This window comes from Salmo salar, chromosome 03 (genome assembly GCF_965601325.2).
Source record: "Salmo salar chromosome 03, fSalSal1, whole genome shotgun sequence".
Lineage (NCBI taxonomy): Eukaryota > Metazoa > Chordata > Actinopteri > Salmoniformes > Salmonidae > Salmo > Salmo salar.
The window spans coordinates 44333874-44478052 of record NC_138293.1 but is presented as its reverse complement, the minus strand read 5'-3'; the positions used below and the strand labels follow the sequence as shown (position 1 = coordinate 44478052).

Here is a 144179-nt window from a genome sequence, read left to right as displayed (position 1 = left end):
CCACGGGTTCTATTCGTCAGCTTCTAGAGAGGTGGAACTTGAACACTTGTCTTTTCAGGATGAGAAAAACAAGTTGGAAATGATTGAGCAAGAGCAGTATGCAGGAATGGCTCTAAATGTAAGGAACCGAGAGGATGGCAATGGGACAATGCTACCCAGGTTTCAGGGCCGGGTACCACTACCTGTAGAGAAGGAAACGGCAATGAGAGAGTACATCACAGAACCAAACAGTCAAGAAGGCATTTTATTTGCCCTTGGTATAGACGGTTTTGACAGCACAGAGGGCAGCAGTGCCACCACAGACAACACAAGAAATAGATGTTTCATATGCTCCATTTGTGGAAAGAGTTTTGATCGCCATAGTCATTTTGAAAGACACCAGCGCACTCATACTGGTGAGAAACCCTACTGCTGTGAGATATGTGGTAAGAGTTTCACTCAGAAGAGCAGCCTGAAAGCTCATCAGAGACTTCATACAGGGTAGTTAATCAAAGGCCAGATGGGCTTCATCAAAATGCAATCAATACTAGTGTTGTAAAATGAGTATTGGACATATGGCTGCTATTGGTAATAACTCGGTGTTGCAACAATTTGGAAGTCCAACTATATTGTGTTGACTTAATATGTTTGTTTTATATGTTTGTTTCCATTACACTTGATTAAATGGAACATTTGAGTAGTGCTTAGTTTGTCGTAATATATAAATATATATATATATATATATATATATATATATATATATATATATATATATATATATATATATATATATATATATATATATAAAAAAAAAAAGGTTAAAGAAAAACTTTGAATAATGACATTTCTTTTCTCTCTTTCTACATCAAACATATGGATAATTTATCCAATTAATAGGGTTACGTAACCATTGTTTTTGGAGAAGACCTTGATGGTAAGTTTGCCTACTACTCAATGAATGAGTAGAGTAGTTCAAATTGAGTTTTTTTACTCAAGCTACCAAAACACAGGAAAATCAGCCTAGTTTGAGTAAAATGTGCTTATTTTTCTGCATGTATATATTTTAAGTAAATGTAAAATTGTGAATGTCTCAATCTTGTGGGTTCACTGTTTTACTTGTTAGTAAAATAAAATGTTTTATAAGAGGATTCCTATTTTTTGCCTTTCCAACTTTGGTGTTCACTTTTCTAGTATTTTCAGTAACAGAAGTTTGATGCGGAAGTAGTTTATTTTGCAAACCGATTTCAATTTTGGTTGATGTGGCTTGCTTTTAGAATTACAAGTTGGATATACAGTTGAAGTCGGAAGTTTACCATACAACTTAGCCAAATACATTTAAACTCAGTTTTTCACAATTCCTGACATTTAATCCTAGTAAAAATTCCCTGTCTTAAGTCAGTTAGGATCACCACTTTAAGATTGTGAAATGTCAGAATAGTAGTAGAGATAATTATTTATTTAAGCTTTTATTTCTTTCATCACATTCCCAGTGGGTCAGAAGTTCACATACACTCAATTAGTATTTGGTAGCATTGCCTTTAAATTCTTTAACTTGGTTCGAACGGTTCGGGTAGCCTTCCACAAGCTTCCCACAATAAGTTGGGTGAATTTTGGCCCATTCCTCCTGACAGAGCTGGTGTAACGGAGTCAGGTTTGTAGGCCTCCTTGCTCACACACGCTTTTTCACTTCTGCCCACAAACTTTCAATGGGATTGAGGTCAGGGCTTGTGATGGCCACTCCAATACCTTGACTTTGTTGTCGTTAAGCCATTTTGCCACAACTTTGGAAGTATGCTTGGGGTCATTGTCCATTTGGAAGACCCATTTGCGACCAAACTTTAACTTCCTGACTGATGTCTTGAGATGTTGCTTCAATATATCCACATAATTTTCCTACCTCATGATGCCATCTATTTTGTGAAGTGCACCACTCCTGTAGCAAAGCACCCTCACAACATGATGCTGCCACCCCCGTGCTTCATGGTTGGGATGGTGTTCTTCGGCTTGCAAGCGTTCCCTTTTTCCTCCAAACATAATGATGGTCATTATGGCCAAACAGTTCTATTTTTGTTTCATCAGACCAGAGGACATTACTCCAAAACGTACGATCTTTGTCCCCATGTGCAGTTGCAAACCATAGTCTGGCTTTTTTAATGGCGGTTTTGGAGCAGTGGCTTCTTCCTTGCGGAGCGGCCTTTCAGGTTATGTCGATATAGGACTCGTTTTACTGTGGATATAGATACTTGTGTACCTGTTTCCTCCAGCATCTTCACAAGGTCCTTTGCTGTTGTTCTGGGATTGATTTGCACTTTTCGCACCAAAGTACGTTAATCTCTAGGAGACAGAACATGTCTCCTTCCTGAGCAGTATGACGGCTGCGTGGTCCCATGGTGTTTATACTTGCGTACTATTGTTAGATTTTCCCATGATGTCAAGCAAATAGGCACTGAGTTTTGAAGGTAGGCCTTGAAATACATCCACAGGTACACCTCCAATTGACTCAAATTATGTCAATTAGCCTATCAGAAGCTTCAAAAGCCATGACATCATTTTCTGGAATTTTCCAAGCTGTTTAAAGGCACAGTAACTTTAGTGTATGTAAACTTCTGACCCACTGGAATTGTGATACAGTGAATTATAAGTGAAATAATCTGTCTTTAAACAATTGTTGGAAAAATTACTTGTCATGCACAAAGTAGATGTCCTAACCGACATGCCAAAACTATAGTTTGTTAACAAGAAATTTGTGGAGTGGTTGAAAAACGAGTATTAATGACTCCAACCTAAGCGTATGTAATCTTCTGAATTCAACTATATATGGAATTGTTTTAATTAGGTCATAGCAAGGACCAGTTTGCTATTTGGTTTAGAATTTTAAAACCCTTTGAAGTGTAAATTATGTACAAATTATTTTATGAAAAGGTTTTTTTGGCCTTACTGCTATTTGCCTCTACAAAGGCATTGAATAACAGATTCAGTACATGGAACAACAGATTGTTCCCCCCCCCCCCCCCCCCCCCCCCCAAAAAAAAACAAAAAACATCTAAAGGGTGTTTGTTCTGAATTGTCTGTCCGATATGAGAAAGATCAGGAAATTGTATACATTGTACATGTATTTAACTCCTTATTTGTCCACAGTTGTTATATAATTAGTGTGTAGCCCAAACTGTTCAGAAGGTACAGAAGTTGGCAGATAGGCTGTACCGATTTCAAGTCACAAGAGGCTTGTGGGGGTCATAGAGCAAAACGGAGAACATAAGTAGGGTCATAGTTTGTAGGCCAGTTTGGACGCTATTGACGATTTTGTGAGAATACCGATTCTCAGGATGTCTCATAGTCTGAGAAACACAGCTCAAACCCTGTCACCTTTCATTGCAGATGCGGAAGGGCGGATTAAGACGCATCCAATGCAACAACAAAAAAAAACATTGTTGAAACGTTTTATTATGCGATTTATATTTCCTGGGGGCGCGGACATTGACTTTAGGGGGCAGGTACATTTTGGCATTGGCAGTTTGAAGATGTCTATTTCAGTAGCCACGTTTGCGGGTGGACTCTGGGCTCAACAGTGCGACCATTTCACTCGCATATGTGAATTAAAGTATTATCACCTTTATAGTAAAATAAATGCTGCTGAGTAGCTGTTTACAAAGTATTTCTGTCGTTTTGTTTCATAGCTGGTAAAATATTCGCACAAAGTCAAAGAACTACGAATCATATAACGTTAGCCTATTTCACCTCGCCCTGCAACACTGCCTGGCTCCGGGCTTTTTAGAAGCACTGCGCACAATATAAAAGTTGGTCTAATTGATTTGAGATGAAAGCCTACTGAAGTGAGACTTTGTCCTTGTTTCTTGGATAGTTATATTGTTTTCTTCACAAGCTAGGTTGTTTTTCTACGCTTGAGTTTCAACTGCTAAGGAAGCGAAGACAACGCATCTAGCTCACAGACACGACGATACCACGGCAACATCCGCCCTTAAAGGGGCAGGTGAAAATTTGTCTCTGATATTTTGGTTAAGACTCAGGTCACAAAAAAAGAAATGTAACAATATACCACATGTAATTCTTACTAGTAATACATGTATTGTTTAGAAACATTACAAAGCATGCTAATCCGATAGCACTTTTTGGAGGGGTAATCTTTTAGCTGGAAAGTATTGTAACGACCCGGTATTGTGTTCTGTGTTTGTGGGTGTGTTATGGTTCTCATGGCTACTAGCAGGGGTTAAATATGTCAGGACAGAGGGAAAGGCTGGGGGGGTATGATGGGTAATCCCGCGGGACTTGGAAATGATAAATAGGGATTACTGTCTCATCTTCTCTCTCTTTCTGTTCGGGGCCTTGATCTGTTCCTATGGGAGTAAACATTAATTAGACTTGGTATAGTTGTGTACATTCGGCATTTAGCGGTGTGGGCTGTGGCCTGAACAATAGCCCAGTTTAGGAATAAACCTGTGTTCTGACCTGCACACCTAGAGTCCGTCTCTTTTTCCTTTATGACCCAGCTGGGTCATTACATTGGCGTCAGAAGTGCTTTCGAACTACGGGACCAAGACTAGGCGAGTTAGCTGTTTAGTATAGGCTGGGTTAGCTTTAGCGTGACTCGCATCTACGGTCATGATGCTTGGGGCGAGGCGGGAAATTAAGGAAGAGTCGGACAATGTGTCCGTTGTGGGCTCGGGGGTACCCGGTCGGGAGGGTCGGGCGGCGACTGCCGTAGAAGAACTGGAGGGCCACATGGCGGGAGTTAAATTGTCAGTCAGCAAGATGGCAGAACTGGCGGGTTTTCCTTCACGCCGCTCGAGAGCAGACGTCACGGCGACGGGGATATCGACGTCACCAGGTGCGGAAATGGCGGGGCCTGCTTATGTAAACAGAGATGGCAGCGGCCTATTGCCATTAGCCACGGTAGCGGCTAAACTGCCAAAGTTCAATGGACAAGGTAAATGGGAAGTTTTTTTCACTCAATTCGAGTTGTTGGCTAGAGCCGGGAGGTGGTCTGACGAGACGAAAGCGTTACAGCTTGCCCTGAGCCTGACAGAGGAGGCGTCGGAATGCCTGTTAACGCTAGCCCCGGACGAGAGGGGCGACTACGGTGCGCTAGTGGAGGCGTCGCCAGGAGGAGGACGCAGAGCTGCGTCCTGTGCTGCGGTGGGTGGAAGAGAGAAGACGACCGCCGTGGGGGGAAGTAGCCCCTCTATCACCAGTCACCAAGGGACTGTGGGCTAAATTCACAGTCCTTAGAGTGGCTGAGGGAGTGCTCCAGAGGGGGTGGAAAAAGCCAGCGACTGGAGAAATTACGTGGCAGGTAGTGGTGCCCAAAAGGCTGCAGGGGAGCGTGTTACAGCAGCTTCATGGGGGAGTTGGCGCAGGGCATTTTGGGGTCTCCAAAACGTTAAAGCGCATGCGTAAAGGCTTCTATTGGGCCAGGCACAGGAGGGATGTTGAGGACTTTTGTAGGCAGTGCGACGAGTGTGCTGCTAAAAAAGGACCCCCAGGTCAGTCACACGCCCTCCTACAACAATTCCCAGTAGGGGAGCCCATGGAGAGACTGGGAGTAGACATAGTGGGGCCGTTTCCAACCACAGACAGAGGTAACAGGTGGATTCTAACCGCTATGGACTACTTCACCAAGTGGCCGGAGGCTTACGCTCTCCCAGACGAGGAGGCAGAGACAGTAGCTGATGCGTTGGTGGGGGGAATAATCAGTCGGTTTGGGGTGCCACAGTCTATTCACAGCGACCAGGGGAGAAACTTCGAGTCACGGGTGTTCTCAGAGTTGTGTAGACGGTTAGGCGCAGAGAAGACGCGCACTACTCCGCTTCACCCCCAGAGTGATGGGCTGGTGGAAAGATTTAACAGAACGTTAGCACAGCAGCTGGCCATCGTTACCTCAAAACACCAGAGAGATTGGGACACCCACTTACCGTTTATTCTTATGGCATGTAGGTCGGCTGTTCAAGAATCGACTGCGTGCTCCCCAGCGCTACTAATGTTAGGTTGTGAGTTGCGCACCCCAGCCGAACTGACGTTTGGCCACCCTCCTGATAATGACGACGGGGTTTTGCCTGGCCCGAACTATGTGTGTCGTCTGCAGAACCGGTTAGAAGCGGCTCACACCTTCGCAAGAGAGCAACTCGAGAACGCAGGGGTGCGCCAAAAGCACCACTACGACTCGCGCGCTAGGGGGAGGCACTTTGGAGCGGGAGAATGTGTGTGGCTTCACAACCCCACGCGCAAGAAGGGGCGGTGCCCAAAGCTGGACAGTGCATGGGTGGGGCCGTGTCTGGTGATAGAGAGAGTGGGGGAGGTGACGTACCGGGTGGAGGTCCCCCCACGGAGCAGGAAGGTGGTGGTCCACCGGGACCGATTGGCACCCTACAGAGGGAGGAAAACGGTAGGAAATGGGAGTGAGGTCTCTGATGTGAGCCCACGGGAACAGTCTAACGACGAGACTCTAGCGCAACCTGAGCCTGGGATGGGGGCTGCTTCTTCGGAGGGCGCTGGAAATGACATTGGGGCAGATGAGTGTTCTGGGGGTTCACCGGTGAGAGCCACGGGGAGGCCCAAGAGACTGATGTGACCTCCGGGTCGTTTTAAGGATTTTGTTGTGTAACCCTAGGGGCTAGGGTTTAGAAAGGGGGGGCTATGTAACGACCCGGTATTGTGTTCTGTGTTTGTGGGTGTGTTATGGTTCTCATGGCTACTAGCAGGGGTTAAATATGTCAGGACAGAGGGAAAGGCTGGGGGGGTATGATGGGTAATCCCGCGGGACTTGGAAATGATAAATAGGGATTACTGTCTCGTCTTCTCTCTCTTTCTGTTCGGGGCCTTGATCTGTTCCTATGGGAGTAAACATTAATTAGACTTGGTATAGTTGTGTACATTCGGCATTTAGCGGCGTGGGCTGTGGCCTGAACAATAGCCCAGTTTAGGAATAAACCTGTGTTCTGACCTGCACACCTAGAGTCCGTCTCTTTTTCCTTTATGACCCAGCTGGGTCATTACAGTATATTTTGTCTGGTAAACATTCTGAGTGGCTGGTAGACTTAAGGTTAATTTTAGGCCCTGGATGCAAGACAGTAGTGTTGTCACCATACCAGAATTAGTATCCAGACAGATCTTTTGAGTTCATTACATTTGAAATTGTAGTTGTTTTTTTTATGTATGCATTAATGAATCAATTATACAATTACACAATCTTTTTTTTTTTTTACCTATGCAACTACATAACATACTGGTAATAATTTATTTGAATGGTAAATCTCTAGTCTATTGATAAACTGGGTAAATCAAGATGTAGCCCCGGCCTATTCACAAAACAGGTTAATGCATATTCAATAGGAATGTGTGCATGCATTGAGTTATTTAGCTTGTTTTGGCTGATTTCAAAGGGTTACAGTTGGAAAAAAATAAATAAATTCCTTTCCATTTGAGACTTATGTTATTGTACTGATCAACAACATTTGCATATAAAAACGGTCTCTTCTTTTATAAGTGTGCCTGACGCATGACGTCATTAACACAAACAGTCAGATGTAGATGATCTTGACTGGAGAGACGTGATGCTGGGGAGAAGAAGCAAATGAATAAAGTTTCAGCTTTGAAATCAGCAATACTTCACATATTATCACAAACAAGGCACTAGGGTGGTACACTGACCTTAGTTCAGCTGTTAGCTAGCAAGGAAAGTCAGCCCACAAAGCTGGAAGCTACCGGTATCTTGGCTTGTAAAGTGTTCTAGCCTGTACTAGCTAATGGACCTTGTTTTGCAAACAGTAATTAACAGTTATCATTTCTACATACTGTGTTGCAGTATTCAAGTGTGTTAACTTCTGTGCAGCATAAATCCTAAGCTGTGTTCAAATACACATACTAATGTACTGTATACAACATACTTAATGAGTATATACTACATACTATTAGTTCATTTTAGTGTACTGTAAACGAATGGTATCGTTTCAATTGAGCGTACTAGAGCGTTGCCTGTCTACCGGAAGTTGATACTGTTGCTATGCAACCTCTTGCTAGCATAACAAATGACTAGCTAAACATTTTACATTTCGGGTGTGTTCGAATATATTCAATCCGGAGTGCCAGATTGTGCTCTGGGCTTCGTAAATTCAGAGCGTTTCGCTCTCGGCGTATTCAGAGCGCACACTGCTGGCAGTGCTGGACGCTCTGGCGAAGGAGCAGTAGGGTTGATCCGAGCGTTCAACGGCAGTCAAGCACCCAAGCTAACTGGCTAACATTGGCTAGCTACTTCCAGACACAAATGAGAAAACACCTTACTCTGACCATTAGGCTGTTTTCATGTTATCCAGAGCGTTGGTGTCTGTAGCTGTGCTGCTGGCAGCAATTGAAGCTTTTTTTTTTGCAGATGTTGTAAATTCATCAGTTATTCTGTGAAAGAGTGCTCTGAAATCAGAGTAGATAGCCAGATTTTCAATGTCCATTGAAACGCACAACGGCTATACCACTTTTCTAAGAACGACATGAATAATCAAGTCAATAAACGTTGCATACTTAGTTAGATAGCATATAGGTAATATTCTGTCTGGCAAGTTTGATGTATTAGTAGATAACTAACGTTAGGTAACATTAACTAGCTAAGATACCGGTACATACTGCTGTAATGCTATGTGGTTTGAAAGGATGGCGTAGCTAAAAAATTGTCAGCCAACATAACGTGTAACGTAACTTATTAGAAAAGTCATTACTTTATTACATTGCTCAACATTTTCTTAACATTTATCATAATTAGTTAAAGCAATGAATTTGTATCCGCTCTCGGACTTCGGCTGCATATTTTCCGCCATTTTCTTCAAATCTGAAAACGTTGTGAAGCCACGCCCATTTTCTGAAGAATTGCATTATGGGCCGTAAAAGCATGGAAATAGTGTCCACTGCATGTATACTTCGTATTGTGGTGAATTTAGTACGACATCTGGGAACTTTTGGCATACTAACTATATTCATACTATGACCAATAAGCATACTATATACGCAATTCACATCACAAATAGCACTATTGGTGCGGTTATTATGAGTATTCGAACACAGCTTTAGACAGTGCAGTGGTTCCTCAGGAGAGGCTAGAGTTGGCAATTGTTGGGGTAGGTTCCTTATTCCTTGTCAATCATTGGCTTATTGGTGAAATCAGCAATCAGACTATCTTCTTTAAGTAAATCAATCAAACCTTTATTAATGCAATTGCAGACAGAAGTTGACAATGGAAACACAGTGCGTATGTTTCAGAGTAAGTTCTGCAAAATAAAAAAAGGTCGAAGTTGCTTTAATATGCTTGCAGTCAACCCCTAGTGATGTAACTACCTACATCAACACCTTCTACTCATGAGACCAAGCCCATGCATATACAGTTATACAAACATGCAGGAGAAAACAATAGTCCAGTGTTTTCTAAGGGCTCAAGAGTAATTTTCCATTCCCGTGTGGCTTACAGCAGTGTGTCTGACTTGTCTCGTATCTATTTACTCCCCTGCAGGGGTCTATGTATCTCTTTTAGCCTTGAGGCGCTTTCTCACAAACACCCTGTTTTGACTGCAATGGCTCACACATCTCTCAGACCATTTCTTATAAGAGGCAGAGACTAGAAAATAACTGTGGAACAGTATTAAACCTTATAATGCATATATTGCTAATCTGTGGTCCAGGACCCTATACATGTAGTGGGGGAGGGTCTTATAGCCCATCCCCTTCTATTAATGCAACATAAGCATAATCAATTATTATAATATATCAATCATTTGGTGCAGCCCCTATCATGACCCCAAGGTGACCCCCATCACAATTAGCAAGTGGACTGCCCTATAAGGGGACATCGGCTGCTCTGATAGACAGACTTGATCTTCTCTCAATCAGAGACATATTTGATAGAAGTAACATAAATTCTAGTACTGAACCGTTTTTCATGTTCTAGTATCGAAAAAGTTTTGGTATACCATGCAACACAATAAAACAGTAATTTTACTCATAGATTATGCATGTAAGAACTACACATTGACACATCCAGCCCAAAACTGGAGACATCAATGCAACAGCAGCTGTGTGTGGTCTGCTTAGTTCAGTGACTTCCATTAAACCAGAAAAAAGAGGGAGTGGGATATCTCACTTCCTCTTCTGTGTCTGACACACCACTTGCTGTGGACCCTGTAACCCCCATGACCTTTAACCTCTGACCCCCATGGGAGCAACAGGTAAACACAACCACCATCTGCTGGCCCAGTGACCTAACCCTGTGACTTTTCACCCTTGACCTCAATTTTTTATGCAACTATGGTGAAAAAGCAACAAATTCAGGTGTACACTTTTTTTCTCATGGAATCTTTTTATTTTACTATTACAGATACATCTTAATTGTCATTTATGGATATTTGCAGGTGTAAGTGTTGACATTTGATGTGACTATGTATCAGTCATGGCCACCAGAGGGAACTAGTCTCCTGGGAAGGTCAGTAAATCCGACATAAGCTCGTCTATCCCTGCTTTGCTTGTAACAATCCGGCAGGCAGACAGACAAGCAGAGAGACAGACATACAGGCATTGGCAGGCAGACAGGCAGACAGGCTGACAGGCTGTGACATTGGCAGGATTCCCTAGGTTGTCACAGGAGGATATTAAAGGGATAGTGTGAGATTATGGCAATTAAGCTGTTTTTCTACTTACCCAGAGTCAGATGAACTCGTGGATACCATTTTTATGTCTGCGTTGGAATTAGTTTCATATGATGCTAGCGTATCTGTAGACTTTGTCATTAGGCTAACGCTAGTTAGCATTGTCTCACAAAATTTCTTCCAACTTACTTCAAACTGTACGCAGAGACATAAAATGGTATCCATAAATGTATCTAACTCTGGGTAACTGCCAGAATCTCGCACTGTCCATTTAAACTAAGTGCTGTTCTGCTGTTGTTCTCTTTCTCCTCTTCCTGGTTCTTCTCCACCCCACCTGGTCAGCCTTAGTAGCAACTAGTTCTGAGTAACTAACCAAATTGTGTTTTTTCCCCTGGTTTTTAAATGACTAATTGACTGTCGGTTCAATTAATTGAATTTCATTGAGTTATTTTTTCTGTGAGCTCAACGCACAGCCGCGAGAAGTAGGGGTGTTGACTAGGGTTGAATATTTTCCAGGTATTTCACAAATGTTACATTCTAAGAATAAATCACTTTTCTCCCGGGTAACCTGGTATTTCCTGCCAAAACCAGAAGAGTCATTAAAAAGCATTATAAAGCATATAAATCAGCTTATGTGTGGATTTGATTAGAGCTATGATTGAAAATTCAAGCTTGATGCTTCCTGAGCCTGATGAGCCAAAAATGTAAAAGAAAATTATGAGCCCTACATTAAAGCCCTACAAAAAAGTCCAAATGATTGTGCCATTATCCAATACATATGATATAGGCTACTGCACATTACGCTCGACAGAAAAACATAAAAGCCTATCAATGTAGCTAGCTATATGCTCTCTTTGGTTTATAAATGAAACTAGCTCCAGTTGGCTAATCTTTTTGAGTGTGAATTGTATTACTGTACTGTATTCTATGGACTGGAATTACGCACAGCGTTCAAACCATGATAAAGCAGGGAGCGAACATGCAATTCTGGTGCACCACATGCGGTCTACAAATTTACAAGTATAGGCTAGCGAATTTGATTTTAATTTTGAAATATAATAGGTCCTATTTGTATAATTATTTGACTGACGCATATATATATATATACCTTTTATGTTTCCCCTAATGTTATTAGCCTACCTCCTCTCTCTCTCTATTGTAGCTTCATTCCTTCCTCGCTTTCAACAGTTAAGTTTCGTTGTCCTTCATCATTCTAGTGACATCCTTGAATAATATAGGACTAGAATTATATGCAGAAGGCTTTCACTTCTCTTCAGGAAGATTAAATGATTATGGGTCTGAATAAATAACTGCTGTAGTCTACCGCCATCATGCGTTCACTCTTCTTTCAAACTACCCGTGAGTTCTATTGGCTGTATTTAACATTCAGCAAAGAAGAGCTTGTGTCCCTCTTTGAATAGTCTATTGGTATAAGAAATGCAAAAAAACAAACAAATTATGTCCAGCAAGATATTCTATTCTAGCTTTTCTTAAATGGGACTCCAAGAACTTAGGAGCATTTTTTTATAGAGAGAGGCCAGCAGAGCACAGGTGCGTGCGTATTGCGCAAGAGACAGGGGCTCTAAAGTAGAAGCTTATTATGCATAACCCATCATTAATTAGCTAAATATAAGGCATTGCATTTATTTCCTGAAAGAGGTAGGCTAGGACATCTATGTGCCTTCGAAAGGTATTCAGACCCCTTGACCTTTTCCACATTTTGTTAGGTTACAGCCTTATTCTGAAATGTATCAAATACTTTCACCCCCCCCGTCAATCTACAAACAATACCCTAGAATGACAAAACCAAAACAGGTTTTTAGAAATGTTTGCTCATATATAAAAAATATAAAACTGACATTATATTTAATTAAGTATTCAGACCCTTTGTTGAAGCACCTTTGGCAGCGATTACAGCCTCAAGTGTTCTTGGGTATGACGCTACAAGCTTGGCACACCTGTATTTGGGGAGTTTCTCCCATTCTTCTCTGCAGATCCTCTCAAGCTCTGTCAGGTTGGATGGGGAGCGTCGCTGCATTTCAGGTCTCTCCGGAGATATTAGATCAGGTTCAAGGCCAGGCTCTGGCTGGGCCACTCAAGGACATTCAGAGACTTGTCCTGAAGCCACTCCTGCGTTGTCTTGGCTGTGTGCTTAGGGTCATTGTCCTGTTGGAAGGTTAACCTTCGCCCAAGTCTGTGGTCCCGAGCACTCTGGAGCAGGTTTTCATCAAGGATCTCTCTGTACTTTGCTCCGTTCATCTTTGCTTTTCAGTCCCTTCCGCTGAAAAACATCCCCACAGCATGATGTTTTTGGCAAACTCCAAGGGGGCTCTCATGTGTCTTTTACTGAGGAGTGGCTTCCGTCTGGCCACTCTACCATAAAGGCCTGATTGGTGGAGTGCTGCGGAGATGGTTGTCCTTCTGGAAGGTTCTCCCATCTCCACAGAGGAACTCTGGAGCTCTGTCAGAGTGACCATCGGGTTCTTGGTCACCTCCCTGACCAAGGCCCTTCTCCCCGGATTGCTCAGTTTGGCCGGGCGGCCAGCTCTAGGAAGAGTCTTGGTGGTTCCAAACTTATTCCATTTAAGAATAATGGAGGCCACTGTGTTCTTGGGGACCTTCAATGCTGCAGAAATGTTTTGGTACCCTTCCCCAGATCTGTGCCTCGACACAATCCTGTCTCGGAACTCTAAGAACAATTCCTTCGACCTCCTGGCTTGGTTGTTGCTCTGACAAGCACTGTCAACTGTGGTACCTTTATATATACACATGTGTGCCTTTCCAAATCATGTCCAATCAATTGAATTTACCACAGGTGGACTCCAATCAAGTTGTAGAAACATCTCAAGGATGATCAATGGAAACAGGATGCACCTGAGGTCAATTTGTAGTCTCATAGCAAAGGGACTGAATACTTATGTAAAAATGTATTTGTTTTTAATTTAATAAATTTGCAAACATTTCTAAAAACCTGTTTTAGCTATGTCATCATTGGGGTATTTTGTGTAGATTGCAGAATATTTTTATTTATTTAATCCATTTTAGAATAAGGCTGTAACGTAACAAAATGTGGAAAAAGTGAAGGGGTCTGAATACTTTCCGAAGGCACTGTATAGGGCTATACACTATCGGTCAAAGTTTTAGAACACCTACTCATTCAATGGTTTTCTTCATTTTTACTATTTTCTACATTGTAGAATAATAGTGAAGACATCAAAACTAAGAAATAACACATATGGAATCATGTAGTAACCAAAAAAGTGTCAAACAAATCAAAATATATTTGAGATTCTTCAAATAGCCATCCTTTGACTTGATGACAGATTTGCACACTCTTGGCATGCTCTCAACCAGCTTCACCTGGAATGCTTTTCCAACAGTCTTGCAACAGTCTTGCTGAGTACTTGTTGGTTGCTTTTCCTTCACTCTGCGGTCCTACTCATCCCAAACCATCTCAATTTGGTTGAGGTCAGGGGATTGTGGAGGCCAGGTCATCTGATGCAGCACTCCATCACTGTCCTTCTTGTAAAATAGCCCTTACAAAGCCTGGCGGTGTGCTGGGTCATTGTCCTGTTGAAAAACAAATGATAGTCACACTAAGCCCAAACCGGATGGGATGGAGTATCACTACAGAATGCTGTGGTAGCCATGCTGGTTAAGTGTGCCTTGAATTGATTTTTTAAAATGTAACCTATAACCTAACCTAACTAGGCAAGTCAGTTAAGAACAAATTCTTATTTACAATGAAAGGCAAAAGGCCTCCTGGGGGATGGGGGCCTGGGATTAAAAATACAAAATAAATATAGGACAAAACACACATCACAACGAGAGAGACAACACAACACTACATAAAGAGAGCCCTAAGACAACAACATAGCAAGGCAGCAACACATGACAACATAGCATGGTAGCAATATAACAACAACATGTTAGCAACACAACATGGAAGCAGCACAAAACATGGTACAAACATTATTGGGCACAGACAACAGCACAAAGGGCAAGAAGGTAGAGACAACAATACATCACACAAAGCTGCCACAACGGTCAGTAAGTGTTCGTGATTGAGTCTTTGAAAGAAGAGATTGAGATAAAACTGTCCAGTTTGAGTGTTTATTGCAGTTCGTTCCAGTCGCTAGCTGCGGCGAACTGAAAAGAGGAGTGAGCCAGGGATGTGTATGCTTTGGGGACCTTTAACGGAATGTGACTGGCAGAATGGGTGTTGTATGTGGAGGATGAGGGCTGTGGTACGTTTCTCAGATAGGGAGGAGTGAGGTTTTATAAATAAGCTTCAACCAGTGGGTCTTGCGACGGGTATACAGAGATGACCAGTTTACAGAGGAGTATAGAGTGCAGTTATGTGTCCTATAAGGAGCATTGGTGGCAAATCTGATGGCCAAATGGTAAAGAACATCTAGCTGCACGAAAGCACCCTTACCTGCCAGTCTATAAATTATATCTCCGTAATCTAGCATAGGTAGGATGGTCATCTGAATCAGGGTTAGTTTAGCAGATGGGGTGAAAGAGGAACGATTACGATAGAGGAAACCAAGTCTAGATTCAACTTTAGCCTGCAGCTTTGATATGTGCTGAGAGAAGGACAGTGCACCGTCTAGCCATACTCCCAAGTGACTACATCAAGCTCTAAACCCTCAGAGGTAGTAATCACACCAGTGGGGAGAGGGGCATTCTTCTAAACAAACCACATGGCATTTGTTTTGGAGGTGTTCAGAACAAGGTTAAGGGTAGAGAAAGCTTGTTGGAAACTAAGAAAGCTTTGTTGTAGAGCATTTAACACAAAATTCAGGGACGGGCCAGCTGAGTATAAGACTGTATCATCTGCATATAAATGGATGAGAGAGCTTCCTACTGCCTGAGCTATGTTGTTGATGTAAATTGAGAAGAGCGTGGGGCCTAGGATCGAGCCTTGGGGTACTCCCTTTGTGACAGGCAGTGGCTGAGGCAGCATATTTTCTGACTTTATACACTGCACTCTTTGAGAGAGGTAGTTACCAAACCAGCCCAAAGACCCTCAGAGACACCAATACTCCTTAGACGACCCACAATAATGAAATGGTCTACCGTATCAAAAGCTTAGGCCAAGTCAATAAAAATAGCAGCACAATATTGCTTAGAATCAAGGGCAATGGTGACATCATTGAGGACCTATACGGTTGCAGTGACACATCCATAACCTGAGCAGAAACCAGATTGCATACCCGAGAGAATACTATAGACATCAGTTGATTATTGACAAGTTTTTCCAACACTTTTGATAAACAGGGCAAAATAGAAATAGGCCTATAGCAGTTAGGATCAGCTTGATCTCCCCCTTTAAATAAAGGACGAACCTTGGCTGCCTTCCAAGCAATGGGAACCTCCCCAGAAAGGAGAGACAGGTTAAAAAGGTTGGAGACAGGTTCGGCGATGACAGGGGCAGCAACCTTAACCTGTTTGGGCTAGGGGGCAGTATTGAGAATTTTGGAAAAAATATGTGCCCATTTTTAACTGCCTCCTACACCAACTCAGAAGCTAGAATATGCATATTATTGTTCAGGTTTGGATAGAAAACACCCTAAAGTTTCTAAAACTGTTTGAATGGTGTCTGTGAGTATAACAGAACTCCTATGGCAGGCAAAAACCTGACAAGGTTTCATGCAGGAAGTGGCCTGTCTGACAAGGAGTCGTGCGTCTTCCATCTGTTTATTGAAGAGTAAGGATCTTAGCTGTAACGTGACAATTCCCAGGGCTCCAATAGGCTCTCAGAACCCGGGAAAAACCTGAACGATGACGAGGCAGCCTCTGGCTGAAACAGATTATCGCCTTATCCAAGTGGCCGATCAGAGGACCATTGAATGAGGCGCGTGCACGATTCGCCCCCGTGGAGAAATTTCATTCGGCTGTTTAGCTTATTGCAGATTCCCGGTCGGAATATTATCGCTTTTCTACGAGATAAATGGCATAAAAATTGGTTTTAAACAGCGGTTGACATGCTTCGAAGTACGGTAATGGAATATTTAGACATTTTTTGTCACGCCATGCGCCATGCGCTCGACCGTTATTTACCATTCGTATAGTGTCTAGAACGCACGAACAAAACAGAGGATATTTGGATATAACGATGGATTATTTGGGACCAAACCTACATTTGTTATTGAAGTAGAAGCCCTGGGAGTGCATTCTGACGAAGAACAGGAAAGGTAAGAACATTTTTCTTATAGGAAATAGGATTTTGGTGAAGGCTAATCTTGCCGGGTGTCTAAATAGCTAGCCGTGATGGCTGGGCTATGTACTTAGAATATTGCAAAATGTGCTTCATCCGAAAAGCTATTTTAAAATCGGACATATCGAGTGCATAGAGGAGTAATGTATCTATAATTCTTAAAATAATTGTTATGCTTTTTGTGAACGTTTATCGTGAGTAATTTAGCAAACTGTTAGTAAATTCCCCGGAAGTTTGCGGGGGGTATGCTTTTTCTGAACGTCACATGCTAATGTAAAAAGCAGTTTTTTGATATAAATATGAACTTGATTGAACAGACATGCATGTATTGTATAACATAATGTCCTAGGTGTGTCATCTGATGAAGATCATAAAAGGTTAGTGCTGCATTTAGCTGTGGTTTGGGTTTTTGTGACATTATATGCTAGCTTGAAAAATGGGTGTCTGATTATTTCTGGCTGGGCACTCTCCTGACATAATCTAATGTTTTGCTTTCGTTGTAAAGCCTTTTTGAAATCGGACAGTGTGGTTAGATTAAGGAGAGTCTTGTCTTTAAATAGCTGTAAAATAGTCATATGTTTGAGAAATTGAAGTAATAGTATTTCAAACGATTCAAAAATCGCGCCACTGAAATCAGGTGGCTGTTACGTAGGTGGGACGAATTCGTCCCGCCTTGCCCATAGAGGTTAAAGAAGAAAGGGTCTAAACCATCTGACCCAGATGGTTTTTTGGGGCTCCTTTAGCACTTCGGACTCATTGACTGCCTGCAGGGAGAAACTTTGTAGCGGGGCAGGGGAAAAAGAGGGAGAATCATCGGGGATAGTCGCATTTGAAAGGGTGGGAGATGAGGAAATGTTGGATGGGCAAGGAGGTATTGCTGAGTCAAATAGGAATCCTGACTTAATGAAGTGGTTAATAAAGAGCTCAGCCATGTGCTTCTTGTCAGTAACAACCACATAATCAACATTAAGGGACATGAGGAGGTGGGTTTATTCTCCAGGTCTTTAACTGTTTTCCAGAACTTCTTGGGGTTAGACCCACAGAGAGAGAACTGCTCCTTAAAGTAACTAACTTTGGCCTTCCGGATAGGCTTGGTGCACTTATTTCTCATTTGCCTGAACGATAGCCAGTCAGTCTGAGTATGCGTGTGCCGAGCCTTTCGCCAAATGCAATTCTTGAGGTGGAGTAACTCTGCAAGATCACGGTCGAACCAGGGGCTGAACCCGTTTTTAATTCTCATTTTCTTTATTGGGGCGTGTTTGTTAACAATACTACTGAAAATATCAAAAAAGAAGGTCCAAGCGTCTCTGACAGAGGGGATCAAGATGATTCTATACCATTTTACAGAGGCCAGTTTATGAAGGAAGGCTTGCTCATTAAAGTTATTTAGCAAGTGTCTATGACATATCAGGATAGGTCGTTTCACTGAGCAGCCATTACGAACACAGGCTGTAAAACAGTGATCACTAACGTCATTACAGAAAACACCAGACTGATACCTATCAGGATTATTTGTGACAAATACATTCCAGGTGACTACCTCATGAAGCTGGTTGAGAGAATACCAAGTGTGCAAATCTGTCAAAAAGGCACATTTGAAGAATGTCAAAAATAAAACATATTTTGATGTTTAACACTTTTTTTGGTTGCTACATGATTCCATATGTGTTATTTCATAGTTTTGATGTCTTCACTATTATTCTACAATGTAGAAAATAGTAAAAATAATAAAAAACACTTGAATGAGTAGGTGTTCTAAAACTTTTTACCTATAGTGTATCAAGAATATTTCAGGGACAGCTTTTTCCCATCTTCGTAACATTGCAAAAATCTGAAAATAAACTTCAGTTAGTGCTAAACACGGCTGCTAGAATCCTGACAATAACCAAAAATGGTGATCATATTACTCCAGTGCTAGCCTCTACGCTGGCTTCCTGTTAAGGCTAGGGCTGATTTTCAAGGTTTTACTGCTAACCTACAAAGCATTACATGGTCTTGCTCTTATCTATCTCTCCAATTTGGTCCTGCCATACATACCAACACGTACGCTACGGTCACAAGACGCAGGCCTGATTGTCCCTAGAATTTCTAAGCAAACAGCTGGAGGCAGGGCTTTCTCCTATAGAGCTACATTTTTATGGAATGATCTGCCTATTCATGTGAGACGCAGACTCGGTCTCAACCTTTAAGTCTTTACTGAAGACTCATCTCTTCAGTAGGTCCTATGATTGAGTGTCCTGGCCCAGGGGTGCGACGGTGAATGGCAAGGCACTGGAGCGCCGAACTGCCCTTGCTGTCTCTCTCCACTAAGATTCCCTGCCACTGACCGTATTACGGGGGCTGAGTCAATGGCTTACTAGTGCTCTTCAATTTTGTCCCTAGGAGTGATGCGTCACTTGAGTGGGTTGAGTCACAGACGTGATCTTCCTGTCCGATTATGCACCCTCTCAGGCTCGTGCGGTGGAGGAGATCTTCATGGGCTAAACTCAGCCTTGTCTCAGGGTAGTAAATTGGTGGTCTGTTGATATCCCTCTAGTGGTGTGGGGGCTGTGCTTTAACAAAGTGGGTGGGGTTATATCTTGGCCCTGTCTGGGGGTATTGTCGGACCGGGCCACAGTGTCCCCAACCCACCCCTGTATCAGCCTCCAGTCTTCAGTATCTATGCTGCAGTAGTCTATGTGCCGGGGGGCTAGGGCCAGTCTGTTATATCTGGTGTAATTCTCCTGTCTTATCTGTGTGAATTTAAGTATGCTCCCTCTAATTCTCCCTCCCCTCCCGGAGGACCTGAGACCTAGGATCATGCCTCAGGACTACCTGGCCTGATGACTCCTGGCTGTCCCCAGTCCACCTGGTCGTGCTGCTGCTCCAGTTTCAACTGTTCTGCCTGCAGCTAGGGAAGCCTGACCTGTTCACCGGACGTGCTACCTTGTCCAGGACCTGCTGTTTTCGACTATCTCTCTCTCCCTCTACTGCACCTGCTGTCTCGACCTCTGAATGCTCGGCTATGAAAAGCCAACTGACATTTATTCCTGAGGTACTGACCTGTTGCACCCTCTACAACCACTGTGATTTTTATTTGACCCTGATGGTCCTCTATGAACGTTTGAACATCTTGAAGAACAATCTGGCCTTAAATGGCCATGCACTCTTATAATCTCCACCTGGCACAGCCAGAAGAGGATTGGCCACCCCTCAGAGCCTGGTTCCTCTCTAGCTTTTCTCCTAGGTTCCTGCCTTTCTAGGCAGTTTTTCTACATCTGCATTGCTTGCTGTTTGCTGTTTTAGGCTGGGTTTCTGTATGTAGAAAGGGCTTCATAAATACATTTGATTGAGATGATAGGTCGCATATAATTTAACAGTTCCCTTTCACGCCATGCTGTTCATATAAATAATTTATTATAATTTACTGGTTTCTTGCAGTTATTTATCCCGGGAAAGGGAGTGGTTTTGGGGCATTAAATCCTGATTAGCACCCCCTGAAAAATCGTAATTAAAAAAATGTATTAATTCTCGCCCCATCCTCTAAAAAAACGCAGCACCCCTGCCCCGAAACATCTTCCCGCAGCTGTGGCTCAGCGCGCCATTTCTCTAGAGATAAATAAAAACATGTCAGCTAGCTACAACTATTCTAGCTAAATAGGATGACTCGTACAATGGGGAGCACAGCGATAACATTAGATGATTGGCTGACTGGCTGCTAATGCCTTAGCAGAGATGAAATGATGACTTTAAGGAATGAAAAATAATAGTCATCAAATAAATCTACGTAATATACACAACTGAAATATTTTCTAAAAGTACACTAAGTAATGTGAATAAATGTTGGTTAATAAGTTAAAAGCAGTAGTGGGAATTCACTACCATCATGTGGCTCTTTATAAAAAAAATGTCTACAGTTACATTATTATTTTTGACTATATATAGTATCGCTTCGGTCAATATCGCAATATAATTTTTTCGCTACTTGGCTGTACCTGCACCAAAACTCCAGTATTTTTCCTTCATAACTTGTTCTCCATGTTTAAAAAAAAAATAGGGCTCAAATTCGTTTTTATGGCTTTTATTTGCATGACTGATCAAAACTTGTTTTCTCATGGCTCTCTCTTGTCCCTCTGCAGCAGACATATGGTGAGCAATATGTTTGGAACATCGAATCGTAATAAAAGCACAGTATCGAATCGAAATACATATAGAAACGTGAGAATCACAATACATATTTTATCAGCACCTAAGTATTGTGATAATGTCGTATCGTGTGGTCCCTGGCAATTCACAGCCCTATTATCGTCTATCGACGATGATTGACAGCCATCGTCCATGGTGACGACACCATGATGTGACGATGGTTTAGCCTATTTGAACTTGACTGGCGTCGCGCAGTAAAGAGCATACGAGTGACATTGAGTATTTTGCCTATTCTTATTTGCTATAGCCTATTTCAGTAAATATGTTATGTTAGAGATGAATGTAGGCTGAACAAAGCGAAAAATTCCACCAATGCAGCACAAAAAGTCCAGTGAGAAGATATTGTTGCTCTCTCTCGCTTGCTCTATCATCTATCTATCTATCTATCTATCTATCTATCTATCTATCTATCTATCTATCTATCTATCTATCTATCTATCTATCTATCTATCTATCTATCTATCTATCTATCTATCTATCTATCTATCTATCTATCTATCTATCTATCTATCTATCTATCTATCTATCTATCTATCTCTCGCTCTCTTTGCCTCCCCCCCCCCCCCAGTTCAATTTCAGGGGCTTTATTGTCATGGGAAGCATATGTTTATATTGCCAAAGTAAGTGAAATAAATAATTAACAAAAGTGAAATTAATATTAAACATTACAGTCAGAAATGTTCCAAAAGAATAAAGACAAATGTCATATTATGTCTATATACAGTGTTGTAATGATGTGCAAATAGCTAAAGTACAAAAGGGACTATATATATATATATATATATATATATATATATATATATATATATATATATATATATATATATATATGTGTGTGTGTATGTTGCATTTACAATGGTGTTTGTTCTTCACTGGTTGACCTTTTCTTGTGGCAACATGTCACAAATCTTGCTGCTGTGATTGCACACTGTGGTATTTCACCCAATTGTTTTTGAATTCTTTGTGGGTCTGTGTAATCTGAGGGAAATATGTGTCTCTAATATGGTTATACATTTGGCAGGAGGTTAGAAAGTGCTGTTCAGTTTCCACCTCATTTGTGGGCAGTGTGCACATAGACCTGGCTCTCAAGAGAAGAGAGGATGTTTTCGGCGGCCTTTCTCAATAGCAAGGCTATGCTCACTGAGTCTGTACATAGTCAAAGATGTCCTTAATTTTGGGTCAGTCACAGCGGTCAGGTATTCTGCCACTGTGTACTCTCTTTTTAGGGCCAAATATCATTCTAGTTTGCTCAGTTTTTTTGTAAATTCTTTCCAATATGTCAAGTAACTACCTTTTCATTTATGGTTACTGTAGATACTGTAGATGTTGCTGTCCTGGTGCTCTGTGGGGGTCTGTTTGTGTTTGTGAACAGAGCCCCAGAACCATCTTTCTTAGGGGGCTCTTCTCCAGGTTCATTTCTCTGTAGGTGATGGCTTTGTTATGGAAGGTTTGGGAATCGCTTCCTTTTAGGTGGTTGTAGAATTTAACGTCTCTTTTCTGGATTTTGATAATTAGCGGTTATCGGCCTAATTCTGCTCTGCATGCATTATTTGGTGTTTTACGTTGTACACTGAGGATATTTTGGCAGAATTCTGCATGCAGAATCGCAATTTGGTGTTTGTCCCATTTTGTGAATTCTTGGTTGGTGAGAGGACCCCAGTCCTCACAACCATAAAGGGCAATGGGTTTTATAACTGATTAAAGTATTTTTAGCCAGATCCTAACTGTATGTCGGAAATTTACATACACTTATGTTGGAGTCATTAAAACTAATTTTTCAACCACTCCACAAATTTATTGTTAACATTTATTGTGTTTTGGCAGGTCGGTTAGGACATCTACTTTGTGCACTTATAATTCACTGTATCACAATTCCAGTGGGTCAGAAGTTTACATACACTAAGTTGACTGTGCCTTTAAACAGCTTGGAAAATTCCAGAAAATTATGGCTTTAGAAGCTTCTGATAGGCTAATTGACATCATTTGAGTCAATTGGAGGTGTACCTGTGGATGTATTTCAAGGCCTACTTTCAAACTCAGTGCCTCTTGGCTTGACATCATGGGAAAATCAAAAGAAATCAGCCAAGACCTCAGAAAAAAAATGGTAGACCTCCACAAGTCTGGTTCATCCTTGGGAGCAATTTCCATACGCCTGAAAGTACGACGTTCGTCTGTACAAACAATAGTATGCAAGTATAAACACCATGCGACCACGCAGCCATCATACCGCTCAGGAAGGAGACTCGTTCTGTCTCCTAGAGATGAACGTACTTTGGTGCGAAAAGTGCAAATCAATCCCAGAACAGCAGCAAAGGACCTTGTGAAGATGCTGGAGGAAACGGGTACAAAAGTATTTATATCCACAGTAAAACGAGTCCTATATCGACATGACCTGAAAGGCCGCTCAGCAAGGAAAAAGCCACTGCTCCAAAACCACCATAAAAAGCCAGACTACGGTTTGCAACTGCACATGGGGACAAAGATTGGTGTGATGAAACAAAAATAGAACTGTTTGGCCATAATGACCATCGTTATGTTTGGAGGAAAAAGAGGGAGGCTAGCAAGCCAAAAAACACCATCCCAACCGTGAAGCACGGGTGTGACAGCATCATGTTCTGGGGGTGCTTTGCTGCAGGAGGGACTGGTGCACTTCACAAAATAGATGGCATCATGAGGTAGGAAAATGATGTGGATATATTGAAGCAACATCTCAAGACATCAGTCAGGAAGTTAAAGCTTGGTCGCAAATGGGTCTTCCAAATGGACAATGACCCCAAGCATACTTCCAAAGTTGTAGCAAAATGGCTTAAGGACAACAAAATCAAGGTATTGGAGTGGCCATCACAAAGCCCTGACCTCAATCCCATAGAACATTTGTGGGCAGAACTGAAAAAGTGTGTGCGAGCAAGGAGGCCTACAAACCTCACTCAGTTACACCAGCTCTGTCAGGAGGAATGGGTCAAAATTCACCCAACTTATTGTGGGAAGCTTGTGGAAGGCTACCCGAACCGTTTGAACCAAGTTAAAGAATTTAAAGGCAATGCTACCAAATACTAATTGAGTGCATGTAAACTTCTGACCCACTGGGAATGTGATGAAAGAAATAAAAGCTTAAATAAATCATTTTCTCTACTATTATTCTGACATTTCACATTCTTAAAATAAAGTGGTGATCCTAACTGACAGGGAATTTTTACTACGATTAAATGTCAGGGATTGTGAAATACTGAGTTTAAATGTATTTGGCTTAGGTGTATGTAAACTTCCGGCTTCAACTGTACTGTATACCTGCATCCCAAATGGCACCCTATGGGGCCCTGTCCAAAGTAGTACACTATAAAGGGAACGCAGCCTATATCACATGTACAGTAGTAATTTCATGACAGAAGGAAGGTTTTGTTGGGCACGATAATTGAAACTCCTTTTTTATTCTCTGCTCCATTAAGATAAAAAGATGGACTGTACTATCACCATAGGAGACGAAGACTTACTGAACCTGATGAAATGCAAGATGAATCCACAGATGGTGAGTCTCTTTAAAACAACAATGACTAAGTGTGCATCCCAAATGACACCCTAATCTCTCTGTAGTGCACTACTTTTGACCAGGGGGGTACCATTTGATATAAAGCCCAAGACTATTGTCCTCTTGTTCAGTCCTCAATAGGTATACAGGTATTACTTGAACTTTTTATAGCACATATGCATATACAAACATGTTATGTTACACTTGTCCGAAGAAGACAAGGTGAGCGCTACCATCAGTCCTGTGTCATGCCAACAGTAAAGCATCCTGAGACCATTCATGTGTGGGGTTGCTTCTCAGCCAAGGGAGTGGGCTCACTCACAATTTTGCCTAAGAACACAGCCATGAATAAAGTATGGTACCAACACATCCTCCGAGAGCAACTTCTCACAACCATCCAGGAACAGTTTGGTGACGAACAATGCCTTTTCCAGCACATTGCCTTAAGGCAAAAGTGAAAGCTAAATGGCTCAGGGAACAAAACCTTGATATTTTGGGTCCATGGCCAGGAAACTCCCCAGACCTTAATCCCATTGAGAACTTGTGGTCAATCCTCAAGAGGTGGGTGGACAAACAAAAACCCACAAATTCTGACAAACTCCAAGCATTGATTATGCAAGAATGGGCTGCCATCAGTCAGGATGTGGCCCAGAAGTTAATTGACAGCATGCCAGGGCGGATTGCAGAGGTCTTGAAAAAGAAGGGTCAACACTGCAAATATTGACTCTTTGCATCAAATTCATGTAGTTTTCAATAAAAGCCTTGACACTTATGAAATGCTTGTAATTATACTTCAGTATTCCATAGTAACATCTGACAAAAATATCTAAAGACAATGAAGCAGCAAACTTTGTGGAAATTAATATTTGTGTCATTCTCAAAACTTTTGGCCACGACTGTACATGTCAGCCTCCTATATGTGGCCACTTCAAGACAAACTTTATAGTGGATCCCTATGGCTCTGTAGCTGCATGACTCTCCAATGATGGAGATCAGTAATTTCACAATCTTTCATATTGAGAATCTTCACTCACGTTTAGTCCAAATAAAGTTCCACTGGAAAGACAGATGGTTACATAAATGAGCTTTTATGAATCTTGAAAGTCATTTTTTATTCATTTCGATTTTTCTCTTAGTTAGATTTTTGGTCAAAATGAGTTAGCGAAGCCTAATCGTTAGTAGGAAGCTAAATCTGATTTGATTGTCTGCTGAAAATTGGCCAGTGTAGTGGGATTAGTCCTCATCTAGACTGAATGCTGATATGACATGGGGTGGGTCTCTCTCTCTTCTCTCTGTACCCTCTCTCTCTCTCTCTCACTCGTGCCCTCTGTCTTTCTCTCTGTGCCCCCCCCCTTCGTTCTCTCTCGTAAATGAATGTCTAGTCAAGGCCTCCAGATGTACTAAGTGCATTCTCCAGCCCTCTGGTTGTTCAAGGACATTGACCCAGGCCATAATGGACACAGTCTGACATTTTTATAATGCCCTTAGAGCAAGGACAAATCACTTAACATGTAACAGACAGAGAGAAAAAGAAATGGAATGAGTTTGTTCACAAACTTCGGTAAACCTCACGCATGTATGCGCATACACACCACACACGCTCGCGTACATCCGAAGGTAATGAAAGTTTGTTCACAAACTTTCGTAAGCGTCATATGCGTACACATATACAGTGCCTTCAGATATTATTCACATTACTCTACTTTTTCCACATTTTGTTGTTATAGCCTGAATTTAAAATTGATTAAATTGAGATGTTGTCACAGCCGAAACAAATATTTTCTTTATCTATATATATTTGTAGGGGTTCCCCTAATGACTTAGCCTTTTTTACTCAAGACCATGGTGCTTGCCTACGGAGCTGTGAGGGGGACGGCACCTCCGTACCTTCAGGCTCTGATCAGTCCCTACACCCAAAGAAGGTCACTGCGTTCATCCAGCGCTGGCCTGCTCGCCTCCCTACCTCTGCGGAAGCACAGTTCCCGCTCAGCCCAGTCAAAACTGTTCGCTGCTCTGGCACCCCAATGGTGAAACAAGCTCCCTCGCGACGCCAGGACAGCGGAGTCAATCACCACCTTCCGGAGACACCTGAAACCCCACCTCTTTAAGGAATACCTGGGATAGGATAAAGTAATCCTTCTACCCCCCCCCCCCCCCCAAAAAAAAGATATAGATGTACTATTGTAAAGTGGTTGTTCCACTGGATATCATAAGGTGAATGCACCAATTTGTAAGTCGCTCTGGATAAGAGCGTCTGCTAAATGACGTAAATGTAAAATGTAAATGTACTCTATGGTAGCCCACCACAGGATTCTTTAACCTCTTGGGGATACCCTAGGATAGGGGGCGCCACAGCGCATTTTGAAAAAAATTCGTTCCCATTTTCAACGGCCTACTAATCAAACTCAGAAGCTAGGACATGCATATACTTATTATATATGGATAGAAAACACCCTAAAGTTTCTAAAACTGTTTGAATGGTGTCTGTGAGTATAACAGAACTCATATGGCAGTCAAAACCCCGAGACCGATTGAAACAGGAAGTGTAATTCTGAATTGTGGACTCGACTTCATCACTTTGCCTATTAATCACACCGTGAGCAATGGTTCACTGAGCACTTCCTATTGCTTCCACTAGATGTCCCCAGTCTTTTCACAGTGGTTTGAGCCTTATACAGTCGAAACTCAGTGAATGAGACGCATTGGAAATTGGTCACAGGGGATGGGCCATCACCATTATGACGTCGGCGGCCCTGTCTACCCCCACCTTTGGAAACGTTTCAAAACACTCTGCAATCGTCCCCGTCGAATCTTATTGGCTCTCTTGGTGTTACAGGCCCTGAAGATTAATGTTTTACAACGTTTGACATGTTTGAACGAACCTAGAGGAGGAAAAAAGTACATTTTCCTAAACTACTGTCCCGCGCACGTCGGAAGATTTGGAGACAGCCCTAGGACACGCTACCAACAGCAGGCTAATGGAACATGAATTATGGACTTTTTCGACCGAAAATACATCTGTTGTGGACCTGGGATTCCTGGAAGTGCTTTCTGATGAAGACAACTAAAGGTAGGCGATTATTGACAATATTATACAAGATCAGATGTGACTTGCGATTGTTCCAAGATGGCGCGGCGCTAGTTTTCCAGGCTCATTTTCTGAGTATCGCATCTCCTTTTATCGCAAAGTGTGATTACCCAGTAAAGTTAATTTAAAATCTGGTATGACAGGTGTTCTCAAGAGATATTCATCTATAAATGTTAGATTGACAATATAAATTTAAAAAATGGTTTTCGAATAGTAATAAAGGGAATTATGCGCTGTTTCCCGGGACGCATTTGAGGGGAAAATAGTTAGTCAACGTCAGACGCCGATGTAAAATGCTGTTTTTATATATAAATATGACCTTTATTGAACAAAAGAATGCATGCTGTGTGTAACATGATGTCCTAGGTGTGTCATCTGATGAAGTTTGTAAAAGGTTAGTGCTGCATTTAGCTGTCTTCTGGGTTTATGTGACATTATATGCTAGCTTGAAAAATGGGTGTCTGATTATTTCTGGCTTGGTACTCTGCTGACATTATCTAATGTTTTGCTTTCGCTGTAAAGCCTTTTTGAAATCGGACAACGTGGTTAGATTAAGGAGATGTTTATCTTTCAAAGAGGGTATGTTTGAAAAATTTGAATTTTGACATTTATTTGGTTTCAAATTTGCCGCTCTTGAAATGCACCTGCTGTTGATAGGGTGCACCACGGGTGGCACGCTAGCGTCCCACATAGCCCCAAGAGGTTTTAACATGGGAAATGCCCATAGCGTTACACTAGCTGGAGATTTCCATTAATTTCAAGTACTGACAAATATTTGGATTTTGAAGAATGACTTACAAATACTTCAGTTCCAACTTTCCTACTGTACTCCTTTGTAGCTTGGTGAGAAGGTGACAACATTTGGTGCAATTATTCGCAAATGGAAGAAACACAAAAGAACTGTCAATATCCCTCGGCCTGGGGCTCCATGCAAGATCTCACCTCGTGGGGTTGCAATGATCATGAGAATGGTGAGGAATCAGCCCAGAACTACACGGGAGGATCTTGTCAATAATCTCAAGGCAGCTGGGACCATTGTCACCAAGAAAACAATTGGTAACACACTACACCGTGAAGGACTGAAATCCTGCAGCGCCCGCAAGGTCCCCCTGCTAAAGAATACATATACATGCCCGTCTGAAGTTTGCCAATGAACATCTGAATGATTCAGAGGACAACTGGGGGAAAGTGTTGTGGTCAGATGAGACCAAAATGGAGCTCTTTCGCATCAACTCAACTCGCCATGTTTGGAGGAGGAGGAATGCTGCCTATGACCCCAAGAACACCATCTCCACCGTCAAACATGGAGGTGGAAACATTATGCTTTGGGGGTGTTTTTCTGCTAAGGGGACAGGACAACTTCACCGCATCATTTGACGGGGCCATGTACTGTCAAATCTAGGGTGAGAACCTCCTTCCCTCAGCCAGGGCATTGAAAATGGGTCGTGGATGGGTATTCCAGCATGACAATGACCCAAAACACACGGCCAAGGCAACAAAGGAGTGGCTCAAGAAGAAGCACATTAAGGTCCTGGAGTGGCCTAGCCAGTCTCCAGACCTTAATCCCATAGAAAATCTGTGGAGGGAGCTGAAGGTTCGAGTTGTCAAACGTCAGCCTCGAAACCTTAATGACTTGGAGAAGATCTGCAAAGAGGAGTTGGACAAAATCTCTCCTGAGATGTGTGCAAACCTGGTGGCCAACTACAAGAAACGTCTGACCTCTGTGATTGCCAACAATGGTTTTGTCACCAAGTACTAAGTCATGTTTTGCAGAGGGGTCAAATACTTATTTCCCTCATTAAAATGCAAATCATTTTATAACAATTTTAACATGCGTTTTTCTGTATTTTTTTGTTGTTATTCTGTCTCTCACTGTTCAAATAAACCTACCATTAAAATTATAGACTGATCATTTCTTTGTCAGTGGGCAAACGTACAAAATCAGCAGGAGATCAAATACTTTTTCCCCCTACTTTTCCCCCCCACTGTATGTGATGTGGTATGCAATTTTCGGGGGACCACCTTTGGCTTGTGGGGGATGCTTTCAGAACTACTGGCTAAAAAGTATATTAAAGTACCGGAGAATCCCTTTAACTGTCAAGCTACAATGTTCTGACCATAGAAATAGAATGAGGTATTCTATTTTATAATATTCATTCTAATTCTATGGTTCTGCTACCAGCTGGGATAAACTGGAGGAAGAGATATTGTGACAGTTGTGTGAAGCAATTGAGGTCTCTTTGGACTCTTGGATGCCCAGTTTATAAACAACTTATGAAACTGTTGGTGTGTCAAGAAAAGGAAAATATCGTTAAGCACCAACTAATCTGGTTTGATCTCCGGCGCTTCTGTTGAGTCATTTAATACCACAGTGACCAGGCGTTTACGTCCCAAATGGCACCCTATTCCCTACATATAGCACTTTTTTAACCAGAACCTGTGGGCACTGGTCAATAGTTGTGCACTATATAGGGAATAGGGTGTCATTTGGGACATAGACCAGGTGTTTGCTGCTAGAGCATGGCAGTGTATGACCGCCTGCTTTCATGCCTGTGTGCCCACATCAATAATAACACTGATTTTGTTCCAAGTGGCACCCTATTCCCCTTGTAGTGCACTATTTTAGACCTGGACCCATAGGGCTATAAAGGGAATAGTGCCATTTGGGACACACACACTGTCATTGCTGTACATTTATACAATATTTCCTGTTTGTGTAGTAAATTATGTTTAATAATAATGTTACATCATGGACTATTTGATAATAATGCTGTTTGAATACCACTTTATGTGCCCTGGTGTCTTTCTCTACAATCTGGCATCTCTGATTTCAAAATGACCGTCCGATGTGACCTGATATTGAATAATATTAATGTTGTATAGAATGTTTATCTGTAAATGACTGAATGAACTCTATTGATTTTGACTGAATAAATAAACACTATATTGACAAGAAGACTGAGTACATTTGATTAAAAGTGGCAGTAATAAAGCCTCTCTTGAAAAAGCCGAATCTTGACCCAGAAATTATAAAAAACTATCGGCCTATATCGAATCTTCCATTCCTCTCAAAAAAAATTTAAAAAGCTGTTGCACAGCAACTCACTGCCTTCCTGAAGACAAACAATGTATACGAAACGCTTCAGTCTGGTTTTAGACCCCATCATAGCACTGAGACTGCACTTGTGAAGGTGGTAAATGACTTTTTAATGACGTCAGACCGAGGCTCTGCATCTGTCCTCGTGCTCCTAGATCTTAGTGCCGCTTTTGATACCATCGATCACCACATTCTTTTGGAGAGATTGGAAACCCAAATTGGTCTACATGGACAAGTTCTGGCCTGGTTTAGATCTTATCTGTCGGAAAGATATCAGTTTGTCTCTGTGAATGGTTTGTCCTCTGACAAATCAATTGTAAATTTCGGTGTTCCTCAAGGTTCCGTTTTAGGACCACTACTGTTTTCACTATATATTTTACCTCTTGGGGATGTCATTCGAAAACATAATGTTAAATTTCACTGCTATGCAGACGACACACAGCTGTACATTTCAATGAAACATGGTGAAGCCCCAAAATTGCCCTCGCTAGAAGAAGCCTGTGTTTCAGACATAAAGAAGTGGATGGCTGCAAACTTTCTACTTTTAAACTCGGACAAAACAGAGATGCTTGTTCTAGGTCCCAAGAAACAAAGAGATCTTCTGTTGAATCTGACAATTAATCTGGATGGTTGTACAGTCGTCTCAAATAAAACTGTGAAGGACCTCGGCATTACTCTGGACCCTGATCTCTCTTTTGAAGAACATATCAAGACTGTTTCAAGGGCAGCTTTTTTCCATCTACGTAACATTGCAAAAATCAGAAACTTTCTGTCCAAAAATGACGCAGAAAAATTAATCCATGCTTTTGTTACTTCTAGGCTGGACTACTGCAATGCTCTACTTTCCGGCTAACCGGATAAAGCACTAAACAAACTTCAGTTAGTGCTAAATACAGCTGCTAGAATCCTGACTAGAACCAAAAAATTTGATCATATTACTCCAGTGCTAGCCTCCCTACACTGGCTTCCTGTTAAGGCAAGGACTGATTTCAAGGTTTTACTGCTAACCTACAAAGCATTACATGGGCTTGCTCCTACCTATCTTTCCGATTTGGTCCTGCCGTACATACCTACACGTACGCTACGGTCACAAGACGCAGGCCTCCTAATTGTCCCTAGAATTTTTAAGCAAACGGCTGGAGGTAGGGCTTTCTCCTATAGAGCTCCATTTTTATGGAATGGTCTGCCTACCAATGTGAGAGACGCAGACTCAGTCTCAACCTTTAAGTCTTTACTGAAGACTTATCTCTTCAGTAGGTCCTATGATTAAGTATAGTCTGGCCCAGGAGTGTGAAGGTGAACGGAAAGGCTGGAGCAACGAACCGCCCTTGCTGTCTCTGCCTTGCCGGTTCCCCTCTTTCCACTGGGATTCTCTGCCTCTAACCCTTTTACAGGGGATGACTCACTGGCTTACTGGTGTTCTTCCATGCCGTCCATGTGAGGGGTGCGTCACTTGAGTGGGTTGAGTCACTGACGTGGTCTTCCTGTCTGGGTTGGCGCCCCCCCCTTGGGTTGTGCCATGGCGGAGATCGTTGTGGGCTATACTCGGCCTTGTCTTAGGACGGTAAGTTGGTGGTTGGAGACATCCCTCTAGTGGTGTGGGGGCTGTGCTTTGGCAAAGTGGGTGGGGTTATATCCTGCCTGTTTGGCCCTGTCCGTGGGTATCACCCTGACCTGTTCACCGGACGTGCTTGTTGCACCCTCGACAACTACTATGATTATTATTATTTGACCATGCTGGTCATTTATGAACATTTTAACATCTTGACCATGTTCTGTTATAATATCCACCCTACACAGCCAGAAGAGGACTGGCCACCCCTCATAGCCTGGTTCCTCTCTAGGTTTCTTCCTAGGTTTTTGGCCTTTCTAGGGAGTTTTTCCTAGGGAGTTTTTCCTAGCCACCGTGCTTCTTTCACATGCATTGCTTGCTGTTTGGGGTTTTAGGCTGGGTTTCTGTACAGCACTTTGAGATATCAGCTGATGTACGAAGGGCTATATAAATAAATTTGATTTGAAATTTGATTTGATTAGTTACTTCCAAGACGTGAATGAGAAGAAAACAGTTATGGTTTGTCTGAGTCTATTTGTCTGTTTCTGCATCCTACACCAAAACGGCAACCTATTCCCTATTCAGTGCACTTCTTTTGAACAGTGCTCATAGGGTTCTGGTCAAAAGTAGTGCACTATAAAGAGAATGGGGTGCCATTTGGGATGTAGTCTGAGAGCATTTAACTTGCAGATGAGACACTATTATGCCTGTTTGCTGCGTTAGTGTTTGTGTAACTGATTGCATTAATTACTTCACAACCAATTCACTGTGCAGATGTTTATTTTATTCATAATTATTTTTATAACAAATGTTTTCCTCTTAGGGTTTTGTAGTATCATGTTGTACACTTGTCTGGCAGAAATGTAACATTCTACATTTCTTCTGTTCTGAAGTAATTTCAATGGCACCCTATTTCTTATATAATGCACTACTTTTGACAACAGCCCTCGACGTCTAGTTTCTTTTTTGTATCTAAGGGTCATGTTGATCTCATTTTCAGGAAATTATTGTTTTTCTACAACGAGCTCTGTATGTCCCAAATTACACCCTATTCCCTAAACTGTGCAATAATGTTGACGTGTGCAAACAGAGAAGGTGAGAAGGCTCGTGCTCAGGCCCTGAACATACATTTACATTTACGTCATTTAGCAGACGCTCTTATCAAGAGCGACTTACAAATTGGTGCATTCACCTTATGATATCCAGTGGAACAACCACTTTACAATAGTACATCTATATCTTTTTTTTGGGGGGGGGGGGTAGAAGGATTACTATATCCTATCCCAGGTATTCCTTAAAGAGGTGGGGTTTCAGGTGTCTACGGAAGGTGGTGATTGACTCCACTGTCCTGGCGTCGTGAGGGAACTTGTTCCACCATTGGGGTGCCAGAGCAGCGAACAGTTTTGACTGGGCTGAGCGGGAACTGTGCTTCCGCAGCGGTAGGGGGGCCAGCAGGCCAGAGCCGTTCCCCTCACAGCTCCGTAGGCAAGCACCATGGTCTTGTAGCAGATGCGAGCTTCAACTGGAAGCCAGTGGAGTGTGCGGAGGTGCGGGGTGACGTGAGAGAACTTGGGGAAGGTTGAACACCAGACGGGCGTTCTGGATGAATTGTAGGGGTTTAATGGCACAGGCAGGGAGCCCCGCCAACAGGGAGTTGCAGTAATCCACACGGGAAATGACAAGTGCCTGGATTAGGACCTGCGCCGCTTCCTGTGTAAGGCAGGGTCGTACTCTGCGAATGTTGTATAACATGAACCTAAAGGATCGGGTCACCGCCTTGATGTTAGCGGAGAACGACAGGGTGTTGTCCAGGGTCACGCCGAGGCTCTTAGCACTCTGGGAGGAGGACACAATGGAGTTGTCCATCGTGATGGCGAGATCATGGAAAGGGCAGTTCTTCCCCGGGAGGAAGAGCAGCTCCGTCTTGCCGAGGTTCAGCTTGAGGTGGTGATCCGTCATCCACACTGATATGTCTGCCAGACATGCAGAGAAGCGATTCGCCACCTCGTTATCAGAAGGGGGAAAGGAGAAGATTAATTGTGTGTCGTCTGCGTAGCAATGATAGGAGAGACCATGTGAGGATATGACAGAGCCAAGTGACTTGGTGTATAGTGAGAATAGGAGAGGGCACCAGTGGTGAGAGCACGTGGTGCGGAGACGGATTCTCGCCACGCCACCTGGTAGGAGCGACCTGTCAGGTAGGACGCAATCCAAGAGTGAGCCGCGCCGGAGATACCCAACTCGGAGAGGGTGGAGAGGAGGTGCTGATGGTTCACAGTATCAAAGGCAGCAGATAGGTCTAGAAGGATGAGAGCAGAGAGAGTTAGCTTTAGCAGTGCGGAGAGCCTCCGTGACACAGAGAAGAGCAGTCTCAATTGAATGACCAGCCTTGAAACCTGACTGATTTGGATCGAGAAGGTCATTCTGAGAGAGATAGCAGGAGAGCTGGCCAAGGACGGCACATTCAAGAGTTTTGGAGAGAAAAGAAAGAACGGATACTGGTCTGTAGTTGTTGACATCGGAGGGATCGAGTGTAGGTTTTTTGAGAAGTGGTGCAACTCTCGCTCTCTTGAAGACGGAAGGGACGTAGCCAGCGGTCAAGGATGAGTTGATGAGCGAGGTGAGGTAAGGGAGAAGGTCTCCGGAAATGGTCTGGAGAAGAGAGGAGGGGATAGGGTCAAGCGGGTAGGTTGTTGGGCGGCCGGCCGTCACAAGACGCATGATTTCATCTGGAGAGAGAGGGGAGAAAGAGGTCAAAGCATAGGGTAGGGCAATGTGAGCAGGACCAGCGGTGTCGTTTGACTTAACAAACAAGGATCGGATGTCGTCGACCTTCTTTTCAAAATGGTTGACGAAGTCATCCGCAGAGAGGGAGGAGGGGGGAGGGGGAGGAGGACTCAGGAGGGAGGAGAAGGTGGCAAAGAGCTTCCTAGGGTTAGAGGCAGATGCTTGGAAGTTAGAGTGGTAGAAAGTGGCTTTAGCAGCAGAAACAGAGGAGGAAAATGTAGAGAGGAGGGAGTGAAAATATGCCAGGTCCGCAGGGAGGCTAGTTTTCCTCCATTTCCGCTCGGCTGCCCGGAGCCCTGTTCTGTGAGCTCGCAATGAGTCGTCAAGCCACGGAGCAGGAGGGGAGGACCGAGCCGGTCGGGAGGATTGGGGACATAGAGAGTCAAAGGATGCAGAAAGGGAGGAGAGGAGGGTTGAGGAGGCAGAATCAGGAGATTGGTTGGAGAAGGATTGAGCAGAGGGAAGAGATGATAGGATGGAAGAGGAGAGAGTAGCAGGAGAGAGAGAGCGAAGGTTGCGACGGCGCAATACCATCTGAGTAGGGGCAGAGTGAGTAGTGTTGGAGGAGAGCGAGGGAAAAGGATACAAGGTAGTGATCTGAGACTTGGAGGGGAGTTGCAGTGAGATTAGTAGAAGAACAGCATCTAGTCAAGATGAGGTCAAGCGTATTGCCTGCCTTGTGAGTAGGGGGGGACGGTGAGAGGATGAGGTCAAAAGAGGAGAGGAGTGGAAAGAAGGAGGCAGAGAGAAATGAGTCAAAGGTAGACGTAGGGAGGTTAAAGTCACCCAGAACTGTGAGGGGTGAGCCATCCTCAGGAAAGGAACTTATCAAGGCGTCAAGCTCATTGATGAACTCTCGAAAGGAACCTGGAGGGCGATAAATGGTAAGGATGTTAAGCTTGAATGGGCTAGTGATTGTGACAGCATGGAATTCAAAGGATGAGATAGACAGATGGGTCAAGGGAGAAAGAGAGAATGTCCACTTGGGAGAGATGAGGATTCCAGTGCCACCACCCCGCTGACCAGATGCTCTCGGGGTGTGCGAGAACACGTGGTCAGACGAGGAGAGAGCAGTAGGAGTAGCAGTGTTTTCTGTGGTAATCCATGTTTCCGTCAGCGCCAAGAAGTCGAGGGACTGGAGGGTAGCATAGGCTGAGATGAACTCTGCCTTGTTGGCCGCAGACCGGCAGTTCCAGAGGCTGCCGGAGACCTGGAACTCCACGTGGGTTGTGCGCGCTGGGACCACCAGGTTAGAGTGGCAGCGGCCACGCGATGTGAAGCGTTTGTATGGCCTGTGCAGAGAGGAGAGAACAGGGATAGACCGACACATAGTTGATAGGCTACAGGAGAGGCTACGCTAATGCAAAGGAGATTGGCATGAAAAATTAACTAAACAACTGGGGAAGCGAGAGAGCAGGGCCTCCCTCACTAACAATTCACTGAAACACTAAAACGCTAAAATATAACTTTTCTAGCTACCACTAGAAATTAAAAATGATGTAAACTACAGTGGTTCAATGTTTCCAGGAATAGGCTCAAACTTAGTTTATTCCGCTAGATAACTTGGTACCGTATTCTTCCATGAAAACCCGCCTAGTGCACCGTGTCCTATGACGCCGTAGCTAACTAGCATGCTAGCATCCTGTAACACGGTTAGCACCAATACTTGGTAACAACAAGATACCAATGGATCATTTGTGTCCGTGTCTAGTTCATAACGCAGAAGTAATTAAGCGTTGGCTTGCTAACACAAAGTCAGTCCTGCTAGCTACACAAGTGGACTACACATCTCGAATGTTCAGAAAGTTAAGCTAACGTTGCAAAAATCTTATTGACTAAAAATGATACAGCTAGCTGGTAGGGTTAGCTAGCTAGCAGTGGGCGCGTTGTTGACTATGTTAGAGAATGTAGCTGGCTAGCTAACCTCGATAGTTACTCTGTACTACGCCTTTATCTTGATACAAAGACAGCAGATACAACTATGTAGCTAGCTAACAATACACTAATCCAATCGTTCCGTTGTAATGTATATAGTTTCTACAGTACTGCTAATTGGTAAAGTTGGCTAACTAGCTGTGGTGTTATGGTGTTGACGCCATTTCGAAAACGGCGCGAACGAACGAATACAGCTGGCTAGCTAACCTTGTTAGTTCCTCAGAGCTACACCTTTATCCTTGATACAAAGACAGCAGATACAACTATGTAGCTAGCTAACAATACACTAATCAAATCGTTCCAATGTAATGTAATGTAATGAAATGTAATATTACCCGCGGAGCGAGGTGCAGCACGACCACTCACTCCAGCATCCGGAAGATAAAGTAATACAACATACAGATTAGATTAGTGGTGGAGAGATTGCAAATTACTGGCCTCTGAATATTATCTTTCGAACATGTGAAGGGTAGCCTATAAGGTTTATCCTCTATGGGATCGGTGTCCCTATACCGGGGACGGTAGATGCTAATGTGATTAGAATGACATTGTAAGTAACAGCAAACTTTCCAGGACATAGAAATGTCTTATATGGCAGAAATCTTAAATTCTTGTTAATCCAACGGTACTGTCCAATTTACAGTAGCTACTACAGTGAAAAAATACCATGCTATTGTTTGAGGAGAGTGTGCAACAACAAACGACAACTGGTTTGATACATTCACCTTTGAAGGTAAGTAATGTACTTACATTCAATCTTGCTCTGATTTGTCATCCTGTGGGTCCCAGAGATAAAAATGTAGCATAGTTTGTAGCATATATTCAAATGTAGGAGCTGGGTTCTACAATTTGAACCCCTGCTGTCTCTGGCTCTGCACCCACCCCGCCCAGCCATCTAGATGTGTGAAAGTTAGTGTATAAGCTAATGATCCATGTATAACATTCCTGGGAGTGTGTAAACTAAAATGTTGTATTACCATATCATTTTTGTATGTTCTCTATAGTTATGTACTTGAAAATGTATCAATTGACCAATTCGGCACATTTGGGCAGACATACAAAATACTGTGCAGTATTGCAATGCTTCGCTGGATCAATCTGAAACGCTGCACACACGCTGCTGTCATCTAGTGGTCAAAATCTTTATTGCGTCTAAACTGCAATATTATATTATGGCCTTTCTCTTGCATTTCAAAGATGATGTACAAAAACATTTTTGGAAAACGCATGTTTTTTTGGTTTGTATTATCTTTTACCAGATCTAATGTGTTATATTCTCCTACATTAATTTCACATTTCCACAAGCAAAAAGTGTATCAAGAATATGCATATCCTTGCTTTAGGTCCTAAGCTACAGGCAGCTTGATTTGGGTATGTCATTTTAAGCGAAAATTTAAAAAAAGGGTCTGATCCTTAAGAGGATTTATATCAAGGTTACTTTGTGCATCTGTTGTATACTTAAGCAATAAGGCCCAAGGAGGTGTGGTATATGGCCAATATACCATGGCTAAGGTCTGTTCTTAAGCACGACGCAACGCGGAGTGCCTTGACATGGTCCTTAGCCATGGTATATTGGCTATATATCACATAATTGCTATTATAAACTGGTTACCAACCTAATTAGAGACGTAAAAATATTTTTTTTGTCATACCCGTGGTACACGGTCTGATATACCACTGCTGTCAGCCAATCAGCATTCAGCATTCAGTTTACAATTGTTCTTACACCTTTTTGGAGGATCTGTAATTGATTGAATCCCAGCCTAAGCCTCTGAGGCTTTTGGGGAAAATGAAACAAACAAAACAAAACAAAAAGCAATGTTTCCAGATGATCCAAATTATAACAAATTCTAGATGCCTTCAGATGCTTTTGTAATTGTCTTATTTGTACATTCATCTCATGATGCCCTACTTTTATTTTTATTTTTCTTGTGGATTTTTACATTTAACATTTTTAGCTGATCCAGACCTGTCCCTGTTGGCTCCCAGCCCCACTGGGCTGCACCTTATGCCAGACACAGCCTGGGCTCTTAATCTTTTCCTACACCCCTCCTTCCATCTCTCCCTCCATCCCTCTCTCCATCCAATGGTGCCAACTGGTGGCATTTAGCAGCTGCTGTGGCTGTTTGGCCGGGATTAGTCACGTTTAGTCCATCCTCCCAGTCCCGGGTCACCAGACTTATGGCTCCTGAACATTAACGTATAACAGATAAGGGCAACTAGTGGGATCTGATCTGTGATCTGGGAGCAGGGCAGGCTGATGTTAAGACTAAGGGAATCCCTTAAATTCTCCTGAGGACTCTCGTGTGGGTTTGGGCTGCATCTCAAATGGCACCCTATTCTCTATAGTGCACCAGTTATGTAAAGTACTTCAGTAAAAATTCTTGAAAGTACTACTTAAGTCGTTTTTTTGGGGTATCATCCATTTCTCCCTCTTCAGACATCATAAAGTCATTCAAGAGCATTTAAATCAAGACAGTAGAATAACAAGTATTTTTATGTTTGAAAACTGCATTTAAATCAAGACAGTAGAATAACAAGTATTTTTATGTTTGAAAACTTTTACTTCACTACATTCCAAAACAAAATGATGTACTTTTTACTCCATACATTTTCTCTAACACGCAAAAGTACATTGAATGCAGAAAGGAAAATGGTCTAATTCACACGCTTACAGTGCCTTCGGAAATTATTCAGACCCCTTGACATTTTCCATATTTTGTTACATTACAGACTTATTCTAAAATTGATTAAATAAATTAAAAAAGCTCAGCAATCTACACACAATACCCCATAATAACAAAGCAAAAACTGTAATTTTTTTGCAAATTTATAAAAAATATAAACCAGAAATACCTTATCTACTTAAGTATTCAGACCTTTTGCTATGAGACTCGAAATTGAGCTCAGGTCCATCATGTGGTAAATTCAATTGATTGGACATGATTTGGAAAGGCACACACCTGTCTATATAAGGTCCCACAGCTGACAGTGCATGTCAGAGCAAAAACCAAGCCATGAGGTTGAAGGAATTGTCCGTAGAGCTCCGAGACAGCATTGTGTCGAGGCACAGATCTGGAGAAGGGTACCAGAACTGAGCAATCAGAGAAGGGCCTTGGTCAAGTAGGTGACCAAGAACCCGATGGTCAATCTGGCAGAGCTCTAGAGTTCCTCTGTGGAGATGGGAGAACCTTGCAGAAGGACAACCATCTCTGAAGCATTCTAACAATCAGGCCTTTATGGTAGAGTGACAAGACTGAAGACACTCCTCAGTAGAAGGCACATGACAGCCTGCTTGGAGTTTGCCAAAAGGCACCTAAAGACTCTCAGACCATGAAAAACAAGATTCTCTGGTCTGATGAAACCAAGATTGAACTTGGCATGAATGCCAAGCATCACATCTGGAGGAAATCCGGGCACCATCCCTACGGTGAATATGGTGGTGGCAGCATCATGCTGTGGGGACGTTTTTCAGCGGCAGGGACTGGGAGACTAGTCAGGATCAAGGCAAAGATGAACGGAGCAAAATACAGAGAGATCCTTGATGAAAACCAGCTCTAGAGCCCTCTGGTCCTCAGACTGGGGCGAAGGTTCACCTTCCAACAGGACATCAACCCTAAGCACACAGCCAAGATATAGCAGGAGTGGCTTCGGGACAAGTCTCTGAATGTCCTTGAGTGGCCCAGCCAGAGCCCAGACTTGAACCCAATCGAACATCTCTGGAGAGACTTGAAAATAGCTGTGCAGCGACACTCTCCATCCAACCTGACAGAGCTTGAGAGGATCTGCAGAGAAAAATGGGAGAAACTCCCCAAATAGATGTGTGCTAAGCTTGTAGCGTCATACCTATTAAGAATCAATGTTGTAATCGCTGCCAAAGGTGCTTCAACGAAGTACTCAGTTAATGGTCTGAATACTTTGTCATATTTCAGTTTTATATTTTTTTACAAATTAGCAAAAATCTCTAAAAAAATGTTTTTGCCTTGTCATTATGGGATATTGTGTGTAGATTGAGGGAAAAAACGACTTAATCAATTTTAGAATACGGCTGTAACGTAAACATGTGGAAAAAGTCAAAGGGTTTGAATACTTCCCGAAGGCACTGTATCAGTAGAACATCAATGGTTATCCCTACTGCTTTTGATCTTACGGACTCACTGAACACATGCTTTGTTTGTCAATTATGTCAGTGTTGGAGCGAGCTCCTTGCTATTTGTAAATTATAAGGAATTTGAATTGATTTATAATTTAATTTTAATACTTAGGAATATTGTAGCAATTACATTTGCTTTTGATACTTAGGTATATTTTAGGAATTACATTTACTTTTGACAGTTAAGTATTTTTAAAACCAAATACTTTTACTCAAATAGGAATACACTGGGTGACTTAAACTTGAGTAATTTTCTACTAATGTCACGTCCTGACCATAGAGAGCTCGTATTTTTCTATGGTAGAGTAGGTCAGGGCGTGACTGGGGGGTTTTGTCTAGTTTATTTATTTCTATGTTTAGTTCTAGTTTCTTTTTTCTATGTTGGGGTTTTTGTCTAGGTTACATTTTCAATGTTGTGTTCTAGGTTCTTTTTTCTATGTTGGTTTTTTGTCTAGTTTACGTTTTCTATGTTGTTCTAGGTTCTTTTTTCTAGGTTGGGGTTTTCGTATGATTCCCAATTAGAGGCACCTCGTCATCGTTGTCTCTAATTGGGGATCATATTTAAGTTGTTGTTTTTCCCACTAGTGTTTGTGGGAGATTATTTTGAGTTTATGCATGTAGCATCTCTTCGTCACGGTTTGTTGTTTTTGTTTATAGTTTATTGTCTGTCTTGCATAGTTTCACATAGAAATAAAAATGTGGAACGATACGCATGCTGTGCCTTGGTCTCTTTCATACGACATCCGTGACAACTAAGGTATCTTTACTTTTTGTCAAGTATTTCAACTGGGTACTTTTTTGCACTACTTTTGACTATTGAAAACCATATCACACAGGAGCTTATCTTATCTCTCTTTGAGGCTGTGGGCCATGTGCTGTACATCAAATGGTTGCTATAGATTATTGTAACTATGGCCTAGATTCAATCCGATCAAGCGTTAACAAGTGATTGCCGACAGGTGTAAGTGCGTCAAATCGGTGAGCAGCTGCTCATGTGGTCATTGTCACAAAGTCACACCTGTCCCACTCATATTAGAAGTTCAGAATGACAAAGTTTGGGCTATATAGAAATAATGACACTCAAAAGGAAAATCATTAAATCAAATCAAATTTGTCACATACACATGGTTAGCAGATGTTTATGCGAGTGTAGCGAAATGCTTGTGCTTCTAGTTCCAACCATGCAGTAATATCTAACAAGTAATCTAACCTAACAATTTCACAACAACTACCTAATACACACAAGTGTAAAGGAATGAATAAGAATATGTACAACGAAATATATGAATGAGTGATGGCCGAACGGCATAGGCAAGATGCAGTAGATGGTATAGAGTACAGTATATACATATGAGATGAGTAATGTAGGGTATGTGAACATTATATAAAGTGGCATTGTTTAAAGTGGCTCGTGATACATTTATTACATCAATTTTCCCACTATTAAAGTGGCTAGAGTTGAGTCAGTATGTTGGCAGTAGCCACTCTGGCAGTAGTGTCGTCTGCGAACTTGATGATTGAGTTGTAGGCATGCATGGCCACGCAGTCATGGGTGAACAGGGAGTACACGAGAGGGCTGAGAACGCACTCTTGTGGGGCCCCAGTGTTGAGGATCAGCGGGGTGGAGATGTTGTTACCTACCCTCACCACCAGGAGACGGCCCGTCAGGAAGTCCAGGACCCAGTTGCACAGGGCGGGGTCGAGACCCAGGGTCTCGAGCTTAATGATGAGTTTGGAGGGTACTATGGTGTTAAATGCTGAGCTGTAGTCGATGAACCGCATTCTTACATAGGAATTCCTCTTGTCCAGATGGGTTAGGGCAGTGTGCAGTGTGATTGCGATTGCGTCGTCTGTGGACCTATTGGGGCGGTAAGCAAATTGGAGTGGGTCTAGGGTGTCAGGTAGGGTGGAGGTGATATGGTCCTTGACTAGTCTCTCAAAGCACTTCATGATGATGGAAGTGAGTGCTACGGGGCGGTAGTCATTTAGCTCAGTTACCTTAGCTTTCTTGGGAGCAGGAACAATGGTGGCCCTTTTGAAGCATGTGGGAACAGCAGACTGGGATAAGGATTGATTGAATATATCTGTAAATTACACAAGCCAGCTGGTCTGCGCATACTCTGAGCACGCGGCTGGGGATGCCGCCTGGGCCTGCAGCCTTGCGAGGGTTAACATGTTTAAATGTTTTACTCACGTTGGCTGCAGTGAAGGAGAGCCCGCAGGTTTTGGTAGCGGGCCGTGTCAGTGGCACTGTATTGTCCTCAAAGCGAGCAAAGAAATAGTTTAGTCTGTCTGGGAGCAAGACATCGTGGTCGGCGACGGGGCTGGTTTTTCTTTTGTAGTCTGTGATTGACTGTAGACCCTGCCACATACCTCTCGTGTCTGAGCCGTTGAATTGCAACTCTACTTTGTCTCTATACTGACGCTTAGCTTGTTTGATTGCCTTGCGGAGGGAATAGCTACACTGTTTGTATTCGGTCATGTTTCCGGTCACCTTGCCCTGATTAAAAGCAGTTGTCCGCACTTTCAGTTTTGCGCAAATGCTGCCATCAATCCACGGTTTCTGGTTGGGGAATGTTTTAATAGACGCTGTGGGTGCAACATCACCGATGCACTTGCTAATAAACTCGCTCACCGAATCAGCGTATTCATCAATGTTGTTGTTCGACGCTATGCGGAACATATCCCAGTCCACGTGATCGAAGCAATCTTGAAGAGTGGAATCCGATTGGTCGGACCAGCGTTGGACAGACCTGAGCGCGGGTGCTAACTGTTTTAGTTTCTGTCTATAGGCTGGGAGCAACAAAATGGAGTCGTGGTCAGCTTTTCCGAAAGGAGGGCGGGGGAGGGCCTTATATGCATCACAGAAGTTAGAATAACCATGATCTAGGGTTTTGCCAGCCCGGGTCGCGCAATCGATATGCTGATATAATTTAGAGAGCCTTGTTTTCAGATTAGCCTTGTTAAAATCCCCAGCTACAATAAATGCAAACAAAATTATAAATATTTCTATCAGCCTAATCGGGGAGTAGATTACATCTCATATTCCAGTCCTCGAACTTGTAAACAAGGCAGCATGGGATTTATCTTGATAGAACTCCATGCAGTCAATGGAAATGTCCCCTTTAGGTAAAATGCCGAGACACCGCCAAAACAACCACTATGCGGGTGGCGGCTAGCACAGATCTGATAGACTCTAGCCCTAAGTCTGTGAGAGATCTGAGAATGTATCCATTAGAGGAGCATTTAATAATGTTTGCATGTTTCCTGTGTCGCTTTGTGTTCTGGGTCTACTTTGAACCCTTTACATTTCCTGTCTTTTTGTTCACCATAAGGTGCCAAATATGTTTTTTGTGATGCCAAGAAAATGAAACTCCAAAAATCCAACTAGCTATCCAAAAATACGGGTTTCAAATAAGAAAACCAACTCATCAGACAATCAAAACATACTACACACCACAGTTCAATAAAATGTGTATTTGTGTTTCCTTACAATATATTTCCATTTTTTGCCCTTTTTTTATACAGAAAAACAGAAAACATCTAGTGCAATTGGACTAGATTAAACAATTAATAATTGTTCATTTCATAACAAAGATAAAATGGTGCCTGTTGAGTCATACTGTATGTCTATACAAACTGCAAATGATTTTTCACTTTTAAAATAAATATATGTACATATGAAGCGAAGTTCAGAGTATGGCCTGTGGTTGTTTTGTTGCAGCTTGCTGCTCTTGCACTGAATGTATTAGGTGTAACCCCATATGTTCTGTGGTGTACCCATACTGTATTATCTCCCCACATGCTTTTCCTTTGTACTTTAAGGCAAAGAGGGAATAGGGTGTGCGCAAAGAACTTGACACTGCAGAAATGTTTCAACAACGGTTAACACCTCCCGGAGCAGTATGGCTCTTACACATACCTGTCTCTGTCATTGTGTGTCCCCCAAATGGCATCCTATTCCCTACCATATATAGTGCGCTGTATAGAGAATAGGATGCCATTTGGTACACAGCAATTGTTTCCATCATGCCAGTCACCATATATGAGGCAGTTGTGTACTACCTTGTTTAAGGGGATAAAAAGGCAAAGAAGATAATGGGAAGGACATTTTAAGGAGGAAAGGTATCAAAAGGTTTAAATCAGAGAGAGAAGCAATATGTGTCAGTTTGCTGAGGAAGAAGAGCAGAGTAGAGTGTATTTGAGTTCTGTAGATCCCTTCTCTGTTGAATGTGAACACGAATGTCTTGAAAAGCCATTCTAGATATCGATGAAAGAGGTCTTCAGAAAACTTAACAGCCAGTTTAAATGTACCGGTCAGTTTCTCAATGATATAAAACGTTTAGATAGCCTATGTATCCCTTTGTTTCAGATGTGGAGATTAAAACAAACTGATTCTAGATTTTACCTTAGCGACGATCATACTACGCTCAGTTACTTAGGTCACAGTAACTGATTGCCTCGATGCCTGTCTGCCTGCTTCATATAGCAAGCCACGGCCACATGATTTACTGGCTATAGGAGCAAACCATTGAACGTGGTGGTGTACCTAATAAACTGTGTAAAATGTCTTCTCATCGTATGAAATGTCTCCTCATCATAGAGAATGTCTCCTCAATAAATAGAATGTTTGCACTTCATATAGAATGTCTCATCATATAGAATGTCTCAATGTATAGAATGTCTCCCACCATATCACTCTGCTGCTGGTGCATAGTATAATAAGTCTTGTAAATATGTACACAAAAATATACACAATCATAGTGGGTCGTAATATACGTAATGTAGAAAATCGTATTTTCTTTACACATCCTCTGAATTGCATCCACAGTGGGCCATAATGTGCCAGCAAGGGTCGGGTTGGTCGTCCCGAGCTCTGGAGCAGTTAGTGAGTCCTTCCTCTCTCCCTCTCTCCCCTGTAGCTATGATCCTGGCTACATTCAGTTACTCTACACTTTTTCCAAAGTATGCATTTTCCCACTTCTCATCATGGATTTAAAAGCGTAGGATTGGTGTAGGCTAAGAATTGGCTGGAGGGAGTTGTTAGATCCACCCTTATTAGATCCATGACGGGGAGTGTGCAAGTGCACTCTTCGGGAGAAGTGTGACGAATCAGGATGCAGCTCAATGATAATTATGTCTATACGTTGGTCTCCAGGCCATTCATGTCGATGGAGCAGTGGTCCTTGACCTTGTGCTCCCTCTTGTGTTGGGGAGCATGGGGGTTCCTCTTCCTTTGCTCCGGCCGTACCCCCTCCTCCAGCTGCATTAGACGAGCTACGTCCGGGCTCCCCGGTCCGCAGGGAGGGGGCTGGTACACACCGTTCTTCTGGTACGTCATCATCTGCTGGATGCTGATCATGGGCTTGGTCTCGCAGATCAAAGGTACCTGAAGGGGGTAGAAGACAACGGGAGGTAGAAGAAGGAACCAATCCATGAATTTGTGCTAAAGCAAAGAATTCCCTATGCAAAACAAATGGATAGGTCCACTGCTGGTTCAAATGTCAGGACGCAATGGGAGGTACAAAGAAAACAAAAATGTTAAACGGCCAACACATTTGGATATATTGTAAGTTGCAATTGAAACTTTGTTTTAATGTTCTTTTATCTCATAACAACATGTCTGTATAGCCAAAATGATAATTCCCTATGCAAAACAAATAGCTGTGGCAGTGACTACTGTACCTGATCTAATATTTGTATTATGTCCAGAGAAATTAGGAAACTAATCAGGTTTAGTTGATGGAGTGAAAATATAATTGAGAAGATTATAAATATTTGAGTAAGAGGGTAATTCCCTAATAAATCCAGTCTGATTGCAAAAACAAAAATTGTTAAACAAATCAAAACATATTTTATATTTAGGATTCTTCAAAGTAGCCACCCTTTGTCTTGATGACAGCGATCTTCTGTTTACCACCCCTACCTTGTCACAACACAACTGATTGGCTCAAATACATTAAGAAGGAAAGAAATTCCACAAATTAACTTTTAATAAGGCACACCTGTTAATTGAAATGCATTCCAGGTGAATACCTCATGAAGCTGGTTGAGATAATTCCAAGAGTGTGCAAAGCTGTCATCAAGGCAAAGGGTGGCTACTTTGAAGAATATAAAATATAAAATATATTTTGATTTGTTTAACACTTTTTTGGTTACTACATGATTCCATATGTGTTATTTCATAGTTTTGATGTCTTCACTATTATTCTACAATGTAGAAAATAGTAAAAATAAAGAAAAACCCTTGAAAGAGTAGGTGTGTCTAAACTTTTGACTGGTACTGTAGGTAGAGGTAAAGTAACTATGCATAGATAATAAACAGTGAGTAGTAGCAGCATAAAATAGTCTGGGTAGCAATTTGATTAACTGATTAGCAGTCTTGGGTTGGGGGTAGAAGGTGTTTGGGAGCCTTTTGGACCTAAACTTGGCTCTCCAGTACCGCTTGCTGTGCGGTATAGAGAACACAGTCTATTACTTCGTTGAGTTTTTAGGGCCTTCCTCTGACACCACCTGGTATAGAGGTTCTGGATGGCAAAAAGCTTGGCCCAATGATGTACTGGGCCATACGCACTACCCTCTGTAGGGTCTTGCGGTTGGATGCCGAGCAGTTGCCATATCAAGTGGTGATACAACCAGTCAGGATGCTCTCAACGGTGAAGCTGTATAACTTTTTGAGGATCTAAGGACCCATGCCAAATCTTTTCAGTGTCCTGAGGGGGAATAGGCATTGTTGTGCCCTCTTCACAAATGTCTTGGTGTGTTTGGACCATAATAGTTTGTTAGTGACATGGACACAAAGGAAATTGAAGCTCTCGATCCACTACACTACAGCCCTGTCAATATCAATGGGGGTGTTTAGTCTCAGGGTCCTTAGCTTAGTGATGAGCTTTGAGGGCACTATGGTGTTGAACACCGAGCTGAGTGTGGAGTGTAGTAGAGATTGCATCATCTGTGGATCTGTTAGGGCTGTATGCAAATTAGAGTGGGTCTAGGGTTTCTGGGAAACACGTGGGTACAGTATTACAGACTCGGTCAGGGAGAGGCTGAAAATGTCACTGAAGACACTTGCCAGTTGGTCAGCGCATGCTCTGAGTACACGTCCTGGTAATCCGTCTGGCCCTGCGGCCTTGTGAATGTTGACCTGTTTGAAGGGCTTACTTACATCGGCTATGGAGAACATAATCACACAGTTGTCATGAACAGCTGGTGCTCTCATGCATGGTTCAGTGTTGCTTGCCTTGAAGCGAGCATAAAAGGCATTTAGCTCATCTTGTAGGCTCTCATAACTGGGCAGCTCGCAGTTGGGTTTCCATTTGTAATCTGTAATAGTTTGCAAGCCCTGCCACATCCATCGTGTGTTAGAGCCGGCATAGTAGGATTCGATCTTAGTCCTGTATTGACGCTTTTCATTATATGGGAAGTGTTGAGTTCGGTAGGGAGTACATTTCGGGCATCGTAGGGACTAGGGCTCCGCCCTAAACCAATAGGAGCGACCTTTACGATGTACAGTGAGCTCCAAAAGTATTGGGACCATGACAAATTTGTTGTTGTTTAGGCTCTGTACTCCAGCACTGGATTTGAAATAATACAATGACTATAAGGTTAAAGTGCCGACTGTATTGTAACTTCAGTTATATGAGCAGTGGTGTGTATTCATGGAGGACAAGGGAAGGCATGCTTCCCCAAATATTTGAACAATAAAACACATTTTATTATAAAAACAACTGTGTTTTTATAATTTTCCTTCAATTCGCTGAATCTATCTCACCAGCAAAATCATCCGAGCGAGGGAAACAGAGCCCCTCTGTCTCAGTGTGTGTTACCCATTCCCTGTATCTGATGCTGTATGGACAAAAAGAGTATGACATGTTGGCGCCTTAGTATTTGTTGATTGATCCCAGAAAGCATTTAGCCTCCCTTGATAATTTTTTTATCAAAGAATTAGCCAATCAGCGTCGAGCTGAGCTCAACTGTGGGTAGTCCTGGCGCACCAACCCACCACCACACATCAAAAGGAAAACATCATTGTCAGAAAAATGTGTCTGTTTCTGGTCTCCATGGCAAAAATCATCACTTTTCTAAGCCATGGATGGAGATGGGGATTTTGACTTGTGGTTTTGACTTAATTCTCCGTACAGGCCAATGTTTATAAAGGCGATTCTGATCTAACCATAAATTCATATATTGTATTGTGCCACTGGCCTGAGATGATTGAAGTTCAATATGTAGCCTAGATGTAGTCTAGTAGGATCACGTTAACTAGCTCGCTAAATTAGCTGGTTCATTGTTGCCCATGCGAGAAAGTTAGGCTAGCAGGCAGGCTAGGAAGCATTAACTTGCTTGACCATGTATGCAATATTTGCTTTGTGAACTTCACCTGACAGATGTTGCTCTTTGGTTTTGTGATGAAACAAACGTACAGTATGTGTGGTTGAATTTATTCCGCCACTGTGTGACTGTCTTTTTGTTGTCAAGGCCTCATTGTATATCACAGTGACGTATGGACGAATGGGTTATAGAGCAAACAACACAAGTATCACAAAATAGATTGTAATATGTTTTTTTTTCTTCTGGTTTGGCTTCCCCTGTGATTTTACCCATGCACAGCTACTGTATATGAGTAGAGCGGAGCCCTATAGGCTTTCTAGCCCTGTACAACTTCAGAAGACTCGCTGCAAATCATTTTGGGAGTGCCTCAATATATAGGGACACCTGTACTCTCATTGGCTGATGGTGTGTGCATAATTCATTTCTCAGGCGATACTGCTTTGCAGCAGGGTAGACCAGTAGGAATGAAGCCCCCCTATGGGGCTGAGCTCTACTCATAACTGGAGTTACAATACCCAGTAATTATCGTTCTACCTCCGACACCACTATGCAGATGTCGGCTAAAGTGGATCTGATTGAATAGAGCCCTTTTTTATTGGAAAATGGAAATTAAACTTCCTCGAATGGAAAGTTTATAACCTTGATCCTTGTGTGTCCAGAATTGTGTTAGCATGTGTTTCTCATACGCATATTACTGTGCTCCGAGCACGCAAATTGGAGCACGGGAGGGTCGGAGTCCAAATCAAAGTATGTGAAACGGAGCATGGAGGGCACTTCTCAAAAGTGCACTCCGTTTGTACATATTTTGATGTTTGCATCGATGCAAGCTTTAACAGAAAGTATGCAAAGAAATATGACGCCCTCCAGATAAAAAAATATGAAAAATACTTCAAATCAATGGCAGACATTATTTGAGCTGAAACGAGAGAATATACACTCCGACTTCAGAATGAAGTGTTTCCTATTCACATCTCACATGTTGCCTGACTACAATATTTTATCTTGATACGTTAAGAAATACATGCCGTGTTAATTTTGGCATGTTTACCTGCCTATGTACCGTAGACCGCAAGTCAATTGGGATAACTGGCTAGCTACTACTGTTAGCTAGCCAGATAACCACAAATAATTGTTAGCTAGCTAGCCACAACGAATTGAGATCTACCTTGCATAACTTTAGTTTTAGGTAATTTTTGGCTGTTAAACTATCTGGTTAGTTTTATTACGATTCACATATACAGTGCACTCGGAAAGTATTCAGACCCCTTGACTTTTTCCACATTTTGTTACGTTACAGCCTTTTTCTAAAATGGAATAAATTGTTTTTTTCCTCATCAATCTACACAAAATACCCATAATGACAAAGCAAAAACGGGTGTAAATATTTTTTTGCAAATGTCTAAAAAAAAATATTTCATTTACACAAGTATTCAGACTCTTTACTCAGTACTTTGTTGATGCGCCTTTTGTGTCGATTACAGCCTCGACTCTTTTTGGGTAGGACGCTACAAGCTTGGCACACCTGTATTTGGGGAGTTTCTCCCATTCTTCAATGCAGATCCTCTCTCCAGAGATGTTCGATCGGGTTCAAGTCTGGGCTCTGACTGGTCCACTCAAGAACATTCAGAGACTTGTCCCCAAGCCACTCCTGCATTGTCTTGGCTGTGTGCTTTGGGTCGTTGTCCTGTTGGAAAGTGAACCTTCGCCCCAGTCTGAGGTCCAGAGCACTCTGGAGCAGGTTTTCATCAAGGATCTCTCTGTACTTTGCTTTGTTCATCTTTCCCTCGATCCTGACTAGTCTCCCAGTCCCTGCCACTGAAAAACATCCCCACAGCATGATGCTGCCACCACCATGTTTCACCGTAGGGATGGCGCCAGGTCCAATCAATTTAATTTACCACAAGTGGACTCCAATCAAGTTGTAGAAACATCTCAAGGATGATCAACGGAAACAGGATGCACATGAGCTCAATTTCGAGTATCATAGCAAAGGGTCTGAATACTTACGTAAATAAGGTATTCCTGTTTTTTATTTGTAATAAATTTGCAAGAATTTCTAAAAACCTGTTTTCACTTTGTCATTTTGGGGTATTGTGTGTAGATTGATGAGGATTTTAAAATAAGGCTGCAACGTAACAAAATGTGGAAAAAGTCAAAGGGTCTGAATACTTTCCCAGTGCTCTGTAGATAGCTAGCTGATAGTCATGAAGTAAAACGTTTGCGTTGTGTATATCTTCTTTGGTTCAGTGAATGGGGAGGTGCAGCTTGAGATAATACAGTAGGGGGAGTGCAAGTGCTTCTAAAATGTCATGTTTTATGCGTTCTCCACATTCTCGTCCTCACAAGAACGTACTCGAGAACTTCCTCGGAGAATGCACTCGGAGCATGAGAGTGTGGAGCACGGTGGAATGCATATTGAGAAACAGAGTTTCTCTCACCTGCTCTCCCTCCTTGACAAAATCTTTTCTACAGATGTGAGCCATGATCCCCGTGGCCAAAGCGTCTCCCATCACATTGACCATGGTCCTGAAACGGTCTCTGGAACACAAAATGGAGGTTCAGCTGCCTTGGTGGTGGTGGGAGGCTCTGTTGGTGCACTGCACACACACTGAAGCTACAGTCTAGCAGTGTTGTGAGAGCACTAGTAACACATTACAGTATCACAGTTTTTGTGACATATTGAGATCCCTTTGTTATATATTTTAAAATCAACTTGTCGTAATATCTCAGTACAATGTTATTTTTAATAACATGATCCTATAAGACTACTTTTTGATTGACTATGTAAAATACGGAAAACTTTGCTTAGGCTTAACTTTATCAACACCTCACCCTTTATCAACTTTTATTATATCTAAATATAAATAGAAACTGGGGGTGAAGATCAAACAGAAGCGTTGTGTACTTACAACGCCCAATCCACAGCAATGATGAGTGTGATGTCATCAGTGGGTAGGCCCACTGAGGTTAGCACGATCACCATGGTGACCAGTCCGGCCTGCGGAATTCCAGCTGCACCAATACTGGCAGCTGTGGCTGTGATACTGGGATCAGGAGAGAGAGGAAATTAAACCAGTGACCTTATTAACTGTATTAGCACAAATCTGTACAGTGTCCAACACCTCCCAATTTTTTTATTTTTTTATTTTTATTTTACCTTTATTTACCTAGGCAAGTCAGTTAAGAACAAATTCTTATTTACAATAACGGTCTACCCCGGCCAAACCCAGACGACGCTGGGCCAATTGTACGCCGCCCTATGGGACTCCCAATCACGGCCGGATGTGATACAGCCTGGATTCGAACCAAATCAAATCAAACTTTATTTGTCACCTGCGCCGAATACAAGTGTAGACCTTACCGTGGAATGCTTACTTACAAGCCCTTAGCCAACAGTGCAGTTCAAGAAAGATTTAAGAAAATGTTTACCAAATAAACTAAAGTAAAAAATTATAAATGGTAACACTAAAATAACAATAATGAGGCTATATACAGGAGGTACCGGTACCGAGTCAATGTGCGGGGCTACAGGTTAGTCAAGGTAATTTGTACATGGAGGTAGGGGTGAAGTGACTATGCTTAGATAATAAACAGCGAGTAGCAACAGTGTACAAAACAAATCTGGCGGGGGGGTCAATGTAAATAATCCGGTGGCCATTTGATTAATTGTTCAGCTGTCTTATGGCTTGGGGGTAGAAGCTGTTAAGGAGCCTTTTGGTCTTATACTTGGCGCTCTGGTACCGCTTATCGTGCGGTAGCAGAGAAAACAGTCTATGACTTGGGTGACTGGAGTCACTGACAATTTTTAGGGCTTTCCTCTGACACCGGCTAGTATATAGGTCCTGGATGGCAGGAAGCTTGGCCCAGTGATGTACTGGGTCATACGCACTACTCTCTGTAGCGCCTTATGGTCAGATGCCGAGCAGTTGCCATACCAGGCGGTGATGCAACCGGTCAGGATGCTCTCGATGGTGTAGCTGTAGAACTTTTTGAGGATCTGAGGACCCATGCCAAGTCTCTTCAGTCTCCTGAGGAGGAAAAGGTGTTGACGTGCCCTCTTCACGACTGTCTTGGTTTGTTTGGACCATAATAGTTTGTTGGTGATGTGGACACCAAGGAACTTGAAACTCTCAACCCGCTCCACTACAGCCCAGTCGATGTTAATGGAGGCCTGTTCGACCCGCCTTTTCCTGTAGTCCACAATCAGCTCCTTTGTCATGCTCAAATTGAGGTAGAGGTTGTTGTCTTGGCACCACACTGACCTCCCTATAGGCTGTCTCATCGTTGTCAGTGTTGTGTCGTCAGCAAACTTAATGATGGTGTTGGAGTCGTGTTTACCCACGCAGTTGTTGGTGAACAGGGAGTACATTGAGGGGACTAAGTACACACCCCTGAGGGGCCCCAGTGTTGAGGATCAGAGTGGCAGATGTGTTGTTGCCTACCTTTCCCACCTGAGGGCGGCCAGTCAGGAAGTCCAGGATCCAGTTGCAGAGGGAGGTGTTTAGTCCCAGGGTTCTTAGCTTAGTGATGAGCTTTGTGAGCACTATGGTGTTGAACGTTGAGCTGTAGTCAATGAACAGCATTCGCACATAGGTGTTCCTTTTGTCCAGGTGGGAAAAGGCAGTGTGGAGTGTGATAGAGATTGCGTCATCTGTGGATCTGTTGGGGCGGTATGTGAATGGAGTGGGTCTAGGTTATCCGGGAGGATGCTGTTGATGTGAGCCATGACCTGCCTTTCAAAGCACTTAATGGCTACCGACATGAGTGCTACGGGGCAGTAATCATTTAGGCAGGTTACCTTTGCTTTCTTTGGCACAGGGACTATGGTGGTCTGCTTGAAACATGCATGCTTTGAGTATACGTCCTGGAAATCCATCTGGCCCCACGGCTTTGTGAATGTTGACCAATTTAAAGGTCTTGCTCACATCAACTACCAAGAGCATTATCACACAGTCGTGCAGAACAGCTGGTGCTCTCATGCATGCTTCAGTGTTGCTTGCCTCGAAGCGAGCATAAAAGGCTTTTAGCTCGTCTTGTAGGCTCTCGTCACTGGGCAGCTCACGTCTGGGTTTCCCTTTGTAGTCTGTAATAGTTTTCAAGCCCTGCCACATCCAATGAGCATCAGAGCCGGTGTAGTAGGATTAAATCTTAATCCTGTATTGACACTTTGATTGTTTGATGGTTCATCTGAGGGCATAGTGGGATTTCTTATAAGCGTCCGGATTAGTGTCCCGCTCCTTGAAAGGGGCAGCTCTAGCCTTAAGCTCAATGCGGATGTTGCCTGTAATCCATGGCTTCTGGTTGGGATATGTACGGTCACTGTGGGAACAATGTCGTCGATGCACTTATTGATGAAGCCGATGACTGAGGTGGTAAACACCTCAATGCCATTAGATGAATCCCAGAACATATTGCAAAACAGTCCCATAGCGTAGCATCCGTGTCATCTGACCACTTCCATATTGAGCGAGTCACTGGTACTTCCTGCTTTAGTTTTTGCTTTAAGCAGGAATCAGGAAGATAGAATTGTGGTCAGATTTGCCAAATGGAGGGCGGGGGAGAGCATTGTATGCATCTCTGTGTGTGAAGTAAAGGTGGTCTAGAATTTCTTTCCCTCTGGTTGCACATGCTGGTAGAAATGAGGTAAAACCGATTTAAGTTCGCCTGCATTAAAGTCCCCGGACACTAGGAGCGCCGCTTCTGGATGAGCATTTTCTTGTTTCCTTATGGCCTTACACAGCTCGTTAACCTCTATGGGCTAGCGTCCCACCCGTGGTGCACTCCATCAACAGCAGGTGCATTTCAAGAGCGGCAAATTTGAATCCAAATAAATGTCAAAATTCAAATTTTTCAAACATACAACTATTTTACACCCTTTGAAAGATAAACATCTCCTTAATCTAACCACGTTTTACGATTTCAAAAAGGTTTTACGGCGAAAGCATAAATTTAGAGTATGTTAGGACAGTACATTTACAAGAGTTGTGTGTAATGTTTTGTCAATTCAAAGACAGGGTCACCAAAACCATAAAACCAGCTAAAATGATGCACTAACCTTTTACAATCTCCATCAGATGACACTCCTAGGACATTATGTTAGACAATGCATGCATTTTTAGTTCTATCAAGTTCATATTTATAACCAAAAACAGCGTTTTACTATGGCATTGATGTTGAGGAAATCGTTTCCCTCCAATAACCGGCAGTCAAGTCAGCACCACAAATTAAATAATTAAAATTAGAAAACATTGGTAAAATATTATATTGTCATTTAAAGAATTATAGATTTACATCTCTTGAACGCAATCAACTTGCCAGATTTAAAAATAACCTTACTGGGAAATCACACTTTGCAATAATCTGAGCACTGCGCCCAGAAAAATACGCGTTGCGATACAGACTAGACGTCATGTTGGGGAGATCTAAAATCGAAAATACTATGTAAATAATCCATTACCTTTGATTCTCTTCATCAGATGTCACTTCCAGGTATCACAGGTCCATAACGAATGTAGTTTTGTTCAAAAAAGCTCATCATTTATGTCCAAAAATCTCCGTCTTGTTAGCACATGATCTAAGCCCGCCGGACTTCACTTCATGAACGAGGGGAAAAAATATATTTACGTTCGTTCAAACATGTCAAACGTTGTATAGCATAAATCATTAGGGCCTTTTTTAACCAGAACATGAATAATATTCAAGGTGGACGAATGCATTCTCTTTTATAACGTATTGGAACGAGGGTACCCAACATGAACTCGCGCGCCAGGTGTCTAATGGGCCATCATCGTTCCATGGCTCTTGTTCGGTCAGATCTCCCTCCAGAAGACTCAAAACACTTTGTAAAGGCTGGTGACATCTAGTGGAAGCAATAGGAAGTGCCAAAATATTCCTCAGCCCCTGTGTTTTTCAATGGCATAGGTTTAAAGGTAATACAACACATCAGGTATCCACTTCCTGTCAGAAAATGTCTCAGGGTTTTGCCTGCCAAATGAGTTCTGTTATACTCACAGACACCATTCAAACAGTTTTAGAAACTTTAGGGTGTTTTCTATCCATATATAATAAGTATATGCATATTCTAGTTACTGGGTAGGATTAGTAACCAGATTAAATCGGGTACATTTTTTTATCCAGCCGTGCAAATACTGCCCCCTAGCCCTAACAGGTTAAGTGCGGTCTTAGTGCCAACATCAGTTTGTGGAGGTAAATAGACGGCTACGAATAATATAGATGAGAACTCTCTTTGTAGATAGTGTGGTCTACAGCTTATCATAAGGTACTCTACCTCAGGCGAGCAATACCTCGAGACTTCTTTAATATTAGACATCGCGCACCAGGTGTTATTGACAAAAAGACAAACACCCCCACCCCTCGTCTTACCAGACGTAGCCTCTCTGTTTTCCCAGTGCATGGAAAATCCCGCCAGCTCTATATTATCCGTGTCATTGTTCAGCCACGACTCGGGGAAACATAAGATATTACAGTTTTTAATGTGGTAGGATAATCTTTATTTTGCAATGATTGCAGAAGGCACCCTGACCTCCGCCCCCTTTTTCTTTGTCTTTTCTTCACGCAAATGATGGGGATTTGGGCCTGTTCCCGAGAAAGCAGTATATAATTTGCGTCGGACTCGTTAATAGGGTGCCATTTGAATAGAATTTTACCAATAAATCAATTCGAAATCAAATCAAATGTATCGGTCACATACAAATGCTTGTGTTCCTAGCTCCAAAAGTGCAGTAGTATCTAACAATTAACAACAATACACAAATCTAAAAGTAAAAGAATGGTATTAAGAAATAGGATGAGCAATGTTGGAGTGTCATTGACTAAATCCAGTAGAATAGAATACAGTATACACATATGATATGAGTAAAACAGTATGTATATATTATTAATGTGACTAGTGTTCCATTTCTAAAGTGGCCAGTGATTCCATATCTATGTACAGTATATCAGGCAGCAGCCACTAAGGTGCAGGTTTGAGTAGCCGGGTAGTAGCCGGCTAGTGATGGCTATTTAACAGTCTGATGGGCTTGAGATACAAGCTGTTTATCAGTCTCTCGGTCCCAGCTTCGTCTGTGCTGACCTCGCCTTCTTGATGATAGCGGGGTGAACAGTCCGTGGCTCCGGTGGTTGATGTCCTTGATGATCTTTTTGGCCTTCCTGTGACATCGGGTGATGTAGGTGTCCTGGAGGGCAGGCAGTATGCCCCCGGTGATGTGCTGGGCAGACCGTACCACCCTCTGGAGAGCCCTGCGGTTGCGGGCGGTGTAGTTGCCGTACTAGGCGGTGATACAGCCCGACAGGATGCTCTCAATTGTGCATCTGTAAAAGTTTCTGAGGGTCTTAGGGGCCAAGCCAAAGGTTGATGTGGATAGGGGCGTGCTCCCTCTGCTTTTTCCTGAAGTCCACGATCAGCTCCTTCATTTTGTTGACGTTGAGGGAGAGGTTATTTTCCTGGCACCACTCCGCCAGGGACCTCACCTCCTCCTTGTAGGCTGTCTTGTCATTGTTCGTAATCAGGCCTACTACTAATCCTTGACCTGTCATCCTGTCATACACAGCATGTACTGTATATTATGTGCACCCACACATACACAAAAATACAGATACAGTAATTGACATTTGACACGATGGCTGAGTTTCTGTCCCGTTTGGCCTCACTGTTTGGGAAGCCTCTGGGAACACACTGACACACATGCTGCGTTGCAAATAGCACCCTATTCCTTTCATAGTGCACTACTTTTAACCAGAGCCCTATGGAACCTGGTCAAAAGTAGTGCACTATAATGGGTACATGGTGCCATTTAGGACATACACTCTGACACACAGTCTATCTCTGGAGCCCTGGACGCCCTAGAGGCGGATGCTGGAGTGAGTAGTCATGCTGTACTTCGCTCCGTGGGTAATATTACATTTCATTACATTACATTACAACGGAACGATTTGATTAGTGTAATGTTAGCTAGCTAGCTACATAGTTGTCTTTGCATCAAGGATAAAGGTGTAGCTAAAGGTGTAGGTGTAGCTTTGAGAAACTAACTTTGAGAAACTAACAAGGTTAGCTAGCCAGCTGTATTTGTTCGTTCGTGCCGTTTTCCAAACGGCGTCAACACCACAACATCACAGCCACTGCTAGCTAGCCAACTTTACCAACTAGCAGTACTGTAGAAACTAAATACATTACAACGGAACGATTTTATTAGTGTAATATTAGCTAGCTACATAGTTGTCTATGTATCAAATATAAAAGATAAAGGTAAACGCAGCCACTGCTAGCTAGCCAGCTAGCAGTACTGTATCATTTTTAGTCAATAAGATTTTTGCAACGTAAGCTTAACTTTCTGAACTTTCGAGTTGTGTAGTCCACTTGTGTAGCTAGCAGGACTGACTTTGTGTTAGCTAGCCAATGTTTAATTACTTCTGCGTTATGAAAGGAACTAGAAACGGACACGAATGATCCATTGATAGTTTGTTGTAACCAAGTATTGGTGCTAACCGTGTGTTATTGGATGCTAGCATGCTAGTTAGCTACGGCGTCATAGGACACGGTGCACTGGGTGGGTTTCACGGAAGAATACTGTACCAAGTTATCTAGCTGAATAAACTAAGTTTGAGCCTATTCCTGGAAACATTGAACCACTGTAGTTTACATCAATTATAATTTCTAAAGTGGAAGTTGGAAAAGTTATATTTGAGTGTTTCAGTGAATGGTTAGTGAGGGAGGCCCTGCTCTCTCGCTTCCCCAGTTGTTTACTTAATTTTCATTCCAATCTCCTTTGCATTAGCTGCTCTTCCTCTCCTGTAGCCTATCAACTATGTGTCTGTCTATCCCTGTTCTCTCCTCTCTGCACAGGCCACACAAACGCTTCACACAGCATGGCCGCTGCCACTCTAACCTGGTGGTCCCAGCGCGCACGACCCACGTGGAATTCCAGGTCTCCGGCAGCCTCTGGAACTGCCGGTCTGCGGCCAACAAGGCAGAGTTCATCTCAGCCTATGCTACCCTCCAGTCCCTCGACTTCTTGGCGCTGACGGAAACATGGATTACCACAGAAAACACTGCTACTCCTACTGCTCTCTCCTCGTCTGACCACGTGTTCTCGCATACCCTGAGAGCATCTGGTCAGCGGGGTGGTGGCACTGGAATCCTCATCTCTACCAAGTGGACATTCTCTCTTTCTCCCCTGACCCATCTGTCTATCTCCTCCTTTGAATTCCATGCTGTCACAGTCACTAGCCCATTCAAGCTTAACATCCTTATCATTTATCGCCCTCCAGGTTCCCTTGGAGAGTTCATCAATGAGCTTGACGCCTTGATAAGTTCCTTTCCTGAGGATGGCTCACCCCTCACAGTTCTGGGTGACTTTAACCTCCCTACGTCTACCTTTGACTAATGCAAAAATCTTATTGACTAAAAATGATACAGTACTGCTAGCTGCTAGAGTTGGCTAGCTAGCAATGGCTGCGTTTACCTTTATCTTACCTTTATCTTTGATACAAAGACAACTATGAAGCTAGCTAACATTACACTAATCAAAACGTTCCGTTGTAATGTATTTAGTTTCTACAGTACTGCTAGTTGGTAAAGTTGGCTAGCTAGCAGTGGCTGTGGTTTTGTGGTGTTGACGCGTTTGGAAAACGGTGCGAACGAATGAATACCGCTGGCTAGCTAACCTTGTTAGTTTCTCAAAGCTACACCTTTATCCTTGATACAAAGACAGCAAAGACAACTATGTAGCTAGCTAGCTAGCTAATCAAATCAAATCGTTCCGTTGTAATGAAATGTAATATTACCCGCGGAGCGAAGTACAGCACGACTACTCACTCCAGCATCCGCAGACGACACACAATTAATCTTCTCCTTTCCCCCTTCTGATAACCAGGTGGCAAATCGCATCTCTGCATGTCTGGCAGACATATCAGTGTGGATGATGGATCACCACCTCAAGCTGAACCTCGGCAAGACGGAGCTGCTCTTCCTCCCGGGGAAGGACTGCCCGTTCCATGATCTCGCCATCACGGTTGACAACTCCATTGTGTCCTCCTCCCAGAGTGCTAAGAGCCTCGGTGTGACCCTGGACAACACCCTGTCGTTCTCCGCTAACATCAAGGCGGTGACCCGATCCTGTAGGTTCATGCTCTACAACATTCGCAGAGTACGACTCTGCCTCACACAGGAAGCGGCGCAGGTCCTAATCCAGGCACTTGTCATCTCCCGTCTGGATTACTGCAACTCGCTGTTGGCTGGGCTCCCTGCCTGTGCCATTAAACCCCTACAACTCATCCAGAACGCCGCAGCCCGTCTGGTGTTCAACCTTCCCAAGTTCTCTCACATCACCCCGCTCCTCCGCACACTCCACTGGCTTCCAGTTGAAGCTCGCATCTGCTACAAGACCATGGTGCTTGCCTACGGAGCTGTGAGGGGAACGGCACCTCCGTACCTTCAGGCTCTGATCAGTCCCTACACCCAAAGAAGGGCACTGCATTCATCCACCTCTGGCCTGCTCGCCTCCCTACCTCTGCGGAAGCACAGTTCCTGCTCAGCCCAGTCAAAACTGTTCGCTGCTCTGGCACCCCAATGGTGGAACAAGCTACCTCACGACGCCAGGACAGCGGAGTCAATCACCACCTTCCGGAGACACCTGAAACCCCACCTATTTAAGGAATACCTGGGATAGGATATAGTAATCCTTCTACCCCCCCCCCCCCCCCCCAAAAAAAGATATAGATGTACTATTGTAAAGTGGTTGTTCCACTGGATATCATAAGGTGAATGCACCAATTTGTAAGTCGCTCTGGATAAGAGCGTCTGCTAAATTACGTAAATGTAAATGTACAGATTGACCAGTACTCCGCTAAGAACAGCCAAACGTCACAGGAAAAGACAGGACGCTACAAAATAATATAAAAACCCTCCTTATAACTCTGCCGTGACAAGATAGCTGAGTAATACAGGTCATATGGGTCTTACTGCCAGGAGATTACTGCCTGCCTGGCCACAGTCGGTCTGCGTCCAAATAGGCACCCTATTCCCAATCTAGTGCACTACTTTGACCAAAGCCCTATGGGTCCTGGTCAAAAGTAGTGCACTATATAGGGAATAGGGTTCCTTTTAGAAAGCAACAGTTTGTGATGAGTAGAGGAGGATAGGATAGGTCTGCTTAATGTTATTACAGTTTAACATGTCATTAAATTAGGGGAGAGCAAAGCCATTTTACACTGCAGATCTGCAGGTGTGGTGGAGGAGGAGGGGTCTGGGCTAGTCTGTCTGCCTGTCTGTCTGCCTGTCTGTCTGTCTGTCTGTCTGTCTGTCTGTCTGTCTGTCTGTCTGTCTGTCTGTCTGTCTGTCTGTCTGTCTGTCTGTCTGTCTGTCTGTCTGTCTGTCTGTCTGTCTGTCTGTCTGTCTGTCTGTCTGTCTGCCTGCATGCATTTATCTACGTGTTTGATTCAGTATAATCTCATAATATTCATTCATTCATCCTAAAAACTGTAACACCAGATACATGTCTGTGTGGCACAAAACGCAAAGCTAGAGATTTGTTGTACCCTTGGTGCTATTTTGGACAAAATAATTCCACACATGCTTATCATTGGTGCCTATAAAATGTAGCCGCACAGGCAATACACATATCTGGATGATTAAGCAATCAATATGATAACCATGTATTTTCCACCCCATTCCATTCCAGGAAATTCCATTGCAATAATCGGATCTTCCAACATTTCTCCAGGTTTTTTACCTATTTGTTTACATCACGTGTTGTAGTCATAAATACTTTCTACGTATTTAATAAGTCAGTCTGCAATTATAATTCAGATGCCCCATTCATCCATTTTCATACTAAGGCCGGTGGTCCCAATTTCGCTTGTAGACAATATGTATTTTAAATGCGTTCGTGGAGATTGCATTCAAGGCAAACGCTACAGATGTCGGCTCAATTACAAATGAGTTTTAAAGCGGCAATCTGCAGTTGAAACAATAACAAAGCGCACTCCCTGCCCGTTTCTGTAAAATGCTATTGTGATGGGCCTGAAGAAATGTGACCACTTTCAAAATTCATAGACAGAGCCATAGATGCAAGAACTGACCATTCATGATATGGACGTATATATCCAAAATAGTAGTTCTAGGCCTAGATTCAATCAGATCAAGCGTTAACCGGAGATCGCTGACACCTGCATAGCTGATGATTTGGTGGTGTCGGAGGTGAGACTGTGTTGGAGCTGTCGAATCAGTGAACAGCTGCTCTTGTGATCATTGTCACGAAGCCACACACGTCCCACTCATGTTAAAGTGTACAACGAGAAAGTGTAGGCTATATAGAAATGATGACGCTCAAATGGAAAATCATTAAACTAAATAATGAGGATTTCTATCTGCCTAATCGAGGTGTAGATTACTTTTCACATTCCAGTGTTCTAACTTACAAACAAGGCTGCGTGGGATTTCTCTTAATGAGACTCCGTGCAGCCAATGGCAATGTCCGCTTTAGGTATAATGCCAGAAGCCGCTTGTGGATTTGACTGCTCTAACCCAGTTCCAAACCGGCACCGCCAAAACATCAGCTTTGTGGATGTCGGCTAAAGCGGATCTGATTGAATCGGGCCCTTAACCATGTTTTGTGGCTATATAGTGTTTGTTTGCATTTACTTTATTTACAAACATTGGAGTAAAACAAGCTTATATTTTGGGATCTGATTGGGTAAGCTCATTTTTAAGTTATATTTATCAAGAATCAATGGGTACATATAATTAAATAATGAGACCAAAAATGGGAATACAACCACAGTGCCCCTTTAAAAGTAAGCGTGCTATAGTGTGGTTTCTGATTGAATCCCGGCCTAAAATACTAGAAACCCTCTCACAAGAATTTCTTGACTCTCCCCTCCCCCTAAGACTATAGGATGCATACCTGATAGTGATGATCTGGCCAAAGTCCAACTCGTAGTTGTTAACCTGGGCGATGAAGATGGCCGCCACTGCCTCATAGAGTGCCGTCCCGTCCATGTTGATGGTGGCGCCCACGGGGAGTACGAAGCGGATGATGCGTCGGTCGATGTGGTTGTTCTCCAGGAGGCACTTGAAGGTTATAGGCAGTGTGGCAGAGCTGATGAGACAAAGGAGCAGATTGCGTTTTAGATAAGTATTAATATTGGATTAAACTCGGTCAACTCTATTGTCTTGTAAATTGAACAGGCATTACCATTCAACATTAATGATGGGTGGACAGGCGGCCATATTGATTGTACTTATGTGTATGAGTCAAATCAGCATGGTCTGAGGGGTTTTTCCCATTCTAGGGATTCTATTTCTATGATTAGATTAATGTGAAATGGGCTGTGCTCAACTCTATTTTAGCTGCAGGCAGTCTGTGTTAACTGACAAACTCAGGTAACAGTATTTCACTGAGGAATGGTATTTGAAGATATTAGTGCTTTCCATAATGAGTAATATAGTTGCTTGGCATAGCAGCTAACCTAGCTGCTAACAAGCTATCAAACTAGCAAAGTTTCCTTGACAGCTTGAACATAGCCTGCGACACGGTTAGCCCTTGTCACTGGGACCATTTATTGTCCCGGACTTGTGGCTGTCTAAATCTCTTCTGTTTGTTGTTGTTTAAATCTGACCTGCGACCTGCCCTCTCTGGAAATGTGTGGAGTGCCAGTATTAGCCTAAGTTGCTACCGTGGCATCCAAAGCCAAAGATGGGAGTCATGGCGAGGACAGTGTTTCTCTATCACAGGTAAAGAATCTTTTAAACAAACAAAAAGGGTTATACAAGCAGTTTTTGCAACAACAGAAAAATGGCTTAAAGAGCATTGTCCAAATACTGATGGACTCAACTAACAAAAGAATGGACAATCTGACCAGAAAGGTCCAGGACATTTTACATTTACATTTACATTTAAGTCATTTAGCAGACGCTCTTATCCAGAGCGACTTACAAATTGGTGCATTCACCTTATGATATCCAGTGGAACAACCACTTTACAATAGTGCATCTAAATATTTTAGGGGGGGGGGATTAGAAGGATTACTTGATCCTATCCTAGGTATTCCTTAAAGAGGTGGGGTTTCAGGTGTCTCCGGAAGTTGGTGATTGACTCCGCTGTCCTGGCGTCGTGAGGGAGCTTGTTCCACCATAGGGGTGCCAGAGCAGCGAACAGTTTTGACTGGGCTGAGCGGGAACTGTGCTTCCTCAGAGGTAGGGGGTCCAGCAGGCCAGCGGTGGATGAGCGCAGTGCCCTCGTTTGGGTGTAGGGACTGATCAGAGCCTGAAGGTACGGAGGTGCCGTTCCCCTCACGGCTCCGTATGCAAGCACCATGGTCTTGTAGCGGATGCGAGCTGGAAGCCAGTGGAAGCCAGTGGAGAGAGCGGAGGAGCGGGGTGACATGAGAGAACTTGGGGAAGGTTGAACACCAGACGGGCTGCGGCGTTCTGGATGAGTTGTAGGGGTTTAATGGCACAGGCAGGGAGCCCAGCCAACAGCGAGTTGCAGTAATCCAGACGGGAGATGACAAGTGCCTGGATTAGGACCTGCGCCGCTTCCTGTGTGAGGCAGGGTCGTACTCTGCGAATGTTGTAGAGCATGAACCTACAGGATCGGGTCACCGCCTTGATGTTAGTGGAGAACAACAGGGTGTTGTCCAGGGTCACGCCAAGGTTCTTAGCACTCTGGGAGGAGGACACAATGGAGTTGTCAACCGTGATGGCAAGATCATGGAACGGGCAGTCCTTCCCTGGGAGGAAAAAGCAGCTCCGTCTTGCCGAGGTTCAGCTTGAGGTGGTGATCCGTCATCCACACTGATATGTCTGCCAGACATGCAGAGATGCGATTCACCACCTGGTTATCAGAAGGGGGAAAGGAGAAGATTAATTGTGTGTTGTCTGCATAGCAATGATTGGAGAGACCATGTGAGGATATGACAGAGCCAAGTGACTTGGTGTATAGCGAGAATAGGAGAGGGCCTAGAACAGAGCCCTGGGGGACACCAGTGGTGAGAGCACGTGGTGCGGAGACAGATTCTCGCCACGCCACCTGGTAGGAGCGACCTGTCAGGTAGGACGCAATCCAAGCATGGGCCACGCCGGAGATGCCCAACTCGGAGAGGGTGGAGAGGAGGATCTGATGGTTCACAGTATCAAAGGCAGCAGATAGGTCTAAAAGGATGAGAGCAGAGGAGAGAGAGTTAGCTTTAGCAGTGCGGAGAGCCTCCGTGACACAGAGAAGAGCAGTCTCAGTTGAGTGACCAGTCTTGAAACCTGACTGATTTGGATCAAGAAGGTCATTCTGAGAGAGATAGCAAGAGAGCTGGCCAAGGACGGCACGTTCAAGAGTTTTGGAGAGAAAAGAAAGAAGGGATACTGGTCTGTAGTTGTTGACATCGGAGGGATCGAGTGTAGGTTTTTCAGAAGGGGTGCAGCTCTCGCTCTCTTGAAGACGGAAGGGACGTAGCCAGCGGTCAAGGATGAGTTGATGAGCGAGGTGAGGTAAGGGAGAAGGTCTCCGGAAATGGTCTGGAGAAGAGAGGAGGGGATAGGGTCAAGTGGGCAGGTTGTTGGACGGCCGGCCATCACAAAACGCGAGATTTCATCTGGAGAGAGAGGGGAGAAAGAGGTCAAAGCACAGGGTAGGGCAGTGTGAGCAGGACCAGCGGTGTCGTTTGACTTAACAAACGAGGATAGGATGTCGTCGACCTTCTTTTCAAAATGGTTGACGAAGTCATCCGCAGAAAGGGAGGAGGGGGGGGGAGGGGGAGGAGGATTCAGGAGGGAGGAGAAGGTGGCAAAGAGCTTCCTAGGGTTAGAGGCAGATGCTTGGAATTTAGAGTGGTAGGACCTTAAGAACAGTTTGCAGTTCTCCCAGGGAAAGGTGGATGTCCTAAAATACTTGCGGCAAGATGACACCAAACTGTAAGTACTCTTGAGAGGACATTAGCACTCTCTGTAAATCATTATTAACAATGACTGGGAAAAAATATTATCTATAGGGGCAATCCAAGAGGAATAACATCGTTGTGGATGGCATACCAGAGTCTTCACATGAGAACTGGGTCGAGTCTGAAGAGAAAGTAAGAAAAATGATCACTGAAAAGCTGCAGATGGATCATAAGAAGATTGAGGTGGAGGCCATCCACAGGTCTAGAACATGTAACCAGCCTAGCTGACAGACCCAGGCCGATAGTGGCCAATTTCTTGAGGTTTAAGGACAAGATGGCTGTTCTAAAGAGAGCCAAGAACTTGAGTGGAACCAACATCTTCCTCAATGAGGACTTTTCTGAAGCTGTGCGCCAGAGGCAGAAAGAACTTATCCCAGTTATGAAAGCTGCCAGAGAGCATGGGACCATTGCTTACATCCACTACTACAGGCTCATTGTCCACCCTCCCTCCCAAAAGACTGGGAGGAGTGAGAGAGCCAAGCTTCTGGGTCAGTAGCTTCAGCCTAACATCACACACACACACACACTTATTTATTTATTTTGTCTACATATTATGTCTATCTGCGATAAGCTACCAAGGAAAGGGCTAACAATAGTCCATATTAATACATGTAGCCTTAGAAATAAGGTACATGAAATCAATAATTTCTAACATTGGATAGCATTCATATACTGCCCAACTCTGATTGATTGATTGATTGATTGATTGATTGATTGATTGATTGATTGATTGATTGATTGATTTGATATACTGGCAAACTCTGAAATTCATTTGATGACACAGCAGTAGTAACAAAGGGATATTACATCTACAGAAAATACAGAAAAGCCTATGGGGAAGGTGTTGCTGAATAAGTTCAGAGGCATATTCATGTAAAGCTTAGAGAGGATATCATGTCAAATGTTGTTGAAGTGTTGTGGTTACAAGTTCACCTGCCTCATCTAAAGTCTCTTCTTTTAAGATGCTACTACAGGCCACCATGTGCTAACAGTCAGTATTTTAATAATACTGTGTGTGTGCAATGCTTGACAACATGTGTGATGTTAACAGAGGTCTATTATCTGGGTGACCTGAACATTGACTGGTTAGCAACTAGCTGTTCTCTCAAGAGGAAGCTTTTAACTGTTTGTACTAATAATGGCTGTAATGTGACCCAGGTTATCACTCAATCAACGAGTGCATACCAATAGTGTTGGATCTGTGACATCCACTTATATTGATAATTTCTGCTCTAATGCTGCAGAGCTTTGCTCCAAAGTCAGTGCTTAATTTGAATCGGATCCTACCGGACCAGGATCCGGCACCTCTCAGTTTTGGACTGCTTCGTTCTGGAACCTATTTGCCTTCATCCGGTACCTCTCCTGGCATGAAAAATACTTTTAACTGTTTGCTTTTATTCCAATTTTTACATTACAATCAGAGTTAGTCAAATTAAAGTTGACTCCCCTGTAATTCTCCTGGCTGCCCCCTAAAAAAACGTAATGTGAAAACGTGCCTGATAATTGATTCGTGTTGGCCCGGCCCAGGCTTATGATTTATGCAACATTGTCGCCTATATAGACCAGCACGTGGACATTGCTGTGGTGAGAGAGAGAAGCCTACCTCTATCTCACACAGAACTAGAATGAGATTCACTTTCTATGGTCTCTCTCCCTCTCTCTAGTCTGATAGACATGCACCTGCAACTGTCAGCTCTCCAGCATTACACTTTATCATTTATTTCCTTAAAGAATCATAGCCACACAAAGGGTTCTGGAGGTGCCAAAGTTATAGAATTACTTCTGTTTGTTCAGAAATAAATGAAATAATTCCAAATACTACACCAGGAGAATGGCTATAATTCTTTAAAAAACAATGTCTAGCTGTGGATTGTGTGTAGCCCAATCACGAGGCATGCCGAAAGTCGGGTACGTGCGGCACATCTGGTAGTAAACAGCATGCAGCCAAAACAGGCTTTTGCAATATTTAAAATACAATTGCGGGAAAATACAGGTTTGAAAGCAAATGGATCCTGCTGAAAAGAGAAGACTAATCTGTCCAAGTTATCAATTTTCAAATAAGCCTATTGAGAGAGATGAGCTTTTGGCACGAGCGCATCGCCACTCAGCATCATTGGGTGAGTCAGTGAATGTATTTTTAATTTAACCTTTATTTAACTAGGCAAGTCATAACAACAAATTCTTATTTACAATGACGGCCTACTCCGGCCAAACCCGGACGATGCTGGGCCAATTGACTGTAGTGATGCCTCTTGCACTGAGATGCAGAGCCTTAGACCGCTGCGCCACTCAGGAGCTGAAAAGGGAAAGCTTTTTTAGGACTATAATTTCCTCCTCATATTGCACAATATGTGTCTTCACACACCTACAGTATGTATAGGCTATTGATGGGTTGAAGTTTTTTTTTTTATCTCAGTTTGTCAGTGTCAAAATAGTCTGTCATTTCGATCATTTGCTAGGACTTAAAAAATATTCTGCTAAAGTCTCCAGTCATCTAAAATGATGTAGAATTGCATGAAATGTGTTTATAAAGGCCACATTTGTACCAAACCCTAGGCCACAAAAAATGTCCCCATGTGTTCAACTTCTGCAAAAGCCTCTACTAGGGTTGTAAAAGGTTTGTAAACTTTCCGGTAAATGTCAGAAATTTCCGGAAATATTCCATGTGAAGTTAAGCCCTGGAATTGGGGATTTTTGCTTAAATTCATCAAAAAAGTTAGCTTATAACAGTGAACCTTTTTGTGGGATACACATAAGGCAATTCTAGGTCTTGTGACATATTTTAGTTAAACTATCCCCAAATCAATGGAATTGCAACCCTCTGCATGCGCAGTGCATTCTTCCATCACATGTACAGTGCACTCTTCCATCACATGTACAGCTGATTCTCAAGATCTTTCACACTAATGAGATGCTATTGAGCCCACACTGCTAAACTGTCTGAGACAAGGACTACATGCTTTCTGGTAAGTTTTGATTACAATACTGGGTGGGGTGAATATATTTTATATGACATACATGATTTTTTGTTAACTAGTAAATAGTAGCCTCATCTGGCCAAGTGCATAAAGTTCCCTCAGCGCCCACAACAAGCAACCTCTGACAAAAGTCCCTCTACTTCTATTCTATTCGAGGTTCCCATGTGTAACTCTGTGTTGTTTTTGTCACACTGCTTTCCTTCATCTTGGCCAGTTCACAGTTGTAAATGAGAACTTGTTCTCAACTGGCCTACCTGGTTAAATAAAGGTGACATAAATAAAATAAAGAGGTGAAAATTATAAATCAGACACCTTATCAATAGCAACAGCTCATGGTCCTCCTGGAATCAGAAGGTTTTTTGACTCAGTGGAGGAAAGTAGTCAGAGAAATGCTGATGAATGCCTTGCTCAAGCTGTGTATGCAACTGGTTCACCTCTGATGGTCATCGGCAATGTGTATTGGAAGAGATTTCTGAATGTTCTTCACACTGCATACACCCCTCCAACCAGACATGCTTTATCTACTCATTTGCTGTATGTAAACTTCCGACTTCAACTATACATACATACATACATACATACATACATACATACATACATACATACATACATACATACATACATACATACATACATACATACATACATACATACATACATACATACATACAGTTGAAGTCAGAGGTTTACGTTACATACACCAAATACATTTAAACTCAGTTTTTCACAATTCCTGACATTTATTCCCAGTAAAAATTCCATGTCTTAGGTCAGTTAGGATCACAACTTTTATTTTGAGAATGTGAAATGTCAGAATAATAGTAGAAAGAATGCATTATTTCAGCTTTTATTTCTTTCATCACATTCCCAGTGGGTCAGAAGTTTTCATACACTCAATTAGCATTCGGTAGCATTGCCTTTAAATTGTTTAACTTGGGTGAAATGTTTTGGGAGCCTTCCACAAGCTTCCCACAATAAGTTGGGTGAATGTTGGCCCATTCCTCCTGACAGAGCTGGTGTAACTGAGTCAGGTTTGTAGGCCTCCTTGCTCGCACATGCTTTTTCAGTTCTGCCCACAAATTCACTATAGGATTGAGGTCAGGGCTTTGTGATGGCCACTCCAAAACCTTGACTTTGTTGTCCTTAAGCCATTTTGTGACAACTTTGGAAGTATGCTTGGGGTCATTGTCCATTTGGAAGACCCATTTCCGACCAAGCTTTAACTTCTTGACTGATGTCTTGACATGTTGCTTCAATATATCCACATAATTTTCCTCCCTCATGATGCCATCTATTTTGTGAAGTGCACCAGTCTCTCCTGCAGCAAAGCACCACCACAACATGCTGCTGCCACCCCGTGCTTCACAGTTGGGATTGTGTTCTTCGACTTGCAGGCCTCCCCCTTTTTCCTCCAAACATAACGATGGTCATTATGGCTAAACAGTTCTATTTTTGTTTCATCAGACTATAGGACATATCTCCAAAAAGTACGATCTTTGTCTCCATGTGCATTTTCAAACCGTAGTCTGGCTTTTTTATTGCGGTTTTGGAGCAGTGGCTTCTTCCTTGCTGAGCGGCCTTTCAGGTTATGTCGATATTGGACTCGTTTTACTGTGGATATAGATACTTTTGTACCTGTTTCCTCCAGCATCTTCACAAGGTCCTTTGCTGTTGTTCTGGGATTGATTTGCACTTTTCGCACCAAAGTACGTTCATCTCTAGGAGACAGAACGCGTCTCCTTCCTGAGCGGTATGATGGCTGCGTGGTCCCATGGTGCTTATACTTGCGTTCTATTGTTTGTATAGATGAACGTGGTACCTTCAGGTGTTTGGAATTTGCTCCCAAGGATGAACCAGACTTGTGGAGGTCTACAAATAGTTTTTTCTGAGGTTCTTGCCTGATTTTCCCATGATGTCAAGCAAAGAGGCACTGAGTTTGAAGGTAGGCCTTGAAATACATCCACAGCTACACCTTCAATTGACTCAAATAATGTCAATTCGCCTATCAGAAGCTTCTAAAGCCATGACATAATTTCTGGAATTTTCCAAGCTGTTTAAAGGCACAGTCAACTTAGTGTATGTAAACTTCTGACACACAGGAATTGTGATACAGTGAATTATAAGTGAAATAATCTGTCTGTAAACAATTGTTGGAAAAATTACTAGATGTCCTAACCGACTTGCCAAAACTATAGTTTGTTAACAAAACATTTGTGGAGTGGTTGAAAAATTTGTTTTAATGACTCCAACATAAGTGTATGTAAACTTCCGACTTCAACTGTATGTACCCACATACATATACAGAAGGCCAGCATCCTGGAGTCGCCTCTTCACTGTTGTCGTTGAGACTGGTGTTTTGTGGGTACTATTTAACGAAGCTGCCAGTTGAGGACTTGTGAGGCGTCTGTTTCTCAAACTAGACACTCTAATGTACCTGTCAATCAATCAAATTCAATCAAATGCATTTATAAAGCCCTTTTTACATCAGCCGATGTCACAAAGTGCTGTCCTCTTGCTCAGTTGTGCACCGGGGCCTCCCACTCCTCTTTCTATTCTGGTTAGAGCCTTTTTACATTTACATTTTACATTTTAGTCATTTAGCAGATGCTCTTATCCAGAGCAACTTACAGTGGTGAATACATACATTTCATTTTCATTTCATGCATTTATATATACTGCTCAAAAAAATTAAGGGAACACTTAAACAACACAATGTAACTCCAAGTCAAGCACACTTCTGTGAAATCAAACTGTCCACTTAGGAAGCAACACTGATTGACAATACATTTCACATGCTGTTGTGCAAATGGAATAGAACACAGGTGGAAATTATAGGCAATAAGCAAGACACCCCCAATAAAGGAGTGGTTTTGCAGGTGGTAACCACAGACCACTTCTTAGTTCCTATGCTTCCTGGCTGATGTTTTGGTCACTTTTGAATGCTGGCGGTGCTTTCACTCTAGTGGTAGCATGAGACGGAGTCTACAACCCACACAAGTGGCTCAGGTGGCAAGAAGGTTTGCTGTGTCTGTCAGCGTAGTATCCAGAGCATGTAGGCGCTACCAGGAGACAGGCCAGTACATCAGGAGACGTGGAGGAGGCCGTAGGAGGGCAACAACCCAGCAGCAGGACCGCTACCTCCGCCTTTGTGCAAGGAGGAGCAGGAGGAGCACTGCCAGAGCCCTGCAAAATGACCTCCTGCAGGCCACAAATGTGCATGTGTCTGCTCAAATGGTCAGAAACAGACTCCATGAGGGTGGTATGAGGGCCCGACGTCCACAGGTGGGGGTTGTGCTTACAGCCCAACACCGTGCAGGACGTTTGGCATTTGCCAGAGAACACCAAGATTGGCAAATTCACCACTGGTGCCCTGTGCTCTTCACAGATGAAAGCAGGTTCACACTGAGCACATGTGACAGACGTGACAGTCTGGAGACGCCGTGGAGAATGTTCTGCTGCCTGCAACATCCTCCAGCATGACCGGTTTGGCGGTGGGTCAGTCATGGTGTGGGGTGGCATTTCTTTGGGGGGCCGCACAGCCCTCCATGTGCTCGCCAGAGGTAGCCTGACTGCCATTAGGTACCGAGATGAGATCCTCAGACCCCTTGTGAGACCATATGCTGGTGCGGTTGGCCCTGGGTTCCTCCTAATGCAAGACAATGCTAGACCTCATGTGGCTAGAGTGTGTCAGCAGTTCTTGCAAGAGGAAGGCATTGATGCTATGGACTGGCCCGTCCGTTCCCCAGACCTGAATCCAATTGAGCACATCTGGGACATCATGTCTCGCTCCATCCACCAACGCCACGTTGCACCACAGACTGTCCAGGAGTTGGCGGATGCTTTAGTCCAGATCTGGGAGTAGATCCCTCAGGAGACCATCCGCCACCTCATCAGGAGCATGCCCAGGCGTTGTAGGGAGGTCATACAGGCACGTGGAGGCCACACACACAACTGAGCCTCATTTTGACTTGTTTTAAGGACATTACATCAAAGTCTGATCAGCCTGTAGTTTGGTTTTCCACTTTAATTTTGAGTGTGACTCCAAATCCAGACCTCCATGGGTTGATAAATTGGATTTCCATTGATTATTTTTGTTTGATTTTGTTGTCAGCACATTCAACTATGTAAAGAAAAAAGTATGTAAAAAGATTATTTCATTCATTCAGATCTAGGATGTGTTATTTTAGTGTTCCCTTTATTTTTTCAAGCAGTGTATATATATTTTTTTTGTACTGGCCCCCTGTGGGAATCGAACCCACAACCCTGGTGTTGCACACACCATGCTCTACCAACTGAGCCACAGGGAAGGCCGTGAGGTGTTTGTTTGCGCTGTTCTGTGAAGGGAGTAGTTCTCAGCGTTGTACCAGCTCTTCAGTTTCTTGGCAATTACTCGCATGGAATAGCCTTCATTTCTCAGAACAAGAATAGACTGAAGAGTTTCAGAAGAAAGTTCTTTGTTTCTGGCCATTTTGAGCCTGTAATCGAACCCACAAATGCTGATGCTGAAGATACTCAACTAGTCTAAAGAAGGCCACTTTATTGCTTCTTTAATCAGAACAACAGTTTTCAGCTGTGCTAACATAATTGCAAAAGGGTTTTCTAATGATCAATTAGCCTTTTAAAATGATAAACTTGGATTAGCTAACACAACGTGCCATTGGAACACAGGAGTGATGGTTGCTGATAATGGGCCTCTGTACGCCTATGTAGATATTCCATAAAAAATCTGCCGTTTCCAGCTACAATAGTCATTTACAACATTAACAATGTCTACACTGTATTTCTGATCAATTTGATGTTTTTTAACAAAAAATGTGCTTTTCTTTTAAAAACAAGTACATTTCTTAGTGACCCCACTTTTGAACGGTAGTGTACATTTTATGGACACAGTCTGTTCTACAATAGTTATATTTTGTTTGTTTTTACTCCTGTCCTTCCTCTATCCTCAACCTCTCCTATATATTTATGATGTCCATCCGTTTTGATTACTATTTGTCATATCTTTCAAACTGTGTTCTTTCAAAACAAGTTCTTAACCTATATACATTTTGCGGGCACGGTATGTTTTACATTAATTATCTTGTTATTAGTCCCAACCTTCAGCGCCATTCAATCCCTCCCATCTATCTCTTAACACCATCCATTTTGGATTTCTATCTGCCATATATTTTTCAACTGTGCTGTGATGTTTCACCAAAGTTCTGAACCTTTCTATTCTCATTGTTTCTACAGATTGTAAAATTGAAAATACTTTTTTTGTTGCTAAAAGTATTATTATATTATTGATCGATTGACTATGACTTTTCAAATCGCCCAGTAGTGCTATCTGCAGGGTTAGCTCCAGGTAAATATTGCAATTCTTCAGCCATTCCTGGACCTGTGACCAAAAACAAGCTACAGCACATATGGACAGTACCAAACAAATGATCTAATGATTCTGCCCTTTCGCAGCAAAATCTGCAGAGCTGGGAAGGTTGTATCCCCCATATAAATAATGTTCTATTGGTTGCAAGAATTCTGTACAATAATTTAAATTGAAAAATGTTACGTTTTGAATCCGGCATCATTTTGCGTATCATTTCATAAACCATGTGCCATGGAATCGGTATGTCAAAAATCTCTTCCCAACTATTTTGCAATCTATATGGCACGGCTGTCAATTTTTGGGTCCTTAAATGAAACCGGTATACTTTTTTATTTATCACAATTTTCTTTAACCAATTACTGTATGGTCTTTAATGCAAGGCCGACAGACAAGTTCCTTACTTTTTCCCCCTGAATAAAGGGAAAAATTCCTTTCTTGAACATAGGGTGAGACATTCTTACTAATTTGCTAGAGAACCAGTTCGGATTTAAGTATAACTTTTGTATGACTGAAGCCTTTGGTGAGGGGTCTAATGCTTTAAAATGTAATAATTTCTGCCTTACGAATTCATATTCAATGCCTCGCAAAGAAAGGCACCTATTGGTAGATGATTAAAAATAAAAGCAGAAATTGAATACATTCACATTTGAGGGGAACGGCACCTCCGTACCTTCCGGCTCTGATCAGTCCCTACACCCAAAGAAGGGCACTGCGTTCATCCACCTCCGGCCTGCTCGCCTCCCTACCTCTGCGGAAGCACAGTTCCCGCTCAGCCCAGTCAAAACTGTTTGCTGCTCTGGCACCCCAATGGTGGAACAAGCTCCCTCACGACGCCAGGACAGCGGAGTCAATCACCACCTTCTGGAGACACCTGAAACCCCACCTCTTTAAGGAATACCTAGGATAGGATAAAGTAATCCTTCTAACCCCCCCCCCCCAAAAAAAGATATAGATGTACTATTGTAAAGTGGTTGTTCCACTGGATATCATAAGGTGAATGCACCAATTTGTCAGTCGCTCTGGATAAGAGCGTCTGCTAAATGACGTAAATGTAAATGTAAATGTAGGGTTAGTGTTATGGCTAGGGTTGTGGCTGGAGCTAGGGTTAGGGTTGTAGGGTTATGGCTAGGGTTATGACTAGGGTTAGTGTTATGGCTAGGGTTGTGGCTGGAGCTAGGGTTATGGTTATAGGGTTATGGCTAGGGTTATGACTAGGGTTAGTGTTATGGCTAGGGTTGTGGCTGGAGCTAGGGTTAGGGTTATGTCTAGGGTTAGTATTATGTCTAGGGTTAGGGTTACAGCTAGGACTGTGACTGGAGCTAGGGTTAGCTTTGAGCCGGTGTGTGGATATGAAGCTAGGGTTAGGGTTAGGGTCAGTGTTATGGTTGTTGTTGTTTACCTGGAGGAGGTTGCCAGGGAGATAAGCAGGGCCTGCAGGATGCCCCTGATGTAGACGATGGGACTCTTCTTGGTGATGAAGAAGTACATGGCTGGTAGGATGAAGAGACCGTGCAGCACCAGCCCCATCACCACGGTGATAGCGTAGAACCCCAACTTCTTCCCCATGGCCGACGGGTCATCCATCTCCAGGATCTTACCGGCGACCAGGAACACAATGCCGAAAGGAAAGTACCTGCGGTGGACCAGGAAGTTAAGAGTTGTTTACATTGTAGATTCTCATTGTAGGTCATTTTGTTTTACCCAAACAGGCTAGTTTTTTAACAGAGCCGACTCTAGCCTTTTGGGGGCCCTAAGCGAGATTTGGTTGGCCCTGCTCTTGACGGTGGAGAGAAACATTTTGGTTTTTAAGTTACTTTCCTGCAATTCTACACATTTGGGGTGTACAGAAAATGTGGCAGTTTTAAAGCGAGATTTCTGCAGTTCTACACATTTTGCTATGTGGCGGAGAGACATTTTGTGAGAATACTCCTGGTTATGTTATAAAACATGTCAGGCAATTCTATTTATTTTGCCATGGGGCAGAGATAATTTTTTTCGACCCATTTTGCCATGCGTTGAAGATATATATTTTTTACACCTTTGCCATTACTTATGCTATGTTAATGATGTCTGAGTGAGAGTGACAAACCAAATAAATGGGGCCCCCCTGGAGGTCAGGGCCCCTGGGCACGTGCCCTCTGTGCCTGGTCGGTGGTCAGCCATGATTACTACAAGTTTAGATAGCTGGCTAGACTTAACTTACCTATTGTCACGTCCTTAACAGTATAAGGGGTTGTTTGTTATTGTAGTTTGGTCAGGGCATGGCAGGGGGTGTTTGTTTAGTGTGTTTTGGGGTTTTTGGTTTATTTTCTATATTTTCTATTTCTATGTGTTTATCTAGTTTTTCTATTTCTATGTTGGGTTTTGGTAGGACCTCCAAGTAGCGGCAGCTGGTTGTCGTTGCCTCTAATTGGAGGCCATATTTAAGTGGGTTAGTTTTCTCTTGTGTTTGTGGGTGGTTGTTTCCTGTTTAGTCTGTGCACCTTACGGGACTGTTTTCGTCGTTTGTTTTGTGTAAGTGTTTTGTTTTCCTTCTAATAAAAGAAGATGTTCAATATACCCGCTGTAGTTTGGTCTACCTACAACGATGCTTGTTACACCTATATATATTTTTAAAGCTGACATGGCTAATTGAGTGACTGTCAGTGACTGACATAACAAGAGAAAAATTGCTGCAACCAAATGTTGATCTTGCACCTCGTGCATTCTACTATTCTAACTCTCAACAGTAAGTTGAGACCCCAACTCAGTTCCTTGTTTTTTGTGAAGGGCCTCTAGCTCTTACCAGATCACTATGGCGACAATCTTTAGGACAGCCTCGTTCAGACTCTGACAGAAGTTGACCAAGGCGCTGCCATTAGGCCCCATTCTTCCCAGCATGATACCTGGAGAGACCACCAACAACAACAACAACACATGGTGTTAGACTGAGACAACATGGACACCATACCGTGGGCCTGATTGATTTGCTAATAGTTTGTGCTTTAACTATAGGGAATTGATAAACATTGAGGAGAGAACTAAAGTGTAAAGTGAAGTGAAGTTTAACTAGATGAAGGGCAGTGATAGTAGTAGTGATAGTGTGATAGTGTCGATGATGTCACTCAAACATAATGACACTACAAGGCAGTGTGCCTTAGGGGGTTTGTGTGTGGGTGTGTGTCTGTGTGTTTGTGTGTGTGCATGCATGCATGCACGTCGGTTTGTGCATTTGTTAGTGGAACTGTCCCTCACCCATAATGACATCACAGGGGGGTTAGGGTTAGAGGTCAGTGATGACGTCACTCACCCATGGTGGCGGAAAAGATGACAATCCCCAGGACGTTCATGCCATCGCTGGTCCCGGGCAGTGTGCGCATCTGGATGTCTGGCGGAGGTGTCAAGTCTAGGGAGAAGTTCTGTATGTCGATGCCGTTGTCGTCCTGGACACCGTAGATATAGACCCTCCGGGTGGTGCTCTCCATCAGGGAGGCTGCCACCGTGGGTGGGGGGGCCTTCATGATGGGGATACTCCTGGTACGGTACTAATAAGACCAGATGTATACATGAATATCATATTAAAGTATTCAACATATACTGTATAAAGCTCTGTCAGGGCAGCTGCCACTTTGGGCAGGGGGGGGCTTCATTATGAGAATACTCCTGGTACGTTACTAAATTAACAAGACCAGATATATACTGAGTGTACAAAACACCTTCCAAATATCAGAACAGCCTCAATTCATTGGGGCATGGACTCTACAAGGTGTCGAAAACGTTCCACAGGGATGCTGGCCCATGTTGACTTCAATGCTTCTCACAGATGTGTCAAGTTGGCTGGATGTCCTTGGGTGATGGACCATTCTTGAAACATACGGGAAACTGCTGAGCGTGAAAAACCCACCAGCGTTGCAGTTCTTGACACAAAAAAGTGCGCCTGGCACCTACTACCGTACCCTTTTCAAAGGCACTTACTTAAAACTTTCGTCTTGCCCATTCACCCTCTGAATGGTACACATAAACAATCAATGCCTCAATTGTCTCAAGGCTTAAAAATCCTTCTTTAACCCGTCTCCTCCCCTTCATCTACACTAATTGAAGTGGATTTAACAAGTGTCATCAATAAGGGATCATAGCTTTCACCTAAATTCACCTGGTCAGTCTATGTCATGGAAAGATCGTTCATAATGTTTTGTACACTCAGTGTATATACAGTATATATACAGTATATACATTAATGTCATATTGAAGTATCTAACATGTTATGTGTAGCTAGATATACAAGCTAAGCATGATGATGGTACGTGTGTGAAAAAGAGTCGGAATTAGTTAAATATACTGTACTGAATGCAATCCGGTCAACGGTCACCCATAATTTGGTGAATTTGTATTTCAAACACACAGACTTCCATTTAAATAATCTCATATCATCGGCATTTCATGCTTTGGCACTCCTCCTAAAACTCTTTAGGAAACTAAAATGGAAACGCCTACATTTCTACTATATACAGTATGATAATGTCATACTGCTCACCTGTTGGAAAGTTGCTTGGACCAAGTTTGCTGGGAACATGTTTCTGGAAGGGAAGAATATAGAAAAGTGTTAAACTCTGTAGCCGGCTGACAGGTTTCAGAAATTAAATTGTTGAAATAAATGAAAAAGCATGATTCACAATTTTTCAATCAAACTTTTTAATGCAAAGTTCAAATCTGTTATGTGACTAGACTTTCCAATAACAAACATGGAAGCACAGAATGTTCCAAATGAGGAGTCAGAGAATTTGACCGCATCCAAAAGCTTTACACTTTATTTATAACCTTTTTTGGTACACCACTTGTCTCTTTCACATCATCTTGTGGATAACCAGAAACGATTTACACAATGTGTACAGTAATAGCATTTTCAGTAGAACGCATAGTAGTAGCAATGCCAAGAATGTCTAAAGCGTTCATCAAGGAAAAGGGTGGCTACTTTGAAGAATCTAAAATCTAAAATGTATTTTGATTTGTTTAACACTTTTTTGGTTTCTACATGATTCCAAATGTGTTATTTCATAGTTTTGTTGTCTTCATTATTGTTCTACTAGGTGGAAACTAGTAAAAAATAAAGAAAAACCCTGTGAATGAGTAGGTGTGTCCAAACTTTTGACAGGTACTGTATACCGAAGGGTCTAGCCTGCTTGAGAATCTGCACGTCACCACTTGGTACTGTAATTACATGTGTTGTAAGATAGCTTTATGTGATTATTAAGTGGCTTATAGGACTTATGAGTTGTTTATAGCAACCACAGTCCAAGCTTTAATTTAGGTCTATCTTAGCCAGAGATGTAAAGTTAGAACCAATGCATAATGCTACGTGTATAGTGTAAATAACATTTACCAATAGACCTACTGTCACGTCCTGACCAGTAATAGGGGTTATTTGTTATTGTAGTTTGGTCAGGACGTGGCAGGGGGTATTTGTTTTATGTGGTTCGGGGTGTTTAGTGGGGTGTTTGATTTATTATTCCGGGTTTTTGGGCAATGTTCTATGTTTATGTATTTCTATGTTTAGTCTAGTCATTTGTATTTCTATGTTTAGGTAATTGGGGGTTGGACTCTCAATTGGAGGCAGGTGTTTTCTTGTTGCCTCTGATTGAGGGTCCTATAATGTGTATGTGTTTGTGTTGGTATTTTGTGGGAGATTGTGCTTGGTATAGCTTTGTTGCCTTACCGGCCTGTTATTAGTCGTTGTGTTTTTGTTGTGTACGTGTTTGTTTTGGTTCACCTTCTTGTCCATTTAATAAAGAAGATGAGTGCACATTTCCCCGCTGCGTCTTGGTCCACTTTACCCTACGACAACCGTGACACATACTAAATGATGAATGTACAGTCAATCAAAGAGTTACTCTATAAATGAGGAATCCATTTACTCAAATCAACTAATACGATTTATTAGTCACAAATTAATTGACACTCAAACAATTACTATGTACATAAAATACATTATACATTACAGTATAAGACAGAGTAAGTGACTCTCAACTAATGAGAAATACACGTGTCTTTTGATGCAGCTTGCAAAACAAGTTCTCAGTTAAACCAAAGGAGACTCTGACCTTTTGAATGTTATGACCAGACAACAGGAATGTGCCTGATAACTGGTCAACCAAACATACAATTTTGACCCGGTCTCACTGAACATACTTAATATACAGCTCTTGAAACAATTCAAGCACAACAATTTAATTCACATAATTACATTCACAAACTCAGTCCAGTTTTAATTACTTTCAGCCTTGGAAGGCACCAGGAGACAAATGGAATCTCCTGCACTTTGCGGGAATGTCCCTCCCAGGGCTGGAGGTGCGAGCTCAGGATGAGCGTTGCTATTTGAAATGCAAACATCTGGCCAGTGCTAGAGGCATCACTACAGTTCGATTCCAGGCTGTATCACAACCGGCCGTGATTGGGAGTCCCATAGGGCAGCGCACAATTGGCCCAGCATCGTCCAGGTTCGGGTTTGGCCGTGGTAGGCCGTCATTGTAAATAAGAATTTGTTCTTAACTGACTTGCCTAGTTAAATAATGGTTCAATAAACATTTTAAAAAATATGTATACAGTGCAATAATAAACAACATGCTCGCTAAACATTTGTAAAATTCACTGTATAAATATAATGTGATTAATTTGTTGATTGATGGTTTTAAGAAAAAAAACAAAAATGATTATTTAAAATAAAAATACTGATATAGAGTATTGAAGTGCAGTATATTTAATCACGAGGTCACACCTGTAAACTGTGTAGGTGACCAATAAATTGGATTTGAATTATAGTAGATTCCATTACTAAGTCATCCATTTCGGTCCTCTATGAGAGTCAAGCATGCCAATAAACCACTCTGGTAATCAAACACAGTGTGGATCAGAACGAAACACTGACCTCAATGCCACTAATTACACCTGCACCATTACACACGTTCATACACACATCACATTAAACACACACACACAAGCGTACGGCCATAAGCACACACATACTTGGACATGCAGACGCACGCATGCACCTCGCACAAACATGCACAAAAACAGGCGCACAGACATAAGCACATATATATACACTGGCATGATAGATGAAGGCAGGGAGGGAGGGAGGCTCTAAAGCTTTAGGGTAAATCCTGAGCACAGCTGTCCTCTGGGATAAAAAAAACCACACAGCAACAACAAGGACAGGCAGGATCCCTCCTCCTGGCCTCACGTACATGTGCCATAGCTGCTGCCTAGGTAGATACCAGGGTTGGGGTCAATTACAATTCCACATGTTCCTTATTGAAAAGCATTAAAGTGAATTGGAACTGGAATTTCAGTGTACTTCTAGAATTTAAATGGAATTGACTTCAACCCTGGTATAGATACACAGGTCATTTTCCCACGCATTTTCAAAATGTCACAGTGCTTAGCACTCACTTTTCATTTTAAGTTGAAAAAAAAACATCAATAATTGCGCAGTTACCCTCTGCATCAGTTCCCTATGTTTAACAGCATGTAACAGGCTAATGCACATGCTCAGCTCTAATCAAAATACACCTGAATGAGTACCACCTATACTTACACAATGACAATAAAAGATAGTCATTGTTCCTTAATCTGTTATACTTAATAGTAATAATGTAGTAATAAAGTGTCATTGTCTGTGTAGAGTTTCTCACATGAGGACTCTGTGTGTAGGTAAGGGCCACAGAATCCCTGTCTGGCTTAACATACACTTTTTCACATCATAAATCTGATTACCTGTTACAATTTTTGATGCAGGACAGCACATGACAAGGTTGGTGTTCAGTGCTAACAAAAAAATATACACGTTTGTGAACAAACACGTATGCCAACTTACTGTCTTTTTATTTATTACGATTACTATAACATATGGTAAATGTTTAAATCATTAATACTAAGCGATAATAAAGCAATAATAAAGTGCAATTGTCTGTGTAGTAAAGCCTCCCTACGAGAGGTCCCTGTGTGTAGGTAAGGGCCATAGGCCTGTGACTGGGAGATGTGTAGGGCCATAGGCCTGTGACTGGGAGCTGTGTAGGGCCGTAGGCCTGTGACTGGGAGCTGTGTAGGGCCGTAGGCCTGTGACTGGGAGCTGTGTAGGGCCGTAGGCCTGTGACTGGGAGCTGTGTAGGGCCGTAGGCCTGTGACTGGGAGCTGTGTAGGGCCGTAGGCCTGTGACTGGGAGCTGTGTAGGGCCGTAGGCCTGTGACTGGGAGCTGTGTAGGGCCATAGGCCTGTGACTGGGAGCTGTGTAGGGCCATAGGCCTGTGACTGGGAGATGTGTAGGGCCATAGGCCTGTGACTGGGAGCTGTGTAGGGCCGTAGGCCTGTGACTGGGAGCTGTGTAGGGCCATAGGCCTGTGACTGGGAGATGTGTAGGGCCGTAGGCCTGTGACTGGGAGCTTCGTAGGGCCATAGGCCTGTGACTGGGTGACTAAGTGCTTGTGACAGTGGCCCACTGACCGGCTGTTATGGTGATACACACTGTGATGCTCTGAGCCAGTCTAGCGTGTCCCTGTGTCTAACCATAACCCTTACCCCACCCTCCATCCCTCACCTGGTTAATTAGCTTAGCTGTGACCCACTGACAGAGGAGGCATTAGGCTTTGCATCCTGTTTGTGTTCGTGTCACTGAAACACACATGCACGCACACACACACACTCTGTGAGGCTGAGACGGCACATGACACTGCACACATGGTTAACCACCAGGGTGGCTGGGTGAGAGACAACCAAGCGCTGGAGATTTGCATGCACAGTAGATCAGAGTATGTACCACATTTTTTTTATACCACGATGCTGGATGCAAATTTCCTCAGAACAAAAACAGTAACAAACCCACCTGGGGGCAGCCAGTGGCGCAGTTTTGCCTATCGCGAATCTTAGCTTTAAAAGAGCAGTTATATTGTCAATTAAGCAGTTCATAGCTTAACATTTTCCAAATATATCAGGGCCTTATATCTCTGGCACAGTTGAATTAAACAGTTCAAAACTCTCACCGGAGAAATGTGAAAAGGACAGGTCTGGATCAAATGTTGTCTTGGGAAGCTACAGTACCAAATGATTTATCCTCTCTGCAGTGATGGTGAACAGAGGTTGAACCAGAGACATTATATGTTTTCTATACACATGACTGGGTTGAACTGAGGCGACAGAGGTGGTCATACAGTTGAAGTTGGAAGTTTACATACACCTTAGCCAAATACATTTAAATTCAGTATTTCACAATTCCTGACATTTAATCCTAGTAAAAATTCCATGTCTTAGGTCAGTTAGGATCACCACTTTATTTTAAGAATGTGAAATGTCAGAATAATAGTAGAGAAAATGATTTATTTCAGCTTTTATTTCTTTCATCACATTCCCAGTGGGTCAGAAGTTTTCATACACTCAATTAGTATTTGGTAGCTTTGCCTTTAAATTATGTAACTTGGGTCAAACGTTTCAGGTAGCCTTCCACAAGCTTCTCACAATAAGTTGGGTGAATTTTGGCCTATTCCTCCTGACAGAGCTGGTGTAACTTTGTCAGGTTTGTAGGCCTCCTTGCTCGCACCCGCATTTTCAGTTCTGCCCACACATTTTCTATAGGATTGAGGTCAGGGCTTTGTGATGGCCACTCCAATACCTTGACTTTGTTGTCCTTAAGCCATTTTGCCACAACTTTGGAAGTATGCTTGGGGTCATTGTCCATTTGGAAGACCCATTTGCGACCAAGCTTTAACTTCCTGACTGATGTCTTGAGATGTTGCTTCAATATATCCACATAATTTTCTTCTTCATGATGCCATCTATTTTGTGAAGTGAACCACGTCCCTCTTGCAGCAAAGCACCCCCACAACATGATGCTGCCACCCCCGTGCTTCACGGTTGGGATGGTGTTCTTCGGCTTGCAAGCCTCCCCCTTTTTCCTCCAAACATAACGATGGTCATTATGGCCAAACAGTTCTATTTTTGTTTCATCAGACCAGAGGACATTTCTCCAAGAAGTACAATCTTTGTCCCCATGTGCAGTTGCAAACCGTAGTCTGGCTTTTTTTTATGGTGGTTTTGGAGCAGTGGCTTCTTCCTTGCTGAGCGGCCTTTCAGGTTATTTTTTATTACATTTTTTTATTTCACCTTTATTTAACCAGGTAGGCTAGTTGAGAACATGTTCTCATTTGCAACTGCGACCTGGCCAAGATAAAGCAAAGCAGTTCAACACATACAACAACACAGAATTACACATGGAATATACAAACATACAATCAATAATACAGTAGAAATGTCTATATACAGAATGTGCAAATGAGGTAGGATAAGGGAGGTAAGGCAATAAATAGGCCATGGTGGCAAAGTAATTACAATATAGCAATTAAACACTGGAATGGTAGAATGTGTAGAAGATGAATGTTCAAGAAGAGATATTGGGGTGCAAAGGAGCAAGATAAATAAATAAATACAGTATGGGGATGAGGTAGATTGGATGGGCTATTTACAGATGGGCTATGTACAGGTGCAGTGATCAGTGAGCTGCTCTGACAGCTGGTGCTTAAAGCTAGTGAGGGAGGCTTTAGTGATTTTTGCAGTTATGGCGATATAAGACTCATTTTACTGTGAATATAGATACTTTTGTACCTGTTTCCTCCAGCATCTTCACAGGGTCCTTTGCTGTTGTTCTGGGATTTATTTGCACTTTTCGCACCAAAGTACGTTCATCTCTAGGTGACAGAACACGTCTTCTTCCTGAGCAGTATGACGGCTGCGTGGTCCCATGGTGTTTATACTTGCATACTATTGTTTGTACAGATGACCCACTGGAATTGTGATACAGTGAATTATAAGTGAAATAATCTATCTGTAAACAATTGTTGGAAAAATGACTTGTGTCATGTGCCAAGTAGATGTCCTAACCGACTTACCAAAGCTATAGTTTATTAACAAGAAATTTGCGAAGTGGTTGAAAAACGAGTTTTAATGACTCCAACCTAAGTGTGTAAACTTCTGACTTCAACTGTATGTAGGACACAATAATGATCCATTAGCTGGAGCTTTGACACGGTGGCATTGGATGGAAAGAGAACAAACAAAGAGAATAAAAATGCTGTTTTTTTAATGATTTTTAATAAAGCATCAAAGATGCACTCTCGAACTTTTGCATAATTTCAGCCAGTAGTTTTGAAAGTGGTGTTCACGAGCCAAAAGTGGTCCCCATTTTCTGTGCACTACGTCATCAAATTGTGTAATAGCGTCATCCATTTAGAAATATTTGTTACGTCCTTAAATTTTTTATAAAAAAATGTGGATGATATGTTACGAATCCAGTTAGCGCTATATCTTATACATTTCTTGTGCTTAAGATCTTGGAGTGCATAAGGCATGTTGAGGGCCATGGATATTTGCTAAAATGGCACCCTATTCATAGGTTGCCATTTTGGATGCAACCAATGGTAATTATATTCCAAGGCTCTGCTGAGGATTGTTGTTGTTAACTGATGAGGTGAAGCTAAGAGCTGGAAGCCCCTTTGCTGTCTGCTATAGTGGGGGAAAAAAGTATTTGATCCCCTGCCGATTTTGTACGTTTGCCCACTGATAAAGAAAGGATCAGCCTATAATTTTAATGGTAGGTTTATTTGAACAGTGAGAGACAGAATAACAACAAAAATATCCAGAAAAACGCATGTCAAAAATGTTATAAATTGATTTGCATTTTAATGAGGGAAATAAGTATTTGACCCCCTCTCAATCAGAAAGATTTCTGGCTCCCAGGTGTCTTTTATACAGGTAATGAGATCTGAGATTAGGAGCACACTCTTAAAGGGAGTGCTCCTAATCTCAGCTTGTTACCTGTATAAAAGACACCTGTCCACAGAAGCAATCAATCAATCAGATTCCAAACTCTCCACCCTGGCCAAGACCTAAGAGCTCTCCAAGGATGTCAGGGACAAGATTGTAGACCTACACAAGGCTGAAATGGGCTACAAGTCCATCGCCAAGCAGCTTGGTGAGAAGGTGACAACAGTTGGTGCGATTATTCGCAAATGGAAGAAACACAAAAGAACTGTCAATCTCCCTCGGCCTGGGGCTCCATGCAAGATCTCACCTCGTGGAGTTGCAATGATCATGAGAACGGTGAGGAATCAGCCCAAAACTACACGGGAGGATCTTGTCAATGATCTCAAGGCAGCTGGGACCATAGTCACCAAGAAAACAATTGGTAGCACACTACGCCGTGAAGGACTGAAATCCTGCAGCGCCCGCAAGGTCCCCCTGCTCAAGAAAACACATATACATGCCCATCTGAAGTTTGCCAATGAACATCTGAATGATTCAGAGGACAACTGGGGGAAAGTGTTGTGGTCAGATGAGACCAAAATGGAGCTCTTTGGCATCAACTCAACTCGCTGTGTTTGGAGGAGTAGGAATGCTGCCTATGACCCCAAGAATACCATCCCCACCGTCAAACATGGAGGTGGAAACATTATGCTTTGGGGGTGTTTTTCTGCTAAGGGGACAGGACAACTTCACTGCATCAAAGGGACGATGGACGGGGCCATGTACCGTCAAATCTTGGGTGAGAACCTCCTTCCCTCAGCCAGGGCATTGAAAATGGGTGGTGGATGGGTATTCCAGCATGACAATGACCCAAAACACACGGCCAAGGCAACAAAGGAGTGGCTCAAGAAGAAGCACATTAAGGTCCTGGAGTGGCCTAGCCAGTCTCCAGACCTTAATCCCATAGAAAATCTGTGGAGGGAGCTGAAGGTTCGAGTTGCCAAACGTCAGCCTCGAAACCTTAATGACTTGGAGAAGATCTGCAAGGAGGAGTGGAACAAAATCCCTCCTGAGATGTGTGCAAACCTGGTGGCCAACTACAAGAAACGTCTGACCTCTGTGATTGCCAACAAGGATTTTGCCACGAAGTACTAAGTCATGTTTTGCAGAGGAGTCAAATACTTATTTCCCCCATTAAAATGCAAATAATTGTATAACATTTTTGACATGCGTTTTTCTGGATTTTTTTGTTGTTATTCTGTCTCTCACTGTTCAAATAAACCTACCATTAAAATTATAGACTGATCATTTCTTTGTAAGTGGGCAAACGAACAAAATCAGCAGGGGATCAAATACTTTTTTCCCCACTGTACAATCTCCACACGGAACGCACACACACATATGCACACATGCACGCACACACTCATGGACACACGCATGTCTTACTGGTTTTATCATTTGTCATTTATCATATCAAATCATTTTTCTAAAGCCTGCCTCAAACAAATTCTGATGAAGGGGAGGTATCTTACTGAGTGAGGTCTAGAGGGTCTTGGGAATCTGCAGTTGCCAGGTTACTGTGTAAAACCCTTCTATGAAATGTTGCTTTTATAAAAGTCACTATGTAAATACATTTGATTTATTGAACAGCAAAACCTTTAGCATGTCAACAGTCACAGAGTACAGAGGCTTGAAGAGGAACTAACAAAGTAATAGCAATATTCCTGTCTAGAATATGTTTTGCACTGGGGAAACAAATGTTTATTGTAAACGTGACAAATAAAACCCCTCAACATTGGAATCCTTGAACAATTGAACCTTCGCTGTAGGCTGATTTTAGAATGATTCAATTCAGTAGGACACGCAACAACAAAGGTCAAAGGTCAATGTAATGATCTTCTTCCTGTCTCTTACCGAATCAAATCAAGCAGGGCATCAGCGGAGCTCATGATTGGCTTGCCGCTGTCCTCGTTGTCCTCCTTCTGGGCGGCGCCCCCTGGGTGGATAATGGTAACCATGAGGATGCCCACCACCACCGCCACAAAGGTGGTCCACAGGTAGTAGGAGACTGTCATGATGCCCAGGCGGCTGGAACACTTGGCATCCAAGGCTGCTAGCCCTGACATCAAACTGGAGAGAGAGAGAGAAGAGAAAAATAATGGTTAGGAAGTGAAAGAGCCAGGCAGATCATCACAGAGAGAGAAGACAGTGTCATGACGTTGGCCTGTGGGTAAGGTTTATGACCCCCCCCCCATAAATACCTTTCTCCCTTCCCCTCTCTGACCCTACTGAAGGACTTGAATAGCCTGTGTTAAATATAGAGAGTCTGGGAACATCAAACAAATGGGGAAAAGGAACCATATTTTGGTAATAAAACCAGTTGGAAATATGCTTTGGAACGTAATGAGTTTGGATTTCATTTCAGTTGTCATCTGAGACATTATGACTGATGACAGGACGACATAAACTGTACCTGGGAAAGTATCCACCCTCTAGTTATCAGAGTCACATGTAATTGTTATGCAATTGAAATGTTTGATATTGAAATTGTTTGTTAGGAGATTAAATGTAATTTTAGCTTCCAAATGAGAGAATTGGGTTTTCATAAGGAAAGTGCCCTGCTTGATCAGTGGCCCAACCCTGTGAAGAGACAGGGGTTATAAACGATGAAACACCTCCCTCCCCCTCTCCACTATATAAGCCTTTGACGAATAGATAACCAGGTTGTTCCAGCACGTGAGGTCTGCAGCCTCTACGTTAGAAGGACACACATGTCAAGTACAGAACTAAGCCAACCTCGGCGTGAGCTTTGGTGGCGAATGGTATGAACTTTGAGCTTATTCACTACAGAAGTGATACTTCCTAGCCGTTGAGTTAGGAGCGGCCACTGTAGACGGGGGCTAGGAAAGGACGGACGACGGATCCAGTCTAACAGACAGACGAAGATACCACCACGTATCCAATTTACCACCAGAGACATTCTTGCGAGGACAGGAAGGTCTGTTGGCCAACCCGGCCAGCATCTACGACCAATCTACCGAAGCGCAGCTCAGAGTAAATATTTATTGCATTTTCCTTTTCCAAATGGGCGGTAATTTAGAATGCATAAGATAATGTATTTACGATAGCATAGCTGCTGTTTCTGTGTTCCTAAATCTTCCCGCTCTTTCATTCAAGCCCAACCCCCTTTCCTTTGTGTAACCAGCTTTCATACAGGTTCCGTTCACCAGGGGTGAATTCTGTATGACATCATTGTATTCTGTGTATTTGTAATTCTGTGTGATTAGTTAGGTATTTAGTAAATAAATAATTAAACCCAATTTTGTATTGCTGATTCAACTTGTTAGCCAGGGTTCATGAAGATAGCCAAGAATTTACAACTTTCATTATGAGACTGAAAATAAGATAAGGGTTAATATTGACTGCTATCGATGTAAAATATTACTAAGTATTTTAAGAGTTTATTCAGAAGATAACAGCTCTATAAACGTTCTTCCGTGGTGCCCCGACTTTCTAGTTAATTACATTTACATGATTAGCTTAATCAGGTAATATTAATTACAGAAAAATCCTTTTATAAGTTAGCATGTCATATCACTTAATCCGGCATAGCCAAAGACACGACAACAGAGAGAAACAGAATGGTTAGGGGGCACTTGGTAGACAAACACCCCACGTCTTACTGGACAGAGGACCACCCAGAGACCCCATACCAGACCACCAAGGAGCCCCAAGCCCCCTCAATTCCACACCAGACCCAGCGCACCCCACAGGCCCTACCCACCACCAGAGCATCACCACTTCCATCGGCACAGCCAGACTGGACCGGGCCCAGCCTACTACCCCACACCAGGGGCCCAACAGCAGGACCAGCGCAGCTATGCTGAGGCCCTCAGAGGAAAGGAGAACTCTGTAGGATTGAGTGAGTGTCACGCCCTGACCTGAGAGCGCCGTTTTTCTCTGTTTAGTTAGGTCAGGGTGTGATATGGGGTGGGCATTCTATGTGTTTTATTTCTATGTTTTGGCCTGGTATGGTTTCCAATCAGAGGCAGCTGTCTAGCATTGTCTCTGATTGGGAGCCACACTTAGGCAGCCTTTTCCCACCTGGGTTTTTGTGGGTAGTTGTTTTCCGTTTAGTTGTCTGTTGCCTGACTGAACTGTTTGCTTTCATTTTTTGTTTCTTTGTTTAGGTGCTTCATTGTAGTAATAAATATGAGCACTCAACACGCTGCGTTTTGGTCCACTCCTTTTGACGATCGTAACAGTGAGATTAAACAGCTCCTCCAGTATATCTGCACTAAACTCCACTCAACGCACACGCATACACTGCTGTACTAAGAGTTTACTTGTTCAATGAATAGAAAGAAGGAAAAAAGAGAACACGTTTGCTGTTATCCATTGTTTATCTCATTCCTAACAACTTAGTAGTTACTGTATTTTTTACTGCACTATTCTTTCTTAATTTGCAACGTGAAATCACTATCAGTTAGCATGTGAAACATTCAGGGCCTAAACTTGTCAACCTTTGGACTGAAGAGTTTACCACTGAAAAGATGTTGATGTCATCTGAAAGATGTTGATGTCATCATTCTGCAGGAGACATGGTGTAAGGCAAACATTGTCACTCACTGTCCCACAGGCTACAGAGAGGTAATTGTGCCATCACAGAAACACAGATCTGTCAATAGAGGTAGAGACTCTGGAGTATTGATCATTTGGCACAAACCCAAACTACAAAATCTAATTGATCCTCTCAAAATTGGTAAATATGACATATGGTTAAACTGAAAAAGTAACTTGTACTGACAGAAAAAGATGTGTTACTTTGTGCAATATATATTCCCCCCTCCCCCCTCAGAATCCCATATTACTCGGGGGAGATAATATTGAGGAGAAGTGCCATTTCCAGGCCCAGGGATATGTGCTGATCTGTGGGGACACACATGCGCTCACAGGCACACTATCTGACCTAATGACCACACGAGGGGACAGCTTTATTACAGGCCATACTGTTTCTGTCTTAATCTGCCCCATAGAAACAACAGTGACAGCACCATCAACAAAATGGAAGGGATTTGTTGCAGCTCTGTCAAAGCCTGAGTCTGAACTTTGTTAGTGGTAGGTTACGGGGGGATTCTTTGGGGAGATTCACCTATTACTCACCTCTTGGCCACAGCACAGTAGACTATATGATTACAGACATTGACCCATTCTCTCTCAGCTCATTCACCATCAAGCCACTAACACCTCCGTCTGACCACAGCCAAATTACCTTGTTCCTCAAAAGTACAGACTTGGAAACAACCACACATTCACAGCCCAGCAAGCTGTACAACTTCAGAAATTCATACAGATGGGCCCAAAACAGCACAGAAGAATACCAGAAGGCAACCAGTAACCAAAAAATCCAAACACAATAACTTTCTAGATACCACATACACTCATAGTAAAGAAGGCTTCAATCTAGTAGTAAATCATATAAACAATATTATCAGGCAAACTGCAAATGAAGCACAATTGAAATATGTTTGATACAGACTGTAAAATTATCAGGAAAAAAACTGAAATAGGTTTGATACAGATTGTAAAATTATCAGGAAAAAAATTGGAACACTATCAAACCAAAAGCACAAAGTGCCAAATAATGGTGAATTTCACCTTTATTACTATGAGACTTTTAAAACTCTATAAGCGTACAATCAGAACCAAAAAAGCACAGCACAACAGCAAGCAGCTGACTCTAGTCCATAAACACAAACAACTTCTGTCAAAATTGGGGGGAAAAACAAGAGGAATTAGCGATACAAAATGGTGGCTTAAGGACAACCCATTTTGAAACACTCTACAACACAGCTCAAATTGATGCAAACGCAGAAAGAACAACGTCAAATTCATGAGAAGTTGAATGGATTAGAAAACGCTATAATAACAATCAAAATCCATTGGACTCCCCAATTACTGACCAGGAGCTATATTAGAAACTTCAGGCCCTCAAATTGAAAAAGCATGCGGACCTGATGGTATCCTAAATGAGATGCTCAAATTCACTAGTGCAACATTTTAATTGGCTAAAACTGTTTCATTTGATCCTGAGTGTAGGTTATTCCCCTGACATCTGTAATCAAGTACTCATAACCCCAATCTTTAAGAATGGAGACAAATTTGACCCTAACATTTACAGAGGCATTTGTGTGAACAGTAACCTGGGGAAAGCACAATGTCTTGAGTAAAAGCCAAATTGTATTTATACCAAAGCATCGCACGACCGATCATATTTACACCCTACACGACCTGATAGATAAACATGTCCACCAAATTTATGCTTACTTTGTCGACTTCCATAAAGCATTGGATTCTATTTGGCATACAGGACTGTTCTACAAAGTTATTAAAAGTGTTGTAGGTTGGTAAAACATATGACATAATTCAATCAATGGCAATACTGGCAATACATGCAGCATCAAAATTGGCAAGAAAATAACCAAATTCTTTAACCAGGGGTGGGATCTGAGGCGCTCGCTCCTCAATATTTACATCAACGAATTGGCTGCTATTCTAGGAAAATGTTCAGCCCCTGGTGTTAGTCTCCACAATTCAAATGTTAAATGCCTGCTCTTCACAGATGACCTGTGCCTGCTGTTACCCACAGCACATGGCCTACAGCAGAACCTGGACCTGCTAGAGTGGTCCTGCCAAACCTGGGCCTTGGCAGTAAACCCCAAAAAGAATGATTTTCCAGAGAAGATCCAGGTCTCAGGGACTTCGACCAGAGGTATCAATTGGTACAAAATATATCACCACAATTACTTAGGTTTAAATAGAAGCTCAACTGGACACCTAAATGAGGCAGTGAATGAACTGAGAGAGAAAGCTCGCAGGTCATTCTACGACATTAAAAAACTAATTCAAATTGAAATACCTTAAACTAATTGAATGTGTCATTGAACCAATTGCACTTTATGGCAGCAAGGTGTGGAGTCCACTTGCAAAACAAGATTTCACCCAGTGGGACAAACCCCATCGAAACCCTGTAATATTCTCCTACATCTCCAGAGGAAATATACAAACAATGCATGCAGTGCAGAATTTGGCCAATATCCACTAATAATAAAAACTAAAAAAATAACAATTAAGTTTTGGAAATATCTAAAATACAGTGATCCCCTCTCATATCATTACCAAGCTCTGCGATGCCAAACACTGGGCAAAGAAAAAAGTCCCCTAATCGAGCTGATCCTGGGGTTGAGTTCACAGACCTGTTCTACTAACACACTAAAGCCTCAGGACCAGAACATCCAATCAATCAGAATAAACCAAATTACAACACAGTCAAAACAAAACTACATTACCTATTGGGAAACACAAGTACAAAGCAAAATGCATTGCTATCTGGCACCACATCAACAGTAAACCATGGCAAACTATTTGACCACGGTTACTGTTCAAAACCTGTACAAAGTACAGACTCAGTGAGCACATTCTTGCTATTGAGAACGGTAGACACAGGAAACATGGCTCCCTGTAGAGGAAAGGCTGTGCAACCACTGCACCACAGCAGGACCAGAGACACAGCTGCATTTCCTGACAAAATGTAAAAAAATATAAAACAATCTAAAAGTGTAATTTCCCCAAATTTGAAACCCTTATTCAAGGTTTCAGAGACCTATCTGATGAGAATAGGCTACCGTCCTGTTCGGGGAAGACGCAGAGAGCTGTAGGTTGGCAGCGCATTACATTGCTGCCTGCAATAAGATGAGGGACCGTGTCTGACAGACCAACCTGCACATGTCCTCTATGCCATTGTTATTGTTATTCTCCATTGTATGATTATTTTTTACCTTGATTATTGTTGCTACTGATTGTCCTTTTGACAATATTGATTATTATTATTTTAACTATGTTAATATTGTAAATGAATCACTCAATCTCCTAAATACACTTTGGCAACATGTATATTGTTACGTCATGCCAATAAAGCAAATTGAATAGAATTGAGAGAGCGAGAAAGAGAGAGAGAAAGAGAAAGAGAGAGACTAGCAAATCAAACTGTAGACAGTGAGTGAGCGAAAGAGAGAAAGAGAGAGAGTGCTAACGGTTGTTGAAATGGTTAGCTACCTCTTGTTCTTGTCTGAATAGTGTATTGGGACATTCATGTGAAATACACTTTTTAAAGGTCGAACGCAGCCGTTTTTATCTCAACATCAAATAATTTCTGGGTAACAATTGATTACCTTACTGTGATTGTTTTCAATTCAAAAGGTCAAAAGAAACAAGAAAGAATTTAGCTAGGACTGTCTGGGAGTAGTTTGAGTGGGGAGGGGTGAACTTAAAACTAGCTGTAATTGGCAGAGAGGTTTGGAACTCTTTCTTATTGGTCTATTAACTAATTTACCACTTGGTGATGGGACGAAACTCCATCCCACCAAAACAGGCTGAAATTTCAGTCGGCCTTTTAAAACAGCCGTAAAACATTAAGAACACTTTCCATGACATAGACTGACCAAGTGAATCCAGGTGAAAGCTATGATCCTTTATTGATGTCACATGTTAAATCCACTTCAATCAGTATACATGAAGGGGAGGAGACAGGTTAAAAAATGATTTTTAAGCTGTGAGACAATGGATTGTGTATGTGTGTCATTCAGAGGGGGATTGGGCAAGAGAAAAAATGTAAGTGCCTTTGAACGGGGTACGGTAGTAGGTGCCAGGCGCACCAGTTTGTGTCAAAACTGCAATACTGCTGGGTTTTTCACGCTCAACAGTTTCCCGTGTGTATCAAGAATGGTCCACCACCCAAAGGACATTCAGCCAACTTGACACAACTGTGGAAAGCATTTGAGTCAACATGGGCCAGCATCACTGTAGAATGCTTTCGACACCTTGTAGAGTCCATGCCTCGACAAATTGGGTCTGTTCTGAGGGCAAAGGTGTTCCTAATGTTTGCTATACTCAGTGCATGTAAAAAAAACAACAGGAAAACAAGGTTTTTAAGAAAGATTTCAGCTAATAGCATACAGTGCATACAGTGCCTTGCAAAAGTATTCATCCCCTTTGGCGTTTTTCCTATTTTGTTGCAACACAACCTGTAATTTAAATTGATTTTTATTTGTATTTCATGTAAAGGACATACACAAAATAGTCCAAATTGGTGAAGTGAAATGAAAAAAATGACTTGTTTCCAAAAATTAAAAGAAATTTAAAACGGAAAAGTGGTGCATGAATATGTATTCACCCCTTTGCTATAAAGCCCCTAAATAAGATCTGGTGCAACCAATTACCTTCAGAAGTCACACAATTAGTTAAATAAAGTCCACCTGTGTACAATGTAAGTGTCACATGATCTTAGTATATATACACCTGTTCTGAAAGGCCCCTGAGTCTGCAACACCTCTAAGCAAGCGGCCTACCAAGCAAGCGGCACCATGAAGACCAAGGAGCTCTCCAAACAGCTCAGGAACAAAGTTGTGGAGAAGTACAGATCAGGGTTGGTTTTTTTTTTAAATATCCGAAACTTTGAACATCCTACGGAGCACCATTAAATCCATTATTAAAAAATGGAAAGATTATGGCACCACAACAAACCTGTCAAGAGAGGGGCGCCCACCAAAACTCACGGACCAGGCAAGGAGGGCATTATTCAGAGAGGGAACAAAGAAACCAAAAATAACCCTGAAGGAGCTGCAAAGCTACACTGTTGTCACGCCCTGACCATAGAGAGCACTTGGTTCTCTATGGTGTAGTAGGTCAGGGCGTGACTAGGGGGTGTTCTAGTTTATCATTTCATGTTGGTGCTAATATGGTTCGCAATTAGAGGCAGCTGTTTATCGTTGCCTCTGATTGGGGATCATATTTAGGTAGCTATTTCCCCACCTGTGTTTTGTGGGATATTGTTTTTGAGTGAGTGCATGTCGCACCTCAGTACTGCATGGTCGTTTGTTTCTTGGCTTGTTTAAGTTTCACAAAAATAAAGATGTTGAACTCCAATCAAGCTGCGCCTTGGTCCGTCTCTCCACACGATCATGACAACTGCGGAGATTGGAGTATCTGTCCATAGGACCACTTTAAGCCGTACACTCCACAGAGCTGGGCTTTACGGAAGAATGGCCAGAAAAAAAGCCATTGCTTAAAGAAAAAAATAAGCAAACACATTTGGTGTTTGCCAAAAGGCATGTGGGAGATTCCCCAAACATATGGAAGAAGGTACTCTGGTCAGATTTAGCTTTTTGGCCATCAAAGAAAATGCTATGTCTGGCACAAACCCAACACCTCCCATCACCCCGAGAACAACATGCCCACAGTGAAGCATGTTGGTGGCAGCATCATGCTGTGGGGATGTTTTTCATCGGCAAGGACTTTGAATCTGGTCAGAATTGAAGGAATGATGGATGGCACTAAATACAGGGAAATTCTTCCAGAGATTTGAGACTGGGACGGAGGTTTACCTTCCAGCAGGACAATGACCCTAAGCATACTGCTAAAGCAATACTTGAGTGGTTTAAGGGGAAACATTTAAATGTCTTGGAATGGCCTAGTCAAAGCCCAGACCTCAATCCAATTGAGAATCTGTACTTAAAGATTTCTGTACACCAGCAGAACCCATCCAACTTGAAGAAGCTGGAGCAGTTTTGCCTTGAAGAATGGGCAAACATCCCAGTGGCTAGATGTGCCAAGCTAATAGAGACATACCCCAAGAGACTTGCAGCTGTAATTGCTGCAAAAGGTGGCTCTACAAATTATTGACTTTGGGGGGGTGAAAAGTTATACACGCTCAAGTTTTCAGGTTTGTTTGCATCTTGAAAGTGGTAAGCATGCTGTGTAAATCAAATGATACAAATCCCCCAATTTTAATTCCAGGCTGTAAGGCAACAAAATAGGAAAAATGCCAAGGGGGGTGAATAATTTCGCAAGCCACTGTTCATTTCTTCTTAGTAGCCTTCCCTAAATATTTAATCATCAGGCACATCAAATATACACAGAAATCAATAGAAACAGATCTATGACATGAACATAAGAAATCCAACACTCAAAGCACAGGGTAAAACCCTTTAGGACATAACTTCCAACACTACTGCAACATTCCAACTTCCAGAGAACTCCAACCATCCCACTAATGATCTCAGTTGAGTAATAAGCACTGAAGTATAAAATAACTCGAGACTGTGACCAAGATGGCGGACCATTGTTTTCAACATAATCTAGTATTTACATTCACATACGATTCATGGACCGTACCCAGGTTGCATCTGCTTTACACGGCCCAAATTCACATGCACACTAGATCTGTGTTCGAATACTCATACTAACCGCATTAACTGTACTTTTTGTGATGTAAATTGAGTATGTAGTATGCTTATTGATCGTAGTATGGATGTTGTTAGTATGCCAAAAGTTATCGGATGTCGTACTAAATCTGCCAAAATACAAAGTATACAAGCAGTGGCACTATTTTCGTGCTTTTAGGGCCCATAATGCAATTCTTCAGGAAATGGGCGTGGCTGTACTATGCCTTCGGGGAGTTTCAATGCTTCTCTCTCGTAGTTTAGCTCCAGTAAGGATCGGACCCTTTTATTAAATTTCCGCCTAAATGACAAACCCAAATCAAACTGCCTGAAGCAAGGATATGCATATTCTTGATACCATTTCAAAGGAAACACTTTGAATGTGAAATTAATGTAGGAGAATATAACACATTAGATCTGGTAAAAGATAATACAAAGAAAAAACATGTGTTTTTGTTTAGTTTTTTTGTTCCATCATCTTTGAAATGCAAGACAAAGGCCGCAATGTATTATTCCAGTTCAGGCGCAATTTAGATTTTGGCCACTAGATTGCAGCAGTGTATGGCAGCAGTGTATGGGCAAAGTTTTAGACTGCATTTCATTGCATTTCTGTTCAAACTGTTGTATCAAGTCTGCCCAAATGTGTCTAATTGGTTTATTGATACATGTTCAAGTTCATAACTGTGCACTCTCCTCAAACAATAGCATGGTATTATTTCACTGTAATACCTACTGTAAATTGGACAGTGCAGTTAGATTAACAAGAATTTAAGTTTTCTGCCCATATCAGATATGTCTATGTCCTGGGAAATGTCTTGTTACTTACAACCTCATGCTAATCACATTAGCTCACGTTAGCTCAGCCGTCCCGTGGGGGTTCACCGATCCCATAGAGGTTAACAAACAGATACATCAGAAAATAGTACGTCGGCTATAAGTAAACAGTGGGAGGGATAGAGCATGCGCAGAGAAGGGCGACTTGAAACCAATGAGACTGATTGTTTTTTGGGTTTTTTTATATTTTATTTTTGCATTTTCCAGTTAAGAACATTCAAAAGTGAAAAGATATTAGACAACAATAGGACAAAGTGACAGTAACAGACGAGCGTAACAAAACAAAAAAAAGTATAAATATATATACAAACATATAAGTCATAATAAAGTGCACAATAAAAAATAATAATAATGAGACATTGGTAAGCTACATATTATACATTACGTGTGAAACATTATATAAGGATTATATAGAGATTCAATCAATGTGATGTGGGGGAAGATTCTCCATATAGTCAATAAAAGGTTGCCAAATTCTGTAAAATGTCTCTAACTTATTCCTCAAGCAGTAAGTGATTTTCTCCAGTGGGATACAACTATTAACTTCCGATAGCCACATTGCAGGGAAGAATCCGATTTCCATTTCAAGGCAATACATTTCTTGGCAATCGCTAGCAATATTTCTGTTAGCTTTATAGTATGGCTTTGCCTAAGATTGGTGTTAGTAAAGTTACCCAGTAGACAGACCTCCGGGTCTAAAGGGAATGCAACCCCGTGAATTGAGGATATGGTATCGCATACCCCCTGCCAGAAACCGTGTAGTTTTAAACACTGCCAAGTGGAATGGAGGAATGTTCCTTCATCTGAGCCACATCTAAAACATAGGGAGGAGATATGAACTTGTGCAGTCTAGATGGGGTGATATAGAGCTGATGGAGGAAATTAAACTGGATCAATCTGTATCTGGAGTTCAATGTGGATGTAACACCATCCCTACATAGGTCACTCCATAGACCCTCATCAAGATCAATACCCAGATCTTTTTCCCATCTAAGTTGGGGTTTATGTAGCTCAGGCAGTGTTAGTCCTGACATAAGAGCATCGTAAACACGGGAAATGGTATTGAACAGTGGTTGGTCTGCGTGGCAGAGTTGTTCAATAGGTGACATCTTAGGTAGGTTCCACTGTCACTTGAGAGTCACCCTAATAAAGTGTTGTAGTTGTAGGTAGATTAAGAAGTCCCTGTTAGACAAGTGGTATTTCTGTTTCAGCTGATCAAAAGACATAAGAACTCCCTCCTCATAACAATGTTCCAGAAGAGTGATCCCCTTATCAGACCATGGTCGAAAGTTACTATTCTGGAAAAACAGGGGTTTTATGTTCCATAAAGGGGTTTTAGGGGAAAGGTATCTCCCTCGTCTGAACAGCTCATGCAGTTTGCACCATGCCAGGACAGAATGTATGATTAAAGGGTTGTCTGTGATGGTTTTTATAGATTGTCTGTCCCATTTGTAAAACAATTCTGCCGGAGTGTCATCATTTACCTCAAGCTTTTCAATGTTCAACCATGAGGGAGAGGGACCATTGTCAAACCTCTGAGCCAGAAACCTAGACTGTGCAGCCCAGTAGTACATTCTAAAATTGGGGAGGTTTAAGCCCCCTTGACCGTAATCAAGGGTCAGTTTATCCAGGCCAACCCTAGGAGTTTTGCCGTGCCAGATAAACTGTCTGGTCAGCTTGTCGAGAGAGGAAAAGAATGCTGCGGGAACAGGGATATGGACAGAGTGAAACAAATATAGAAATCTGGGCAGGACATTCATTTTAATTACATTGATTCTACCCAGTAGAGTGAGAGGAAAGTCCATCCATTTACACAGGTTACCCTCCACCTTTTACAACAAACTGGCCAGATTGAGTTTATAGAGGTTGTTCAGATTACCATCCACCATTATGCCCAAATATGTGAAGCCCATAGGCGACCATCTAAAAGGAAACTTGTGCTTGATGGTATGATAATATAATATAATATAATAATAATATTTCGCTTTTATCAAAATGTACCTTATATCCAGAGGCAGAACTATAACACTGTAGTAGGATCTGCAAGTGAGAGAGGGAGTGTTCTGGGTTTGTTAGAAATAAGATAAGGTCGTCCGCAAAGAGTGATAACTTATGGGTCTGGGGGCCCACCTCAAAGCCATGTATGTCAAGGCACGTTCTAATAGCCTCAGCCAATGGTTCGATGGCGAGGGCAAAGAGGTGGGGGTAATTGGGGAACCTTGTCTGTTCCCCCTATAGAGAGGGAAAGAGGAGGAAGTAATCCCATTGGTAGCAATCCTAGCTTTAGGAGATTTGTAGAGTGATTTTATCAAATTTACAAACACGGTACCTAAACCAAACTTTTCCAAGACGCGAAAGAGGTATGGCCATTCAACCCTATCAAAGGCCTTTTCAGCGTCGAGGGAGACTGCGACACTAGGTATTTTGTTTTTGTTAGCAAGGTGAATTATATCAAAGAACCTTCCGAGATTATTGGAGGACAATCTATTAATTATGAAGCCAGTCTGATCTGGGTTGACCAACATGGGAAGACTGCTAACCTACAAAGCATTACATGGGCTTGCTCCTACCTATCTTTCCGATTTGGTCCTGCCGTACATACCTACACGTACGCTACGGTCACAAGACGCAGGCCTCCTAATTGTCCCTAGAATTTCTAAGCAAACGGCTGGAGGTAGGGCTTTCTCCTATAGAGCTCCATTTTTATGGAATGGTCTGCCTACCAATGTGAGAGACGCAGACTCAGTCTCAACCTTTAAGTCTTTACTGAAGACTTATCTCTTCAGTAGGTCCTATGATTAAGTATAGTCTGGCCCAGGAGTGTGAAGGTGAACGGAAAGGCTGGAGCAACGAACCGCCCTTGCTGTCTCTGCCTTGCCGGTTCCCCTCTTTCCACTGGGATTCTATGCCTCCAACCCTATTACAGGGGCTGAGTCACTGGCTTACTGGTGTTCTTCCATGCCGTCACTTGAGTGGGTTGAGTCACTGACGTGGTCTTCCTGTCTGGGTTGGTGCCCCCCCCCCTTGGGTTGTGCCATGGCGGAGATCGTTGTGGGCTATACTCGGCCTTGTCTTAGGACGGTAAGTTGGTGGTTGGAGACATCCCTCTAGTGGTGTGGGGGCTGTGCTTTAGCAAAGTGGGTGGGGTTATATCCTGCCTGTTTGGCCCTGTCCGGGGGTATCATCGGATGGGGCCACAGTGTCTTCTGATCCCTCCTGTCTCAGCCTCCAGTATTTATGCTGCAGTAGTTTATGTGTCGGGGGGCTAGGGTCAGTCTGTTACATCTGGAGTATTTCTCTTGTCTTATCCGGTGTCCTGTGTAAATTTAAATATGCTCTCTCTAATTCTCTCTTTCTCTCTTTCTGTCTTTCTCTCGGAGGACCTGAGCCCTAGGACCATGCCTCAGGACTACCTGGCATGATGACTCCTTGCTGTCCCCAGTCCACCTGGCCGTGCTGCTGCTCCAGTTTCAACTGTTCTGCCTGCGGCTATGGAACCCTGACCTGTTCACCGGACGTGCTTGTTGCACCCTCGACAACTACTATGATTATTATTATTTGACCATGCTGGTCATTTATGAACATTTTAACATCTTGACCATGTTCTGTTATAATATCCACCCTGCACAGCCAGAAGAGGACTGTCCACCCCTCATAGCCTGGTTCCTCTCTAGGTTTCTTCCTAGGTTTTTGGCCTTTCTAGGGAGTTTTTCCTAGGGAGTTTTTCCTAGCCACCGTGCTTCTTTCACATGCATTGCTTGCTGTTTGGGGTTTTAGGCTGGGTTTCTGTACAGCACTTTGAGATATCAGCTGATGTACGAAGGGCTATATAAATACATTTGATTTGATTTGATGACTCCAGTCTCTTAGAAAGCATCTTGGTGACCAGTTTACAATCTGTGTTAAGGAGAGAGATTGGTCTATAGGAGGCGCACTTTAGTGGGTTTTTCCCGTTCTTGTGGATTACAGTAATCACTGCTTGAGAGAAAGACTCTGGAAAGCAGTTGTCTTCCCCGGCTTTTTTAAGTACCTCCATAAGGTAGGATACCAACAGCTCCCTAAATTCTTTATACAACTCTGGAGGGAAGCCATCCTCCCCAGGAGATTTATTAGAAGGTAAGGATTTAATGTCCTCCAACAATTCAGGAACTGAGAAGTGTTCACTCAGGCGCTCTCTATCTTCCTCTGACAGGCATGGGAGGTTGAGAGAGGAGAGAAAGGAATCGATCTCTGATAGATCATCGCTTGATTGGGAAGTGTAGAGGTCTTCATAGTATTTCTTAAAAGTATTATTAATTTCAGTAGGGTCGAAAGATATCTCATTAGTAAGAGTTTCTATAGCATTAATTGTCCTCTTACTTTCCTCTGCTTTCAGTTGCCATGCCAATACTTTGTGAGCTTTCTCTCCAAGCTCGTAATAACGCTGTTTTGATTTAGTGACGGCCCTCTCAGTTTGATATGTGTTCAGAATATTATATTTCAGTTTTTTATTTACCAAAAGCCTGTATAGATCTTTAGTCAGGCCTCTTTGGTAGGTTTTCTCTAGCTCAGAGATTTCAGATTCAAGGGCACTCAGTTCTGCACCGTGTTTTCTCTTCAGCCCTTTAGTATAGGAAATGATCTGTCCCCTCAGATAGGCTTTCAATGTGTCCCAAAGAATGAAACTGTCAGGATTGGAGGGTTTGTCAAAGTAAAAATATTGATCTGCTCTTTGATGAATGCACAAAATTCAGGTTGCTTTAGGAGTGTAGAATTTACTCTCCATCTATATGCTCCATTTACCTTGGTAGGAATGGAGATTGATAATACCAGAGGAGAATGTTCACTAAGCAATCTGGGTGTCATGTCCTGACCAAAGTAAGATGTTATTTTCTATGGTAGACTAGGTCAGGGTGTGACAGGGGTGTTTTGTGTTTTTTCTTCTTCTATGTTTTCTATATCTATTGTGGCAAAGAAAGGGGTCAAGTGATAAATGGCAGATATGTGAGGGCAGAACTAATAAACGGGCTCTGCCCGATCACTAAAATGGCCACCCCGATCAGAACTACAGATCACAAAATGGCCGACTGCCAAAACTACAATTCCCAGAAGCAAGGGGAACCCTCAGAAGGTGGAGCCGACCCACAGATAAAAGGTCAAGAAAAACCAGGAAGAGAGAGAGAGGGCGGGAAGGATCTATGAACCATAGAGAAAGAGACAATCTACATTGGCTGGATTTACCGTGTACGAGCTGGACTGTTTTGGACTTACCTGTTGGCGTTTAGATCTGGACCTACCGAGAACCAGATTTGTGTACCGAACCCTGCTATCCTTGACCTTACTTGTGGCCTGGGTGGACCAGGACAGCGAAACAAACACACAGGTACTGTCATGTTCGAAATAACTTTCATTCTGGGCTGACTTTGGTGACAGTTTCCCACTTAATTTGTGACAAACGCTCCTAACTTTGAAGAGGTTTGCCACACGTGGTGGAGAGTGTGGGCACTGGATTAACCATACCGCTGGTTAGGTAGAAAAAATAAAATTAAAAATAAAAATTAAAAAAAAAGTTTAGTTAGCACTCCAAAGGGGAGTCAGGTTTTTTTTTTTTTTGGGGGGCTTTGTTTGGTTAGGACAGTTTTTTTCCGGAAAATGAGTATGGAGGGAGCCATACAGGCCCTGTTACAAGCGGCGGCCGCCCAACAAGAGGCAACTAGAGCTCAACAAATAGCTCATCAGGATGCAATGCGAATGTATCAGGACACGTTACAGGTCCAGCACCGCACCAACCAGCTGCTCAGAGAAGAGCAAGAGAGAAACACCCGGGAGTTAAGAGAAGGCCTAAAGGGGCTAGCGGACCAAATTGGGGCTCAGTTACCAGGGAGAAAAGTGAGCATGAGGCCATATCGGGTACCCGAGGCTCGACAGGCAGCGATTAGAGCAGAGACGGAGAAAATGTTGACAGCTGGAGTGATCGAAGAGTCACATAGTGAGTGGTCTAGCCCAATTGTGATGGTCTCCAAGCCCGATGGGTCTTTGCGGTTCTGTAACGACTTTCGGAAGGTAAATGAAATCTCCAAGTTTGATGCCTACCCCATGCCCAGAGTAGACGAACTACTGGAGAAAATTGGTAAAGCTCGGTACATTACGACCCTGGACCTGACAAAAGGGTACTGGCAAATTCCTCTGACCCCCAGGGCCAAAGAAAAGACAGCCTTTGCAACCCCTGACGGTTTGTTTCAATACACCGTCATGCCATTCGGCCTACACGGGGCCCCAGCCACCTTTCAACGGCTCATGGACAAGGTCCTAAAACCGCACCAAACATACGCCGCAGCTTATTTAGATGACGTGGGGATCTACAGCCCAGATTGGGAATCCCATTTACCCCGGGTACAGGCGGTGTTAGACGCCCTTAGAAAGGCAGGGCTCACGGCGAACCCTGCCAAGTGTTATGTGGGGTTAGAGGAAACGGAGTATCTGGGATACACAGTGGGAAGAGGATTAATCAAACCCCAACGTAAGAAGGTGGAGGCAATTAGAGAATGGCCGAAACCAGTAAATAAGAAGCAGGTTCGAGCCTTCCTAGGGCTGACCGGGTACTGCCGGAAGTTCATCCCAAGTTATGCCACAGTGGCCGCCCCACTCACCGACATGACTAGAGCCAGAGGGCCAAACATGGTCAAGTGGGATGAAAGGGCCACCAAAACATTTAGGACATTACAGGAGGCCCTCTGCTGTAATCGAGTGCTGGTGGTACCAGACTTTGAGAGAGCGTTTGTGGTTCAGACGGATGCTTCAGAGGTCGGCTTGGGAGCAGTGCTGTCCCAAGAGGTAGAAGGGGTGGAACACCCCATCCTGTTTTTAAGCAGGAAGCTGGAACCACGGGAAACCAACTACTCAGTTGTTGAGAAAGAGGCGCTGGCAGTAAAGTGGGCTCTGGAAAGCCTGAAATACTACCTGCTGGGGCGCCACTTCACCCTCATCAGTGACCATGCACCACTCACCTGGATGCATAGGGCTAAAGAGAAGAACGCTCAGGTGATGCAGTGGTTTTTGAGTCTCCAACCATTTCACTTTGACTTGAAACACAGAGCAGGAAAGGAAATGGGAAATGTGGATGGGTTATCCCGCATGCACGCATATTTTGCTGCGGTAGCCCGACCTAGGGGGTCGGATCTAGGGGGGGAGATGTGTGGCAAAGAAGGGGGTCAAGTGATAAATGGCAGATATGTGAGGGCAGAACTAATAAACGGGCTCTGCCCGACCACTAAAATGGCCACCCCGATCAGAACTACAGATCACAAAATGGCCGACTGCCAAAACTACAATTCCCAGAAGCAAGGGGAACCCTCAGAAGGTGGAGCCGACCCACAGATAAAAGGTCAAGAAAAACCAGGAAGAGAGAGAGAGGGCGGGAAGGATCTATGAACCATAGAGAAAGAGACAATCTACATTGGCTGGATTTACCGTGTACGAGCTGGACTGTTTTGGACTTACCTGTTGGCGTTTAGATCTGGACCTACCGAGAACCAGATTTGTGTACCGAACCCTGCTATCCTTGACCTTACCTGTGGCCTGGGTGGACCAGGACAGCGAAACAAACACACAGGTACTGTCATGTTCGAAAGAACTTTCATTCTGGGCTGACTTTGGTGACAGTTTCCCACTTAATTTGTGACAAACGCTCCTAACTTTGAAGAGGCTTGCCACACTATGTTTAGTTCTAGTTTTCTATTTCTATGTTGTTGTTTTTTGGGTTGATCTCCAATTGGAGGCAGCTGGTCCTCGTTGTCTCTAATTGGAGATCATATTTAAGTAGGGGTTTTTCTTCCTGGGTTTTGTGGGTTATTATATTTTGAGTAGTGTTTGTTTCTCTCTGGTCACTGTTTGTTGTTTTGTCATTTCAGTTATTTATGTATTGCAAAGTTTCCCAGATTAAATAAAATGTCGAACTACAACCATGCTGCACTTTGGTCCGCTCCTTTCGACAGACGTGACAGAATAACCCACCACAAAAGAACCAAGCAGCGTGGAAAGGAATGGACCTGGGAGGAAGTTCTAGACGGCAAGGGATCCTGGACATGGGAGGAGATCCAGGCTGGATGGGATCGCCTCCCATGGGAACAGGTGGAGGCAGCGAGAGCAGAGCAGCGACGAGAGGAGGAACTAGCCCGGCAACAAGGCAAACACAAGAGGCAGCCCCCCCAAAATAATTGGGGGGGGGGGGCACACGGGGAGATTAGCAGAGTCAGGTTGGAGACCTGAGCCAACTCCCCGTGCTTACTGTGGAGGGTGAGTGATAAAGCAAGCACCATGTTATGCTGAGATACGCACTGTGTCGCCAGTGGGCAGCTACAGCCTGGTGCGCTCGGTGCAAGCTCCTCACAGGTGCCGTGCTAGAGTTGGCATTCAGCCAGGAAGGAGTATGCCTGCTCAGCGTTCCTGGTCTCCAGTGCGTTTTCTCGGCCCAGGTTATCCTGCACCAGCTCTACGCACGGTACCCCCAGTTCGCCAACATAAACCTGTGCGACCTGTCACAACACCTCGTGCTTGTCGAGCTACGGTGGTTATCCAGCCAGGACAGGTTGTGCCAGCCATAAGCTCCAGACCTCCAGTGCGCCTCCACGACCCAGTTATACCCTGTGCCTGCTCTGCGCACCCGGCCTCCAGCGACGTTCCCTAGTCCAGAACTCCCAGCGACGTTCCCTAGTCCGGTGAGACCTATTCCAGCTCCACGAAAGAAGCCTCCAGTGATGATCCATGGTCCGAAGCCTGTAAAGATGATCCATGGCATGAAGCCTCCAGAGATAATCCATGGCCCGGAGCCTGTAGGGATAATCCATGGCAAGAAGCCTGTAGGGATGATCCATGGCCCAGAGCCTGTAGAGATGATCCATGGCACGGAACCTGTAGTGATGATCCATGGCACGGAGCCTGCAGCGACGGTCCCCCAGTCCGGAACCTACAGCGGCGGCCTGCAGCCCAGAGTCTCCAGTGGCGGCCTGCAGCCCAGAGTCTCCGCCGACTATCCACGGTCCGGTGGTACTAAAGCAGAGGGATCAGCGGGTGGAGCGGGGTTTATGCCCCAAACCGGAGCCGCCTCCTCTGCTGGAGGATGAGGTTATGTGGACTGCACTAGAGCCGCCATAGATAGGAGTTACCCACCCAACCCTCCCTTTTGTTTTTGTTTGTGTTTTAGTGGCATTCGGAGTCTGCACCTTTGGGGGGGGGGGGGGGGGGGGGGTACTGTCACGTCCTGACCATAGTAAGATGTTATTTTCTATGGTAGTGTAGGTCAGGTCGTGACAGGGGGTGTTTTGTGTTTTTTTCTGTTTTCTATATCTATGTTTAGTTCTAGTTTTCTATTTCTATGTGGTTGTTTTTTGGGTTGATCTCCAATTGGAGGCAGCTGGTCCACGGATTAAATAAAATGTGGAACTACAACCACACTGCACTTTGGTCCGCTCCTTTCGACAGACGTGACACTGGGGAGATACTCGCTATCTAACACTGTATGAAACAGTTGGGTTGATAGTAAAAAGTTATCTATGCGTTTGTGTGTCTTATGTGGGTGTGAATAAAAAGAGTAGTCCCTATCCTGTGGGTGCAACTGTCTCCAGATGTCTAGTAAATTGACATCTTTCATGAATGACATGGTGAGCTTGCCGGCTTTGGTAAGAAGTGAGGGTTTATCAGAGGACCTATCAAGAACTGTATCTAAACAAAAATTAAAATCTCCTCCAACCAGTAGCCATCCTGGTGGTGCTTGAGAGACCTGAAGGAAGACATTCTGTATAAACATATGGTCATCGAAGTTAGGAGCATAAATATTCAATAGGGTCCAAGACTGCACCAAAACAAACTTGCCCGAGGGATCAGAGATGGTGTTGTTGACGCAGAAGGGGATGTCTACTTATCAAAATTGCAGTTCCTCTTGCTTTGGAGTTAAAAGAGGACGCAAAAACTTGTCCTACCCATTCTCTCTTCAATTTCTTGTGTTCACTAGCTGTAAGATGTGTTTCTTGTAAAAACACAATGTCAGCCTTTAATTTCTTAAGGTATGTATAGACTCTTTTTCTTTTAATCGGGCTGTTACGGCCTTACATTGAATGTGACATGTTTTAGTGGATTAAGCATAGGTTGGGTTTCAAATATGTAACCGAATGGAAATCTCTCATATGTAAATGGTCAGGAAATGTTTCAACTTTGGTTTGAACACAGAAGTGACCTATGTGTCTCTTTAGGAAGGAAACAACAAACATAGAAAAAAAATCCCACCAACCCCGATTGTCAGAATAAAACAACAATCCCAACAATCAAACATGAATACACTTGTAGCGATACGTAGCTGCTCGCTTTCCATCTTGCTCTTATTAGCTAAACCTTGGCGTAAACTAAAACCTGCGAGCACTCTAAGTTGAAAACAATCGTTGTGAATAGACATTTATGGCTGAATATTTACTGCCCACGGTAAGGGCTGCTTGAGTCTCTTTTCAGGAGAGGAGAAACATAAATGGGGGGGAAAGCAGTGGGCCTAAGCCCACTTATTTGCTTCGCCCAGTGGATATTGACTAAACCAAAATATACTCTCCTGTAAATGTAATAGAACTCACCCCGGGGAAAAAATGGTTCGTTGAAAATGTACAAATCAATTATAGCGACCGGATAGCGGGGTAAACGGATCCAAATTCCAAGAAGATAGATGAGGTAGCCGGTGTTGTTCTTCTCCTTCAGTGCTTTGGCAACAGGTCTGAACTGCTTGCGACGTCTGGCGAGATCCCCTCTCATATCCGGGAAAAGGCTGACCATCTTGCCATCGATGGTGATGTCCCCTTTGGCTCTTGCGAGTTGCAGTATCTTCTCTCTGTCTTGGAAACGGAGGAACCTGATCAGGATGGCTCGTGCGGGCTCATCTGGCCGGGGTTTCGGCGCTGATGTTCTGTGGGCGCTTTCGATTTCCAGCGGCTTGGTGAAGTTGATTATGTCTAGGACATCCGGGATCCATTGAGTGAAGAAACGGACCGGGTCATGGCCCTCGCTGTCCTCTTTCAAGCCCACCACACGGATATTACTACGTCTGCTCTGGTTCTCCATCTGATCTACCTTGTTTTTGAGGTAGGCATTGTCCTTCTGCAGTTGTATCAGAACCTGGTCATGTCGAGCGATAGTATCTTCAACTGTGCTAATGCGCAACTCAGCCTCAGTCGTTCTCAAAAGGAGATCATTCATGGAGGATTTCAGGTCGTCAATAGAAGAATGGAGTTAAGCCGATTTCTTGTCAATTTTCATAGAAAGACCTTTGTTACCATCCTGAATTTCCTGGAGGAGAATAGCCAGCATATCGGCAGGCTCGCAAGAGGCTGCACAGAATCGGTACATCCGAACTTTACAATTTATCAGTTAGAATGTTAGAATATTGTTTCAACGTTGTTATTTAGGTGATAATATAATAACTTTGAAGAGCTCGGTTTTCCAACGTCTGCTCAGCTCCGCGGCATCACGTGCTCCCCCATGAGACCGATTGTTTGACCACAAGTGAGAGTTGTTTGATATCGTTGAATCTTGTTTGCTATTGCAGAAATGTGGTAAGAGGTTAATGGGAAATGGTGGCGAGTAGTGTGGACAAAATAGAGGAAATTGAGAAAAAGTTGATGAAGCAACAGCTGTGCTGGAATACGAACAATATGGGTGTCAGTTCTGATTGTATGGAGCGGGAGGGTTAAGGGCCGAAATGGTCGGTAGTGGAAAGACATAGGAAGAAGAGAGATCATGATACAGAAAGCAGAGGATCGTCTAGTAAAGGAAGCATAAAGAGGGCCAAGGTAGAAAGCAAGAGTAGTGATGTGGAAAGTGGTGAAAGTGTTTGATGAGACCACAGGGCCTCACTTACACCCTATCCGACTAACTAATGCCATAGAGAAAGATGTAGGTGAAGTGAAATTAGCTTGGTTAATTGGAAATGGTAGATTGTTAATATTGTGTGGTAGCCAGGCTCAGCAGCAAGAGAAGATTTAGAAAATGAACAAATTTATTGGGATGAAGATTAAAAGCCATGTCCCTGTTGCTTAAGCTAGACTGAGGGGAGTCATCACTGGGGTCATAATATCTATGTCCACAGATGATATTAAAGAAACCGTGAAGGAGGCAGAGTGATTGAGGCTTAAAGGTTGATCAGTAGGAAAGAGGGTCAAAGAAGTGAAAGTCTTGCCAGGAAAAGTATAGATAGGATTCTTTAGTTTCCAGAGAATGTTTTAAATGTCAAAGAATGGGACATGTAGCTGCTCAAAGAGACCAAAGATAACCCTGAAGGAGCTGCAAAGTTCCACAGCGGAGATTGGAGTATCTGTCCATAGGACCACTTTAAGCCGTATACTCCACAAAGCTGGGCTTTACGGAAGAGTGGCCAGAAAAAAGCCATTGCTTAAAGAAAAAAATAAGCAAACATGTTTGGTGTTTGCCTAAAGGCATGTGGGAGATTGCCTAAACATATGTAAAGGAAAGAAAAGATGTTCCAAGTGTGGAGGAGCACATGATTACAGTGAATGTGGAAGCAATGTGAAGGTTAAATGAAGTGCTGTAATTGTGGGGGAGAACAAAGGGCAGCATTTGGTGGATGTCAGGTACAGAGAGAGGATAGAGAGGCTAAGAGATATAGGATCCATCATGATGTATAATATGCAGAGGACGTAAAACAGACTGGTAGAACTACAGTGTGGACTGATGGATCTTACATGCATGTACCTGTAGTAAGTGGACCTACTGTCAGACTGAAGGATCTTACATGGATGTACCTGTAGTAAGTGGACCTACTGTCAGACTGATGGATCTTACATGGATGTACCTGTAGTAAGTGGACCTACTGTCAGACTGAAGGATCTTACATGGATGTACCTGTAGTAAGTGGACCTACTGTCTGTGCTGGTGCTTCTTCTGGTCCTGGCATGGTTTCAGGCCTTTTCAGAAATCTTGTGCTCATGAATGTGTGGTGTCAAAGGACACTTTGATAATTAATAAAGTTGACTTCATAGCTTTTATTGGTAGGGTTATCAATACAACTCAAGTTATGGAAAGCAGAAATGCCAGGTTGAAGTTTATTGTGAAGACGGCAAGAGATATTTGGGGTAACAAATGTTACTGTTTAAATGGTTATTGACATGCTGAACAATCCTAAGGGTGGAGTGTTCCAGCATGATATAGATAAAGTTGAATGGGGTTAGGGAGGGGTTTTGGGGGAGGGTGCGGTAGAAGTGAGGGATTTATTTGGTTTAGAATTTTATTTTCATGGTAGTACAGAATTGGGCAGATCATGATTGATCGTACTTTCCAGCACAGTAGGTGGCGGCATGCACTTAAACGATTGTTTGCAGACCGCCATGATATCATAGAAGACAAAGAATGGGCGTGGCTTCACAACGTTTTCAGATTTGAAGAAAATGCGAGAAAATATGCAGCCAAAGTCTGACTAGAGCGGATACATATTTATTGCTTTAACTAATTATAACGAATGTTAAGAAAATGTTGAGCAATGTAATAAATTAATTACTTTTCAAATAAGGTCCCCTACACGGTATCTTCTCTGACAATTTGTTAGCTATGCTATCCTTATGAACTGCATAGCATTACAGCATGTACCGGTATGTTAGCTAGTTACCTAACGTTGGTTGGCTACCAATACATCGAACTTGCCAGGCAGTGTATTAACTATATGCTATCTAACTAACTACCCAATGTTTATTGTCTTGATTATTCATGTCATTCTTAGCTAAGTGGTAGAGTCATTGTGCGTTCTCAATGGACATTGTTAATTCTGGCTATCTACTCCGATTTCAGAGCACTCGTCTCGCCTGAGTGTGCCAGAGCGCATAATAACTGTTGAATTTACGAACGCTCAACACCCGTTGAATATGGCCGGTGTCGGTAAACGTTGACAAAAAAAAAATGTAATTGTTGCCAGCAGCACAGTTACAGTCACCAACGCTCTGGATAACATGAAAACAGCCTAACCAGCTCTGCTAGGGCGAGTAAAATGTTCAGAGTGAGGTGTTCTCTCATTTGTGTCTGGAAGTAGCTAGCCAACATTAGCCAGTTAGCTTGGGTGCTTGACTGCCGTTGTGAGGTCAGAACGCTCGGATCAGCCCTACTCCTCGGCCAGAGTGTCCAATGTACGCTCCGAGAGCGAAATGCTCTGAATTTACGAACGGACAATCTGACAACACTCTGAATTTATGAACGGACAATCTGACAACGCTCTGGATTTACGAACGCCCGGAGTGCACTCTGACACTCCAGATTGAATTTACGAACACACCCGAAATCGTAACACTTCTAAACTGAGCAACAGTTTAGCAAAAAAACAATAGTCCCTTTTCCAGGACCCTGTCTTTCAAAGATGATTTGTAAAAATCCAAATAACTTCACAGATCTTCATTGTAAAGCGCTTAAGCACTGTTTCCCATGTTTGTTCAATGAACCATAAACAATTAATGAACATGCACCTGTGGAATGGTCGTTAAGACACTAACAGCTTACAGACGGTAGGCAATTAAGGTTACAGTTATGAAAACTTAGGACACTAAAGAGGCCTTTCTACTGACTCTGAAAAACACCAAAAGAAAGATGCCCAGGGTCCCTGCTCATCTGTGTGAACATGCCTTAGGCATGCTGCAAGGAGGCATGAGGACTGCAGATGTGGCCAGGGCAATAAATTGCAATGTCCGTACTGTGAGACGCCTAAGACAGCACTACAGGGAGACAGGACAGACAGCTGATCATCCTCGCAGTGGCAGACCACGTGTAACAAGACCTGCACAGGATCGGTACATCCGAACATCACACCTGCGGGACAGGTACAGGATGGCAACAACAACTGCCTGAGTTGTTGTTGCCATCCACCAGGAATGCACAATCCCTCCATCAGTGCTCAGACTGTCCTCAATGGACTTGTAGGCCTGTTGTCTGGTGAGGACCTGCCTTACATCACCAGCAACAACGTCACCTATGGGCACAAACCCACCGTCGCTGGACCAGACAGGACTGGCAAAAAGTGCTCTTCACTGACGAGTTGCAGTTTTGTCTCACCAGGGGTGATGGTCGGATTCACGTTTATCGTCAAAGGAATGAGTGTTACACCAAGGCCTGTACACTGGAGTAGGATCAATTTCTAGGTGGAGGGTCCATCAAGGTCTGGGGCGGTGTGTCGCAGCATCATTGGACTGAGCTTGTTGTCATTGCAGGCAATCTCAACTCTGTGCTTTACAGGGAAGACATCCTCCTCCCTCATGTGGTACCCTTCCTGCAGGCTCATCCTGACATGACCTCCTGACATGACCCTCCAGCTTGACAATGCCACAAGCCATACTGCTCATTCTGTGCATGATTTCCTGCAAGACAGGAATATCAGTGTTCTGCCATGGCCAGCGAAGAGCCCGAATCTCAATCCCATTGAGCACGTCTGGGACCTGTTGGATCAGAGGGTGAGGGCTAGGGCCATTCCCCCCAGAAATGTCCGGGAACTTGCAGGTGCCTTGGTGGAAGAGTGGGGTAACATCTCACAGCAAGAACTGTCAAATCTGATGCAGTCCATGAGGAGCAAATGCACTGCAGTACTTAATGCAGCTGGTGGCCACACCAGATACTGACTGTTACTTTTGATTTTGACCCCCCCCCCCCCTTTGTTCAGGGACACATTATCCCATTTCTGTTAGTCACATGTCTGTGGAACTTGTTCAGTTTCTGTCTCAGTTGTTGAATCTTGTTATGTTCATACAAATATTTACACATGTTAAGTTTGCTGAAAATAAATGCAGTTGACAGTGAGAGGACATTTATTTTTATGCTGAGTTTAGCTCGTCATTTGGTATGCTAACAAGCTGGCAAGTAGTTGCATATCGACAGCATCAACTTCCGGTAGACAGGCAAAGCGCTAGTACGCTCAACTGAAAGTATACCGTTGGTTTTCAGTATACTAAAATGAACTAATAGTATGAGTATATACTCATTAAGTATGTAGTATACAGTATGTTAGTATGGGTATTCGAACACAGGTTAGCACTCTGTGCAGTGCGCACAGGGAGTAGCGCGACATTGGATAAATATGACATTTTAATATCTTCGCTTGTGAGTGATGAAAAAAACATATAATTCAATGGATGTTTTGTGAACAAAGGTGATGACTAAAGTGTCTTATCAGACATTTCCTAATCTGACTTCTCTATGGGACCGACTACGGAAATTGCCTTTCTGGGCAGGACGTCAGTTAAACTGCATTACTGAAGCAAGGCTGTAGGTGCAATCGAAAACATACTTCCAGACCAGAACCCTGTCCCTTTGGTAATAAGTAGCAACGCCCACCCGAGGATCCTTTCAGTCATCTATTTTCTGTGTTTGAGGGGTGCAAAATCCACTTGTTACTTAAATCTCGCTGGATTGATTGCTTTCATTTTACTCTCGTGACTCTTCCCACTCTTGCCTGTGCCATTTGTTTTTTCCAGCTAACGTAACGACCGTGGAAACGTTTGTAATGACCTGTCAAACACACTCCAGTAAAAGCTAAAATGGGCTCAATGGAATACATTAGCTTTCTATAAGAACACTTAGTCTGAGATTTAACGCATTGTCTCGACAGTTACATCAGAAGAAAGATTACTTTATTTTGATAGGTGTTGACAGGGTTGCCATGTCCGTAGTTTTGTAGCGAATTGGGCTACATTTAAACATTATATCTTTGAAAATATTTATATTTCACTGTGACCTGCTGCTGACTGTTAGGCAGTGAGGCAGGCTGTTGCTGAGTGAGTGAATGAGTGGTGGGGAGGGCCGGAGGGGTGTGTGTTTGTTGAGAGAGCACTACAGCAGGCAGCTTAAGGGGTCAGCATGCTTCAGTTTTTCTTGCGCCTAGCCAAACTCGGCTAGAGGAACCGAACAAGTGTGCTGGCATACTCCCTTAAAATACCTTCCCTTGGGAAAAAAAAGAAAAGCGGCATTAGTTTGTCCATTTTGAGACACGTAGCCAGTATACACTTCCTCAAAATAATCAGAATTAATTTAAGATAACTCAAGAAATCTGTCATTCAATTTGACGTTTCTTCCGAAGAGACCTTAGTCGTGCAATTTTACATCTAATTTTACATGAAAAAATGTGCATTAAGCAAGTCGCCTCTAGTTGAACGACAACAAAGACTGTTGACCCATCACCAATGAAAGGGCGTAGACCAGCTCCGAACTTCGGCTTGGCTCCAGAAAAAATGTGGTGTCCCAACAGTCGAAAAAACTCTCACCGAAGTCCAAAATGAACAAAAACATCACAAAATGTTATAATATATGCATGAACTTTACCAAACTGTTTCAGCTGGGAAGCATGAAAAATACTGCATCAAACATCTTAGTTAGATGTAAAATTGCGCGACTAAGATATCTTCGGCAAAAACGTCAAAATTAATGACAGATTTCTTGAGTTAGCTTAGATTAATTCTGACTATTTTGAGGCTACAGCGTCTCAAAATAGACAAACAGTACTATTGCTGTTTTTTCTCGTTTTTCAAGCAAAGGTCTTTTACGGAATATGTGATGTTCGGTTGGCTAATTCGGCTAGGCGCCAGCCAAACTGAAGCATGCCTTTAGTCCACTATTGTCGCCTGATCGAGAGGAGACAAAGCAGCACTCGCGCATGTCGTGACAACATTTTACCAGTTGTAAGTAGGCTATTTAGATTGGCATTATGGAGACACCTATTTTTCTCTATAAAACATATTAACACATTGAACTGATGCACATCAATAAATAATGGAGACAAAGCACTGGAAAACTACTTTGGGCGCACTAGAGCGCATTACAAAAATTTGCTCAGAGGTGGTTTAAACTCTATTCTAATGTCAACTTTGCTTAAAGAAAACAGCATCAAGCGAACTGTTTAAAGCATGCTCAGTTCTTGAGTCTTGGGGGCTGCGAGTGGAAATTTAAAATGGAAGTTATGGAACTCCCTCGCATGGTTATTTTTATGTGAAAAAATCCATTAAATGTGGAGAATGATACATTTGCCTCTGTTGGCCATCACTTAGCCTATTAATTTATATGCCATTGTAGGCTACTGTAGGCTACCATTATATAAAATAAATATGTTGAAATTACAATATCACTGGAGTCATTGCAAATCAATTTGTGCCACTTGTGTAGCCTACCTGGAGCTGGCAAACAGATTAAATAAATAGCCTATAACTTCAGTTTATTGTTGTTGTAGCCTTGTGTTATTATGCAATTATTAATGGCCATGTTCAGTTAATTAAATTGGAAATGATCAAAGGTCTGTCGCAATTGCTGATCAGTTGTTAGAATGCATTAGATTGATGGTGACATATTAGGCTACAAGTAAAAAGTATAAAATAAATAAACACTGAAAAAACTAAGTATATGTTTTTTCCACTTGGAACCGGTAGGTTTGCTAGACGTTATTCATGGTTGCCTCTTGCGTGAAGGTATTGGAATTATTAGGGAATTAAGTAAAGGTCAGAATACGGCGTATCTGTTTACACACCACCACACCTTCATTTTGAATAGCATGCAATTCTCATGCAGAAGTTCAAGGTCAGAATATGCATAGAGAGAAAAGTGCCTAAAAAGGGAATTGCGTTCCATTTAAGCGTGCTTAACTCGGGTCAGAATTCCCCCTTGGTCCATTAAGACAGGCAACCTCAATTAAGCACGGACAAACTATTTGAAGGGATTTCAATCCAGGTCTGCTGCTCTCATTGAGATAGAGATAGTGTGTTGGAGGGGGATAGATGTGGAGTGTCCACCATTTTCATGTAGTCAACTGGGTGGGATTTCCAACTTCATTGGGCCATGTCCAACCGGGTCATCGGGAGGGATCAACCAATCGTGAAGAAGAAAATGGACTACTTCAAAATGGAGATTGCCTCAATGGCGCTGTCCATGCTGTCACAGACACTATAATGGCATAAATACAAAGATGAGTCCTCTATCTACGTATCTCTATGGAAGAATCTCAGTTGCACACTCCTCCTTCACAAAACCCATTGGAGGAAAAAGTCAGAGGGGAGTGACCTCTGGCTTATCCAATGGGTTTTGAGGAGAGAGGATGAGAGGAGTATGCTATTTAGATTCTCCCATAGTGTGTGTTGGAGTTCGTTGAAGCAGCAGCAGACTGTGTATAAAGACTGGGCAAGGGGCTTTACAGTTCTCTCCCAGTGCAGGGCAGAGGATGGAGGACAGGGACGTGACCCTGGTCAATAATGCTGTGGCCACCTGCAGTGTAGCACCAGGTGGTTCCCTCTTCACAAAGTCCCTCTTATTCAGAGGCTGTCAGCAATAAGTCAATAGGTCAATGGTAACATTACAAGCATGAGATTAATGCTCATAGAAACCAGCAACCAGCTTATACATTTTTGATCAACCGACATTCAGAGTTTCTCAGAGAGCTTCTCCAAATAGTAAGTCAAATGGTAACATTACAAACATTTCAGAGCTCATAGAAAGAAAATGATTCTTGATCTCAGTCTGTCAGTATCCTCAAGAAACCTGTTACTAAATCAGAGAGAGAGAGCGTGTGAGAGAGAGAAGTCCTTTACATAAGTAAGGAAAGGTCACAGATTTTTCTGGACCATGCTTGACTGTCTCCAAATGTTTCCCATCAGAGCAGCCAGATGAGCAGACAGAGCAGAGCAGTGGTGAATGAAAACACTTCTTCCTGCTTGACTGTCTATGGCTGAATTCTTTCCCCTCCTCTACTCCTCTCCTCTCCTCTGCTTCTACTCTCCTCTGCTCTCCTCTCATCCCCTCTCCTACTCCCCCCCTCTCTTCTCCCCTCTTCTCCTCTGCTCCCCTCTCCTCCCCTCTCATGTATTCTTTCCTCTTCCCTCCCTCCTCTCCTCTGCTCCCCTCTCCTATCCCCTTTCTACTCTCCTCTCCCCTCCCCTCTCTCCTCTCCTCTACTCTCCCTTTCTCTCCTCTCCCCTCCCCTTCTCTACTCCCCTCTCCTCCTCCCCTTCTGTACTCCCCTCTACTGCCATTTGGGGCGTAGATGAGGTGAACCATCCTGATCTTGAGACCGTGCTGAGGCTGAGATAGCTTTCTGGATGTCCTTGATCGTCACACAGTCTCTTACCAGCAGGAGATGGGCACAGGAGGCAGTGAATGAAGGGGGAGGGTGTGTGTGTACAGTATGTAGAGTATGTATATAACTGTTCATATATCACTAAGATATAGCTGCTCATAGCCTCGGAAGGCTTCTAATGTACGAGACTAAGTCTCTCATGACACGGTCTTGACACTCATTTGGGTCTGAGTGCCGAGATTAGTGTGTGTGTGTGTGTGTGTGTGTGTGTGTGTGGCCCCCTAGTTAAAAGTAGTGCACTATAAAGGGAATAGGGTGCTATTTGGGACGCAATGTATTCATCCAGTCTACACAAGAGACCAGCTGGGTGATGACTGATGAACACTTGTTAATTTTTACACAGGGAAATCCGTCCTTGTCATCACAAATAAAAGCAAATACATTAAATAGAAATCAATGATTTCTTCAAGTATGGTTTATCAGAGATGTCAAAAGAGAAGAATCATGAAGCATCAGACATCTCCCAATTAACAGTAAAGTCTGCTACAGAACTCAAACATCATTCTGTGGTCACAAATGAAATGAAAACAAATAAATTCATTAGATGTTCATTCATTATTCAACTATGGTTTATTAAAGATGTTTGGATGCTGCAAAATTAGAAAATCCAAAATGATAATCAGATCTCGAGGCATTAGACATGCATCAGACATCAAGAACTGATCCCAATTCTCATTTGTTGATTTCTCAAGGGAAAATACAACAGAGTTGGTGCCAGAAGAGCTTGGAGGTATGCATGTGTCTTTTTCCTGGAATTAAATTCTTCATCACTTTTAAAGGAGATTTATAATTCGCTGTCATTGTTTTCTATGTTAATCACACTTTGCGGTTGTTTACTTGCAATTGCATATCACTTTGGAATCTTGTGATAATTGTGACTGACTGAATATATTTCCATTGCCGATGTAATAGATAGGTAGTTCACAATCTCACTCACTTCCTCCCTTTGCTGACACGAAGAAGTACAACAACACTGTTGTATATTGTATTGTGTTTCTGTGATGTATCAGATTGTGTGTTGATTTTCATGTTGTATGTAACAGAGACTGTGAAAACAATCTTGCTCTATGAGAACAATAGAATGTATCTGTCTAAAGACAACATGGCTGTCAAGTTCCGCAGTCACTCAGTCAAAATGGAACCGAGTCAAACATGCGGTTTCCATATGTGTGATGTTTGATACTGTTCCATTTATTCCATTCCAGCCATTACAATGAGCCCGTCCTCCTATAGCTCCTCCCATCCGCCTCCACTGCTGTTGTGAGGTGTTGAAGAGGAAACTCCCTCTCAAAAGGTCAAGCCTGGAAAGCCTAAAGGCCATGACGACTGACTGACAACAATTTTCTTAGAAATGAGAGCAAAGCAGAGCGGAGATGGTTTCTCCTCTGCTCCATTTAATCAATTTGTTTTAGATATGTCAGAATTTCAGTCTGCTTAGAAATGAGAGCATATATTTTTCTTAGCAATGAGAAATACAGTGCGTCCTGAAAGTATTCAGACCCCTTGACTGTTTCTACATTGTTACGTTACAGCCTTATTCTACAATGGATTACATTGTTTTTTCCCCTTCATCAATCTACACAAAATACCCCATCATGACAAAGCAAAAACAGGTTTTTAGACATTTTTGCAAATGTTTAAAAAATAATTAAATGAAATATCACATTTACATAAGTATTCAGACCCTTTACTGAGTACCTTGTTGAAGCACCTTTGGCAGTGATTACAGCCTCGAGTCTTCTTGGGTGTGACGCTACAAGCTTTGCACACCTGTATTTTTACACAGGAAGCGGCGCAGGTCCTAATCCAGGCACTTGTCATCTCCCGTCTGGATTACTGCAACTCGCTGTTGGCTGGGCTCCCTGCCTGTGCCATTAAACCCCTACAACTTATCCAGAACGCCGCAGCCCGTCTGGTGTTCAACCTTCCCAAGTTCTCTCACGTCACCCCGCTCCTCCGCTCTCTCCACTGGCTTCCAGTTGAAGCTCGCATCCGCTACAAGACCATGGTGATTGCCTACGGAGCTGTGAAGGGAACGGCACCTCCATACCTTCAGGCTCTGATCAGGCCCTACACCCAAACAAGGGCACTGCGTTCATCCACCACTGGCCTGCTGGCCCCCCTACCTCTGAGGAAGCACAGTTCCCGCTCAGCCCAGTCAAAACTGTTCGCTGCTCTGGCACCCCAATGGTGGAACAAGCTCCCTCATGACGCCAGGACAGCGGAGTCAATCACCACCTTCCGGAGACACCTGAAACCCCACCTCTTTAAGGAATACCTAGGATAGGATAAAGTAATCCTTCTAACCCCCCCCCCCCCCTTAAAAGATTTAGATGCACTATTGTAAAGTGGTTGTTCCACTGGATATCATAAGGTGAATGCACCATTTTGTAAGTCGCTCTGGATAAGAGCGTCTGCTAAATGACTTAAATGTAAATGTAAATGTATTTTGGGAGTTTCTCCCATTCTTCCCTGCAGATCCTCTCAAGCTCTGTCAGGTTGGATGGGGAGCGTCTCTTCACAGCTATTTTCAAGTCTCTCCAGAGATGTTCGATCAGGTTCAAGTCTGCGCTCTGGCTGGCCCACTCAAGGACATTCAGAGACTTGTCCCGAAGCCACTCCTGTGTTGTCTTGGCTGTGTGCTTAGGGTCATTGTCCTGTTGGAAGGTGAACCTTCACCCCAGTCAGAGGTTCTGAGTGCTCTGGAGCAGGTGTTTATCAAGGATCTCTCTATACTTTGCTCCGTTCATCTTTTCCTCCATCCTGACTAGTCTCCCAGTCCCTGCCGCTGAAAAACATCCTCACAGCATGATGCCACCACAATGTTTCACCTTAGGGATGGTGCCAGGTTTCCTCCAGATGTGAGGCTTTGCATTCAGGCTAAAGAGTTCAATCTTGGTTTCATCAAACCAGAAAACTTTGTTTCTCATTGTCTGAGAGTCCGTTAGGTGCCTTTTGGCAAACTCCAAGCAGGCTGTCATGTGCCTTTTACTGAGGAATGGCTTCCGTCTGGCCACTCTACCATAAATGCCTGATTGGTGGAGTGCAGCAGAGATGGTTGTCCTTCTGGAAGGTTCTCCCATCTCCACAGAGGAATTCTGGAGCTCTGTCAGAGTGACCATCGGGTTCTTGGTCACCTCCCTGATCAAGGCCCTTCTCCCCCGATCACTCATTTTGGTCAGGTGGCCAGCTCTAGGAAGAGTCTTGGTGGTTCCAAACTTCTTCCATGTAAGTATGATGGAGGCCCCTGTGTTCTTGGGGACCTTCAATGCTGCAGAATGCTTTTTTGTATCCTTCCCCAGATCTGTGCCTCATATCAATCTGGTCTCGGAGCTCTACGGACAATTCCTTCGACCTCATGACTTGGTTTTTGCTCTGACATGTACTGTCAACTGTGGGACCTTATATAGACAGTTGTGTGCCTTTCCCAATCATGTCCAATCAATTGAATTTACCACAGGTGGACTCCATACATTTGCAAAAAAATCCTGTTTTTGCTTTGTCATGTAGGGGTATTGTGTGTAGATTGATAAGAAAAAAAATAGTTTAATCAATTTTAGAAGAAGGCTCTAACGTAACAAAATGTGGAAAAAATTTAAGGGGTCTGAGTACTTTCCGAATGCACTATATACATACCGGTTTCTCCATACCGGTATGTATATTTTAGAATGTGTGTCAGAATGGCTGATGCCATGCTGATTACCGCTGGAATAATGATTTATTCTAAATGTGTAAGAATGCCCCCTCTGGAGAACCCTATTACCATACATATGTATAATCTAGTCTACAAGGTAGGGGTAAAGGACTTAACAAGGGCATGTAGGTCTACTACTGGGCTGCATACCAAATGGCACCCTATTCCCTATAGCCCAATTCGGCTCTGGTCAAAAGTTGTGTACTATACAGTATATGGAATAGGGTGCCATTTGGGACACATGCATAGTGTACAGAGTTGATGTCATACCACAATGAGTCCAGAGGTTGACGGGTCCACTCAGGGATGTATGCAGAGGTCAGAGATTAGAGTCTTAAATGGAGATGCAGTAATAATCCACACACAAACAAACACACACACACACACACACAGACACATATGCAGATACTCAAACACACACACATGCAGACACAGACACTCATGCAGACACACACACACACACACACACACACACACACACACACACACACACACACACACACACACACACACACACACACACACACACACACAAACACACACACATAGACACAGATGCAGACACTCAAACACACAAAATGCTGACACAGACACTCACTCACACACACACACACATGCAGACACACACACACACACACACACACACAGCTGCAGACACACACACACACACAGCTGCAGACAAACACACAGATGCAGACAGACACACAGAGAGAGAGAGAGATGTCCAGTGACACAAAAACCAGACCAGATCATGGGGCTGCATTACAGTAGACATGAGTCCCAGAGTGTGTGTGTGTGTGTGTGTGTGTGTGTGTGTGTGTGTGTGTGTGTGTGTGTGTGTGTGTGTGTGTGTGTGTGTGTGTGTGTGTGTGTGTGTGTGTGTGTGTGTGTGTGTGTGTGTGTGTGCGTGCTTGCATGCGTGTTTGTGCGTGCGTTTGTCACTGTGCATGTGTGCATGCGTGTTTGTGCGTGTGTATGTGTGCATGCATGCATGTTTGCGCACAGGTGTGCATACATGCATCTGATATAATCACCCTCCACACTCATAGTCTGACTGATTAATCTTTTACCCTAATAAAAAAAGCGTTAAAGTGGCGTTACGTAGCAGATTAGATCATGATGATGTTGGAACTGTTGTAAATGCTGGGGAATTGTTTCGGAGATTATATACTGTAGTCTTTCATGTATTATCTTTCCTGTATGTTGTGTCTGTATGAGTGGATGAGACAGACAGAACTGGCTGGATATACACTCTTTGACTTGTACTTACATGAGGCTAAAGCTACATAGGGGGTTATAAGGGTTTAATAAAGGTTTTATGAAGGGTTTTTACTTCAGAGCTGTACTATTACGTATACTACTATCTTAATAGCATTGTTTTTCAGTTGTGAGAATTGATCATTCGTTATCATTCGTTATTATTACCGACAAACTCTGGACAACCATCCTGACACGCACGCCAGTGTCTTCGTATCTTTCACTGTGTGTGTGTGTGTGTGTGTGTGTCATCCATCACCATGGGGAAAATTAAATAACTCACAAATTAAAAGAGACTAAGGTTGTTGACTTTCATACTTAGGCCATGGGTACAAAAAAACTACTCAAAAATACAAATATACCACTTACCACTAGTAGGGAAACAATTAATACATTTAAAACAACTGGAACAATGGTCAACTTGCCTGGTAAGGGACCCAAGTGTATCTTGTCCTTACGCAGAGTGAGGAAGATGATTCGGAAGGCAAATGAAAGTCAATAGGAATTGTTTCTGGCAACCCTTCCAAAAAGCCTATTGGCAAGGAGGTGACTAATTATAGATTTGAAGACTTGGTGACCCCAAGAAGCGACCCAGTTCTGTAACTCTCCCGCAGCGGCCCTTGGACTTTCATTTGCCTTCCGAACCACGTTGCTCACTCTGCGTGGGGACAATATACACTTGGGTCCTCTAGCAGGCAAGTTTCCCACTTTTTTAGAGCAAAAAAACCCCCAAATGTAAACACCTGGAGTTTGCTAAACGGCATTGGTATTTGAAATGGAACCAGTGTTATGGTCAGATGACACGAAAATAGAGCTCTTTGGCCACTCACACCAGTGGTGAGTTTGGCGCCAAAAGAAGGAATGCATATGCAGAAAAGACACCTACTGTAAAATATGGTGCTGGATTTTTTATGTTATGAGGCTGTTTTGCTTCCGCTGGTCTTATGGCCCTTGTTAAGGTCAACCACATCATGAGCTCTACCAAGTACCAGGACATTTTAGCCAATAACCTGATTGCCTCTGCCAGGAAGCTGAAACTTGCCCGCGAGTTGATCTTCCAGCAAGACAATAACCCAAGCACACATCAAAATTCACAAAGAAATGGTTAATGACCACAAAATCAACATTTTGCAATGACTCCGGACTCCGCACAGACCGAAGGATAGCAAGAATCTTAAAATATTCTGTATGGCAGAATGGTCTAAGATCCGTCCCAATTTGTTCTTCAATCTCATAAAACATTATAGAAAAAGGCTAATAAGTGCTGTTAACCTCGCAAGAGAAGGGTGCCGAAAGTATTGCAAACAGGGGTGCCAATAATAATGACACCTATATTTTTGAGATTTTTTTTGTATTACTTGTTAAACTAAATATTTTTCCTCTGAACAATTGTATTAGTACCATAGAAGATAATAAATAAAAAAATTAGAGCATACATGTCACGACTTCCGCCAAAGTTGGTCCCTCTCCTTGTTCGGGCGGCGATCGGTGGTCGACGTCACCGGTTTTATAGCTGCCACCAATCCACTTTTCATTTTCCATTTGTTTTGTCTTCATTGTACACACCGGGTTTGCATTCCCATAATTATATGTTCCTTATTTAACCCTCTGTTTCCCCCATGGTTTTGTGCGTGTTTGTTCGTTGTAAGTTGGTCTGTATTTGTGAGCTTGATTATTTTCCTTCTTGGAATATTTGTTGTTTTGAGTAAAGTTACGTGAATTACTCATCTCTGTGTCCTGCGCCTGACTCCGCCTTACCTGCTACACCTAGACGCCTTACTATAGCTCACTATAGCTCAGTATTTATTTTATACAGTATTTTCTGCTCATCTATACCAATGGTGCCAATAATTTCGCATATGACTATCTGCCATCTGAGGCTTACTGCACTGTACTCTACCTTCCCTTCTTTGGACAAGAGACTTATACTAATCCACCCCTCCTCCTCCTCGAGTGGAAACAGTGGAGCTGACTGAGTGCTCCTTTCCTTTACTGTATCGATATCTAAACACACATGCACGCGCAAGGCTGAAATAGTCTCAGGAAGTAACATAGCTTGGCCAACAGTTCCTGATCTTATGTGTGCAGCAGGGTACAGCCTCAAAGAAATGACATGCCTGCCATCACTCATTAACCTTAGGTCTCTGTCTTTTAGCTTTAATTTATCTTGCATGAAAATGTGGAGGCACAATCAAAGGATCAGATAATTAACACACAGAGGCATCATAAATCCTTATTATTGATCTCTTTTATGCAAAAACAATGACATTCTAGCCCTCACATCCTTTATCCAATATGGTCAGCAAACCAACATAAAAACAGTAGGATTAAATTATAGCATAATAAATAATTATACATGAATACTATTTTCAGACATGTTGCAGTACAAGACCACTATATTACTGTACATACGAAAGATGACAGCTGGCCATCCAGACTATTACCAATACCCCATTAGTGCTATTAAAGATTACAGTGACATAACAAATGAGACAAAAATTGTCATGAGGCAATACTACTATTATGGACAAACAAAAAACAAACAGACACTATTCTACAGTATGTCCAAATCTAGAAACCCTCCTTGCCCTTTGCTGCGCAGCTAGTGTATCTTCCTACAAGAACACCATACAAGTAGTTTCCAAAGCTCTGTCCTGTCCATCACGATCAAGAAGCCAGAAAAACAATTCACTCTAAAACTCATATTTCATCTGACTTGAATACGATGTTTAACCTGCTCTGCTGAACTAATAATCAGTTGGGATTTTCTTCCATAAGGGGTTTATCAGAGGGCTGAGGCCTTTTATTACTAGTAGAGTCAGACAGACGGATGGACGGGGGGCGGGTGGGCGGGCAGACAGAGGACGACAGGGATTGAATCAGTTGGGAAATAAATGCTCTGGGAATTAATCACTGTCGATTCACTGGGCATTCAGCTCCCAAAACTGACAGACATGACGTTACCACAGACATTTACATTACATTTTACATTAAGATATGAAGATACCAGACAGACCCAGACAATGCCATTTCCAACTATGTTGAAAGGTATGAATATTAGGTGTTAAACTGATTTGTCAACAGCACTGCACCCCCCACAGCTACTCGCCCAAGCCTTCCCCATTTCTCCTTCTCCCAAATCCATTCAGCTGATGTTCTGAAAGAGCTGCAAAATCTGGACCCCTACAAATCAGCCGGGCTAGACAATCTGGACCCTTTCTTTCTAAAATTATCTGCCGAAATTATTGCAACCCCTATTACTAGCCTGTTCAACCACTCTTTCTTGTCATCTGAGATTCCCATAGATTGGAAAGCAGCTGCTGTCATCCCCCTCTTCAAAGGAGGGGACACTCTTGACCCAAATTGCTATAAACCTATATCCATCCTACCCTGCCTTTCTAAGGTCTTCGAAAGCCAAGTCAACAAACAGATTACCGACCATTTCGAATCCCACCGCACCTTCTCCGCTATGCAATCTGGTTTCAGAGCTGGTCATGGGTGCACCTCAGCCACGCTCAAGGTCCTAAACAATATCGTAACCGCCATCGATAAGAAACAATACTGTGCTGCCGTTTTCATTGACCTGGCCAAAGCTTTCGACTCTGTCAATCACCACATCCTCATCGGCAGGCTCAATAGCCTTGGTTTCTCTAATGATTGCATCGCCTGGTTCACCAACTCCTTCTCTGATAGAGTTCAGTGTGTCAAATCGGAGGGCCTGTTGTCCGGACCTCTGGCAGTCTCTATGGGGGTGCCACAGGGTTCAATTCTTGGGCCAACTCTTTTCTCTGTATATATCAATGATGTCGCTCTTGCTGCTGGTGAGTCTCTGATCCACCTCTATGCAGACGACACCATTCTGTATACTTCTGCCCCTTTTTTGGACACTGTGTTAACAACCCTCCAGACGAGCTTCAATGCAGTACAACTCTCCTTCTGTGGCCTCCAACTGCTCCTAAATACAAGTAAAACTAAATGCATGCTCTTCAACCGATCGCTGCCTGCACCTGCCCGCCTGTCCTGCATCACTACTCTGGACGGTTCTGACTTAGAATATGTGGACAACTACAAATACCTAGGTGTCTGTTTAGACTGTAAACTCTCCTTCCAGACTCACATCAAACATCTCCAATCCAAAGTTAAATCAAGAATTGGCTTCCTATTTCGCAACAAAGCATCCTTCACTCATGCTGCCAAACATACCCTCGTAAAACTGACCATCCTACCGATCCTCGACTTTGGCGACGTCATATACAAAATAGCCTCCAATACCCTACTCAACAAACTGGATGCAGTCTATCACAGTGCCATCCGTTTTGTCACCAAAGCCCCATATACTATCCACCACTGCGACCTGTACGCTCTCGTTGGCTGGCCTTCGCTTCATAATCGTCACCAAACCCACTGGCTCCAGGTCATCTACAAGACCCTGCTAGGTAAAGTCCCCCCTTATCTCCGCTCACTGGTCACCATAGCAGCACCCACCTGTAGCACGCGCTCCAGCAGGTATATCTCTCTGGTCACCCCCAAAGCCAATTCCTCCTTTGGCCGTCTCTCTTTCCAGTTCTCTGCTGCCAATGACTGGAACGAACTACAAAAATCTCTGAAACTGGAACTCTTACCTCCCTCACTAGCTTTAAGCACCAGCTGTCAGAGCAGCTCACAGATCACTGCACCTGTACATAGCCCATCTATAATTTAGCCCAAACAACTACCTCTTCCCCTACTGTATTTATTTATTTTATTTATTTTATTTATTTTATTTTGCTCCTTTGCACCCCATTATCTCTATTTCTACTTTGCACTTTCTTCTACTACAAATCTACCATTCCAGTGTTTTACTTGCTATATTGTATTTACTTTGCCAACATGGACTTTTTTTGCCTTTACCTCCCTTATCTCACCTCATTTGCTCACATTGTACATAGACTTATTTTTCTACTGTATTATTGACTGTATATTTGTTTTACTCCATGTGTAACTCTGTGTTGTTGTATGTTGTCGAACTGCTTTGCTTTATCTTGGCCAGGTCGCAATTGTAAATGAGAACTTGTTCTCAACTTGCCTACCTGGTTAAATAAAGGTGAAATAAATAAAAAATAAAATAAATAAATTTGTCAGGATTATTAACTTGACCAATCAACATAATCAGAACCATAGAGATGTAGAGAATATGCAATCCATAAAGATTAGTACGGAAGTATATAGCAACAAACAACAACTGTATTGTAGCCTGGAGTTGGCTTGTTTACCCATGTGGATACCTATAACAAAATAACTATAAAGGGAACCACTGATCAATTCAAAACGCATTTTGTTGTATGAAGCCTGTTCCATATCCTAATGGGGATCCTTGGTGGAGGCTGGTGGGTGGGTGGGTTTCTTGGAGGTGGGTGGGTGGGCGGACGTATTTGGGCGGATGATGGGCTTCAGGTGGGTGGGGCGGATGGGCGGATGAGTAGGTTGGTGGGTGGGAATTGTACGTAGTTCCCCAGACAGCTAACCTCAACCCTACCCACATGAAAGAATATTAGAGTTTACTATAGAATACTATAGTACTTACTATAGAATTATATAGTATACTATAGAATACTACACTCCACACTGTAGTATCCCTCAATCATGTGTAGAACTGTGACAATTGTACTATACTGTATGTCCTCAATCAGACAATCTAAAGTATTTCACGATTATAATAACCAGACACTGTTTACAAAGCGCACATTAATTTATTTTATATTATGTGGGGTTAGCACATTTATTGAGATGTGTGCTAGTATAAATCTCTATGCATGATTGTGATCTTAATATGTCTGGAATGTAATTTGTGCATTGTAATGTTAATTGAATATCCTGATGTGAAACTGATTCTCATTGGCTGTTGCATGATGGGGAGTCCTATTTAAACCCTGTAATTCATTGTTTTTTATAGGGAGACAGACAGGGAACAGGTTGGCATGCTGCCAGGTTTTTCAGGCATGATTGAAGCCTGGGTTTTCTTTAGAATGAGCTCATATTTGATTCAGTTTATGTTCTTTGTTGCTCTTTGACCGGTTAGTTATCTTTGTAAATATTGTAAGTATTTGGCGCCTGTTTATTCCTCACCGCTAATAAAATAACTGCTGCTGAAGTATTCCGTTTATTGATTTATCACATTATTCTAGTGAGCAAAGGTTTATTTAGTATTCTAGGGCAACAAGTAACGACAAAAGAAAATTATAGACAAGTTGACTGTCACGACTTCCACCGAAGGTGGCTCCTCTCCCTGTTCGGGCGGCGCACGGCGGTCTACTAGTTGCCAGTGATCCCTTTTTCCCTTTTCATTTGGTTTTGTCTGTCCTGTGTTACACCTGTTTTGAGTTAGGTTTATTAGTGGGTTATTTAGTCTCGCCCTACCAGGTTGGGTTCGTGCGCGATTGTTTTGTTTTACCTGTCGTAGTTTTGGGGTTGCATTATATTTTCTTTGTCTTATGAGGACTGGCGTTTCTTTCTGGACTGCGTTCCGGCCCTTTTGGGTGGATTATTTTGTCTGGTTTTTATGCCTGTTCATGGTGTTTTGGATATTTGGTATTTGGTCTCCTGCGCCTGACTTCATCCCCCTCCACACACACACACACACACACACACACACACACACACACACACACACACACACACACACACACACACACACACACACACACACACACACTCCTAGAGAGTATTGACATTGACTAACAAATAGCCTACCAAAATGGCTGAAACATAGGCCTATCTAAAAAGGTCTGTACTAGTCATGTATGCAAAAACACTAGAGTAAATACTAAAGTATAGTTTCAACTTTCAACTTTTATTTATCATTTGCACAGAATACAAAAGGTTTGAAAAGTACAATGAAATGCTTATTTGTTAGCTCTTTCCTAAAAATTCACTATTCAAGGAAATAATATAAGGGAAATTATGTAAAGTAATAATAAAAAGTATGAAAAACACACAAGAACACAAGAAATACAGGTAGAAAAAAAAGTCACAAGAATGCAAGCTATATACAGGCTCAGTGCAATAATTACAGTGTGCAAGGGTACTTTAGTAGTTGAGGTAGATATGTACAGGACATGTAAACAGGTGTAAAGGTGACTGTAGCAGGATAAATAATGATAATAATAATAGTCAATTATAATCAATATAGCAGCAGCAAGGTGAGTGGGTGGGTGCGTGGTGGTAAATGTGAGTGTGGGTGTAAGTGTGTGACATCAGTAAGTGAGTGTGTGTGCGCATGTGTATGCGTGTGTGTGCAGGGTGTCGGTCTAGGTGTGTGTGTGTGAATGTGTGGGTAGAGACCAGTGAGTGAGCATAGAGTCTGTACAGATAGTCACTTCAGATAGTCCATGAGAGAGGGTAGGCAGCCGTTGTTTAACTGTTCACCACTCTTCCCAGCAAACCAGGAACATTTGGTCCTGAGTGGCTCAGTTGGTAGAGCATTGTGCTTGCAACACCAGGGTTGTGGGTTCAATTCCCATGGGGGACCAGTACAAAAATGTATGTTCTCACTACTTAATGTAAGTTGCTCTGGATAAGGGCGTCTGCTAAAATGTAAACATTAGCTAAGCTTCCCATTTAGTTCTCGTTATCTAACATTACAAAAAAATGTTTTTTAAGATCTTTGGAATGTTCTCCTAACATTCACTAAAATATTGTGCTCAGCATCTGTAACAACCACCACATAACATTCCCCAAACGTTCTCATTAGGTTCCAGGCAATGTAATAACACAAACAGACAAAATGTGTTCTGGGAACGTTCTTGCGAGGACATCAGGCGAATGTTCTATACAATCACCAGGACAACCGGACAGTTATTTTGTTATGAGAACATTAGCCGCAACCTAACAAATGTTCTGGGAACTTTCACAGAACCAATTTTGGTTTGCTGGGTTATTGCTTGGGGAAAGAAGCTGTCTCGGAGCCTGTTGTTTTGAGACCCGATTCTCCGGTACCGTCTACTGGACGGTAGCAGAGAGAACAGTCCATGGCTGGGGTGACTGGTGTTGTTTACGATTTTTTTGGGGCTTTCCTCAGACACCGCCTGGTATGAGTGTCTTGAATATCTGGGAGCTTGCCCTGTGGTTGAGGGCGTTGCAGGTGCAATACCAGCTGGTGATGCAACCAGTCAAGATGCTGTCGATGGTGCATCTGTAAACATTATTGAGGATCTTGAGGGGCAATGCGAAATATTTTCAGCCTCTTGAGAGAGAAGAGGAGCTGTCATGCCTTCTTCACAATTGTGCTGGTGTAAGAGGACCATGTTAAGTCCTTAGTGATGTGGACACCAAGGAACAGAGCCCATATCCAGGCACGTTACGTTAATTACAACTTTTCTACAGTCATGTCCGCAAAAACACTACATTGAATACTACTGTAAAGTCAGCAAAAACACTACAATGAATACTATAGTATGTAAATATAGTAATACTACAGTCTTTATACAATAATATAGAGTATCAGATAAGTTGTTCTTAACGTAATTAACCATCATGTGCCTCTTTGGCAGTAAACCTAGTGTGGACTAAAGTTAACTCCTGCTGTGCATGTGACTGAGGGACTAGAACACTGACTGGCCTGGCCCTTCTGCTTAGAGGTGAGGAGGGAGGGAGGGATGGAGAGCGAGAGAGAGAGGTAGAGATAGATAGAGATAAAAATAGGGTGAGAGAGCGAGAGAGATAGACATAAAAAGAGGGTGAGAGAGAGAGCGAGAGAGAGAGGGGGATCAACTTCTCATCCAGTCTTTGCCGTAGCAGGGATTGTAAGTAGCTTATTCCGTAAAGCGTCCAGCATGTAATCAGTCCGTTTGCATGATTTGTTATTTCATTTTTTGTCGGTCAACATCGCTGCAGCCTCATGTAGCCAGGGAACAGAAGATTTGGTTCCAAAATAGAGTCGGGCTGGAGAGAATCTGTCCGGCTCACCATTAGCAAGAACTTATCAAACCCCATAAAACGGCATCAGATTTATAGTACCGCCACATAAATATTATTCCCTGCTTTTTCTCTGTGAGGAGAATTCAGGTGAAAACGCTTTTGACGTAGAAATTGTATAATAATCACTTGTAGAACTGCACTGACATTCTGTTGCATGAAAGCCTTGCATAAACACCAACATTGCAACAAGGAGGAAAGGCAACTCACAGGACTTAGTTAGGCCAGGGGTTTTCAAACCTCTCCTCGGGGGCCCCCGGCGGTTCCATGTATTTTAACTATTCCTCAGCTAGCATACCTGATTCAACTTGTCAACTAATCATTAATCCCTTGATTAGGTGAATCAGGAGAGATAGTTAATGGCTCAACAATATTGTGAAACGTCAATTGCAACGCACAGGTAGAAGGTCAACGTGCTCCTGCAGGTTACCGCTGGATTTCTTAAAATCAAAAAAATCTAATGTTATTATTTGTCACATGCGCTGAATACAACAGGAATACAACCTTACCGTGAAATGTTTCCTTACAAACTTTTATGCAGTTTTAAGAAAAATAAGAGGCTGTCATTGTAATTAATTTGTTCTTAACTGACTTGCCTAGTTAAATAAAGGTTAAATAACATTGGCTACAAAGAGCGTGATCACACAGTCGTCCGGAACAGCTGGTGCTCTCACGCATGCTTTAGTGTTGCTGCCTTGAAGCGCGCATAGAAGTAATTTAGCTCGTCTGGTAGGCTTGTGTCACTGGGAAGTTTGCAGCTGGGCTTCCCTTTGTAGTCCATAATAGTTTGCAAGCCTTGAATTTTAGTCCTGTATTTACACTTTGTCTGTTTGATGGTTCGTCTGAGGGAATTGCAGGATTTCTTATTAGTGTACGGTAAGAGTCCCGCTCCTTGAAAGCGGCAGCTCTGTCCTTTAGCTCAGTGCGGATGTTGCCTGTTATCCATGGCTTCAGGTTGGGGTATGTAAAAGTATCAAAAGTAAATGTAATTGCTAAAATATACTTAAGTATTGAAAGTAAATATAAAAGTATAAATTATTTTAAATTATTTATATTGAGAAAACCAGACTGCACCATTTAAAAAAAAAAAAATTACGGATAGCCAGGGGCACACTCTAACAGTCAGACATAAACAAAGCATTTGTGTTTAGTGAGTCCGCCAGATCAAAGGCAATAGGATGACCAGGGATGTTCTCTTGATACAGTAAGTGCATGAATTTGACTATTTTCCTGTCCTGCTAGCCATTCAAAATGTAACAAGTACTTTTGGTTGTCAGGGAAAATGTATGGAGTAAAAAGTATATTATTTTCTTTAGGAATGTAGTGAAGTAAAAGTTGTCAAAAATATAAATAGTAAAGTACAGATACCCCAAAACTACTTAAAGTACTGTAGTACTTTAAAGTATTTTTACTTCAGTACTTTACACCACTGACTTCCTTAATATTTGATTTCGCGCACCAACTGTTATTGTCAAATAGACACAGACCGCCACCCCTTGTCTTACCCCAGGTGTTCTGTCTTGCCGATGCACGGAAAAAACAGCCAACTGTATATTAAACCATGAAGCTGATTAATAAAAAATATATATACTTTTAGAATATTAGAATATAGAAGCAGTAGGCCTATATTTCATTCAAACGTTTCACCTTATGGGGTTCTACTAAGATTACATATTGTTTTAAATTGAATTGTTTTAAGATTGCAAAATAATTTGATAAAATATTGAATTTGGCCTTTACCACTGTAACGCGGGTCCCATAAAGGGGACCAAGGCGCAGCGTGTATAGTGCTCATATTCACTTTTATTATGAAGACACTAGAACAAAACAACAAAACGACCGACAACAGTTCCGTCAGGTGAAATACACTAAACAGAAAACATCCACCAAAACCCAGGAAGAAAAACCCCTACTTAAATATGATCTCTAATCAGAGGCAACGAGGATCAGCTGCCTGCAATTAGAGATCAACCCAAACAATTCCAACAGAAATAGAAAAACTAGAACTTAAATATAGAAATAGAAAACATAGAAAAACACAAAAACACCCCCCTGTCACGCCCTGACCTACTCTACTATATAAAATTACATCTTACTAGGATCAGGACGTGACAACCACTATAGCCCATAAAAATGTATGGCAAAAAAAAAGACAGTCAAAAAATAAATCATAAGGAATAAGGTTTTGAAGTGACTGTCTTTTATCTAGGAGATATATATCTAGGAGATAAAAGAAAGCTCCTGAAATATATACAGTGTATTCAGAAAGTTTTCATACCTCTTGACTTTTTCCACATTTTGTTATGTTACAGCCTTATTCTAAAATGGATTCAATCTTTTTTGCCTTCATCAATCTACACACAATGCCCCATAATGACAAAGCAAAACCATTTTTAGAAAAAAAATTTGGGACATTTATTAATGAAAATAAAATGGAAATTATATTTACATAAGTATTCAGACTCTTTACCAATACTTTGCTGAAGCACCTTTGGCAGCGATTACAGCCTTGAATCTTCTTGGGTATGACGCTACAAGCTTGGCACACCTGTATTTGGGGAGTTTCTCACATTCTTCTCTGCAGATCCTTTCAAGCTCTGTCAGGTTGGATGGGGAGCGTCACTGCACAGCTATTTTCAGGTCTCTCCAGAGATGTTCGATCAGGTTCAAGGCCCTCTGGCTGGGCCACTCAAGGACATTCAGAGACTTGTCCCGAAATCAATCCTGCTTTGTCTTGGCTGTGGGTCTAAGGTCTAAGGTCCTGAGCGCTCTGGAGCAGGTTTTCGTCAAGGATCACTCTGTACTTTGCTCCGTTCATCTTTCCCTAGATCCTGACTAGTCTGCCGCTGAACAACATCCCCACAGCATGATGCTGCCACCACCATGCTTCACCGTAGGGATGGTGCAAGGTCTCCTTCCGACGTGACGCTTGGCATTCAGGCCAAAGAGTTCAATCTTGGTTTCATCAGACCAGAAAATGTTGTTTCTCATGGTCTGAGAGAATTTTAGGTGCCTTTTGGCAAACTTTACTGAGGAGTGGCTTCCGTCTGGCCACTCTACCATAAAGCCCTGATTGGTGGAGTACTGCAGAGATGGTTGTCCTTTTGGAAGGTTATCCCATCTCCACAGATGAACTCTGGAGCTCTGTCAGTGTGACCATTGGGTTCTTGGTCACCTCCCTGACCAAGGCCCTTCTCCCCCAATTTCTCAATTTGGCCAGGTGGCCAGCTCTAGGGAAAGTCTTGGTGGTTCCAAACTTCTTCCATTTATTAAGAATGATGGAGGCCATTGTGTTCTTGGGGACCTTCAATGCTGCAGAAATGAATTGGTACCCTTCTCCAGATCTGTGCCTCGACACAATCCTGTCTCAGAGCTATATGGACAATTCCTTCGACCTCATGGCTTTTGAGTGTGTTTATGTAGTTTTCTTTTACATTTCTTAGCAGTCATATGTAGTTAACACCAAATACACTCACAGTTCTGCAAACAACAGCAGAACTGCATGACCTGAAAATGTAATCTTATAAATAAACAACAGCAAATTCTAGGACATACTGCAGCTAGTTTCCAAGTCAGAAGGACAGGGCATGGAAGTAGATGTTGTTGTCGTTTTGTCAGCGAAGATCAATACAAGCACAAATATTTTCCAAGTACTGTGTATGTGTGTGTGTTGGGAGGAGGGTGAACTACCCAGCATGCCCTCTGTTGTGTTCCTACCTGGAGACGACGAGAGGCAGAATGAGCATCTTCAACATCCTCATCAGGAGCTCTCCAGGAAACTGGAAGTACTTCACCTCCTACATAAACACAGAGAGGACAAACAAAGCAGAGCAGGATGTTAGTTAGGGTAGATAGACCTACTGTAAATATTGGGTAGGTTTACTGTAGATAGGCATTTTGGATTTACCACACTGTAAAAAGCCAACTTAACCAATTCCTATTCAGCGTTATAATTTGAAGTAATGTGTTCAAGTTTGTTTACTCAACAAACTCTTCTCGAAGTAAGCTGAATTTAAAAAGCTTGTTGAGTAAAATTACAAATTCATGTTGCCTTTGGAAGGCAACACTGTCAAAAAGCCAACTCAACCAATCGTTTAATCAGCGTTACTACGTGAGTTGAGCAGACTTCAAAAGGACAAGAATTTGAGCTAATGTGTTAGTGTGTTTACTCAACAAACTCTGCTCAAATTCAACTGAATTTGAACAACCATGTTTGATCAAAACAACTCAAAACCACGCTCATCATTATCATATTTCCCAGCATGTGCTCTTACAGGTAGATTTTTCAGAATTGTTTGTTTCAATACCTGTGTTTTTGCATGTACTTTGTTTGGTTGGTTAATATTATGCTACACAAACATAAATAACATACGTTTTTTTTAACTAATCAAATCAGTTTGTAGTTGGACTTATTGCACCTGTTACTGAGATAGCTGTTCCAGTTTATATGATTTAGGTAGTCTCAATAATACATTTCCCCAACCCTGGCAGTCATTCTGAATGCAGGTATGGGGTAATTAAACGTTTCAATTGTTGGATTCCATTAGAAATTACACATCACTTTGTAAGCTAGCATAACGTGACTTGCAGGCTTAATGTGGCCTGTAAACAAAGAGTTTCAGACCAACTTAAAAGCTTTATGCCAAGAATAAATGCAGTAATGTACACACAAAGGTAAAAACACACTTAATGGGACCACCATCAGACCAACTCCTTGAATGGCCTACTCCGTGAAGTTTGCATTTGTGTAAAAAAACAAACACTACGTTGCTCAAAACATATTTTTTTTACCCTTAAGTGTGTGTACATTACTGTATTTATACGTCAGATATTATTTTTCAACAGGAAAAGTCTTTTTTTTAATTGCTGGAGTGCGTATTTAAGCATTTTAGAGTGGTGTTTCAAATGAGCACATTGTGGTTCTAAATTACTCACCAACATAAAATGATCCCCTTTAAACTTCAGTGGCAAGTTACAAACAGCATGTGATATGAATGGGAATATTCAATCCAGATAAATAATTAAATAGGCATCTGTTAGAACATCAACCTCTCAGGTATTTACTATCATCTGTTCTACTGTATTTACCAAGATGGGGGGTGTTTACAATTCCTTAGGATGTGGATATGAGGAGGATAGAGAGAGGGATGGTTGGGGGGATGGAGAGTAGGGGGAGAAACAAAGATATTGGGAACAGAGAGGTGTGGAGAGATAGAGAGAAGGTTTTGAGAGAGAGAGAGGAAGGGAGCGAGAGGGATGAATTCAAACACAATAAGTCTGAGAGATGATAACAGCTAAAGAGCTTTAGCTGTTGTTTAATATTAGGAAGGAAGAGGGGGCGGAAAGACAGGAGGAGACGGCGATTAGATCAGGATCACTGCAGTCAAATGGCGGGCTGATTAGTAGTGAGTGTGTGTGTCACGGGTGAGAGAGACGCGCACACACAGCTGGTATCAGGCCCTGGCATCTGCCGAACACAAGGCTGACATGTGGCACATGCACACACTGCCCCAATTATAACCACCTAATCCCAATAAATGAAACACCCAGTGACATTTTGGGAGGTTGATCATATCATAACCCATAAATGATCGCTATATAAGACCTGATGGTTCATCTTGTTTGTAATATCATGCAATACATCTGTTGCATGATAGCAGGACAGCAAAATGGGAGGGAAAGGGGACCGGGGATAGGGTTCAGAGGGTTTTAAAATAATTATGTGGAGATCTAGATTTGGGAAGATTAGTTTGAGTCAGTTGCTCTGAAGCCTTGTTTACACTGCAGGCGTTAATGCTCAAATCAGTTTTGTTTTTCAAATGCGTTTTGGAAACTGACTGTCCAAACAACAAGTTACAAGTGACCAATCCAGATTTGTGTGTGTTCAGACAGCGGTCATTTGCTGACACGGCTACGCTAGTTGTCATAGTAACGACGGGTGTGTTCAAAACAAGTCCTTTTTTGGCTAGCCACAGCAGTCAACTAGCTATCTGTTTAGCATTCAAGCACATTCACAAATTTGTTTGTAAAGAATGAACAAGCTAGTTAGCTACCACATGTTCTTGTCAAACTGTCAACAGAGTAGCTAGCAAGCAACAAGATATGCCAAATAACAGTCTACCACTTAATAAATCAGATTTGACCATTCAGGCACGAGGGTGGCAGGTAGCCTAGTCGTTAAGAGCGTAGGGCCAGTAACTGAAAGGTTGCTAGTTTGAATCCCTGAGCCGACTAAGTGAAAATCTGTCAATGTGCCCTTGAGAAAGTCACTTAATCCTAACTGCTCCTGTAAATCGCTCTGGAGAAGAGTGTCTGCTAAATGACATAAATGTGAAGTTGTATGGCCAGGAATCAGATTAGTATCTGCTTTCAAACAACATATGAAGATGGCTTGAAATATCCGATTCAATGTGCTTTTTGGCTGTTCAGACTACAGGAAAAAGAACTGACTCAAATATGCATAAAAAATTGATTTTAGTGACTTCAAACTGCCAGAGTGAACAAGGCTTAAAAGCAGTGGCATCACAGTCTCTCAAATTAAGCAAATTATTAATCTGGTTAATTATATTAGACGATCCTTTTGCTATAGACTAGTTTTAGGTGGCGGGAAAAAAGGTATCTAAACCATTCCCAAACAAACAGGAGAAATACAACGCAAACAAACATTCAATTGTTCCTTCCTCCACCTCAACTATGTGTATACTTTGTATGGTTTGGTTTTTTGCCTTAGTGCAGAACAAACCGTTGTCGGTTTGAGAAATAACCTTCAAGACAGTGGAGGGGGAGAGTAGGGGTGATGGTATGTTGTGTGCATCTATCCACTCACTCCCCCACTCCCATTCCCTATGAAGACATGGCTACACCCTCAGGACCTCCTCCGCCTCCAGTACCCTACTTTCTCCTACCCACTCTACCTCACAGCAGAAAGAGGGGATAGAAAACCAGCTCTCATAACAAATAATAGTATAATTTTGGTTACCCCTCAAACATTTCCTTTGCTTCCCCTCCATAGTACAACATTAGCCTAATCCATGTAAAAGAGCTACTGGATTCACTGTGGCTCTATAGCTGCATTTAGACAAGTAGCCCAATTCTAAAAATAAATTTTAAAAAAAATCACAAAAAGTTGCTTCCCACAGTGTTCTCCTAGGCTGCGTATATACGGGCAGCCTAATTCGGATCTTTGGCACTAAATGATCTTTTTGACCAATCAGATCAGATCATTTACCAATAATTTGGCAAAAGATCAGAATTTGGCTGCATGTGTAAACTCTGTGAGTAGCAATTGTGTTCAAGAGATACACAGTGAGTAGCAACTAGCCAGAAGGTAGGAAGGGAGCACAAAGCTCAGTAAAAACAACATTCCACTTGGTCAGTCATATAAATGAAGGAAGTGCTGGATATTTTGGAAGGCCATCTCGAAGAAACGTGTGGTAATGTAGATAGAGCTCCACCACGAGCAGAAATACAGCACCCATGAACATGTTTTTGGTAGAAATTGAGACAGAAGAGTAGCTATTGAGGAACTACTTCAACCGAAAACAAAAACCCTCCCAAGGCACCATTAGATGCCTCTTGAATTCCACTTTGTTGATTTTTCCATCATATTCTCCTAAGTCTCCTCTCCCACTGTAACGGCTGTCGAAGAGATGAGACCAAGGCGCAGCGGGTACCTGAATACTCATACTTTAATATTATTATTTAAAGTGAGTAACAGGGAAAAACAAGAAACAGAACAACAGTGAACAGATTTTCAGGCTAAACAAACAGCAGTGCAAATACAACTACCCACAAAAACCCAAACCAAACACACACCTATATATAGGACTCTCAATCAGAGGCAACTAGAAACACCTGCCTCCAATTGAGAGTCCAACACCCAAACCTAAACATAGAAAAACTAAACTAGACAGAACGTAGAAATACATACAAAACACAAACCCTCTGCCACGTCCTGACCAAAACTAATACAATTACTCCCTCTGCTGGTCAGGACGTGACACCCACTTATATGACAGCACCGGAGATAACTTTTTGGGGGGGGGAATCTTTTTGGGACTAATGTTTAGAACATATGGAATGTTCAAAGAAAACCAACTAGGATGTTTTATGTCAGTAATGAGTAGCTCTTATCACCATCACTACTACTGTAAACCGAAGCCATTTCCTTCTCCTTGTTCTCTTATCCACCAGTCTAATGGACCTTTAAACGGTTGCAATATTGTGGTATTATCAGAGCTTCAGACTCTTATCAAATATACTACTTTGACAAAATCCACTCGGTCTCGTGGGCTACCTACAGACGGTAACTGCTGGAAGAGATATCCATAATGTTTTGTAACTTCATATTATTTTGTCCCCAGGAAACTCTCCTTTTCCAATTTGAGATATTATTTTCTGCAAAGTTTGTCATCTCCATAGATGATACATTTGTTTTTTATTCTTGAATTATACACTGAGTATATCAAACATTAGGAACACCTTCCTAATATTGAGTTGCACCCCAAATTCTGCCCTCAGAACAGCCTCAATTCGCCGGTGCATGGAGTCTACAAGGTGTCGAAAGCGTTCCACAGGGATGCTGACCCATGCTGACTCCAATGCTTCACACAGTTGTGTCAAGTTGACTGGATGTCCTTTGGGTGGTGGACCGTTCTTGATACACACAGGAAGCTGTTGAGCGTTAAAAACCCAGCAGCGTTGCAGTTCTTGACACAAGAAAGTGCTCCTGGCATACCACGTTTAAAGGCGCTTAAATCTTTTGTCACATACACAATCCATGTCTCAGTTGCCTCAAGGCTTAAAAATCCTTCTTTAACCTGTCTCCTCTCCTTCATCGACACTGATTGAAGTGGATTTAACAAGTGACATCAATAAGGGATCATAGCTTTCACCTGGACTCACCTTGTCAGTCTGTCATATTTTGTGCACTCAGTGTACATTCTAAATAATGTATAATGTCACATAACCAATTATTCATACAGTCCTGTTTTATTACGTCAATCATTGAAATTACAAGATACCAGTACACCAGTACACAATGTAATAAGACAGTCGCTAAGAACAAACAGTCAATGTTCATTTTCATAACCCACAGGGCTGGTGGATTGTCACTCCCCCCATGTGTAAAATTAGCACAGCCGATTGTGTACATTGTGTGCCGTAATTACCTTTGTATATTTAATTTGAACAGAATGCTCTCAAATGAACTGAGTCCAATTTCAATGTATTCTGTTATTTATCTGATAAACAGCGAATGCCATGCTTGAAGCTGGTCTAGCGGGTAACTCTGCATCTCCCCCCTCTCTGTATCCCCTGTCTTATTCAAATCTATCTCTGTCCAAATAAAGTGAATATACCTTTTCAACAAATATTGGGAAAAAACAAACAGGGAATGACAGCAGTGTGCTGCTCTATATCCCATCTATGTGATTCACAGCTAAGCCTCCACAGCCACAGCAACAGCCACTGACAATCCTTCATCTCACAAATATGGAGCGCGGCTGATGAGAAGATGTTTATTTTGAAAACAAACTCAGACAGGACAAGTGAAGCCAAACAAATCAATAGGGGCAGGATGGACAGCATTACCCAGCAGCATGAATCACTGGATGAGTTGTGTTTGGAAGTGTTTCAACTTTAATATAATTTTTTAGCTGAGTATACCAGCTGTTTTGTAAACAGAAAATGTGTCTCTTTCCATAAGTCAGTCTGATCAGTGTCCTCCTAGAGACAGAACAGTGATCTAGCCTCAGGTCTAGCCACTAAGCGACAGCAGCCATTGGTACTGCGACATTAAAGAGCAGAGAGGCTTTGTTGGATCGTCTGTATTCAGCAACAGCTTATAGAGCGATCTCCCTTTTTCTCAACCCCCATTGCACCCACCTCAACACTCACACACCTACAACATAAGTGTGTGTGGTAATTCACAATTCAATCACACAGTGCTATTAAGGTTGGTATTATCACATGGTAGGACAACAGCTGTGTTTGAGGAGAGGTTGGTGTTAAGAAAGGGGGGAATGTTTGGGGATATTTTTGGGAGGACAGTTCTTATGTAAGGTGTTTTTCAAGGATAGGAGGACAGGGGGACCAGTGGACAGGGAGAACAGGGTGGAGCAGAGTAGTGGGTCAAGGACTTCAGGGGCACCACATTTGTAAGGAGCAGTGATTTTTATATTTAACTAGGCAAGTCAGTTAAGAACAAATTGTTATTTACAATGACAGCCTAGGAACTGCCTTGTTCAGGAGGAGAACGACAGATTTCTACCTAGTCAGCTCAGGGAATTGATCTAGCAACGTTTCGGTTACTGGCCCAATGCTCTAACTAGGCTCTCTCTCTCTCTCTCTCTCTAGGCTACCTGCCATTCCCTTTTTGGGAACATGGGGTGGGGGTTGGGGGGGTAAGGGAACAGGAGACCCAGGGTGTTTCAGGTCAGCAGAGGAGTGGTAACTGTAGCGGAGGTGTGAAGGAACAGGTCCTTATGGGATGGTGGGAATGACTATTGAAGGAAGGGTACTATTGAAGGGTGTGTGTTGGTTGGTTGAGGGAACAGGACACCCTACAGGTGTTAGTTTTGACACTGACCTGGTCGGAGAGCTGCTTGCCCCGCAGGTGGAACCCCATCATACAGCCAATGACCACAGCCAGCACAGACAGGATGAGGAGCCCGTTCTGCGCACACACATTCTTCACCCGACCCCGCACCTCTGCAAAGTTCACCGCCATCCTGACTCTCCCGGAAAGTCCTCCACAGTCCCGGACACGGACACTCACTCCACCAGAGTCCCTGGTCGGTCACTCAGTCAACCATATAGAGCCAGTAGAGAGGCGACAGACTGGATGGCAGGAGAGGGTTGGGTGAAAGATGGAAACAAAGAGACGGGGAGAGAAGGGAGGGACTGAAAAGTGATTAAAGAGAGAAAATAACTAAGAAGAGGAAGATAGAGATAGAGAGAAAGAGGAGTGGGTGGAATAGATATAGGTTTGCAGAAAAAAAAGTAGTAGGGAGAAAGGCAGTTGTCCCCTCTTTGCACTTTAGGGGGTTTTCTGCGACTCCATGAGCTGCTCTCTCTGTCATTCCACACAGGACTAAGAACATTACACTTTCCAGGCACACACACGTTCTCTCTGTCTCTCTCTCTCTCTCGCTCTCTCTCTCTCTCTCTCTCCACCCCCTCCCTTTCTTTCTCCCTCTTTACCTCCCTCTCTCTCTTGCCAGTAGGGGGCTCTAGTCTGCGACAGCTGGCAGTATTGTCCTGAGGGTTAATACACTAGATCCTATTAGGAGCGGACCGGGCCACGCTACACTGCACTGTGCTGCATTACTGGGATCTGGCAGGATTAAAGACCTACCAACAATTAGACAGAGGATTGTTCCAGCCAGGCAACCACAAAAAAGATGGAGGAGACAACAAGAGGAGGGAAAAACCACTGGCCTTGGAAGGGGGGAGGGAATGGAGACACATTAAGGGAGTCTAGGGAGTTTTTCCTAGCCACAGTG

The 144179-nt window shown here is 42.8% G+C and overlaps 2 protein-coding genes across 3 annotated transcripts in view; one reads left to right on the top strand and one right to left on the bottom strand.

Moving 5' to 3' along the window:
* The window catches only part of LOC106600498 (uncharacterized), a 5686-nt gene extending 4957 nt beyond the window's left edge, over positions 1-729 (top strand). For both annotated transcript variants that reach the window (XM_082973517.1, XM_014191894.3), the window contains exon 4: positions 1-729. This exon is cut by the window's left edge and continues 454 nt beyond it. In XM_082973517.1, coding sequence (XP_082829643.1) covers positions 1-484 — 484 coding nt within the window. In that variant the 3' untranslated portion in view covers positions 485-729.
* A 45573-nt stretch (positions 730-46302) lies between these two features.
* Positions 46303-143753, bottom strand: LOC106600499 (excitatory amino acid transporter 5). Its single transcript, XM_082973097.1, has 12 exons — positions 143264-143753; positions 136393-136472; positions 88464-88679; positions 79300-79342; positions 78076-78310; positions 77572-77671; positions 76186-76419; positions 63416-63610; positions 52403-52537; positions 51955-52031; positions 49368-49390; positions 46303-46551 (listed from the first exon to the last, which is right to left on the bottom strand). The coding sequence occupies exons 1-12, from the start codon at positions 143402-143404 to the stop codon at positions 46303-46305; spliced, it is 1728 nt and encodes a 575-aa protein (XP_082829223.1). The 5' UTR covers positions 143405-143753.
* Between the last annotated feature and the right edge of the window lie 426 nt (positions 143754-144179).

Bases quoted from the DNA above. Each gene is read 5' to 3' on its own strand.
- LOC106600499 (XM_082973097.1), bottom strand. From the start codon at position 143,404: ATGGCGGTGAACTTTGCAGAGGTGCGGGGTCGGGTGAAGAATGTGTGT. The intron at 76,420-77,571 runs GTAAGAGCTAGA...GGTCCACCGCAG, and splicing joins ATTGTCGCCATAGTGATCTG to GTACTTTCCTTTCGGCATTG. The intron at 63,611-76,185 runs GTAAACAACAAC...TTGTCTCATCAG, and splicing joins TCCCTGGCAACCTCCTCCAG to CTCTGCCACACTGCCTATAA.